Raw genomic sequence first — 144179 nt, forward strand, 5'->3', positions numbered from 1 at the left:
ACAAAAATCATAAAAGCTACCAGAGGTGTACTCACCTCCATTGTCAGATCTTAGACATTTAATTCTTTTACCAGAGGAGTTTTCAGTTAATGCCTTAAACTCTTTAAATTTACTTAAGACTTCATCAGATTCTTTAGATTTCAAGAAGTAGATCCAAGTTTTCCTAGAGAAATCGTCTATGAAGATTACGTAATAAAGAAATCCACTAGGAGATGCTATAGACATAGGACCACATAAATTAGAGTGAACAAGTCCTAGTTTGTCTTTAGCTCTATTTTCACTTTTATGAAAAGGAATTTTAACATTTTTACCTATAGCACAACCTTTACAAGTATTATCATGAATTTGACTGAGTTTAGGCATACCTTTGACTAACTTTTCAAGGGAGGGAAGAGCTTGATAATGCAAGTGTCCAAGTCTTCTATGCCATAGCTCACAGGATTCAGGAGCCTCATTAATAAGGGCTTGAATAGGGCTAGTAGAGAGCTTATAAAGACTATAATATCTATGACCAATTATATGAGCAGATTTAAAACTAGATTTACTAGGCCAAGCAAGAACTTTTCCCTCATAAAATGCAATTTGATAACCTTTATCTTCTAGAGAAGAAATGGAAATTAGGTTTCTTTTAATTCCAAGAACAAACAAGATATCACTGAGGTGCAGAGAAATACCAGAGTCTAAATTTAGAGAAGTAGAGCCAGAACCTCTTACCGAATAATGAGCGTCATCACCAATTACCATGTGAAGGCTGGTATCCTTTTCTACTAAGTTTGAAAGATGATCACAGTAGCCTGTAACGTGTCTGGAGGCACCATTGTCAATCAACCATGTATTACTATTTGAAGGGACACTACTAGACAGAGCGAAGATGAATAAGAAGTCATCATTTTGTTCTAAGACTTCATTTAGGTTGGCTTCACTTTGGGTAGGGTTATTCTGACATTCTTTAGCATAGTGACCAAATTTGCCACATCTAAAGTATTGAACACATGAGGTATCTCTTGGTTTCTTCCAAGGGAGTTGGGAACTAAATGGTCTGAATTCCCTATTTCTTTTTGGATAAGGTTTCTTCCAATTTCCCCCTTTCTTGCATTGGGCTGCAAGCATGTGATGATCATCTACATGGAGACTTTTGGTTTGCCCTCTTGTGATGAGGCGAGACTCTTCTTGGATGCAATCATTCTTAAGGCGATCAAGGGTAGGTAACTCAGTCTTGCCACTTATGGTTTGGATAAATGACTCCCATGAGTGAGGTAGACCATTTAGGACAATCATGACAAGGTCTTTGTCTTCCATGTAATGACCAATTAAACCTAGCTGATTTTTTAGTTTTGAAATTCTCATAAAGTAAGAAATAACAGAATCTTCTTTTTCCATTTTGATATTAAGTAGTTGCTGTCTTAAAGTAATTGCCCTACTAAGATTGTTAACTTCATATGTACCTTGTAGATGGCTGAACATTTCCCTTGCAGTGGTAAATGAGGCAATAGAGGTGACTAGGTGGTCTTTGACTGAATCAATGAGAATCTTCCTGGCCTTGACAACATCCTTTTTGAATTGTTTTAGCTCGACTGCATCTGTAGGTTTAGTTAGCTCTTTCGCTTCTATGAATTGGAGAAGATCTTCTTCCTCTAGGGCCAACTTGATTCGAACATTCCATGTAGTAAAATTGAGATTCCCATCAAGCCTATCTTCAACTTTCAACCCCATTGACCTGACCTGCAAATGCGACAACAATCTGAAAATAAAGGAGTACTGAGTTCTAAAATCTAAAAGTTGATCTAGCTTATAGCTCTGATACCATGTTAGTTTTAACACTTTTAGATTAACTAAACTCATAAAATCAGAATTTGTTTACTAATTAGTTTAATTAGATTAGAGATTTATAGTTTTAGATTTAAGCATTGTGAAGAAAGAGAATGAATTAAAGACAAGACACAGTTACCCTGGGAAAACCTCCTAGGAGGAAAAACCCAGCCAGAAAAGATCCTTGAATATGATTATGAATTATGGTTATGCAATCATTACAACACTTATCTCAAGAATTTGTAGAAGTAGATGTTGCTGTCACAGAAAGAATGACAGATTGGTTGGCTGTCATATGTGTGTTGGTTTCTACTGGCTTGTTGCTCCTTTAACCCAGATTTGCAGACCCTCAAGGAATTCACACTATCTTCACTAAGTTCGCTGACTTCGTATCTACAATCTGGAAATAAAGGAGTACTGAATTCTAAAATCTGAAAGTTGATCTAGCTTATAGCTCTGATACCATGTTAGTTTTAACACTTTCAGATTAACTAAACTCAAAAAATCAGAATTTGTTTACTAATTAGATTAATTATATTAGAGATTTATAGTTTCAGATTTAAGCATTGTGAAGAAAGAGAATGAATTAAAGACAAGACATAGTTACCCTGGGAAAACCTCCTAGGAGGAAAAACCCAGCCAAAAAAGATCCTCAGATCTGATTATGAATTATGGTTATGCAATCATTACAACACTTATCTCAAGAACTTGTAGAAGTAGATGTTGCTGTCACAGAAAGAATGGCAGATTGGTTGGCTATCATATGTGTGTAGAAGGAATTCACACTATCTTCACTAAGTTCGCTGACTTCTAATGATGGAATTCACACCTCAACTAGCAGATTCAAATTGCTGATATGGCAGATATAATTTCTGTAGGTGCAGATGTAGACTTTCTTCCTAATGTTCGCATTATCCAGACTTGTATATTTCACATGAAGTGAGAGCCGAAAAATGAATGATTTGTGATGAGGGTTGAATGCTCATTTATATGTGGAGTGAACCCCTTTAACATGTTGGCTTTGCAAAGTAATTAAAAACCTTTTAATTATTTAATTCATTAATTTGCTTAATGCGAAATTTAAGATAGGCCCTATCATGAGGCGTGTAGACTTTAGTGTAGTGTGGAGGTGAGGCGTGGAGATATAGGGCCCAACCCTTATGCGTTGGAGAAGGGGTTGGCCCCCTTAGGCAGATTCCAATGTTGTCCAAGGCAATTGGAATCCGCTGCCCTAATTACAAACAACACAAATGCCTAGTAGTCCTGCACAAATGAACCAATTGTGAAAAAAGAAGTTAAAAGATGAGCTTCTATTGATTAATGTAAAATTAATTAATACACTTTTAATTATCATTTTTTCAGTTTCTGTAAAATTAATAATTAAAAAGTTGGATCAACAAAAATTAAACGATAATTAGAAAAAGGGTGCTCTTCCCCTATTCTTTCTTAGTACGGTTTATATGAATAAACAAATTTAGGCAGGGTATAAGAAGTTGTCCTGTCCTGCAGGTAAAAATTCTAGCTTTTCTATTGTTCAGTCGGCTTTTTAAAAATTGCTCAAGAGCTTACCGTAAAACTAGTGGCAGCCACAAATCCCATGGTATAAACAAAACTATAATTACAAGTACTTTTTAGTTACTTTGACAGACGAAAGGCATCCGATTGGAAGTCAAAATTCGAAACCTACAGTTTAACATGCGAAGAGAAGATTGACTTGGACCAGAGGATTCGAAAGAGGAGCAAAATGGAGTGGGCTGCGAAGGACACACATCTGCGAGGCATTCCTCGCAGAATAGTGATGAGTGCAGGTGGTGCATTTACCAAGCTCGTTACATCCTTCCTCAACAACACCCAAGTGCACAATAAAGACACCCTTCTTCACCTCATCAAATCCAGGCCTTCTGGCACTCCTCTTATTACAGTTAGTAATCACATGTCCACGTATGTTTAATCCTTCTCTTATCAGCTTTCTGTTATATCCAGTAAGACACAATCATGCCCTCTTCTGTTAATAGAAATGCATTAAGAGCAAAGAAGCACAATGCAAAAACTTAATTTGGAAAACAACAATAGTCTATATCATGTTCAAGCTTAAGAAACCATGTCCCTACCTATTTTACGATTTCAGTTAATTGCAATGATAATCCCTCGTAAAACCCATGACATGTCTATTTTGAGCTCTAATACGCATATCATAATTTGAGTCATATTGATAATACTTCCAACGGCGAAAACAAATATGTATTAGATCTATATCTAGTTCAATCTCATAAAATCTATATCATGGTATTCGGTGATATTCGGAGTACCGTATAAGACCCGTGCCATGTCTGGTTCATGGTCAAAGATCCATATCATAGTTTGGGAATTAGTAATATCGATACATTGTAACAGCAAGCAAAAAAATCCATATAAAACCTGTATCATATCTGGCTAAAGATTAAAATTCATGTCGTGAATGGGACCACATTAGAAATGCATTATAAAACAAAAGCATCAATATGAAGCCTTTTTATCAGTAATATATTGTCAGATCATGGTCCCATGAGGGTTATAATTTAATTATCTCGGTAATTTCAGAGAAAATTGCAAAATATTATATGACCTTATCATACAACATGAAATTTCCAGCTCCCCCCACATCTTGTCAGGATTATGCATCTAAAATATGAAATTCTCTAAATAGAGCTGTCAAGAGGCTAAAAAGATTTCTGTAAAGTCGGAATGGGTACTGCAAACTTTCAGCTCTCAATTTCCATTGACCACTCAAAATCTGTGGTCAAGGGACTAGCCTCTTTGATTTTTAAGCTCTAACAGTCCAATATTCCTATTTTTGTATTTCAACTGTCTCACTGGAGAACTGCACTGCGAAAAATAGTTTGGTAGCCTTTTCCATGTGAACTGTGTCATGACAGAAAAAAAAACCCATATCATGGTTTGAATCATATTAGCAATGAGCTAGCCTCCTCAGCCTATGAGACCATCTTTGCAGGAGCAAGGGGACTTTTTACTCTACCTTATATATTTTTTCATTCTCCTTTTCCTCTTTCACTGATCATTTTTTGTACCCTTTGGGACTAGCCACTTTGATTTTTAAGCTCAACAGTCCAATATTCCTATTTTTGTATTTCAAAGTCTCACTGGATGACTGCTCTGCGAAAACTAGTTTGTTAGTCTTTTCCATGTCAACTGTGTCCTGACAGAAAAACAACCTGTATCATGGTTTGAATCATATTAGCAATGAGCAAGCCTCCTGAGCATATGAGACCATCTTTGCAGGAGCATGGGGAATTTTTACTCTACCATATATATATATTTCAAGTTTTGTACTCTTTGGGTTTTATTAGCCACACCAAATCATGTATACGGCGATTTAAGTTTATTGGATTAATTTCTATTCATGCCCAAGGATGGAAATAGTTTAAACCTTTCGTTGACCCAGACCACAGTCACACTTGCCTGGGAGAACACTAAAACCAAACCCCTATTAATATGCTCCTAAATTCCTAATAATGATACAGGCTTTTTAGCTTGACACATTCATCTACCATGCTTGGGTGTAATGCACGTTTCTAGGGCTTGTGCATTCTCCCTGTACTGCAAAGGTTGGATTCCAGAAAACTTGCTATGGCTCTCATGCCATTGATGAAAGGGGGGATCACACCTACTAGGCCCCTGGAATGGCCTAGAGTTGTCACCCCATTCTGTTAGAAGATTTTCTTCCCCTTTCTGCATGTACAGTCTAAACAAATGTAAATCATAAAAAATATACACAGTTTAAACCAGAAGCCTGCACACATACTTCATGGACTGTGGAAGACTCATACCAACTAATATACAACACATTTCCGACAGTGCAAAGCCTGCTGCAGAGAAGCTAGACCAAGCCTGTTTAACATTTGGAGAGAATATAAAATGTGTATAAGTGTTGCTCTCTAGTTAATGATCTTTATCACCCAAGATTTTGAGGCATTTGGAATTGGACTGTCAAAGCTTGGTTTGATAAAAATTGACGTGCCAAGGTCAACTACAAATCGGCGATAAACTCTCCACTGTCTTGGCAGAATATTTCCAAGATGGAATGTCTATATTGATGTTGCAATAAATTTGTAATGCATTTTTTAATTTTTTGTTGTTGTCCCAGTAATAATTACCTCGATATAGGACATTGTTTTGATCATACAGAGTTGTAACACTTTATGTCAAAAGAAATTGATAGGCATTAATGGCATGTTGAGGTTTATCTACCATAAACAACGGTCTAGGATATCTGCATTTTCTTGTCTCTAAAGTTGCAAGGTGCATATACTGTTGAAACCTGGCCATATTTTGCTGTTATGTGATATAGAACCATTCATGACCTTTTTAAGGTCATTTTTCTGCAATATCGTTGTAGTTTAGGGTGCCTTATGTTTTTGAGTGCGCCTTTTACTCATTGTATTTTTTCTATATATGTTCTTCCATATTCTACATCATTAAACCTCTTCATCACGTTTCATGTTTTGGTTACTTGTAAGTTCGTAACATGATCACATGGACTTCAGACTTAGAGCACACTGAGAATAAAACTTAACTTTCATTTGATTTATGATTATGTGCTGAATAGCAAAATAATATCGTCTTTGTAACCTGAATTTGGAGAGCTGTTACATGCCATTTAGAACACACTCTTTTTGGCTGGAAACGAGTTCTTAGTTTTGTTTGTTTTAGTAACACTTCAGCTAGAACAATATATGTAAAATCCTTTCAGGTAGATCAAATTAACTAAAATACTCAGTCTTAAAAAATAGGTAAAAAAACATGAGACAAAGCGAAAAGCTAGGTCAAATTTAGTTTAGCTAATCTGAACAGACGCTATGGAGTTAGTTATTTACAAAGAAGCTGGTCAGCAAGTCAATGATTGGAATTAATGCTTAAGAGATTAGAGCTTTGAATAGGGTATGCAAGTCCTATTTATGTGTGGTGCTTAGACTAATGAACGTCTCGCTGCATTGGACTATTATGCACCTACTTCAGAGGTATTTTATCTGAACTAAAATGTCAGATCCAGTCTAACATAAATAGTGTAAACTATTGTAGTACTTTCTACCTTATCAGTGTTTCTTTCTTTACCATGTTACTCGTTCTCAGATAACATTATATCAAACAAAGGAGTGAAATTCCAGTGAATAATAATGTTTTACTATGTGGAAGCTTTTTGAAAGCTTGTAATAGTATAAGAGACATGATGTTTGATACAAGGATACTTGTTCATTAAAAACCTGCAGAGCTTAATACCACCTGTGAGTAGTCAATCCTCAAACTATTCATTGAGTTATCTATATACATCATATATGTGTGTGCATATACATTTATATGTAATTATACTGGTTTTGAAGGATTCATTACGATACCCTGCTTTCTATAAGATTTTTTTATCTATTCCACTTTTCATCGTGTATCCTTGAATACAAAGAACTGGCATGTATCTGTAATGGGTAGACATCATGATACAAAAGAAAAGAACTAGATACAATCCTTGTAGACGCATGTTTAAATAATTTGACTATTATGTTTATTGGTTTTTATTTTGAATATCTTATAATGCTACTGCCTAATTATTATATCAGTTATATTGTTTTCAAGGATCTTGTATAATTTCATTCTGATTTGCAATGAACTATCTCCTAATTGATAGCTTTGTTGATATTATTTCTAGGTTGGATGATCCACTTATGTGGGGGTTTAAGGGTTCACCTGTTATGGACTGGAAGAGAGCTCGCTGGACTCTTACAGCAGAGGACATCTGTTTCACAAATCCCTTGCTTTCATACTTCTTTCGACTTGGTGAGCTGAAGACATCCATGTGTTCTATTATGTAGTTATTCAATTGATTTGAAAGTCAACAGGTTTGATATCATGTCACTATCCTTTGCAGAAAGTTACAATGTAGCTTCAATTTTTCCAATCATGGAAAATGAGCTTCTTCGTACTCACCAACTATTGTAATGGTGTAATTCAATGCATAATCTTTTTCTTAAACTTTCAGAAGTATAAGGTTTTCTGTGTAGAAGTTATCAGTGGCCATGCATAATCAATGATATAAGCGGTGTTATTCCATTGTTCTCAGAACCTTTGTTATCAGTGTATGTACAAGGAAGCTTGTAAGAGAATATAACACAAGTTCATTTCAACATTTAAGAAAATGCAATAAGCCCATGCCTATGCATAACATTTTGATTTAATAAAGTACACTAGCCATATCAATAAAGCCCACGACAATGCAGTAATTATAGTAGAAAGAAAACAAAAGATTGCACCAATAAATTTGAGATTTCTGCAACTTTATCAGTATAAGTTTCATATATCAACTAGCTAAAATATTGGTACAAGTATGAGAGTTCTCCCTTTTTGGACCTCTGGTCCGGTGTGGCTTGGGAAAATTCACATAAAAATGTAAACAAAATTAGCCATAGTGTAATATGTCATATGCATAAAAAAAACAAAAATGACAAAATAGAATTGATAAATTAATAACTCGAAATATCAGAGTCATGATGCATACATTGTATAGGTTTATATTATTGGTTCAAACTAGAAAAATAGGCAATAGTCATATTGTCATATATGGATTCAAGTATTATGTGAACAGATCTCCATATTTCTCTTCATTTAGAGCATTGAATTTCTTAGAATTAGATACAATACAAATAGTGATATTTAAGTTGAATGTTCAATTTTTTTTTGTATGTTCTTATAAATAATGAATGTAGTTGATAGTTGGGTGTTGTCTGTGGACCTTGAGTCCCACTTTGGTACATCTTGATATGACCATATTGTATCTGAGGAAGACCTAGAATAATAGAGAACTTGGTATGGATCTAGGAGGTAGATGGAACAACACCGATACTAGAATCATACTAGCATGGCTATGGGGGCCTTTGAGGCAGTACCTGATAACATAGTCAACTTGCTATAGTATAGGGAGAATATGATGATATGAGAGTGCCCTCTGCGCACCTTCCATGTCCCCTCCTCCATCCAAATAATTCAACTTTCTTTCTAATATCAAAAATAGTGTTTATCAACATTACTAAATAAAAATATAATATTTTAATTATAATGATATTATTAATAATAAATAAAAATATAAACCTCAAGCAGCTCAGCACCAAAAGAAATTCAAAAATCAAGCTGGGTCAGCTTATTAGGAATTAATCAAAATTGGTTAAAAAGGGCGTGCAAGGTTTGAATTGGGGATCATCTTTTTGACATAAAATCTATTTCAGTTTCCAGAATTTTTTGCTTGGGAGATGAAAACCTTCCTGCAACAATATTTCCACAGGGAGGACAAACCCCTCTCCCTGGTTTTTAGGGGCAAATCCACTCAGGATAGGCCATTTATGCTGATAGAGTTCTTTTCACATCTTTCAGGTTAGATCATTGAGGATTATCATAATCTGGAGAGTAGAATGAACTTTCTAATATTGCAACACCTATAGGACAAAGCCCTTGGCTGGTGTAAGGAGGCTTAGAGCAATCAGTGAGCAGCAATTTCAAAGCTAAGCACACAATTCTAGAAGTAGTATAGGTTGTGGACTTAGCTTTGAAATTGCTGCTCACTGATTGCTATTCGCTACACATAGACATACCAATGAAGGACGATTAAGAGTTGCAGGAGTTACTAGTTAGACTCTGAGCACTGGATGGGACTTAGTCCTAACAACAGAACTGAAATAACTATGTTCTCCACTCAGATTATCGCTAGATCTTGACATGCAGACAACCTTGATCAGGTAACCAGATGCTATACTTTCAAGCATCACTATTGTGAAATTGTTGCAGACCCAGGACAACGAAGGCCAGTGAACACCAAATCAATTGTGTTCGAGCGCAAGCCATGGATAAAGGGATGAGTTAGGGTTCCACACAAGGAGCAACCAATCATTGTAAGTGCCCTAGATGCCTCCATCTATTAGCTGGGCTGCCATTTATAGTTTGCCTATTCAAGGGATGACTGTAACAGCCCAATTGAAGGTTGGTGATTTGTGTTTATATAAAAAAAATTCAAATCAGACTTTTTTCTGCAACTTGTCCATTGTTGTGGATTGTTCCAGTAATTCTGTATGAATGTAATTTGGTTTAAATCTCAATCATCTATCATAAAATTACATTTACTGTATATTGTCATAATGCTGTGCATAATCTGGTGACTGTAACTTCGTTTATGCACATCTTTGATTCATTTAGGGTTGTTGCATAGTAAATCTGATTGTGATGTAAGTGTTAACCCTAACTCAGTGATTTTGAAGTGGGTTAAGTCAGTATACAAACCCTAGGGATATAACAGTGGTATCAGAGAGGTTGCCCTGCCATCCTGAAGGTTTGAGCCTGTTTATACAGCTGAATCAGAGGGATCAAAGAGCCTGGGAGAGAGAAAAGAATAGGTTAGAGGTAGCATCACAGTAGGTTAATAGTGGAATTGGAGGTAGAGGTAAGATGGCAGATCAAAGAGGCAGAATGAAAGAATGAGTGGAAGGCTTACAGGCAGTGGCAAAAAACAAATGACATAAATGCTCATCCAATTGTGCAGAATGTGATAAATACTTATAATCTCACCAGAGCTATACAAATTAATGCAGGAGAAGGGAGTAATTCAGATTAGAATGGGCCTGGAAATCACATAAATTATAGCAAGGTTCCAATTGGATTAGCACCAAGACCTTTCTTGCCTACATTTTTTACATAGAATAGAGTCGCCACAGGAAGAGGAGGAGCAAATCCTACCAGCAAATGACTTTAATGCCTGTATAGATGAGTACTCTAGGCTTGATCTGGGTTTACATACTAGATTTTTCATATTATTCATACAATTTCATAATGCTAGGAATAAATCAAGAGGAAGACAACCCATACAACAGTTCAACAGAGATCTACAACAGAGATTGAGTAAGTTGACTCTTCCAACTTTTGATGGTTTAGGGAAGGTCATTGCAAGGGCTCGGGTTCAAAAATTGGACACTTACCTCTCACTCCTATGACAGAAGATGAAACTATAAAGTTTGCTATTCTTCACGTGGAGGGTACAACACATGAATGGTGGCATCATGAATTAATCACACAAGGACATAATCATAGTGACATGCCGATTTCGCATAGAGGCTCATAGATAGATTTGTCAAGAACCTAGAGGTGTATTTTAGAGAGTTGAGGCAATTGAGGTAGCATGGTTCAGTAAAGGAGTACGTGGCAGAATTTCAGAGGGTTTCAATCATGGTGCCAAATATTTTGGAGAGGAGACTCATATTTTTGTTTAATAAGGTATTATCAGAGTCTAAGAGCTTTTGAGCCTACATCTTTACAATTGCTATTCGAAGGGCTTGAACATTGGAAGATTCAACAACCAAGAACAAACTCCACCACAAGAGTGCATCTATAGAGCTGCATAAGAAAGCCTTCCAAAAAGATACCCCTCAACCAATAGCATTATCTCCAAAACCAAACAAAGTTGAAGAAATGAAGAATGAACTTCAAAGGAAGAAAAGTAGTGCTTCCATTGTAGAGAGCCATGGGAGCCAAGCCATAGATGCTCAGGGAAGGGGAAAATACACTATATAGAGGTTTTTCTTTAGGGGTATTCAAAGATAGAAAGAACTGAGTCTAAGGCGATGATTAATGAGTGAGAGAAAAGAAGAAGAAGAGATCCCAAGAGGCATTGTTGCTTTCTAGGACACCCAAGTACCATGCTTTGAGAGTTCAAGGAATCTTGCAGGGTCCTCCTCAAGACTTCACGAACTCTCAAAGCATGGTACTTGGGTGGCCCCAATCAAAAATGTCACTTGAGTAAAATGGCACTCAAGTGACACTCATAATTTTATAGATGCAAATTTGGTTTCCAAGAAAGGTTTTGATGGAAAAGAGTTTGATGGGTTTGATGTTATACCTGTAGATGGCCATATTATTCATTGTAGGGTATGGATACAACAGCCCAACTTATTTTTGGGGAAGTATCAAGTTAAGGATGTTTTTTATGTTGTGGGATTGGCGAAATAAACATAGTCTTGGGCTTGCAATGGTCACACTCACTTGGAGAAGTTACTCAAAACTACCAAACTGTAGTGTCCTAAAATTGCGACACTTGCAATTTCGACTGCATTTGGGTCTTCACGATGGCGACGCAACACTGAACCTGAATGGAGACCCCGAAACTTGTTCATGACACCAAAAACTACATTTTTCAGCATCCTGGCTTGATCCTCCTTGCACCCTGTTTTCCCTGGAGGTGGGACCATGGCGCCCAGTGCCTTGGTCCTTCAGGACCATGGCGCCCAGCGCCTTGGTCCCCCAGGACCATGGCGCCCAGCGCCCTGGTCCCTGGCCCTATTTTGGGCCCGGTCTCTTATGGGGCTTCGGGTCTTTAAGTTTGCAAATTGGAAAATAAGGTTGCTATGTCGACCCAAGGTCGGAAAAATCAGTCTTTCAACCCTAATTGACAAGTATATAAACTACATTTCCCCTCCCATTTGGGGAGGTAAGAAAAAGAGGAAGGACATATGTGTACAAGACGCGGAAGCAATATTCAAACATTCAAGCATTCAAGCATTCCTTCAAGCAATTGATCATTCTAAGTCTCCATTCAAGGCTAAGTGTTGCATTCGAGACAAGGATTCAACCATTGAAGAGGAGATCACATACCACATACAACATACAACATACAACAACATTTACACCTTCGCATGTAAGAATACAAACATTCTTACAACAAGGTATTAGTACTTGTTTACATTACAATCATTTACATTTACAACATTCTCATTTCTTGGTTAATTCCAAAACCGGGGTTTGACCTAAAGGCAAACCCCTAATCCCTAACCCCCCAATCGTCCTCTCTTTTCTGTGTGTAGGTTGCAGGTACGCGGTTGTAATTGAAGATCTGGAATCCTTGTGCAAAGACGAACAGATCCCCCTTCGTTTCGCGGATTTTTCGGAGGACCGTGTGCATGCCGGGTGCCATCGTCCCGTCAACTTTCACTCAAATTTGCAGGACAGCGCCGTCTCGACATTTTACTGCTAATTCCAGGTCCGCAGCTTCATCCTATATTCCTATCTCTGTTTATAAGTGAATCTTTCTCACTTTACATGCATTCCTAGCTCAATCCTTCTATCTACATTCTTTACAAAAGAGGGTAGCCTTGTTGTCTTAACCCTTGAAACTCATTTAGAATCCAATCTTGCATTGTGTGGGATTGGATCTTGTGGGTTTCAACCCCTCTTTTGAATGTAAAGTCTCCCCTAAGTGAAAACCGTCAACCCTAGTGACCTCCTTTCTCTCTCCTTGGAGTGGTGGGGGGAACACTTAGGGTTCGATCGCGATTTTCCGCTTTACATTTTGGTGAACCCGACGTGAACATCCTTTCTGATTATTCATGGTTAGATCTGAAAATTGGATGCCTTGATTACATTTCCATGTTTGATCTTTTGCAAATTTTAGAGGTTAATTGCATAAAAACCCAAAATTTTCTTTTTAGTAATTGAGCTTGTGAAATGTTTAATTGTCAATGCTTGTTTCAGATCTACCCTTCTACTGCAAACTATCAATTCATATCTGTGCTTTAATTTTGAAAATTAAGTGGTTAAGTCTCAAAACCCTAATTTTTAAAACCCTCTTGATTCAGCCTTTGACCGACAATCTCACTGATCAAAACATCTCTAAATCAGCTGTAACTTTGGATTCCGCAACAAAATCATAATATCTTTCATCCCTAAAAATTTCGAAAAAAGTTGCGAGGACCGTGTGCACCCCGAGCGCCATTGTCCCCGACATTTTTTTCGAAATTTCGGGAGTTAGATCTTACTGTATTTTTCTGCTAAAATCCAAAATTTTGGCTAATTTCATCAATTCTAACACTTTCAAAATTAAAGTCAAAGTTGGTCTAGGGATTGCTTGGTTTAAGGCTTCTAATCATTCAAAAATTGTTGAAATTGAAATTCATGTCAAAATTGTGTTTTTTACTATTCTAAATCTGAAAAGTGTGTTGGCATTCATTCGAAATTTCAGTGCTTTATTCAAATTTTTGCAATTTGTGACTTTTGAAATTAAATGTTTAATTGCAACAACCTTGATTTCCACTTTCAAAATTGAATTTTGCATGAAATTGAGTCAATTTTTATATTCAAAACTTGCATTGCTTTTAGTATTCCCTCTAAAATCATAAAATTCAAAATTTCAGTTTCCCTTTCTTTTTCAAAATTCAAATTTTGCATTTTTCAACAATCTTGGTAGGGTTCAATTTTGAGATTGCAACTTTAATTTGGCCTATCTACAGATCGTAAAATCATTCAATTTTTTCAGATTAGCTTTAAAATCATCATAACTTTCATCCCTGAAAATTTCGAAAAAAGTTGCGAGGACCGTGTGCACTCCGTTCGCCACGGTCCTGGACATTTTTTTCGAAATTTCGGGAGATTGTCTTGATTGTATTTAACAGCTTAAATCTAGGAGATTGGCTGATTTTATTGAAATTTGCTACCTCTAAATTCAAAATTTTCTCTCTCTAGTGCATGAGTTTTACAACAAATAAGCCCTACTTACACTATTCCCGTTAGATGAAGTTTTAGAATTAAGTCTTTCCAAGGTTTAATTACTGAGGGGATGGAACCTAATTTGAATGGCCTTTTTAACGAGGACACGGGTAATTCCTCTAATCCTCTTAATGATGAAGAAGCTCTCCATGAGGTTTCTGGAGAACAACTTTCGAAATTAGATAACCAATTTGATGATTTGCAGCAATGGATGTCTCAAGAGTATCCCGATAGTCAAGCTCTTTCATTAATTGAGGGTCTAAAATGTACGGTTCAAAGTGATAAGAATGGAATTGATATTTTGCGTGCTATTGCACACATTGTGGATTCAAATGTGATGCCTATGAAGAGTTGTGCTGAAACTTTAGGTTATACACAACCTCCTACTCAAGTCAATCATTCTATTCCTTTGACAACTTCTATTGCTAGTATACCTACTTTTACATCAAACATAATTACTACTTCTATACAAGACATTCCGCCTATGATCACCAGTCATGGGGGCAATCCTTCTTCTTCAATCAACCCTCTTCCTTCATTTAATCCGACTTCTTCATTCATTCCTTCAATGAGTGTTTCTATTACATCTTCACAAATGAACCTGGCGCAAGGGGGCAATTCATTTAACCATTCCATTCCTCCTTGTAGTGTTCCTCCTTTCCAATCATCTCCTATGACTAACTATCATAGTGTCCCACCACCTTACTCTCAATCAATACCTTCTTTCAATAACATAATACCTCCATCTCAATCTAACACGTCTAATATGAATTCTTCAACTGAAGCGACCATTAACAATCTTGCACAAACTGTCTCTTCTTAACAGCAACAAATTGCCTCTATGAATCAATCTAAGTTTAGTGTGCCCACATTTGATGTTGCGAGCCCACTTTCTCTTGACATTGTTCGAGCTATCCCTCCTAAACATGTTGAGATCCCGCATTTGGAGCTTTACAATGGTAAAGGTGATCCTCTAACACATGTTAAGACTTTTCAAACAATATGTACCGATTTTGCTTATGACCAAAGGTTGCTTGCAAAACTGTTTACTAGGACATTAAGAGATAAAACCCTACAATGGTATTGCTCGTTGCCTTCTTATTCTATTACTTCTTTCGAACAACTTGCAAATGCTTTTATTCAACAATTTCAAAACAATATAAGTCCTCAAGTTACTTTGATTGATTTAATGCATTGTAAACAAGGTTTTAAAGAAAAAGTGACTGATTTCATTGGTAGATATAAGCATTTGTATGCTCAAATCTCTTTTCCAGTGCCTGACAATGATATTCAAAGAATCTTTATTTCTAATTTACAAAAAGATATTAGAGAAAAACTCCTGTTTTCTGAGTTTACTTCTTTCCAACAGTTGTGTGCAACTCTTCACAATTATCAACTGACTGTGAGGCAAATGGAACAAGCAAATCCTATGGCTCCGAGTGATAAGGGTGATAGTAGTCAACAACCATTCGGGAAGTTTAAACCGAATAGAGAGTCCGTTAAATTCAATGAAAACATTATCAACAACAATGTGAATTGAGCATCAGGTGTGCCTCCTATTTCTAAGTTTTTCAAGAAAGAAAGAAAGTTTACTCCTTTGAATGAATCATTGCATAGTATTATGAATAAGTTATTGGAACAAAATGTGCTTACTCTCCCTCCTATAAAGCAAATCGATCCTACAAAGATTAATTCACCCTATTTTGATAACAAATCTTTTTGTCAATTTCATCGTCAACCTGGGCATGATACTGAAAAATGTTTTGCTTTAAAGAGTAAAATTCAAGATTTGATTGATAATAATACTATCTCTGTTTCAGGAGTGAATGATAAAGGCAATACATCTGTAGCTCCTCCTAACCAAAATCTTAAGATTTTTACTGATCCATTACCTTCTCGTACCTCTAATGCAATTGAGACTAATGATTCCTCTTTCTCATCTGATGGTCTTGTGTCTATGACTCCGAATGTGATTAACTTTGTAGAGCAGTAAGAAAACCCTAAAGAACCTTCCATTACATTTGATTCTAATGAAACTATCAGGGCACCTGATGGTCCTTTATACATAGTTGCAAAAGTCAAGAATACACCTTGCCGTGGAGTGCTTATTGATCCTGCTTGCATGGTTAATATTATTACTGAGGAATTTTTTTTTACTTTGCAATTGAATCAAGTGATCTATGACAAAACAAATGTGATTGTGAAATTATTTGATGCATTTTCTTCTCCTGCAATTGGTTCTATTACATTACCTATTGAGGTCCATAACAAATCCCTTGATGTGAACTTTGCTATTATTCCTTCATCTGAACAATTTTGTGTGAAGCTAGGCTATCCTTGGCTATCTTCCATGAAAGCTATTGCTTCTCCTATTCATAAATGTTTGAAATTTCCCCATAATGGTGAAGTTGTTACTGTCAATCATAGTCTCTTTAAACCAGCTGAAAGAACTTCTAGCGTTCCTATTGATTATTTTTGGCCTAAACAATTCCAATCTCTTCCTCCGCGAAGTGATCATCTTTTCAAATCTTATCAAAAGTGGAAAACAGATATGATCCTATCTCTAAGTGAACCTAGAACACCCAAACTTGATATTCCTATCGTTCTTGAGAAGGAAGTTCTTCCTTTGAAAGATAAAACTAATGTCTTTCCTCAAGAAGATTCCCAACCCATTCCTATGGATGTGACTATGTCTACGTCTAATAAAATTTCTAAAAGTAGACCTATACCTCCTCGTCATGATGGACTTGGTCTCCTTCCTAAACCAAATATTCCTCCTTTATATGGAGCAGTTCCTCCTCCTTCCTCTTATGGAGAGAAGAGACCTTCCTTTTCTCCTATTATCCAGCCTAAGAGACCACAACCTAAACACCCAAGTGATAAGGATGAGAACATTCCTCCTCCTCAATCTTCTCAACTTCCTACTAAGACTAGACGAAATCATTCTGCGCGTGAACGCCGACGAAAGCGTCGTCTTACAGCTCAGGCAGTTGCTTCTCAAACTTTGCAATCCCCAAAAACACCTTCAGCTAGCATTATTCCATTTTCTCCTCAGCCGAAAATTGAGCCAAAATCTCCTAAACATAAGATGCATGATGGTTTTAATCCTGTGCGAGTTAAAGATCCTATTTTTATAAATCTTGATGATGATATAGATGAAAATGTTATTCATGATGAAAATGTTACTTCTCTTGCTTCTGATAGTGAATATGAATATGTTGATGTTGATAACCATTTATCTAACGAATTTTCTAAAGCACTTATCCTAGCTCCTAGACAAGAACAACGTGGCTTGGAACATTAACATAGCCCTTGTTTGGATCTTGTGATAGCTCCATCTGCTGTGTTGGATGTTCCTCCTCTAGCGTGTTCCCTACCTTCCCGAAACATTGATCAGCAAGATCGGGGGGTAGATGACGTGCTAAACTGGTTTCATTAGCATAGCAGACTCTCTCCTCCTCTCTATTGTTACTTCTTCTATGTGTTATTCTCATTCTTCTATTCGTTGTCCTTAGTGTTGTCTACTTGAGGACGATGCAAAGCATTGAGATCTCTTTTGGTCTCTCTCATGTTGACTCAAAAGACACATGTGTTGCCTTCTTCTAGGTGACCTTCCTTGATTGGGGAATGAAGAACAATTATGCATACATACATATGATATACATGAATTATCATACAGCATACTGACCCCAAGGAAAGCGAAGTCACCTCGTGATTTGTGTTTTGTGTTTATTATCTTTGGGTTTATCTCACACTTGGGAGCTAAATCTTTGTGATAGCGTGCTCCTTTCCTTCTCATTTCCTATATGTATCACTACCTTAAAGCAATCACCCTCGATGAGGCGTGTGCGATCGCTTTAACGTAGGGGGGCATACATCCCGTTCATATCTCTTCAAGATACTTGAAAATTTCTTGACAAATTTAGCTTTGCCTTGAAAATTTTTGATATCTTTCTTGCATGACTCATAGTGAGGGAACCTTACTACTGACAGTCATAGTTGAAAATCTCGGACTCGCCTCGGACTCGGCAAACCAAAATTTTGGACTCGGACTCGGACTCGCGAAAGACTCGGCAAAAAAAAAAAACCGTAGTTTTACAAAAAAAACATAAAGAAATTAATGCATTTAGAGAACATAAGTGCCATAATTGAAACATTACACATGTCATATGATCTACAAAGTACAAACACGCAATATTTGAAATTTCATCATTCATGGCAGCATATTCAAGTTTCAACTTTCAACTCTAAAATGTATAATACTATAATGGCAGCATGAGTATATAAATGTTCACAAAATTACATATAATGATATGTCCAAGTCCAACTGCAAATGTGAAAAACAGCAATGTGAATGAACAAACCAAAGAGAAGACTACATCTTCCTCTTTGTATTTTTCCTAATATAGCTCAATTTTTCAGGCCTTGAGCTAGAAGTAGTAGCAGTGGGTGTTGTGGTATCTAAATGGTGAGATGATTCTTCTTCAAAGTCATAGTCCTCATCATCATCCTCATCTTCGTCCTCATCTTCATCCAATCTTGCTCCTTCTACATCTTGTGCTGCTCCTCTCTCTATTTCTGCAATTTCTTCTTCGGTAAGGAGGACATCATCACCATCATTTTGTTCATTCATGGTCCAATCACCATATGGATCAATTTCATCCAAGTCAATGGCCTCATGTGAAACACCCTCCACCTGTCTAACTCGAAGGCGAAGGTTGTACCGAACAAATACTAGATCATTGAGCCGCTTTTGTGACAATCTATTTCTCTTCTTTGTGTGAATGCTTTCAAAGACACTCCAATTTCGTTCACACCCAGAAGCACTGCATGGCTGAGACAAAACACGGATAGCTATTTTTTGAAGATTAGGCGTGCCGGCACCATAATTCTCCCACCATAAATCTACAAAAAACATTTAGAAATATTAGAATTGAGAAAAAAATGTAACAATCAAGTTTGTAGGTTTTTTCTTGCACTATTGAACTAAGTTACTAAATGTTTTACCTGGTTGTTGTTTTCCTCTCCTATCAATTGCTAGTTGTGATGAGAAGAGTCTCCCCTCTGCACTTTTGTAGATCTTGAACAATGGAATGAACATTTCCAAATTCAGAAATAGATACTAGATAGTCAAAGTGTCAAACTCAAATTCAATAATGAACATTTCCGAATTCATAAATAAAGATAGAGCAATTGCAAATGTCAAATCTCACCTGCAACTCATCAAGAACCTTGTCTCTCAACTCAGGATCAGGTGTCATCTTATCAATGCATGTAATAACACCTGCCATGACCTCCTCATCAGCCCTAAATGAATCAGAGAAGTAGAATTTCGGGTTCAAAAAGTAGGCGAAGGCATGTATTGGTTGATGGAGTTGGTTTGTCCACCTACGATCAATGATGTGCCAAAAGATTTCACATTTTCTTGCATTTCCACGATAGTAATGTGAAATGGCCTCTTTGGCCCTATCCATGGCCTCATAAATGAAACCCATTGGCATGCCCTCTCCATCCACCATACGAAGAACCCTCACCAAAGGTTCTGTCACCTAAAAAATTAAAACAAATTTTAAATTAGTACAAAATCAACCCCTAAAAAATAAAATCAGCAAATAGACAAGATTGTATAAACTTTACTTTTGTGTTTGTTACTTACCGCAGTCAACTCCTCTCCACTTTTATTGAACCCTTCATCAAAAACAATGGTCACAATCTTCTCTGCTTCAGGTCTTTTGGAGTATGCAGACCCCAACCAAGCATCTGACACAAACATCTGCTTAAGATGAGGAATGGCACTAAGAATGCTCTGCAAAGTGATGAAGTGGCTAGCAAATCGTGTCACTCCAGGTCGCACAAGGTCCTTGCCATTTGTGTGTTTTCTCATCAAAGCAAGCACCCAAGTATGGTTGTAGATGAATTTGGTGACACTTTTTGCATCTTCAACCACCTTCTTCACCCATCCAATCTTCCCAATGTCCTCTAGCACCAAGTCCAAGCAATGTGCAGCACAAGGACTCCATGTAATCGAAGGATGCCTCTGCATAAGCATTCTACCTGCAGATACATATGCAGCTGCGTTGTCCGTGATAATTTGGACAACATTCTCAACTCCAACTTCCCGAACCACACCATCCAACAGATTACACAAAGTCTCTGCATTTTTTATTTCATTTGAGGCATCAACAGACTTTATGAATACCATTGCACCATTTGAAGCCACCAAGAAGTTGAGAAGAGTCCTATTCCGTCCATCTGTCCATCCATCAGATAAAATGCTGCATCCTTTTCTCTTCCAATACCTTTTCTGATCATCAACCACACCTTCTGTATTTTTCACAGCTTTCTCTAGCAATGGCCCACTGAAGTCATGACCTGTTGGGGCCTTAAACCCCTTACCCGCCACTGTACATGCATTAACAAAACTTTCCCAATACACATTGTTTGCTGCATTGAAAGATAGATTATTGTAAAACCAAAAGTTTGAAGCTGCTATCCATGCTTGTTCATGCTTCTCTCTATTCCATCCTGTACCTTCAAGTGAAGGTTGTGCACCTGGAACATTGCGTGGTACAAAAAAATTAGGGTCTGATCTAACAGGAGTGCCACTAGCCTCACCCTCATTGTCACCAAAAGATGAAAGTGACTGACGACCCCGATTGTGACCAATGGGACCTGAAGTGGACAATGTGGGATTCATTGCAGCTGCTATGGCTTCTCTTGTTTTTTGCCTTTCTTCCTTATGCATATCATTTTCAACAAGAATGGCCTTCATCTCTCTAATAATTTCAGGAGTTGATTTGGGGCATGCCTCCACACCATATCCAGGTATTTGTGCAAGGTGGTATTTTAATCTATTGATTCCACCAGTCATCCATCTTGTGCATTCGATGTAAGTGACCTCCCCCTTTTTGCTTCATGCAATCCCATATTTCCAAGCTTTATCTCTTTGTCTTCCTGACCTTGGGGTTGCCCTTGGAGTTGAACTTGCCATTGCTGATTTAACATGAAAAAAAAAATCAGCAGGGTTTTATGGAAAATCAACAAAAAAAATGACAATGAATCATTTGGGAAAAATAGCATTCAAAAACAAGAAAAAAAAAAGAGGAAATAACTTAGGAAAGAAAATAGAAAAAAATTTGGCAGCATATCCCCTTGTTTTTCAAGATTTTTTTCAGTTTCAAAACAATGAAATGATTCAAATGAAAAAAAAAAAGAAAGAGAAAAATCCTTACCTAGATCTCTCTTGCTGATTTTTCCTTCTTCCCTCTACTCCTCCAAACCCTTCTAACCTGCTCTAGCCAAAAAAAAACCAAAATGAAGTCAAAAAATAAAAAAAAAACGTGGTTTTAACCCTCACAGGCGCGTTTTTCTGGGCCCGCGAGTCCTTGTGAAAGACTCGCGAGTCCGAGCGAAAGACTCGCGAGTCTTTCGCAGGGACTCGCCTGGACTCGCCACGCGAGTCTTAGGCGAGTCGACTCGCGGCGCCAAAGGACTCGCGAGTCCGTGGCGAGTCCGAGGCGAGTCGGAGAGTTTTAAAACTATGGTGACAATCATGGTTCTCCCTCGTGATCTTCCCTTTTACTTTGTCAATCGAAGTCGTAAGATCCTTAGTCCACTGGGGGCTTGGTGTGTCTTGCCTTCTTGACGTGGTGAAAGTCTTTCAATGTTGTTTCCTTGTACTTTACCGGAAGTATGGGCGTACGCTTATACTCCCGCTAAAGTGGGGGCTAAATGTAGCGTCCTAAAATTGCGACACTTGCAATTTCGACTGCATTTGGGTCTTCACGATGGCGACGCAACACTGAACCTGAATGGAGACCCCGAAACTTGTTCATGACACCAAAAACTGCATTTTTCAGCACCCTGGCCTGATCCTCCTTGCACCCTGTTGTCCCTGGAGGTGGGACCATGGCGCCCAGCGCCCTGGTCCCTGGCCCTATTTTGGGCCCGGTCTCTTATGGGGCTTCGGGTCTTTAAGTTTGCAAATTGGAAAATAAGGTTGCTATGTCGGCCCAAGGTTGGAAAAATCAGTCTTTCAACCCTAATTGACAAGTATATAAACTACATTTCCCCTCCCATTTGGGGAGGTAAGAAAAAGAGGAAGGACATATCTGTACAAGACGCGGAAGCAATATTCAAACATTCAAGCATTCAAGCATTCAAACATTCCTTCAAGCAATTGATCATTCTAAGTCTCCATTCAAGGCTAAGTGTTGCATTCAAGACAAGGATTCAACCATTGAAGAGGAGATCACATACCACATACAACATACAACATACAACAACATTTACACCTTCGCATGTAAGAATACAAACATTCTTACAACAAGGTATTAGTACTTGTTTACATTACAATCATTTACATTTACAACATTCTCATTTCTTGGTTAATTCCAAAACCGGGGTTTGACCTAAGGGCAAACCCCTAATCCCTAACCCCCCAATCGTCCTCTCTTTTCTGTGTGTAGGTTGCAGGTACGCAGTTGTAATTGAAGATTTGGAATCCTTGTGCAGAGACGAACAGATCCCCCTTCGTTTCGCGGATTTTTCGGAGGACCGTGTGCATGCCGGGCGCCATCGTCCCGTCAACTTTCGCTCAAATTTGCAGGACAGCGCTGTCTCGACATTTTACTGCTAATTCCAGGTCCGCAGCTTCATCCTATATTCCTATCTCTGTTTATAAGCGAATCTTTCTCACTTTACATGCATTCCTAGCTCAATCCTTCTATCTACATTCTTTACAAAAGAGGGTAGCCTTGTTGTCTTAACCCTTGAAACTCATTTAGAATCCAATCTTGCATTGTGTGGGATTGGATCTTGTGGGTTTCAACCCCTCTTTTGAATGTAAAGTCTCCCCTAAGTGAAAACCGTCAACCCTAGTGACCTCCTTTCTCTCTCCTTGGAGTGGTGGGGGGAACACTTAGGGTTCGATCGCGATTTTCCGCTTTACACAAACAATGGAGTTCAACTTCAAAGTGGATGGGAAGGAGTTGATACTCCAAGGCATAGTTCTCAAAGTCAAACTCGGAGAGTACTCGGCAAGCCCAAAATTTTCAACTCAGCAAAAACTCGAGAACTTAGGGGAAGAGCACCAGTTATTGTTCATGTTCCAATAACCGTTCACTCCTTGCACACCCAACCCCCCAATTACTAACTTCAAAGCAACCAAAAACAAATAACTAAAAGTCCATTAATAAAGTTCACATGTACCAATAGCCACTCATTTTTTAGCTTTTTTGGACCATAATTGGCCCATTTGTGCATCTTTATTGGTATCCATAGCACACAACTACTGGGGCATTTGTGCATAAGTATTGGCGATTTTAAGTGCACTGTTATTGGGACATCTTTAATAGCAACACTTTGAAATGTGTACTTTTTGACCCTTGTGCACATAAGAAATCCCACAACGTGCATCATTACTACCCAGAAGCCAAAACAATAGCTATAGTAGTTGAGTCGCATGCAGGGATAACAAAAAAAAACATCAAAATCCGATGTACCATTTAGAATCTATGGGTGTGCAAATTTAGCTTAGCTGTAATGGCTACCGGTACGCTTCCCCTATAAAAATAGTAAAATTTCTTAAATAAAAAATACATTTTTTTGCAAATTCAATAACAAAATGTATCAAATGAGTTTAGAAAACCAAGAGGAATTTTCTTCTATTAAATTTGATTCTTCAATGCATATGGTTGACAAAATCACATTATCATGTGAAGCTGGATAGTGGATACAATATCTAGTTGCTAACTGATAACTATTATGAATTTGTCTCTGAAAATCATCATCATAAATTTCATATCTAGGTAAGTAAAAAATATAATAATTTGAAGCTGTAATGGTATGTGAAGTCAGTTTTGTTTATCTAGCATTGATTAAACAATTGATGGCAAGTAAAAAATATAACAATTTGAAGTCGTCTTGGTATGTGAAGTCAGTTTTGTTTATCCAGCATTGCTTAACAGTTGGGACTTAATACTTTTGGCAATTTTTGGTCATTTAACATGTTTGGCAATTTTTGACAAGTTGTCATGTGTATTTATTTACAAATTTAAATGCTTAGAAAAAAAGAAAAAAAATTCCTGCATTCCAATTTTTTACCAGTCTTGCCAAAAAACCTGGCAAGTTTTTGCCAGAAAACTGTTCCTACAAACTCGTGAGTTAAATCTGCAAATACTCATGCAAAAAAAAAACCATGAGTACTCAACAAGTTGGCGAGTACTTGCAAGGTTTGTGAACTACGGTTGAAAGTGATTAATTTCCAACTATCTTGAGCTGTCATTTATCATAGTAATCAGGTTTGCTATATAGGATTGAATTCATGAGGGTTTAGAATTATAACAGCCAATCGAGAAGTCAACTTTGCTGTAAAAATTGATTATTTTGCATTTGATGGTTTTTATCAAAGTTCATATCAACTTGACAAGGGTTTGCAAATTGTATTATTGCCGATTGGCTTTAATTTTAGTAGGGTTTGGCACCTATATTTGACTCTGATTCATTATGTCAACTTGCACATGTTTGAACATTCATCTATATCCTAAGGTTGTCTGATTGGGGACATTACAGTTGAGTAGTGTGAAATGGTCCTAGACAGAAACTAGATAGGTAGAAAAACTCATTCACATCAACATTTAGAAAGGGGCAAGGTGTATGTGGTAATATAGTCTGCATGTCTTGGGACACATATCTAAAGCTACTGATATGTATAAGGATTTTCATAAGATGTTCCTCCATTGTGGTGAAAATTTTCTGTTCTGTAGCTTAATAAGGAGTCTTGCTAAATTTACACACATTGGCAGCCTTTTAGATACAGATTTTTTGAGGGCAGAGTTGATGCTCTAGAAGAAACATGATCCTATGTCTAAAACCCTTTCTTCGTTCTCCTTGGCAGGAAAAATCCTTTAGGAGAGGATTGGCATTTGTATATTTCTTCTCAACGTTTACTCCATGTTTTAACAGTCTATCCTTCAAGATCAATGAGTAACAAACTTTCTTTCTTAGTCAATTGGGATATACATGGGGATGACTAATTTTGCATGCCTTTTTTTCGAAGGACACTGGTAGTCTTTTTTGTACTTATAATTGTGACATTCTTATAAGTTATTCATCTGTTTAGAAAAGGAAGTCTGTGTTGAACTATAGCTATTTAATGGTTGTTTCTCAGTTTAGTATTTCATAATAAAATACTCTATTGTTTATGAAATTTGTTCAGGAAAATGCATCCCTATTACAAGAGGTGCTGGTATCTACCAGACAAATATGAATGAGGCTCTTGATCGCATAAATGAGGGAGAATGGGTATTCCTTCAATAGTTTTCCTGGATTAAAGTATAATTGTTATGAATTATGTTCAAAGGTTTGGTAAACTCCTTTGATAATTGATTTCATGATCGGTCAGGCTTCTAGATGATGCTTTATTACGTTTTTTGGAAACAGCTGCACACATTTCCTGAAGGAAAGATCTCACAAGAAAGAGGACCCATACGGAGACTTAAGTGGGGAACTGCCAGCCTTATTGTGCGTGCTTCTGTTACACCAATTGTTCTGCCAATTGCACATAGTGGGTTTGAAAAGGTAAATGAGGTTACTACTATCATATCTCTCATTTCCTGTGAATTCCCATCATTTTTCCTAACTCTCCATATCATCAATTATGCATTAGAAGTCACTTTTCATAATTGGATAGTGGCTTCTTTTTTGGAATGTAACAACAAGAACCTCTGCAGAATTACTTCATGCTTTCAAGTCCAATAGAATGGTAACTGGTAATTGGTAAGGTATAGCTATGGAAACCCTACTATCCTAAGCACTATTGACAATAATGAAGCAAAATGAAATGATGCAGACTCACATAAGGAATTAACACAGGTCTATCTGACTTTAGTGTGCTGAAAGTAATGATAGCAATGAATGAGTTCGTAAGATTATACAAAACAAGAAATGAGGAGAGAAAAATCAAAATCCTAAAAGAGGTTGAATGGTAAACCCAACAGGGTAAACCCTAGATAATATAGTAGAGACAAACTGTAGAAACAGATAGTGAAATGTCCTTGTGGCAAGAGAAATTGAGAGTCGTGAGCAACAAGACCTGAGCCAGCATGCCATTTAACTTTTAAGCACAACAATGTCTTTTGAAGAGTGATTTGGAGTTGGACCATGAAGGCTTGGTTGTGCCATCCGAAAGGATATTGGGAATATCTCAATGGAGAGAGATAGTGATGAATCTGTCATTGAAGCCTGGGCTCAGGACAAGGTAGGGCAGTTAACCCTCTTTCACAGGGGTGGAGAGTATTTAAGCTGTTGTGGCATCATGGTGTTCCTTCCAGGTAAGCACTACCAAATAGATCCACCACTGGCTGAGTCTGTGATTATAGTATTTACCTGGCAGTTGACTCCCTCTGTGACTAAATAAGCTAGAAGGAAGCAATTAATTTCATAGACCTATATAAGACTTGTGAGGTTTGTTGTCTAAAAGTAATAGCCTCCTGAAGATGTGTGGCAAAACATCTCCGATCTGGATAGTGAAGGAAGGATTTTAGGGATGCTTTAAAATTACTGTATAGCTGGTGTATACCATATGTTTGATCTTGTAGTCAACAAAGTATCTTAAAACAAAATAACTGATTGTTTTAATTTTATCCTTAGTGGTATGATTGTTTATGGTTGGGTCTTGATAAACAGAGTCACAAATACATATTCCTATATAATTATTACCTGAAATATGTTTGTATGATCATTTTTAGCGAATTTAGCAAATTCGTTTCCTAAATATGCAGCATGTTCTGAACCCCAAAAACACAGACCTTAGTCTAATTACTAATATATGTTGTAACCAATCTGAAACTTGATAATTGTGCTACATTATACTCGTTCATCATCATATTATCAATCACTTGTTTGTCAAGTCAAAGTTCAGTATTTCAGACTAACAAGTTTTTGCAGATTGATCGTGATCCATATGTTTTGCTATTAAGATAAGCTAGTTCCAGATGATTGTGATTACAACTTGGAGCTGTCAGAGAAGGTGAATACACAAAAGAAAATAAGTCTGAGAGTGTCTTTTTAGAATGCTAACATTATCAGATAGCAAGCAGATTTGAGGAAGGCACATTTATTTAAGCAAAGAGAAAACTCATTGCATCCAATCAGGAGTTAGCAAACCACATATGTCAAGGGTTGAGAGATGAGTAGTCAATGCTCAAGATATAAGGTGGCGATCTTCACATCAGCAGGAAAGGAAACGCTTAACACTTCCAAGTTAGTGTCTAGTGATTTAAGAAAGAAAAGCGATAGATAAAGGCACACAATGAAGATATGTTTGCATTCAATAAATCATGCCAGTAAAGATAGGGAATCTCTTGGAAAAGACAAATGAAGGATATCCAATCAGCTATGGTCGAATTCAAGAAATCTTGCCTAAGACAAAGTCAGATTATTTAGTGCACTTTTTGAATGAGTCTTGTATCTGTTCAATGTGCAGCCAATTCATGAAAATTGTACCTGGTAGAAGTGAACAAATCAGCTTGTAATATCTGGAAATTGGACATTGTTGGCTTGAATTGCACCCTAGATATTAAATTGTGCCCAGCAAAATGACACTCTGTTTTTCTGCCAACCCTAAAATAACAATTTAACAAGTAAACTGCACCCAAGAAAATCGTGATTTGAGTAAAATTGTGTCAGTTTCAAGGGTAATTCCAAATGCCTCTTTTAAAGGTTATTTCACAATATAAGCATGGAAATCGAAAGAGTGCATATTTTTCTAAAATTGCATTGGCTTTGAGATTTTTTGAATGTCATATAAAGGTTGATAAATTATTCAATGATCCAAGTGAGATGATCTTCAAATTGTTGATGTATTAGAGTATTTCAGAAGGTTTGTTAGTTTTGATCAAAAGAGGGGATTTGTGCAACAAAAATAATTTTTAGAGCTTCTTTTGAGGCTTTGCCAAACTTCATCAAGATAAAGGAAAGCATTGGCAGAATAAATTAATCTAGAAAAGTCTACTTTTGGCCTGCACTAAAAAAATTATGTGTTACTTTGCATATTTTGAGTTTTCTATTTTTAGCTAGAGCTTGTGATATTTACTTTTGGCCTGCACTAAAAAAATTGTGTTACTTTGCATATTTTGAGTTTTCTATTTTTAGCTAGAGCTTGTGATATTTGTAGATTTCCACTACTTTTAGCATCCTCTATTTATAGCTTGGAGTCAATTATCGTTAGACCATCTATCTCATTATGTGAAAGATGTGAGCTTTTAAGGGATAAATTTAATAATTTTAATCATTAGTTAAGTGGACAATTGTATGTATTAGATTTGTTAGTGGATAGGATTATTTTGTAATAAATTCTGCATGTCATCCAAGCAGTTGTAGCTAGATTTGAAGTGCAGTTACTTTATTTCATTTGTTTAACTTTTCATGCAATGCCCTGTAAATAGTATAAATAAGTGCTGTTTTGCACTTAAATTACTAATGGTAATGGTCAAGCTTGCCTATTGCTGAAATTGCTGCTCACTAAGTGTTATTGTTAATCCAATTTTTGTACTTTTTATTCATTAATGGAACTTACCATGCCTATCTTGCTTTAAATTTCTATTGATATGTCTCATTATGTGTCTTGAGGGATATGAAAATGCTTTGGCAAGTTTGCAAGCTTTGTATTGTAGGTTGGCTTGAAGACAAAGAATGCGGCTTTGCATGGAGTCCATTTAATTTCCCATTGTGTTCGTGTTTATGTGTTTTGGTCTATTCAATCTGTATGTGTACTTGCATTGTTTAGTATTTGTATTTAACTACACAATGCAAGTGTGCAGTTATAGTGATTTTTCTGGTCAAAAAGCCCAAAAAAGCTCTTATCTAGTTTTGATGTGCTGAATCACCTCCTGTTCTAGATAAACAAATCAAAAAGATAGTATTATGTTTAATTTGTATTGTATACTCAAAATTACCCCAAAATATGCTATAAAGATCATGAATAGCAAGTACATATTGTTCATAGTAGGTTAGTTTCTATTTTAAAGGAAACTTCACTTTCAAATTCAAAAAGCTGTTCTACTGCACATATGTTCCATTTGTATTGCAGTGAATAATAGTCCAAAATCCCCTGTGTGGTTGGTTATAAATGCTTTTTGACAAGCATTAGCCACATTGGGTAGCGTAAACCAAAAACCTATCGTTAAATAGAAACACATTCCTACAAATTCCCCAAAATATATATTTGTAATAAATTAGGGCTAATAACTAGCCCCAGTATAGAAGCATTGAAAAAAATAAGGTAAGTAAAATACCTCACATATGTTTTATCATGAGACAGGTGCAAATTAAAATGCTAACAATAAACAATCTTGGTTGAAGCCATATCAGATGAAAAGAGGAATATAATGTAAATACTAAATTTGTTTGTTAGTTTCTCCTGAAAAAATTAGAAGAATGCAATAGAGTAATTACTACCGAGTAAACTTTTCATTTTCAACTTTACAAGTTACTGTGATTTTAATTAGTAGTCATGAGATAGGACATCAAATCTTGATTATGATATTCATATTTACTTTTTGATATCCTTTGTAGTGCATTTGCAATTCATTCTCCTTTATATTCTATAAATCAGCTTTGTTAGAACTTTATTTTTTGCATAGCCTATGCATATTGTCAGAAAAATTATCCCAGGCAAAGGGGTAAAGTTCTAAAAATGCTTTGATCTTTACTTTACACAGATCTGTATGCTATAGAGATACCTACCTTTGAGCTAAAATCTAATAATAAATTGTGCAATCCTCCAAGAACTTCATCATAAAAGTTTACCATAACTGAATGCATCTGTTTTTTTTCCATGTTTATTCACAAATAACAAACATATTCCTAAAGTGGACCTTATGGTCTTAGAGTTTATGCAAGGAGATGGAGTTTTTGGCAAGGTGTTCAATAATGGATTGAACAAGTTTTTTGTTTTCTATGAATGTTCTCATCAAGTTGAGAAGTCAGAAATGGTGGTAAATATACTTTGTTACAGACTTTGCCATGACCGCAACTGATTTTACTTATCCAATTTTCCTTCCTTAATTCCAGTAGCATTATAGTATGTCGCACAAGGGAACCAACAAAATATACAAACAAGAAACTTCCCAATGGCCAAAAGTGCAGAAACAATATCAGTGATTCCTTCCCAAAGCAAGTCCACAGCCAAGGAAGTAGACTGCATAGCCCTTCAACCTGTTGAAATTAGTAGCTAGCTCAGATTATGCTAGCCCAGACTATCAAACTTTAATGTTGCTAAAAGCAATTAAAGTTTGATTATTATCCATACACTTAAACTCATATAAGGCTGGCCTTATTTGGGTGTATAAGCAATGTGTAACGTGTTCTAGGGCAGGACCCAAATTGGGTGGTTAAGCAAACATAATATAACGTGTAATAAATTTGTATTTTTGGCAGCAAGTGTACTTAAGCCGACCTAGCCTATAAGACAATATAATCATGTATAAATACAAGATGGTGATGCCTTGTTATAACACATTCAAGCGAATTACTTCTCTAATCAGAAATTCATCTAAGTATTCAGCAAATCCTTCTTGAAGACAACAAACATCACTGAGTGGCTGCAAATTGGTTTCAAGTGGCAGCAGTCATCTTTGAAGATCAGTGAACTATCCTTGAAGGCTGTTGACACCATTCTAGGATCAGCGAACTTCATCCCTATGACAGTAGCATTTGTATTATAGATAAGTTCATCACTTCAGCATGCCCTAGGTTAGAAATACCATTGTGATTAGGTTGTTGTTAAACAGTGAAGCTCATTGTAAGTTATATTGGTGTTACATAATAAAGATCTGAGATTAGTGGCTGGGTTTTCACCTCCAAGAGGGAGGTTTTCCTAGGGTATCTGTGTGATTTGTGTTTATTCTTCATTGCATTCTAATTTATGCTGTTTATTGTTTAATCTGATTGCTAAAATTAAAATGGTGTCAGAGATTGGTCACAGGTTCAAACCCCTTGCTTGCGTTGGGGAGGGATTGTTGCAAGGTGTGCGCCCTTGGTCTTCTTGTGCTGTGCAACACAGGGCTCTGGTTTGTGACATGGCTTAACCGCCTCCTGTGGATTCTATAAGTCTAATGGTTGTATCGAACATTAACAGGTCGATCTTTGGTGCAACGGCAACCACACTTGTAACAAGTGGTATCAGAGCTAAGGAAAAATCAGCACTTGTTCATTCTGATTTATGTGGACCCATGTCTGATTCTTCACCTAGCAGATTTCTATATTATGTTACATTTATAGATGATTTTTCTAGAAAGGCTTGGATCTACTTTCTAAAATTTAAAGAATCTGATGAAGTGCTAAGTAGGTTTAAAGAATTTAAAGCCCTAACTGAAAACATGTCTGGTAAAAGGATTAAAGTGTTAAGATCTGACAATGGAGGTGAATACACCTCAAGTAGTTTCAATGACTTTTGTGTAGAGATGGGAATTAAGAGGGAGTTTTGCATTCCCTACAATCCTCATCAAAATGGTGTGGCTGAACGAAAGAATAGAGCCATTGTTGAAGCAACCAAAGCAATGATTCATGATCAGGATCTGCAAACCTTCTTATGGGCCGAAGCATCCAAGACTGCAGTGTACATTCAAAATAGATGCCCTCACCGTGTCCTGAAGAACATGACTCTCTCGAAGCCTTCACTAGAGTCAAATTGGATATCAACCACCTAAGGATTTTTGGAAGTTCTGTCTATGTTCATGTGCCAAAGGAAAAGAGAACTAAGCTAGAGCCATCTGGGAAGAAAGGTACCCTTGTTGGATATAGTGAATCCTCCAAAGCATTTCATATCTACATTCCAGGACAAAGGTATATTGAGGTAAGTAGGGATGTCACTTTTGAAGAAAATATTGCTTTCAAGAAATCTAAAGGTTCCCTTGTCAATAATGATAAAGAAGTTGATGATAATCAAGATATGGATATTGATACTAACCTTGAGATTCAGAGGGAGTCCATTGAGCCTGCTGAACCTATTGAGCATGGTGATCCTCCTGAGCCTCTGGATCCAACTGATGGACCTAGAGATATTGCAGTTAGCAAGAAAAGACCACTTTGAGTTAGGAGCACAATTCAAGAAGCAGAAAAGTTTGCAGCTCCCTAAGGAACATTTAGAGAAAGCCGAAGACCTCATAAATGATTGAGACTGAACCATCAAGCATAGAAGAAGCAATGAACCAACCATAGTTGAACTACTCGCGACTCGGCTCGACTCGCCAAGCCCTTGGGAAAAAAACTCGGCGAAAACTCGAGAAAAACTCAGAAAAACTTGGCGAAAAACTCGGCAACTTAAAAACACGCTTAAACTTAGTAAAAAACGCATTTTTTTTGCAATTTTTAATGAGAAGATGCATCCAAAGAGTCAATAAATGATAACACAAAAGAAACAAGCTGATTCTAGATATATTTAAATGCAAAGTGTCTACAAAATCGCATCCTCATGAGGAATGCTGATGGCTGGAAGCCTGAAGCAAAATAGTAAATTACTAAATAGTTTTTGTAAAACCAAAAGTAAATACATCATCACAAATTACAATTACAACTTCCTCTTCCCAGCTCTAGCAAAAACATGGGGAGAGGTAGAACTAGAGGGTCTAGACTGTCTAGTCGTATAAGTCTGCTGTGGGACTGGGCGTGACTGTGCCTCCTCGCTCGGTATGGTTGATTGAGACTCATCCTCCATCCTGGATGAAGCTATGTCTCCACCTGCCTCTGGCACTGGCAATGAATCCTCATCCTCATCCTCATCCTCATCCTCCTCAATGTCATCCAGCCTGAAACCAAATCCACCCCCCTCCTCCATAGCCTGCCTCTCCAAATCAGTGATGTCAGTGTCGGAAAACAATGGAGGCTGCTCTTGTGATGTCCAATCACTGTAAGGATCTATATCATCCAAGTCAATTGGACCACCTTCTAGTTCCTCTACCTTCTTTACACGCAATCGAAGATTATATTGCATGTAGACAAGGTCATTGAGCCGTTTCTGCGCTAACTTGCTCCTCTTCTTCGTGTGGATTGCTTCAAACAAGCTCCAATTGCGCTCACAATTGGATGAACTGCAAGGCTGACATAAGACTCTGAGGGCAAATTTTTTGAGATGTGGGGTGTTTCCACCCCAATTTTGCCACCAAGCATCTGCAAAATAAATAAAATGGAAAAGTTAGAAAGCAAAGAGAAAAGAGAAAACATAATTTATCAATCATTTTAGTCTTTAGATCCCAAAATCCAAATGGCAAATGTTATACCTGGGGTTTGAGTGGTTCTTCCTCTCCTAGCCAGCTCTGAAGACAATAGCTTACCCCTTCCTCCCTCATAATTTTGGAGCTCACTCACAATGAGGTCTCTCTCCTCAACATCAGGTACCATCCTCTCAATGCATGTACTGAGGCCCTCCATGACTTCTCCATTCGAATCTGAGTAAGAACCCCCGAACCTAAAACGAGGGTTGAGGAAGTACCCTGCTGCATGAATGGGTTGGTGGAGCTGATTGTTCCACCTCCTATCAACAATTTCCCAAATGGGATCAAATTTGAGCCTATCCCCCTTGTAGTAATTTTTGATAGACTCTTTGGCCCTATCCATGGCCTCATAAGGGTTTTATCCCCATCCACCAAGCGAAGAACTCGAACCAAGGGCTCTGACACCTACAATTGAAAAATACAAATTACAAAAAGATCAAAATTTAAATAATGAAGTTACAAATTAGTAATGAGAGACTTGAATCAAGAATAACTAAAATTTAAAAATTAAAGTTTTGAAGTAACAACCTTCACAATCTCTGCAGCCCTTTGTGCAAATTGGTTGTCGAAGACTATGCATGCGACAGCCTCTCCTTCAGGCTTCTTTGAATAAGGTGAGTTAAGCCATTCTCCACTCACAAACATTTGTTTCAAAGAAGTCAATGCAGCAAGAATGCTTTGCAACGTCAAGAAAATCGTTGCAAACCTTGTGACACCAGCTCTCACCAAATCTTTCCCTTGCGTGTGTTGTCTCATCAAATTTAGGACCCAAGGGTGATTGTAGATATATTCGGTGATCCTCCTTGCATCTTCCACAACTGGAGTCACCCACTCAAGTTTTCCTATGTCCTCCAAAAGAAGGTCAAGGACATGTGCTGCACAAGGTGTCCAAAAAAGAGTGGGGTGCCTCTCTTGGAGGATTCTTCCTGCAAAAGAAGAATTTATTCTTAAGAAATATGCAACCAAGTAAAACAAAGCCCACAACAAATGAGAATATTGCTAATGCCTAAAGGTGATAATTCAAAAGGATTCTACCTGCTGACACATATGCTGCTGCATTATCTGTGATGATTTGCACCACATTCTCTACCCCCACCTCCATGATGACACGCTCCAACATTCCAACCAATGTTTTTGCATTTTTCACCTTGTTGGAGGCATCGACAGATTTCAAGAACACTACATTGTCCTTGCAAGCGACCAAAAAATTGATGATGGTGCGGTTCTTGCCATCTGTCCACCCATCAGAAAGAATGGTGCAGCCATAATTTGCCCAATCAATTTTTTGATCCTCCATCACTTCTCTTGCCCTAGCAACTGCACTTGTGAGCAACCTGTAAGTGCAAATTGAAATTAGGTATTAGTACACAATTTTGATTTAATAAACAAGAAATCTAAAAAATAATTAAAAATGAAATCAAGTGGACTATGTAGTAATTTACTAACCTTCCACTCAAATCCCTGCGAGAAGGGGCCTTGTACCCCTTTCCTGAAACTGTCATAGCAGTCACCAAATTCAACCAATAAGCATTCTCCGCCACATTGAATGCAATGTTGTTGAAGTACCAAAAATCAACAACTGCAATGTCAGTTTTCTCATGTACCTCCTTATTCCATCCACTAGCCTCTAATGATGGTTGTCCTCCAGGTGTGTTTCTGGGCACAAAATAATCACCTATCGAACCTGATCGTTGTGATGGAAGTGGAACAGGGCCCCGGCCAGGTACTCTACTAGAGGAAGCAGAAGCAATGGGCGAGCTGATGGTCGGTTTGCGGATACGTGGGCCATGTCGAGAGCCCACTATGCCCTCAAGTGCTTCTTCTTCCTCTTCAAGGTCAATAGAAACACCTTGAGATTCAGCTATGGCTGATCTCATGGCTAGTTTTGCCCTCTCCCTTTGCAGTTTCTTCTCTTCCCCAGCTGCAAGTAAGGCATTCATTTGTCTTTTTATTTCTTCATTGGTCCCAGGGCATGCTCTAGCATCATGCCTATCTATTCCTGCAAGGTGGTATTTGAGGCGGTTGATGCCTCTATGAAGTATTCTCTCACACTTTATGCATATAATTGACCCAGGATCGGGTCCCTCATAGGCATACCTCCATGCCCCATCTCTAGCACCTCTAGGACGGGTGCCTATAAATCCAAATGGGCATGGATCTAGTGGCCATTGCTCCCTTGCCATGATTAATGCTTACTTAACCTACACATACAAAGTGCAAAAAAAAATTAACATTTTAGTTAAACAATTTAGCACTAAGCAAACTATCTACATTAGTTTAAATAAATTTAGACATCATTCGAAGTTTTTTTAAAAAAAAAGTAGGGTTTGAATTTTTTTTTGAAAACTAGATTCTTCAAAAAAATTGTGAAAATTCAACAAGAATTGTGTTAAATCTTGTGTAAATAACTTAGAAATGATTTAGACTACCTAGGAATCATTTGTAATCAATCTAAATGCAACAAAAAATAAACAAATTGTTTTAAAAAAGCATAGAAAAAAAATTAAAAAACTTACTTGGAATCTGATTTTCCCTTCAAATCCCCTTCAAATCCACTTGGAATCACTCAATAACCACCCCAAATCACCTTCCAAGCCTTCCAAATGAGTTTCCCCCTTCTCAGCCCAAAACATAATTGGAAAACAAAAAACAAATGAGTTTTTAAGCCGTTTTTGGCTGTATAGAAAACACGGGCGAGTTTTTGGCAAAAACTCGCCAAAAACTCGCCAAAAACTCGGCGAGTTTTTGCCAAAAACTCGGCGAGTTTCCTGGCGAGTAGAAGTCATTACTACTCGCCAGGGCCAAAAACTCGGCGAGTTTTTGTGACTCGCCGAGTATTCGGCGAGTTTGTCATCTATGGAACCAACAATCATGGAAACTAGCTATGGACGAATAGTATTAATCCATCGTCAAGAATGATGTCTGGGATATTGTGCCTAGACCTAAAGGTAAGTCTGTTGTTTCTTCTCAATGGTTGTTTAACATTAAACATGCTGCTGATGGTAGTATTGAGAAATATAAAGCTAGATTTGTAGCTCATGGTTTTTCTCAAAAGGAAGGCATAGATTATGTAGAGACATTTGCTCCTGTTGCTAGATATACTTCCATTAGAACTATTATAGCTATTGCTGCAACTAAGGGTTGGAAGTTACATCAGATGGATGTAAAGACTGCTTTCCTTAATGGCGTCATCGAAGAAGAAGTCTATATTGAGCAACCAGAAGGATATGAGACTCACAATAGAGAAACTCATGTATGCAGATTGAAAAAAGCTTTTTACGGCCTCAAGCAAGCTCCTCGAGCTTGGTATGAAAGAATTGATAAGTATTTGGTTAGTTTAGGGTTTTGTAAGAATGATGTTGATCCTAACCTATACTTTAAATTATTTAATGGTGAAATGCTAATTATGGTTTTATATGTGGATGATTTATTTCTAACTGGTGAAGATAGTCTCATCACTAGATGTAAGAAAGAATTAGCCACTGAATTTGAAATGAAAGATCTAGGTTTAATGCATTACTTTCTAGGGTTAGAAGCTATGTCACTAGGTTCGGCCGAATTTCATCCTTGAAGTTTGAAATTCGCCGAACTTCCAAAAAAAAAAATTGTTGAAATTCGAATTTAATTTTTTTTTTTTAAAAATTAATTTTTATGTTTTGCTGTTTCTTCTTAATTTTAATTTTTGGCCCTCTTCTTCTGTTAATATTTTTTAAACACATCTTTAGTCTATCGTGAGTCGCAGCTTGCAGGAGTAGTCGCGGACCCGTGATAGTCGCAGCCTGCAAGAGAAGTTTGCCTGCAATTTTTGCCTGCCGTTTTTGCCGCCGTTCGTGCCCTAGCACATGTTTCATTGTTTCCTATGGTTAATATTTTATAAATATGTCATCTTTTTGTAACAATTTCAAATCTACTTATCAATGTTAAACTATTTAGGCAATTTTATAGATATATTACATATATTTATTAAAACAATTTAAAAATTACATATGGCGAATTTAATTCGAATTTTATACATTTCAAATTTTTCCATCATCGAACTTCATTCAAATTTCAAAGTTGTCGAACTTCAAATTTGAATTCGAACCTCGGACTTAGGTTAGAAGTATTGCAAAGATCTAATGAAATTATACTTAGTCAAGGAAAATATACCATTGATATATTGAAAAGATTTGGTATGCTGGATTGTAAACTTATGCTTACTCCTATGGAAACTAACTTGAAGAAATTGAGTTTATCTATAGCTAACTCTGATTTTGCAGATCCATTGGAGTACAGGTAGTTGATTGGATTCTTGATGTATCTAGTTAACACTAGACCAGATATTTGTTATGCAGTGAGTGCCCTCAGCCAGTTCATGAACAAGCCAAATCATGTTCATCTTGTTGCAGTCAAGCATATCCTGAGATATTTGCGAGGCACAGTTGGCTATGGGTTGAAGTATCCAATCAACACTATCATCACCTTGGAGGGCTACTCTGATTCTGATTGGGCAAGAAGTGTAACTGATAGAAAGAGCACTTCAGGAATCTGTTTCAGTTTGGGTTCTGCCATGATTTCCTGGGCCAGCAGGAAACAATCCTCAGTTGCATTGAGTATTGTAGAAGTTGAGTACATTGCATCAAGTGTGGCGACAAGAGAAGCAGTATGGCTTCGCGAGCTTCTTGTTGGGTTGTTTGGACAACCTTGGGAACCCTCAGTCATTTATTGTGACAATCAGAGTTGTATTAAAATGTCTGTTTATCCAGTGTTTCATGATAGGTCAAAACATGTGGAAACTCATTATCACTATGTTCGTGATATGGTACAGAGAGGTGTCATTCAGCAGAAATATGTCAACACTGATGAGCAGATTGCAGATGTTATCACCAAACCTCTAGCTCGAGTGAAGTTTGAATACTTCAGAGAGAGGCTTGGAGTTGTGGAGAACACAACCTTGATTGAGAGGGAGTCTCAATCTCAGTGATGCAATCAAGTTGCATCTTTCACCTTCTACAGGCAATGCAAGGTGGAGTCACCCTCTGCGGGCAATGCAAGGTGGATCCATTCTCTGCGGGCAATGCAAGATGGATGTCATGGAAGGTCCATGACGTGTTATGGTTACTTGGTGTTATCCTCCCTAGCTAAGAGGGAGTGTTGAAATTAGTAGCTAGCTCGGATTATGCTAGCCCAGATCTCAAACTTTAATGTTGCTAAAAGCAATTAAAGTTTGATTATTATTCATACACTTAAACTCATATAAGGCTGGTCCTATTTGGGTGTATAAGCAATGTGTAACGTGTTCTAGAGCAGGACCCAAATTGGGTGGTTAAGCAAACATATTATAACCTGTAATAAATTTGTATTTTTGGCGGCAAGTGTACTTAAGCCGACCTAGCCTATAAGGCAATATAATAATGTATAAATACAAGATGGTGATGCCTTGTTATAACACATTCAAGCGAATTACTTCTCTAATCAGAAATTCATCTAAGTATTCAGCGAATCCTTCTTGAAGACAGCGAACATCTCTGAGTGGCTGCGAACTGGTTTCAAGTGGCAGCAGTCATCTTTGAAGATCAGCAAACTATCCTTGAAGGCTGTTGACACCATTCTAGGATCAGCGAACTTCATCCCTGTGACAGAAGCATTTGTATTACAGATAAGTTCATTACTTCAGCATGCCCTAGGTTAGAAATACCACTGTGATTAGGTTGCTGTTAAACAGTGAAGCTCATTGTAAGTTATATTGGTGTTGCATAATAAAGATCTGAGATTAGTGGCTGGGTTTTTCACCTCTAAGAGGGAGGTTTTCCCAGGGTATCTGTGTGATTTGTGTTTATTCTTCACTGCATTCTGATTTCTGCTGTTTATTGTTTAATCTGATTGCTAAAATTAACACAACCCACCATGACTTGTAACTCTGGAGCTGCCTACTTGGCAACTTCTTTAAAAAATAAAAGGTAAACAAGAAAATAGGCTCTTCTTCAGATCTGATCTCCAAGTTTTTTTTCTCTTTAAGGAGTCAAAATGCAGGTCTCCATACATAAAAGGTAAAAGCCAATGTTGGATGCTTTCCCCATGGATGGAGATTCAAAAGGATTTGATGAGATCTTAATGATTTCAGGGCAAAACATACATCACTCAGGGGAAGAGAACACCTTTGATACTCATGGTTAATTAATGAAAATCTGCTCTTGGAAAACAAGAGGGCTTGGCATCTCCCACAAATAGTTGTCCCTAACAAACCAATTCAAAGCCAAAGCAGTAGATCTGATCCTCATCCAAGAGTAAAGCAGATTTGGCTTCACACTGGGCACTGATAAACATATGGGAAACCAAACATTTTTTCTAGAACCAATCAAAATGCACACTTCTTAAATTGGATAAATCCAAGTACAGTCTTGTTTGTCCAAGTTCTTCCCTTGGGGATTGTAGATGCTTTTTCCCATTCTAATGAGAAAAGGCCATTTGCATTTACTTAACATATACATTACATCTCTGGAAACACAAGATACACATTTGTGAACAGCGTCAGCAATGGATCATCACTTAAAAGCCATATAATCTGATTTTGATGGACAATTTCAATACAATCAAGACTCTAGATGGAAAGAAGAAGGCAAAGGTTTCAATGACATAACAACTACATCAAACTTGCACTTAACATATTCTTGGTGAGGTAGATACACTTGAAGTAATAGCAGGAAGAGCATGCACCACACTGCCAAATAGTTGCACAAAATTATGATGGACATCAATTGAATTCCCTGCTCATGCCACATCTATTGCAAGGTTTGTGAATCCATACTCTCAGACCATTGGCCCATTATCTTCACTTTCTCTTTCAGTACATAAGCTGGCAAATTATCCATTCAATTCTGAAAATATATGAGTTATGCACCAAGCTAAGTGAAAACTGATTCCAGTAGTAAATAGAGGCTAGGTACAAACGTGACTTTGTATTGTACAAGTTCATACAAAAGTTGAAGTATCTCAAAACTCAACTCAAGAAATAGGATAGGAGAGTTTGTAGCTAGGTTGCCAAGAGACCGGTACTGGTACTGGTATGGGAGATTGGTATTGCTACCAGTACGTCTATTTTTGAAAATAGGAGACATGGGGTACTTGTAGATGCCATTTTTTTCACATAATTTAATAATTTATAGAAAATATCATGACATTGAACTTTCAACATTGCAAATCCTTTCGGAAGGGTATGCTCAAATACTAAATAGGCAATGAAAAACATTCAAGAGAAAAAGTATCAAACACCCAACAGCAATTCATATCTATAGGATAAAACGAGCAAAGAGTTCATCTCGAACCAAAACATCCATCAAAAGCAAAGGAAACATCATAGGAATCAATCAAATGCGACAAAGTGTATAAGAAAACTAAAGGCAAAGACCCAAACCAATAAGTTTAATCTTTCAAAACTGCAAATCCTTTTGCTATTCTGTGTGATTATATATATGAGAATATAAATATAGACATACTCACAAAAATGAAGTAAGAAAATGTATTCACAACTAAATTCTCAATTCCCAAGGATCTAGTAGGATTCACCTCCATTGTGTATATTGCAAATTTTGCATAAAGGAATTACAAGAACAACAACAAGAATATAGAAAATATGGATATCTTTTGAGTTTTGCATTGCACTGCAAATAGCCTAATGGCAAATACTTGTGGTCTTGTCAGCTCACGTTTGCTCTTGTCTTGAGTCAGGTTTTGTTTTCCCTTCCACGACATGTTTATTTTCTGACTTCCCAATGTGTTTAAGTTTTAGTTCTTTTGTTCTATTTGTGTGGGAGATGACACCTTTTACATGAGAGATGTTGGGAGACTTTGGGAGATTGCGACTGAAAGTCTCCTATGACTAGAGATGTCTTTGGCAAGGTCTCCGATACTGGAGACGTGTTTTGGTCTCCGAGACGTGTCCGTGGGGCTCGGAGATGCATCTCCTAGCAACACAGGTTTGTAATAATATTGTCAATAGATCAGAAACAACAAAATCTTAACTCTGTGCTACACAAACAAATCCAAGACCCTCACTTCACACTAAGCATGGTACAACACAATCTTTAATAGGTTCCTTTCATATAACCCAGCAGCAGGAAGAGATCTATTGATGGCAAAGAAGGAAAAAATAGATTGAGGAACCAATAGAGCATTCTCCCATAAATGAGTTCACAACTGATGCACAAAATGCATTACACTAGTTCGAGCTTGAAGATGTAATGTATCACCTACATCAGCTAGAAAGTCTCAAATATGTCACTGGGAATTTTCAAGTTCCAAACTTGTTGAATCATGAGAACCCTTTAGAGGAAACCATGCAAGCCTGAAAGGAATTCCTCCAACATATGCCCCATGTCATTACTGTAGAGGAAAATTAGAACCACATACCTAATCATTGAGCTAGAGATAAAGTCTACAGTTTTCTCACTTGAGCTGGACAAAGCACCAGGTCCAGATGGATTTCTGGTTTCCTTATATCAATTTTTTTGGAATGTCATTAAGTTGGACCTACTTCAAAAGGTTGAGGAATCCATAAGATAATGGGAAGCCTTAATGCAAATATCGTGGTCCTGAAACTAAAGCAATGTGTAATGAATCAACTGCCTCATAATGGATCCAACTCCCTTTGCAACATGGCCTTGAAAATTCTCTCCAAGCTTACAGCCTTGAGATTGAAACCCCTCTTGTATAAAATATTATCTCCCTCTCAAACAACATTTGCCCTTAGATGCTAAATTGAAGACAACATCACCTTTGTCTGAGACATTGTCCACTACCTCCGAGCTAAAAAGAAATAGGCATATTCACTAAATTTGACATCTCCAAAGCTTTTGATCAATGCAATAGGACCCTGCTAGAAAAAACCCTTGAGGCATTTCATTTCTAGCTTTCCATTATCAGATATGTTATCATTTGCATCTGCATCCACTTTTCTCAGTGTAAGTGAAAGGCTAGCTGGACCCATATTCATTCTATATGAGGATGATTAGGAGATCCTAAATATCCATGGCAGTTTATTATCACAGAAGAAAAGCTTACCAGAGCCATAGCTTAGGCAACTCGAACAGGCAAAATACATGGACTCCAAGCAACACTGGGGAGTAACAGGCATAATATTTCCAGTGCAGATGACACCATGATTCTCTCAATGGCCATCTTTAAGGAAACATAGGCATGGGACTGACCGCCAGAAAATTATTGATTGCTTTGGGCCAAAATAAAGACAAAGATAGATCGCATGTGATGTTTTTTAATATTTGAGTTCGTTAAAAAAGGAAAATCCTTCACATCTGGCAGTTTCAGGAAGGCACTATTGTAATGAATCACCTTTAATTTATTTAAAATCATGAAATTCTTTCTAGTTCATAATGAAAATCAGTTTGGCAATATTTTTGGATCTTACTATGTAATATTTTTTTATCAACATTTCGGATCATACTCCGTGATTCATCGTCAAGATGAGAAGAGAAATCTCATCTTGATGATGCATCATGGAGTACGATCCAAAACATTGATAATAAAAAATATTACATAATCAAATTCAGAAATATCACCTTTGATTTCCTTTTGCTTATGAAACTGAAACAGAACCTGTGGGACAAGCCCTTTTAACAAATGCAGCACAAGCTATTGCAATGGACACATAGATGGCTCTTTTTGGCTAGGAAAATGTAATAGTTAAAATCAGTTGAAGTTCCACTCTATCTCATCAAATTCGTTCCACTCCTACAGTCTAGTCGTGAAGCTTTTGAACAGACAATGTAGATTCTTGTCGAGGGACCATAAAAACATTGTAATATCCCCTTGTTTCCTAGACCTTGTTCTGCAGGCCCAAGCATCTAGGGAGCCCAACAAGCACTTCGAATGCTAGTTTCCTAGTGATTGTAGAAACATAGGCGCTATTTAGAATAGGGACTGCAACCAAAGTTTCTGATGTAATACAAAACTCTCGCCTGCTCACAACTCACAAGACTCACAGGCATGTGATTGCAACAATTATTTCATACATTTAAAACATTCAAACGCTAACAAAGACTTCCATTTCTGAAAACTACTGCAATAACCCATGAATGGATTCAAATCCACATCTCTGAACATCATGCCCACATTACTAAACAAATTCAAAATTAGTCTATTAACTATAATGCACCCCACTCTCTTCAGATCTGCCGGTGACTTCTTCCTGGGCTAAAATTTAATTGCTGCTGACTTCTTGTTTAATGGAGCCTCTCCTCAATTCCTTTGAATCTACTCCCTTCTCTCTTCCATAACTCACACAGCCTCATACTTTCTTTTCGAGCACACCTCTGTTCATTCTTCCTAACTATGCACACACCCTTTCTTTTTAAGTATGCCTCAATTTTGATTCTCAACTCAGCCTGGTCTACCTCGCTTTTCTACCCATCTTCAATACCTCTGTGTTCTTCGTTCTCTCTAACCTCTGCATAACACACTCCTTTCCTCCTTGGGTCATTACTCTCCTATACGCAGACCCACTCTACCTTCTCCCTTTGCGTTGCAGATCCCACCTCGTATTATAATGCAATGTGCCTCTTTCTTTATTAATGTAGCCATTTTTCTTCTCTTTCCAGTTTCCTCTTATTCTTCTGACTTCCACCTTTGTCTGTTATGTCTATTCATGTTCATCTGCACGACAGCCTTTCCTCTTTTAATTTTCTCTTTTCTAATTTTATAGAGCATATTATTAACTGCATTTAACTTTCATTGATTCAATTTCTTCCATTCACTGATTTATGGGAGTTTAGTTATTACACCTGTCAGCTGCATTGGTTCAAAATGTCTTAACTCCATTTTGTGTGATTCCTGCAATCATGGCAGACTGCAAGACATTCTATGCTACATTCATTTTTTCTAGTCATTCTATCAGAAGTTTACATGCCTTGTCATTTTGAATGTCCAAACTCTGTTTCAAAGCTTCCAGTTTGGCATGGCTGGGAGGATGTCCAAACTATATCTCAAAGCTCACATTTTACCTACGTATCTACCTGGGCAATTGCGACATTAACTGTGAATGCTCCTGCATCAGTTTCCTTCATTGTTGATGAAGTGGAACAGAGACTCTAGACATTGAAAGGCAATTTTCTCATCTGTAGGCTCATGGGAGCCTTTCTTGGTCCAAAATTCTTGAATCTAAGATTCAATCCAATTGGAATCATATGGGTTCGGTTGATATTCTGATGATGCTGAAAGGTTATTTCATGACAATCTTTCTTTACTTGTGTGAATCAAACATTTTTGCAGGGAGGATCCTAGTTCCAAATAAATCTGGTTTATTTGTGAAACATAAATCTCTTATTTTATATACTAAAAATCTTCTGAGTAGTTGTTGTCTGGGATAGACTGCGACTCCTTATCAATGAATTCTTGCATGAGCACCAGCTCAAAAAAAATGGATCTACTATAGGGGAATATGTGGCAGCCTTTGAAATGATACATGATCCAAATGTTTTGAATTGCACCTGCATCTGTACCAGCTTAGATCTCTTCCCGTCTTAATCATTCTTGATCTAGATGGCTATTGAATCAGAACATCCCAATGACTACAAAAATGTTCTATACAGATGCAGAAGCTATTGTGTACATTGATGCTTGGCACATGTTTGTCCAAAAGCTATTGTGAATATTGATGCTTGGGTACACCTGAGTTGGCCTAATGGTGGAGAACTTGCACTCTTGAAAGAGAGAGATCACAAGTTCAAATACTGCAGGGCTTAAGGTATGTACACCTCATTTGTAGCACTGTTAGGTGCCTCCTACATGGAGTACAGGGCAGTCCCATATATTGTATTCCTTCTGTAGACCCAAATACAAATCACCTGCTATTGTGGACTGTAAAAGGATCCATTTCCATTTCCAACATGTCAACCATTGCCAACCACTTAAATGATAGTCTAATCATAAAACTCTATTAGATTGACTATCAAAGCCTCCAGGGCTGAGTACCATTTCCTAAAATACTCATCAGAAATTCTCAAATCTGCCACAAATGGAAAGTGAATTTCAAAAAGCTTACACAAGAAAGGAAAGCTATTAATACTCAAACTACACAAATATCACTACAAGTTCCTTTTTGATCTACTCAATGACTCAAATGATGAAGATAGGGAAGTGATTCCAGTAGCAGCAAAAGCCAAAATCAAAGCGTCTTACATCTAAATTCACAAGGTAACCTGGTAAAATCTCCATCTTCATTATTGAATTTTTCTGCAATTGGAACCTAAACAACATATAACAAGTGCTGGAGAAGAAGAATGTAGGGGTGAATCTTAACAACAATAACAATTAGCCATGCTGGTGTTGCTGTATGAAATTCAATGACTGCAGTGTTGGCTGTAGGTGGTTGTGTGAAGAGCTCTTAAAAGTGCTAATTAGTAATTTGTGATAATGTTGAGATTTTAAATTACGAATAGCACGAGGCTATGAAAAGGCAGGTTCAAAAGCAATGTAAGTAGGTAATGATATCGAACCTAGCACAAAGGACTGAATGAGTGGGAAAGAGCTGTTAAAACACCTGAAATGTGGTGACACATTATCTGTTCTAAATCTCTTAGGTGTGACATAGTCATACACTATGGAAGCTTTAGAATTGTATGATGGCACCACGGATTGGCCTTGGAAAGTCTTAGGGTAGCATAAACAGCTACACAGAAAGCTGACCAGGTAAGACAACCTTTTAAGGTGCTGTAAATTGAGTTAATAAACCCAAACAGGCCTTGTAGAGTGGTCAAGTGGCATGACAGACCTAGAAAAAGGGGATGCTGCATCGAGGACCATCAGGATGGATTACATTACACAAATGTGCTTGCAACAAAGTTGCCGTATGTAGTGATCTAATCATAATTCCACTTTGTCCCGGAATATATTATCCTTACCTTTTTCACCTGCTTCTTGTTGTGAGATCCAAACTGGAGCTCATTTGATGGGTAACATCAAGTGGAATATTATGGCATATAGTTCCATCATTACCCATTATCTTGTCAGAGTGATAATTCATCCCATTTATGTCACCCTTTAGAACTTTTCAACAGTAAATGCATTTAACTCTCTTTTTAGAGTTAGAAACTTCCATACAGTGGTTTCATGTGGCATCCCTTCCTATTTCTTGCACAATTCATGTTTTGAGACTTTAATGTTTACTGGATTTGGGTTTTTGTATGTAGCGTTTGATGGAAGAATGAAACTGTCTAACAAATCTGAAATAAGCTCCAAAACATTGAAAATGTCTACAGTTCTTGGTTGCAAGTAAGGAGGATATCATTTTCTCATCCACTGCTGAAAATGTATTATTGTGTAAATACTTGCCATTCCCCTGCCCTTGAATTAGTTTTTTTGTCAATATTTGCCCTTGCCCCAGTCCCCAAGACTAGAAACTACTATTGACTGATTTTATCTTTTGTGATGATGCTCTCCTCCGTCAAACCCAGAAAAAAGGAAGCATAAAATTCAATTTTTTGGGTGACATATATAGCTGCTGCCAAGGACTGTAGTCCATGAATTTGTTGGGTCCACCTGAATCCAGCTCGGGACACCTCCATTATAAATTTGGCTGGAATTCCAAGTCTTGCAAATCTCGCAAGTTCCAAATTGAGTCTTGTAATCATGCTTAGAAATACTATTTGTTGTTGAAATGATTGTGTATACTTTCTGTTCTAACTTCTAAGTTATATGGTCTCTGCTTAATGAAGATACATAGGGATCAGTTTGTTTGATGTAGATTTGGAAACAGAAAAATGCTTCATTGCAACACTATATTTCTTGATATCCGAGTTTAAGAATTAAAAATTATGCTCATTTCTTTTGGAGAAGAATTCTGACATAATGGTCATTAATTTTCAGGAATCAGGGTGCAAGGTCCCCTTGCTTTTGTTTTCTTTGAAATCTAGTAAAATACTAAGAAACGGTCAAAAAGGCAAGGGTAGACTTTGGATGAAATATATGTGCACTGCCATTGTAGGTTGAAACTCTTTGGTTTTGGAATTATAGTTTTAATTGTGTATCATCGCATACAATTTGATACATATTTAGTGCATGTGGCTTGGCAACTGTAATATGTTTGTGCATTGAAATTTGAACAAAGGAACAGGAGAGGCCAGAGAATGATTTCTTACATGATATCCTCTATCCAACCGGTACAAAAGTGCCCATTGCAATATTGTCACTGTTGATTGCTTTACCGAAATATGGTCATTATAGAACTGCATTCAATTATGTCTTTAGCTGTGTAATTGAAACGAGTTTTTCACGTCCTAGATGTGACTGGTACAACATTTCACATCATTATGACTCGAATGCTTTCATTGGTAAAAAACTTAAGTTGAATGCTGATAAATTTTAAGGAAAACATTTTGTTTGTATAAAGTCTAATAAGACTGAAATTTTGTTCAACTGAATGCTCTGAACTAAAAACCTTATCTATGATATTTGGTGATATTGAACAAGGGAGTTTATCTGGCTATGAGCAGATCCGGCTGGTGCAAGTGGTCTGGACATTTTCCCTACCCGATCTGATTTATGGTATGAAACAAAGTTCTTCTAGTTATTGTTGGCTGATGGGTTTGACTTGTCGATCAGTGGCTAATAATTAATCCCCATTAATATGTTGCTCGGAAAAATTAACCTTAAAACTGTGGATGGATTTATAAGTGATATTAGGATGATAGGCCTCCATACCACAGGTGGGTGAAACTTCTCTGATTCTTTTTATTAATTGGTTGGGGCAAATATAACATGCCTCGTTTTCAAGAGTTGTTTTGAATTTTAGATGCTGGGGTTTTTCTTAAAATATCGTTATGCTATAGATTTATATCTTTGGCATCTGCATGTTCATGGTGTGGTTAAATAATGAGCAGTTTTCCATATGTTATCTACTAAAACTGTTAAAGGGAAACGAAAAGAATGAAGAAAATTGTGAATAGACAAGAATGGATAGATAACTCAATTTTGATGGGTGCAAAATTTTAAAGGTTGGATATATCTTTGAACAGGATAAAAATTTAAAATAAAGTTGAGAGACCTTGAATCATGGAATTCATTTGATATGTTGGATACTAAAACAGTAAATCACTATACATTGCCATCATAATTTGCTTGCCTGCATTATAGATTATCTTTAAGTGTGAATAAAATATGAGTGTTAGTGTTTAACTCAGGTAATGCCTGAGAAGCACTGGTTTGGGAGAAGACCGTTTATTCCTCTTTGTCTGAAGAACATCAGCATTGTCGTTGGACAACCAATGGAGTTTGACATTCCCACACTGCTGCAGAGAGCTGAGTCAATATCAAGAAATCTTAGGTTGTCAGGTAAAGCGGAAGGAATTGAAGCAGATAGGAACCATTCTAACAGCTCTGGATGGCCAAGTGGATTGTGTAAGGGATTAGATGAGAGCGCACAGAAATGGCTTTTTGCACATCTCTCTGAACAAATTCAAAATGTAATGCAGAAGCTTTACATGAAGGCCAGGTCTCTTAATCAAACGAGTTAGAATCTGAATCCTCTGTTGCAGATGGAGACTTTGTTTACTTAAGGCTGGCCAAGTCAATTAAGAGAAGCATACTCAAATGCCTACTAACACACTGTTATAAGACTGATACAGTGAGCTTATTGGGAATAATACTTTAGTTTGCTAATTGATGAGATCACAATCTGAACCGAAGAAAATCTTTAATTTTGTATTTTTTGGAGGAAGCAGATATTTAATATTATATCTGGAATAGCATAAATGCTAAGCCTTTTGATAGATAGCTTCCATGCAGCTTGGAATAACAAACCAAGAGGAAGATTTTTTGAATGAAATGATCAAATAAAGACTCGTAGGCATCCTTGGATATTTCTTTTCAAGGAAAGAGGTTCATTGTTCTTTTTAATCCAAAATTTGCAGTTAAATTCTTATGGTCTACATTGAAAATTAAATTTGGCTTTGATTCTAATCTTGATGAATATTCTTTCAATTGCAATTTTCATTCTGTGAATAGAATTTCCATTTCCTTGCTTCTAAGGCCTTACTGTTCTTCTCTGGGCACAAGAAAGCTCCGAGGTTCAGCTGCTTGCTTAAACTGGGCTTCGATCAATGAATCTCATGTATCATAATGAAAGAAAACAATACTGGGTGATGCTTCATTATTTACATCCCATGTCATCTTTTCTTCTCGCACTCCTACATGAAAACTATCATTGACTACATGGAGATGTCTAATTTAAATTGATAAAAGTGAAAGACTTGGTTAAGAATGTTCTTTTTAACACAAACAGGTATTTCAAAAACTTATGGCAACAATACTTACCATAGGTCAATAACAAAGCTTAATACACCCAATCAAGTGTGATTAATTATTATTAATACGCAACCTATCAGATGTGCACCTGGTCTGCACCAAAATAATCAAACATCGTTCTATTCATGTCACCTGTCAAATTATATTCCTTTTATATTTCAACATATAAATTATAAATGTATTTTATACATAGTATTTGTTTCCATTAGGTATTTACAAGTAGCATCAGAGCTATTTAAGCCTGTAATTCCATATAATTTGTGCGTGTTGATCAGAAAGATATTGTTTTCGCCCATGGCCAAATTAGACCTCCTAGAAAAAGAAATTTCGCTCAAGCCATTAGACCAAATTAAAACTAAAATTAGAAAATAAATATCTTATTTAATGATGGTGGGATTGTTCATATGTGAAGACATAATATGAACTTTCGATGCAAGAAGGGGATTTGACAAAACTGTAGGCAAATGTAAAAAATTGACATATAAATAACATTTTAATTACATCAACTGTGTATTTCTTGTGAACGTCTTTAAAACGAAAAACAGGTGTTATAAGTTAGTGACCAAATTGTATTGTACCAATCATTAAACATCTTAAAAATAATTAATTTTTTATTGAATTTAGAAAATCTAATTAAATTTTAAACATTGTTTTTATGTGACCTTTTTGCAGAGAAGATAAAGTTATGAAATAACCCTTTTAGAATTAAAAAGATATATAAAAAATAAAGGATTTAAGAATCTTTTGGTTTTGGTTTATTGAAAAAATAATAAATAAATTTATGAAATTTTTTTCTGAAAAGAGAAATAATTATATTTATTAAAGGATAATTAAAGGTGATCTTTTCGAAAGGGTGTGGTGGTTTGAAAACCACCCTTAAAGGTTATATAAGTCATTTATGTGAGACTTGGAAGGGGCATGGAAATCACTCATGGAAGAAGGTGACTTGGTGGGCTATAGGCATTTTTAGAGAAGGGGCACACGACGTGTGTTCAACTCGAGGTACACCATACACCCGAGAGTGTCCTGGATAGGGGTGTATTTATGCCTTGAGTTATGTGTAGTTTTATGTAAGAACCAATTCCTTTGAGAGTGCTAGAGCCATAAAATGACTCAAGACCATTGAAATCTTCTTAGAGTGAGAATATAATAAATGAATTTGGTGATTATATGATTGATTTATGTGGTTGTGCTCTTCAATTTATGTTTCCTTTAGATTTCTTATAAATTATCACATTAGGGTATACGTTGTTATTTATGTCTATAGATTAATTTTAGTATCAATTAGTGTATTAATTTTGCTACAAATACTTAATAAATCTAGGAGAAAAATGACCTTACACTAACTAATTTTAATTTTAACTTAATTAAGAAATTAATTTATATTTGGTTGATTATAAGTTCCACTTAAATTTAATTCAATCAATTTGTATAAGAAACGAAAATGCCTTGTAATTAAAAAAAATAATGATTTTAGTAGTGAAGCATGCAGATCTAGGGGAGAGGACCTAGTAATTGAGTACCCTAATGCACTTCTCAAGATCTTATGCAGAAATTTCAAATCACTCTCGATTTTTTACAACAACTTACTTAGCAAGTCCCTTACTTGTAACCAAGGTTCTAGACCACATCATCAAATTTGATGCCACATTTGCGTGCTTTTTGCCAAGGTTTCCAAAACGACCCCCCAAAAAAGTGAGACTGATACTTGTGCACCAAATCATGTTTTATCGATGTGTTGATGTGGCATCACATGATTTGTTTCTTTTTAGATCTAAGGAATAAATTTCATTCAACTATGGGTAGTCATCATCAACACTAACAACTTTAAAATCACAACTGTTGGTGCAATATTGTCAAAAATATTGGGCACTAAATCAGCAAGTGCTATAACAACTATTGGAACCCACTCAACTACTAGGTCCTTTCCCCTATAGAAACCACAATAGAAGTAGAAGTTTCCAAAATACCTATAGATGTGAACAAAGAAAGTGTTCCAACAATGTCCAAGGCTATGCAATCATAGGGTGCTTTCTTTGGAGAAAAAAATTATCTACAAGTTGCATCTCTGAATGGGCACAAGAATCTTGGAAAGAAAACCATACATTTAAATTCCCCCCAAAGGTTTTTTCAAAATGAATTTTGATTATGAACCAAAAGGGGATTATGTGTTACAAAATGGTCCTTGGCACACAAAAATGCATCACTTTTTTGGCAAAATGGTGCCCTAACTTTAATCTTGACACTTGCTCCCTATTTGATGATCTTTCTTGGATTGGGCTATACAATCTACTGCTGGAATATTGGCTAAAAGAGTGCTTATAGAAAATTGGCAACAGTTTGGGCTCAATGGATTTTATTGATATGGAGATATTAGAAGGCAATTCTCGAATTCATGCTAGAGTTTGAATTGCGTCTATCAATAAGATACCAATTAATATTATTTTGTCCTCTTCAAGGGGTGATTGGAACCAAACTATTTTTGAGGAAATCAAATACTTCTTTATGAAATGTAAAAGTCGAGATCCCATAGAGAGAAATTGTATAAAAACAAAAAAGCCAATAATGAAATATGGGTTCTTAAATACTTATGTGGAGAATCTAATCAATTGTTTTGAGGAGGCAAAAACCTAGAGAAAAGAGGGAGATTTATTGAAATTGGAATATGAATAGCCACAAGAGGATTCTTCATTAAAGATGATGATTGTTCCTTGTCTTACAGTTTCACTAACTTAGGAGAATGCAAAATTTAAAAATGTGAATTCAAATGACTGGCTAAGCATAGATTATGATTCAAATGAACATCTAGAGAGTAGGGGATATGACCTAATAGTTAGCACCCTCTAATAGTTGTGATAACACCTATTGATTTATTGCCCAATATTTTTGTTAGAACTTGAATAATTTTAAATGTATATATATATATATATATATATATAATCCACACTCAATTGTTGGGGTTGGAGAAGGAGAAATAAGAAGAAATAAGAAGAAATTGTTGTTAGAACTTCATTTTTCTAAGTTTTTCACACATTGCAATCTGATTTTCTCATTTGTAAGGGTTGTATGGACTTGTAACACCCTAAACATGGTTGGATCTGATAGATGAATTAATCACCTTTCATTTGATTTTTTTTTCATGAATTTTCATGGATATTTGAGAGAGATATAATAGTTTTGGCATTGTTAGGACTAGTTTTTCCTTAATTTTTCAGTGTTACAGTTTGCAAAAACCTTTGGTATGACCTTGTACGATACAATACAACACTAAAATCAATGGAAAAATATGAAGACATGAGTTTTGTTTAATTTTTTTTTTGGTTTGGTGTAATTTCATTAAAATTTAAATAAGTTATGGCCATTTTGGTGTCTATAGTTTGGAACCTTGCCTAAGGTTTCCAACAAGCTTATTTTTTCAATATCTCACCTTCCCACCATTGGAAAATCATGAAAATTGGTAGGAAGGTCTGCACACATATGTTCTTCAATTCCATTAAAAGGATTTGGCTTAACTTGTCGGTTTTCATAAGTTATTAATTGTTGTCCTCTTGCTACTACAATGTGACTACCATGAACACTAAGTGCACAAGGGTTTTTGAGCTTATGATAATTTGTTTTGGTTTTCTCAATGGAAGAATTGGTTGTTTAAACTCAAAATACATTGTGTAAGGCTTGGGAAGACCTAGTTTTGTATGGGAGTGAATCAAATTGAAGTGTTGAAGTTTGGATTGGGTTGTTTAATTGAGAGAGGTGTCTTGGTAGGTTGTCAAATGCAAGTAAAGAGGTTTGATTAGTCAAATATTGAATGGGAAGACTGGGCAATAATGATTAAAGTATATGCCTAATAGACCTAGCGACAAGGTGTCTAGGAATGAGCACCTAGGATGCATCTAGTTGCATTGAACAACCCATTTTGAGTCTTTGTACATTTATAAGGTTTGAAGTTCTTCCTCTGCATCATTTTTGGTATCAGAGCCTAAAAGGTCTAGGAAAAGAAGTTTGAGATCCCAAAAGATCTGGGCAAAGACAAATTGGTTATTGATCTTGATGCATATTGATGTCTTCTTGAAAAGATTTATGTGTAGAAGATTGACAAGTTGAGGAGAACATGGATACAAATGACTGTGCAAAGAAGAACATGAAGAAAGCCCTAGGTGAGGCATCGAGAATAAAAGAAAAGAGATAGAGATGCAGCCTCAAGATAAGAAGGGGAGTTTCAAAAAGAAAGACAAGATGAGAGAAAATATGACAAAGAAAGATTTAGAGTTGGTTAGAGATTTCCCAAAGTTATGGAGATTTTGAAAAATGTAAATTCTTGTTGAGGCAATGGCTGGAAGCAATAAGCCATGGAAGTGGTTGTCATATGAAAAAGAGAGTGAAGTGGCTTATAGAGTTATTGGCCAAGAGAAGAAGAAGGCAAAGGATGATTCCCTTGAGGAAAGAAGAAAGGAACATTGGGAAAACCCATAGGGGTATGAAAAACGAAGAGTTTCCAAGTGAGTCATAGGGAATGGAGGCGAATCAGCCAAGAGAACAACATGCACATGACAAAAATCAGAAAGAAGGGAAAAAGGAATAAGTCTAAACACCACTTGAAGAAGAGACCAATGCAGAGACAATGAAGGAAGATATCAGAATGCATATTGTTGATCCTAAAGAAAGTGTTGAAGAAATAAAGAATGATGTTGCAGTAAAAACATGTCTTCTTGGAAACATAAATTTTTGGAGAATAATGAGGAGAAAAGAATGTATTGCAAGCCACATGAGGTGGATGACAAAGTGAAGTATGAAAACAAAGAATTTGATTTCTTTAATATGTTTGTTCCTCGTGTAGGTAAAGAAGACAAAGTGGATGAAGGAGAACGTAAATCCCCAAATGTAGTCAAAACTAAAGCTCGAATGCGAAGACAAGCAAAAAACCATGGATATATAATGCCAAGTTAGCCTTGGGACAAGAAGCTTGTTGTTGGACCAGAAAGAACAAGAACACCACTTGAAACAAACGTATTTGAGTTCTAGAAAAAATAACACAATGCACGCATGCAAAGGAACTAGAAGACAAGAAAGAAGATGCATATTTGAGATGGAACTCAAATTTCTTTTTCATGGGGAGTATGATGCAAGAGAATCTTTGAATGCATATGGTCATTTTTTGTTTTTACGTTGTTTTGGATGTGTTTGGTCCAATAAGGCCATTTAATTCCATTTGGGATCATTTTGATCCATTTTGGAATAATTAATGACAAGTTGTCACAAAGATGTAAAAAATTGTCAAAAAGTTGTCAATGTTGTCATAACAAAGTTGTCCAAAGTTTCATTTTTTGTTATGGGTAGTTGTTGGCTGGTTAGAGGGTTGGGAATAATTTTAAATGTATATATATGTAATCCAAACTCAATTGATGGGGTTGGAAAAGGATAAATAAGAAGAAATTGTTGTTAGAACTTCATTTTTCTGAGTTTTTCACACGTTGCAATCTAATTTTCTCATTTTGTACGGGTTGCACGGACTTGTAACAACCTGAACATGATTGGCTGTAATAGAGGAATTAATCACCTTTCATTTGATTTTTTCATGAGTTTTCATGGATATTTGAGAGAGATAATAGTTTTGGCATTGTTAAGACTAGTTTTTCCTTCATTTTCCAGTGTTACAGTCTACAAAAAAATTTGGTACGACCTTGTACGCTAAATTATGACTCTAAATCCAATGGGAAAAGATGAAAACATGAGTCTAGTTTAATATATTTTTCGTTTTGTGCAATTTCATTAAGATTTGAATAAGTTATGACCATTTTGGTGACTGCAGTTCAGAACCTTGCCTAGGGTTTCCAACAAGCTTATTTTTTCAATATCTCACCTTACCATCATTGGAAAATCATGAAAAATAGTATGAAGATCTACACACATATGTTATTCAATGCCATGAAAGGATTTGGATTAACTTGTTAGTTTTCATAAGTTATTAATTGTTGTCCTCTTGTTGTTACAATGTGACTACCATGAATATTGAGTGCACAAGGGTTTTTGATCTTATGATACTTTGTTTTGGTTTTCTCAGTGGAATAATTATTTGTATAGGCTCAAAATACATTGTGTAAGGATTGGGAAAACCTGGTTTTGTATGGAAGTGAATGAAATTGAGTATGTATTGTTGTTACACCAATGCAAAGACAATTTTTAATCCTTGGCAAAGAGGGTTTGAAGTGTTGAAGTTTGGATTGAGTTGTTTAATTGAGAGAGGTTTCTTGGTAGGTTGTCAAATGTAAGGAAGAGCTTTGATAAGTCAACATTTAATGGGAAGATTGGGCAATGATGATAAGAGTATATGTCTAATAGACCTAGTGGCAAGGTACCTAGGAATGAGCACCTAGGATGCATCTAGTTGCATTGAAGAGTCCATTTTGAGTCTTTGTGCATTTATAAGGTTTGAAGTTCTTTCTCTGCATCACTTCTTCTGTGGAATCTTACAAAATTTAAAATTAGAATGCTGCATCTTTCTTTTTCTTTGAAAAATCAATATTTATAAGAAAAAAGAGCCAATTAAACTTGTGACAATAATATTGATGAGTGGCTAATGTTTGATGTCGGTGCACACCCATTCATGATGATGGAGAATCCATTCCTTATCCAAGTTTGTCTCATATCTTCCATCAACACACTCACCTTTGAATATTCTCTATCAAGTAGGGTGGTGCATAGATTATGTTCTCTAGGTGGAACAAATGAGAGACCAATGCCTATCACATCTTTGAATATTTGTTTAAAATGTGGTGAATGTGCCACATAAAATGGGATGAGATGAGCATAAAAAAACTTAGCAATAGAGGAATCAACCACATCTTTTGGCTATATATTAAACAAATCAACAAGAGTAGTAGTTTTCTTCTTTCCTCCAATAGAAGTAGAATCCTCTCCCCTATGAAATTCAACATCCATGGATCCTATAGGTAATGACACACCAGGCTACAAACTCTCCTATGGATTTCCTTTATTTTTTTGCTCCACCTCCATATGCAATCTACTTGCCTCAATCTTCCTACCTAAAGTTATTTTTTCACAAACTTTAACCCCTTTACCACTTATCCACAAAAGATGACAATAAAATCTCATATAGTTGCCCCTATTTTTTTTGCACTAGTGACAAAGCCATTGTTTAGTCCCCATTGTATTTTTTTAATCCTTATCAAATTGTGATGCAAATTGTAATCGAGGTTTCTTGGGGTTAAATGGGCCTTTTGCATATTTTTTGAGGAGTTCAAAAGGACATTCAAATGGGTTTAAAGTTGTTGGCATTGCTACACTCCTACTCCTTGAAGAACCTCTAGGAGCTACCATACTTCTATGGGTTATACTTCGAGGCCTACCTCTTTCTTGCATTTGACCTCAACCTCCTCACTATCACTACTCTCATTGGTGCTCATGATTTATTTTGGTTAAGAAAGAGAGAGCTACAAGTTCAAATAAAATAAAAATACATAAAACCACAATGCCCTTCCTATGTGGTAAAAACTTTGATTTTTTTAATTTTTTGAAAAAATCAATGTAAAATGAAGAAATTACCTCTAATGGATTGGATTTGATGCCCTAGTCTCCTCTTTCTCTTGCTGCTCTTCAATACAAGTTTGCCAATGTTAAAATGAGAGTTTTTTTTGTTGTTGTATTCGTGAGATAGGTTTAGGTTTTGTTTAAAGGGGTGGAGGTTTTAGGGACGTTTCAATTTTTTGGCATTGATCGAGGATGGGGGGACATTTCCTAAGTATCCCTGAGTCCCCAAAACATCCTCTTCAAGAGATGGGGGTACCAGGGTAGGAGACGCGTCTCAAGGAGCATTGAAAATATTATTTGACCAAGCACCAAATTGAGAATCTTTTGGTCGATATTATACTACTACTCTAGATTGCAACCTCTTCTTAAAACATCCCCAAGCATGGAAAGGTCTCTTTGTGGATGCAATTGGTGCAAAAGGGGATTGAAAATCTTGTTGAAACCCTTTCAAGTAACTATGGAGATAACCTTTTTTCTACAAAAAAACATATGCTTCTTGATGTAAGAATTTCACTTTTAGATTTGTCTTTTTGTTTATTTAATGTTTATGGACTATTAAGTTTGAAGAAAAAAATGGGTATGAAATGAGCTACAATATAAAATTATTTGAAAACCAAATAGAAAGTTTATTATTGAAAGAGATTTCAAAGTTTATTATTGAAAGAGATTTGAAAGAGATTTGAAAGAGATTGAAAGAGATTTTAAAATTATTTGAAAACCAAATTGAAAGAGATTTAGAAAAAAGAAAAGACATATCTCGCATCTCACAATCTCATATTGATTTTTCAAAATATTATAACGGATGCAATTTAATGGATGTGGTCCCAAAAGATAGGACCTTCACTTGGAAAAAATAGGTGCCAAGGGTTTACAATATCATTGAATGTCATGATCAATTCTTACACATGATAAATTGGTTACAGTCTCCTTGAATCTTGGAATCTTCAATTTGCTCAATTTTGGGTTGTAATTATTTTCAATTGATATTAACTATTTTTAAGACAAACCTCCTATTAGATATCAGTTTAAATTTGATAATGTGGCTCACAAGAAAACATTTGGTAGATTTAATTCAATAGTGGTGGTCTAAACTTCTGAATTTTAAAGGAAAAAAAAAGATTTTCACCTTCATAAAAATAATATTTCATTAAACAAAGCTCAAGGAATAAAATACAATTTATTTCAAAAACATTTTGAGAAGAATAGAATTGAAATGGAAATGGAAAAAATAATTTAAAAGTTCATATCATTAAGAATTTTTCAAGATTATTATCTAAAGAAAAAGACTTAATTCCTCAACATGTAGAAATTTCAGTTAGATAAGATATCTATTAGAGAAACTTGGCTGGTTGAAGGAGATTTAAACACAATTGTTCCATACTGCATCAAAAGTCAAGAAAACCCAAAATAGAATTTACAATGTTTCATCCATTGATGATCAATCTTTAACAAAGAAATAAGATATCTAGAGTGAATCAATCTCCCTTTTTCAAGATATCTTAGTAGGAAATGGTGTTGCAAACCACCATACATAAATCTTTTACTAAATACCATTCATTTATTAATAAAGGAATCAGGTGACAAAATATCGATGACTCTAATTATTGGGTTGGAAATTAAAAAAATATTATTTCAACTTCACCTAGAAAAAGCCCTTGGTTTGGATGAGCTTCCTACATGTTTCTATAAAAAAATCACTGGAATAACATAGCCCTTGGTTTGGAAGGGCTTCCTACATGTTTCTATAAAAAAACACGGGAATAACATTGGAGGATAAATTTGGGAGGGAGTGGAGGATTCACATAGGTCAAGGAATTTTTTGAAGGATATAAATAACATAAACATTGCTCTTATTGTGAAAAAATTAGATTGTCTCCTTTGCAAACTATCAACCAATCCTACTTTGCAACACTATTTACATAATCATTTCAAAGATTAGAGTGAGTAGATTGAAGATAGTTCTTCCTAATATTATCTCCTTTGAGTAGGGTGATTTTATACCATGTTGAAATAACTAACAAGATTAGAGTGGCTCATGAGGCAATTCACACTATCATCAATTCTAAAATAAAACATATGGCAATTAAATTGGATATTGGTAATGCTTATGATAAGATGAGTTGGTTGTTATTGATGTAAATTATGAAAAGTTTGGTTGAACTCAATTTACATATACATCTCTACCCCCAAATACTATTCTTTTGGGCAAATTGCTACTAAGGGCATAACTCTCATCTTATCATAATAAAAATAGAGTAAATTATTTTTCATATATATTGCCTATTATCAGGCTTGAAAATGGAATAGGATACAAAATCCTTCTATTTTTATTGTAATCACTCAATCTGTGCAAGAGTAAAAAGGTTTCAATGGCGAGCAATCGAAAAAGCGTAAGTCTCCATATTATCCCTTCTCAGACCATCTTGAATCACTAAAATTGCTTGCTTCATATCTTCATTTTTCCTCATTGTAGATATCTACTAAGAACGGATATGACATTTAAAGATTTAGCTTGGAACTTGGGGACTATAAATTGGTTTGGATCATTCCACTCCCTAGCTGAAATCCCTCGATGTTATGATAATATTATATAGGAAAAGCTCCATTAATGTAGCATCATGGATGTGGGCATGAGGCAAGCGTTTACCCCAATAAGCATGTAAATTTCTTCTACCACCACCTCAAACTATATTGTGAAGACCCTTTGTAGATGGACTCGCATACTTCTTTGTGCACAATCATAGACACAACTTGGAAAGTGTAGTCTGTCTGCCATCATTAGACTAATGTTGTGCATATTAACTTTGTGGATTGCCTTTTATAAATTCTTTGGTATCTATTGAGAAGAGGGCAAGATAATAAATTTGAGGAATTATGAAATCATATCTTTGATTTGTGGTTCACATGTTCGTTGTATCCGCAGCCAAATCAATATCATAGCGAATGATTTTGTTCATATTGTCTTAGACTTGGATATTATTGGAGACTTTTTATTCTTCATCTTGTTTGACACCTTGATTGGACAAGAAGTATACTTACCTATTGGCTTCTTGGTAGATGTGTTTCAAGGAGAATTCATCCAGTTGATTGAGGTACAAATGTATCTATTCCTACTTTGATATTTTCTATCTTATGGCATTTTGAGTACTGTTAATATGGATGACTATCATGGAGTTCCCTTCAATGTCAGCCATTCTGAGCTTCTCTTTAACACATAGTAAATAAGTCCTATTCATTGTGTCAATAATTTTACATCATTATTTGTTTCATTAGGTCACATGACTATCTCGACTTAGCATAAATCACCACACTCATTTCTGATGATGAAATTGGCATCGAGGATGCCCAAAGATTTTCCCTTGTGACCTCATCAAAGTTTATTTTAAGTCTTCCCCAAGGGGAGTTGTCCATTTGGAATTCTATTGTAGATTTAAAGTAGTTTGGTTGGTAGATGGTGAGGGGGAATTTTCAATAAAGCCCACATTATCTTATTTTGTTGTCCCATGTTTAGAACACCCATTTCTTCTTTGTTCATTTTTTAATATTTAGGAGTTCACAAATACCCACCTCTATTTTGTTAACTATTGTCTCCACTAGGGATGCCATTCCTTTGAAAATTTTGGCATTACATTTACGCCATAGTTGCCATATAGTCATGGAAGGGGACACCACCCAGAGACTAGTCTATAGTGAACCCTTATACAACCTCAACTAGCCTTGAAAAAATCTACTATTTTCACAAGACTTGAGGACCAACCAAGTCTATGGAGTAACCATTCCTAGCATTTTGTTGTTTAGGAGCATAACAACAATAGTTAATCAATTGTTTCTTCATTCACTCATAGATAGGGTAGTGAAAGGGCCCTTAAAAATCAAGTTTAATTAGTTTGTCTCCTATACTTGTTCTATTTTACTTAGTGAAAGTTCATATGATTATTTTTGAAGATTTGAGGGGCCTTAGACAAACATACCCTTTGTCTCCCTTCCTATTTATAATAATGATAGAGGCCCTTGGTAGAGAAATCAATGCTAAGGTGTATATGTGTTATTGATGTGAAGTAAAAATTATAAGAAATATGATCCAATTACTCATAAACAATTCTCAGATGATGCCATTCTATACAAGGAAGTTTGAATAGAAGAGACTATCAGAATTGAAAGAACTCTTGATAACTACATTTATCTTTTTGTTCAATTAATTAAAATAATGACAAATGACATATCTTTTTCATCAATACAAGAAATTTGATGCAAAGAAGAAATTGCAATTTTTTTGGGCTTCAAGATTGACTCTATTCCAAGTAAGTATTTAGGGGTTGCATTGTTAAAGGTGCAATTAGAACCATATTGTGGGATGACACCTTCAAAGTATTCCAATTTAAATATAAGGCATGGAAAGGTCATTAGTTAACTCTAGTAGACAAATTTATGATGATTAAAGTTTTTGTCTTGGCAATTCCAATATATATGATGTCATGTCTTCAATTTGCCAAAAATGGCATTCATAACATTGATGGAGTGCTAAAGATATTTCTATGGGAAGGATCAAATAAAATAAAAAGGATACCCCTATTAAATTGGGATACAATTTGGAAATGTAAAAATGACGGTGGCTCTTGCATTTGCAAATATTTAGCCCAAAACACTATACTTGGAGCCATATTGATTTTTAGAATGTTTGATAACTCTTTGGTCCTATGGAGAGTAAACTACTTCAAGAGAAATATTTGGATAGTGAGAATCCAAGACAAATTTTAACTATAGCCATTAAAAATTAATCTCACATATAGAAGATCATGATGAATTATAGGCACCTCACTATTAATCATTTGTTCTAGGATATAAATAGTAGAAGGTAATAGTGTTTTGGGTAGAATCTTTGAACGAGCATGTAACACTAGTGGATATAATAGAACTCAATGATAGTAAGGATATTATGGAGAATGTTTGAGATGATAGAGTTGCAAACTATGTAATCAAATCAAATGGAGTAAATGGTGATGAATGGATCTAAAACAATTTTAGTGAGGCTCCCATTTTAATAGAAGCCAAAATCATGCTGAAAAATGAATTGGGAATGAGGTAAATATTAATATATCATGAGGATTAAATTATTCGGTGCAAACCCAAATTTAGAAATTGCTAAGTCAAATTGGGATACCAAATTTAAAATGCTATTCCCTATGATATTGACAACCATCAAATCTCTAGTAGTGATGCAGAGGGGTTTGGAGGTGTATCAACTCACAAAAACTCAAACACAATCCTACACATGAGAGTACTCAACCCAATGTTCTCAACCCAAGGCTATGTCTCCCAACATGACAACTTGAGACAACAAAGAAAAAAACAATTGCAAAGGCAAAGGAAGGAATCTTAGGGTGTTCACAAACCCAAATAATTTCAAATCAACCAATTCTACCATTGACATAATCCCTTTAGTCCATTCCAAACCATTGGCTTCCTAGAGGAGACTAGGTCCTAATAGCCCTACTTAGAGAGATTTTTGTTTATTTCAAAATACTGATCATAGACAACAAAAAAAAAAAAAAAAAAAACATTTGCAGATACCCTTTTGGATGGAACACAACATATGTTAAAACCATATGATGTTGTATTGGAATGAAGTGACAAAAAATTGACTGCAACAATCCTCTAGGTGAATAATTAGGTCTCTAGTTGCACTGCAGACATATCAAGGACACCTTATTGACTTACAAAACCGACATGAAATGCAAGAACATGTCCAACATGGATGGATTCAACATGTTTTAGGTTCTCTTCACTTGTTTTGTTACCAAAACCCCGAACACTTGTTCCAACCCTGTCCAAACGACTTAACACATAGGGATGTTAAGCTCTCAAGCCTTCAAATCACCCTCCAAAATCCTCCTCTGCAAAAACTGATGAAAACCCATCTGGAGCACTATTACACCTACCATTCCACCAAGTCTTGAGTCAAGCCATTGATTAAATGGTTGGATATACATTATTCTTTCTCCAAACCCCAAATACTAGGGTTTCAGACCAAATTTCACAAAAACATTTATAAAGTGGTCAAAACTCAATGAAATCAAGAAAAATGAGTCTCAAATGAAAGGTGACTTAGAGACCTTTCCAATGAATCCACTCTCATTTTCCAAAACATCCAAACAAGAAAGATATGAAGGAAAGTGCAACACTGTAGCGGGAATTTGCAAAGAAAAAGTCTTCAAAATTCATTCATTTGATGAGATCTTCATACAATAATGAAAAACCAACCCCTCCTCAACACTTGAGGGGTCTATTTAAACTCAAATCCAATGATTATAACCATATTTTGAATTGGTTAGCCATTAAACTACCTTTTGTTGTCCAAGTTGCTTGTCAACTTTGAAAAGTTCTCAGCAACTTTTACATCTTTTTACTCCAAATGTACAAATGACTCAAAGATCCCCACAAAAGCTTAAAAACATTTCAAATAAGACATAAAATCATCAAATACATTATTTCCACTCCCTTACCACACATTGGGAGGTGTTGACCAGCTTTGACCCACCTAGGACCTCTAAGACAAATATGACTCCTATAGTCCTAAAGGCCTTACAAAGAGGTACAAATTGATTAAAAATTCTTGGAAATGACTCAAAATGGCCAATGAGCCTTATTACAACTTGAATCCACACTAAAACAAGAAAACAAAACAAAAGTCTTCATTGAAGCAACATAGAGATCCCAGGTGCTCCTGCACCATACACCCGAGGTGGCAACAATATCAAGTCCCTCTTCGGATGAGGTCTTCAACAGAGGTTCCATGCTAGTTGATTTCATCCTCAGTAATCAAAGTAGCTTCCTCTTCAAACAAACCTTTCCATTTGATCAGATACTCCTTATATGTCTTCCTCTTGGTTCTTTTCACCTCCTTGGTATCTAGGATGCATTCAAGCTTCAAGGATTGGATAGGTGGTAACTCCTTAACCCAATCTTCATCTTCAGATGTTATCATACCTGTACCTTCACCTGCAACCACAATTTTTTTGAAAGGATACAAATAAGATACATTAAAAATTGGAGATATGGCTATCCCGGGAGGTAACTCAATCTCATGGGCATTTTATCCAAATTTGTGGACCACCCTGCAATGTCCTATCCTCTTCATCGTGATTTTAGTATATTGGAATTTTGGAAGCCTTTCTTTCTTCAGATGTGCTAACACCAAGTCACCAACCTTGAATTGAACACCCCTTGTCACGGTGAGTTGAGATTTTTTTTTGAAGAGTTTCTCTTACTTGCTAATGAATATCCATGACAACCACAACTAAGTCCTCCCCTTGAGAAATTCTCCTATCAACTCCTTGTAGATCTCTCAACTCATAAACACCCCTAGGATGCATTCCAAAGACTACTTCAAAGGGAATCTTCCCAATGCTCCTATTCATGGAGTCATTGTATGCATACTCTTCCTCAGGCAAAATCAGATCCCAATTCCATCCATGCTCCTTTGTAAGACACCTTAAAAGGTTTCCCAATGACCTATTTACCACTTAAGTTTGACCATCCATTTGTGGATGGTATGCAAAGCTATAAGACAACTTTGTACCAAGCTTCTTCCACAAGGTCCTCCAAAATTGACCTATAAACTTAGAATCCCTGGGTAAAAGTACAAAGTTGTGTCACACTTTTATAAAGGAAATGGTCAATGCTGATTCAAATTTTTAAAGCAAATCAATATAACCTAAAATATATGTTTTGAATTTTGAAATGATGTAAACTAATAAAATTTATATTCTTTTGTCTATTTTATGTTTGTAATTTAGAGGCTATGTTCAAAGGTAAACCATGTATCCTTACCACTTCTCTGAAGAAAAAACCTACAAAATGAGATGCATCATTAGTACACTTGCATGGAAGAAAATATGCCATCTTCCTAAATCGGTCAACAACCACAAAGACACTATCAAAACCCCTTTGTGTTCTAGGCAACCCTAACACAAAATCCATACTTACACTCTCCCAAGGCCTATTGGGAATTGGAAGGGGTTGATAAAGCCCTGTATTTGATGAAGTTCCTTTTGCTCTTTTACATATAGTGCACACTTCAACATATCTCCTCACATCCACCTACATTTTTGGCCAATAGTATACCCTCCTAACCCGATCCAAAGTCTTGTCAAGTCCAAAATGACCCCCAAGGCTCCCACTATGCTTCTCCCTTATTATATTCTCTCTCATAGAGCATCTAGGCACACATAATTGACTTAATTTGAAGAGAAAACCATTTTCAAGCAAAAAATCAGAATAATCATTGTGAAAAGTGTTCAAAAACTGATTACAAACCTTGTAGATCTCCTTGAAATCTACATCATCATGATACATGTCCTTGAGAGAATCTATTCCCATGCTTCTCCAAGTTTATCATTAGTTTCTTCTCATGTAACCTGCTTAGGACCATGTCAAGGTGCCTCAAATGTTCTTCCTTGGACCTACTAGAAACAAGAATATCATCTTTTTAAATTGTTGGTCCTCACAATTGGAATAGTAACTGGGTTATAAAACCTCAGCTCATGGATTGGAATCCTTACTGAGTAGCTACCTTTCCCGTGGAAAAGATTCATTTACTTTATCGACTAGGGTCGCGAACTTGAAATGGGTCGACACTATATGTGCACTAAGCTCAATTTGAAGCTATTCTATCTTACTGCAGGAAAAGGAAAATTTCTGAAAGAAATATGATAAATCATAATGACTTAATAATTTATCAAAACTCACAATTGAAAGCAACTAAAGAAATTGTTACCAATAATAATGTGTTGGTTAGCGAACAGGAACTGCTCTGTCTACTTTGGCTGCAGGAATAGACACAAGAACTATTTCCAGTGGCAGCAGGAACAGTCAAACACCAAAAAAACAACTATAATGAAATGGAAACTAACTAACAAATACACAAGAATTACTCACCAAGTGGCCCCCCTTGAGTGAGTATATCCAAAACTCAAATAACAATTGATAAACTCATAATACCTACACCATCATATTCATTTCAAGTTAATTTCTGTACACATAAGTTTGAGAACCAGAATACTACTAACTCTATGGTCGTACTGTCTACCCCCACGAGGAAGTAGAGACCTTTATTTATAATAAAAACTTATAACAAAATTTCAACTGATCAGCCCATGTTCCAAAGGAATAGGTGAGCAGGATTTATTACATTAAAAGAAGAAGTCAACGCATAAATGTAGAACAAACAATTGTCCTATTGCTGAGGAAATATAGCATAACCTCCTTTCCTAGATCTATGCTTCATAAGGAACAATCATGAATGCTCCACTAATTTCTCTACTGAGGAAGCAGTCAATTGGTTATGGACTCCTTCAATGCTGCTCCACTTTGACAGGGTTTGCATCCATCGGCATGATAATGTGTCTCCTTAACTGTCAGCTTAGTCATCTTATCATCTTGGTTGTTCATGCATCATGGTGTTAATGTGCACAAAAGCATGTGTATCCACTGGTGCTAACATAACATAAATTAATCGTTTTTAAGATTAAATTAAATAATTTGCATAGTTTGATTGTATAAAGACCATCAGTTAACAACCTTACGTCTAGGATAAGTCAGATCTAATAATACCAAAAAGACATCAACCAGGGAAGTTCTATGACCCAAACATTGTCCAAACATATGACGAAAGAAAGAGTTTTTATAACAAAATATGACAAAATGGAGCCATTATTTTGGCTCATCATCGCCCCCCAACCTAGCTTCTTGTTGGTCCTCCAGCAAGAGGAAAGTTCTTAATTCTATCATTAACTATGAAATCCTCGAGGGTAACCTTTCCATTACATCCTATAGCCAAGCTCCAATAGAATCCTTTCATCTTTTCCAACCATGCCCATTCGGAGCACTCTGCTACTTCATCATTAGGCAGATCATTGTCCCTGCATCCCATCAATGGCCATAGAAGAATGGGTGGTTGAAAGCTAAGGGGCAACTAGTGTCTTCCTTTTGTTCTACCCAAATGTATATATTTGGGTGCTCGCCTTATTGTTGCATGATACTTTGGTAAGGAATGTGGCTCAAACTGTTGGTATGATACTTTGGTAAGGAATGTGGCTCGCCTTATTGTTCTAGGTTTCAACTTCTCAACTCCACCTTCTTTGTTAACAATTTGTTCTACAATAGAGGCCAAGTTGTCAAGTCTACCCAAGCTCACACCCTCCTACGGCTTCACAGGTGAGGTAGGTGGAATAACATCCCAACTAGGACTACTTGGTTCTCACTCTAGGGAGTCAACATGAATACTAGCACTTGGTTTCTCTAAATACTTTTTATTTTTAGGCTTCCTCCGGAGCCTGTGGCTTCTTCTCAAATGCATTTATTCAGTGACTCCAAGAGGGTTTTCTATTTCTAGCTCTTTAAGTGTTTCTGTAGCTCCTGTGGTGGTTGTTGGAGAACTTTATTTAGCAGTTTTTTTTTCTTGTGTCACTTTGCTTCTCCTTACCTTTCTCCCTCTATGTAGCGGCCCTAGTTCTCATTGGGGTTTGTGACAAGATCCATGTTGAGGCTTTTGCGGACTCTGCCAAGATTTCTTTCGGCAGGGATTCCTCTGCTGCAGGAGGTTCCTGAATTGGTGACATTCTAGAGGATGAGGGCTCAACAGCATGGCCAGGTCTTTCCAAAATTTCCCCTTCTTGAGACGAGGTCTGCTCTATTGGACCCACATTATTAAACCTTCTAACCCTTACAAATTCATCCCAGGTCATTTGGGAAACATCTCTAAAGGACCTCTCTACCAATAATTTAATCAAACAATGGTAAGTAATGGAGTGAGGCCTACCTTTTTGTGTCTCTGTTGCACTAATGGAAAAAAGATTATATAACACATTTGGAACATTCATTCTCCTTCCATGACACAGATGACTCAAGAGCTTAAAATGGTGGGAATGCAGGCATGATTACCTCCCTTCACAAGTCAAATATTTCATGATATACAATGCCACTTCTTTCCATTTAGGAGGAAGGGATTCTCGTCTGGTCTCCTGCTTATCTGTTACCAAAGGTGGGTCACTTGGTTGCGTGAATTTTTCCCTCCCACTTAGTGCGTCTTTTGTTTCAAGATATTTCTCTCTATCGGCTGGCAACCCAGTTAATCCACTCCTTCGTTGCAATAACTCTCAATCCTTTCACTTGAGCTTCCTTGGTTAGAAAATGTGAGTGAATTCTCTTGAAATATCCTCATTAAAATCAATTAACTTAAGACAAATAATCTATCCAACTACTGTGTGGAATTCAAATTCACAAACCTGATTTTGTAGAAGGACATCATGCACTGTAGCTTCATGGAAAAACAACAGACCACCCATTACCCTGTTGGAATTCACAACACACCACTGTAGAAATATGTTCAATTTTGCCTAAAATTCTGCAAATTCTCAAAAGGAAATATACCTTGTTTGCAAAAAATCCTTCTACAACTCCAATTTTTCAAAATAACTCAAGGTGCGTAAAAAAATGGCGGCGACAAGAGGTATAATAGAGCACAAAACGTCACATCAAGTTGTAATGGTTTTATATTTAAAATTTTATGTTTATGTGAGATGACATGTTCATTCAGAATGACATAAGAATAATTCCATAGGAATAAATTACTACTGTACTCCCCCCCCTAACCTAAGGCATGACATGTATCCGCACATGTGGAGGGTGACTAAAAGATTATGTATGCAAATATCATTATGATATGAAATATGGTTTAATAAATACATGAAATAAAAATAAATACACATGAGCGTACCTGTTATTGTGACATAATGACAACAATTGAAGAAATCCATCATGACTAAAGTCTAACCACTATGTACGACAAGTGATGTGGAGAAATGAATGACGAAAATAGAATGATATGGAAGAGTGATGGGTGAGTATGAAACTTGAATATTTATTAGTGAAGAAGGGTACCTCCATGGGACATCAAAGTATTTATTATGAGTGGACAGGAAATTAGGAAGAAGGTGGGACTATAAATTCCCCTACTATTTCTACAGGAATCTTGACAACTTCTGGAGTTATGAATTGTTGAAGGAACTCCTCTTTGGAAATAGGCTTATGATGGAGGCGCAACCGATGTCGATTTACTAACAACTTGAATTTTACAAGATCAATAGTAGCCAATTGCACTGCACCATTTGGAAATATTTCAATCACTTCATAGGGCCCTAACCACCGTGTTTACAATTTCCCCAAATTATCCTTATACCTGGAGTTATACAAAAGGACCCAATCTGCTAGTTTGAATGCTTTGTCCTTAATATATTTATCATGTTATTTCATGTGTTGATTATGAATTGTTTATGTGTGTTGCAGGGCAGACTTCCTTATTTCATCTAAGGCATTAAGTTGCAGGAGTCTATCATGTTGAGTTGCAGAGAGAGCCATATCTAATTCTATGGTTGTTCAAAGTGTCTTATGCTCAAACTCCACAGGCATCATAGCCATTTTCCATACACCATCTCAAATGGTGTACACCCTGTATTTTTTTTCCATGTAGTCCTATATGTCGAAACTGCTTCTATCAACCTACTAGACCAATCCTTCCAATGAAGGCTACTGTTTTGTTCATTATAGACTCAATCTCTATGTTGGTTATTTCAGCTTCTCCATTTTCTTCAGGATGGTAGGGGCTTGACTTCCTATGCCTTATATTATACTCGTTGACTAAAGTTGTGATCAAAGAGAAAGTAAATTGTTCCCCTTGATCAGTCACAATCTCCCGCAGAACTCCATATCTTGTAAAGATTTCCTCATACAAAAATTATGCTGCCTTGTTGTCTCTGGCATGTTTGCATGCTTTTACCTCAACCCATTTTGTGTCATAATTGGTACAAACAAGGATGTATGATCTACCATTTGAGGGTGGATCAATAGGTCCTACAAAATCTAATACCCATTTATCAAATGGTGTAACAACCACCTGTAGATGCAAAGGTATCTCATCTGATCTAGTGGGTCTGCCCATCCTCTGGCATCTGTCACATTTTCAGGTGTACTTGACTGCATCTTTATGCAAGGTTGGCCAATAACAACCGGTATTCAGGATCTTTATAGTTGTTCTCTTGGTAGCAAAGTGTCCTCCACAAGGCTCATCATGATAGGCATGAAGAATGCCATAAGTTTAATCTTCCCGAACACACCTTCTTATAACTTGATTTGGTCCTGTATAGAATAAGCAATCTTCTATCCATGAAAAATTGAAGCTCTTCTCTACAAGTAACCTTCTTTCCTTGGGTGAGAAATGAGTAGGAATTTTATTAGCTACTAGGTAGTTAGCTATGTCAGCATACCATGGAGTATGCACATTAATTGAAAATAAATGCTCATCCGAAAAGGAATCATGCATGGCTGCAGGATCATCCTTTGTCTATAGTCTGGACAAAAAATTTGCCACTACATTTGCTTTACCTGGCTTGTCTATGATTGTAATATCAAACTCTTGCATAAGCAACAACCATTGTGCTAATCTACTAGAAATGGAACTTTTATTCATAAGGTACTTGATGGCTGCATGATCAATGTGCACACATATCTGATAGCCAGTGATGTAGTGCCAAAACTTGTTGAGAGCATAGATAATAGCTATGATTTACTTCTCTGTAACGGTATAGTTTAGCTCACGTCCCTACAAATTTTTGTTGATATAATAAATTGCATTCTCTAAAGTTCCTTGGTTCTGTCCCAAGACTGTTCCAATTGCAAAATCCAATGCATCGATGTGAATATGGAAAGGGAGAGACCAATCAGGTCCTTTGACCACCAGAGCTTGCGTTAAATCTTATTTGAGTTTGGAAAATGCCTCTTCACATGTTGGTGTCCATTCAAACTCGACATCCTTTGTCAAAAGAGAATACAAAGGGTCTATCATCTTACTAAAGTCCTTTATAAATATTCTAGAGTACCCTACATGGCCTAAGAAAACCTTGACATCCTATTTTTGTGTAGGAACAAAGAAGTTGATTATTACCTCAATCTTGGCAGGGTCGACTTGAATGCCTTCTTGAGAAATACGATGCCCCAATAATATCCCTTCTTGCATCATCATGAAGCATTTTTCACTATTTAGGGATAAATTATGATCTTCACACCACTGCAACACCTTACTAAGATTGTGCAATGCTTCCTCAAAAGTAATTCCATAAGCAGTGAAGTCGTCCATATAGATTTCCATGCAATCATGGGAAATATCTGAAAAACATACTGAGGACCGCGCTCTAAAAGGTTGCAAGAGCATGACACAAACTAAATGGAAGAGCTGAATAGGTATACGTTCCCCAAGGGCAGGTGAAGGTTGTCTTTTCCTTTCTTCTAGAGCAATTCTAATATGATTATAACCACTAAACCCATCCGAAAATGAGAAGTACTATTTTTCTGCTAAAGAATATAGCACTTGATCAATGAAAGGAAGTGGGAAATGATCCTTTTTAGTAGCAGTGTTGAGCTCCCTATAGTGTACACAAACTCTCCATTTACCTCCCTTCTTAGGAACTATGACTAGAGGAGATACCCATAAACTGTCTGAAATAGGATAAATAAACCCTGCATTGAGAAACTTTTGCAATTCCTCCTTGACTATTTCCCTTAATGCAGGATTGATCCTTCACTGAGGTTGTCTAACTGGCTTAAAATCTTCTCTAATATAAATCTTATGAGTGCACAATTTAGGATCTAATCCCTTCACATCATGATAATCCCATGCAAAAACCTGTTTATGGGTCTTGTGTAGTTCTATCAAAGATAATCTTTGATGTGATGTTAGATGACTATTTATATTCAGGTATCTTCTTGGAGCAATCTCTACTTGAGCAATTGACTAAGTTTTAGACACTTCAATTAAACAAGAAGTTTGGATTCCCTACGACAACAAGGTATGCAGTATATATGTGGCTGCAGGAGAACCCAAAGAACTAGTGGATGGAAGAGTATGCAAATGACACACTGGTAGACTAGGTAGCTTCTGGGGTGAACCATAATGATTCTCCATGATGTTAGAAAGTACCTTATCATCCTCCTGGAGTTATATGAACGGTTCCTTGGTCAACACCATAAGTTGTTGAATAGAATTAAGTTCCTCTGCTTCTACTCCTACATCTGGCCACACTATTTGCTCTTGATCAAGTTGAGGTTGTGCAGGCAAATATAATGAAAGTGTTTTAGTGGTGATACATATGAAATGGTCACATCCCCTGATCTACACCCTATGTATGCATCAGTTGTAGCGAGCCAAGGTCTTCCTAGAATAATTGGATATCCCCCCAATGTTACTTTAGGAGAGAGTATCATAAAATTAGTTGGGTATTCCCAAGAATATAAAGTGACAACAATATCCTCAACTATCCCATCAGGTCAGACAGTGGAACTATCTGCAAGTTGCAGGACAGTTGGAGTAGACCTAAGACTAGTAATACTGAGTTGTTGCATGACATCCTTGGTCATAACATTTATAGTTGCTCCTAAATCTATCAAGGCATTCTTAATTTGAGTTCCATTGATGACCACTTTCACAATAGGTCTACCAGGGTTAGAGTACTTAAGGAATATCAACCAATTGCCCCATTACATGGACTGGTTGTGGATCCTTTTTCTTTCATCCAGGTTTCTTTAGACATGCCTCCTTAATGGCTTTACCATATATATATGGGAATATCCTTAATCGATTAGAATAGTGAAATATTTACACCTATATGTTTTAACTGATCAATAAGGTCAAAGGCTATGTCATCTTGCTGCCTAGTCACTTCTACCTGCAATCATTGAGGAAATGGGGGTGTTCTAACTAGTGTGCTTGAAGTTTGAGATTGAGGTACCTATTTAGGGTTTGTAGGCTAGTAAGGTATAGTATCTTGTGCAATTTCCTTTGACAGTAATTCAGTTATAATTGGAGGAGATGGGGCAGGTAAAGTTGTTCCTAACCACAAATGAATGTCACTTACACTAAAGGAGCATGCAGGCTATTGATTAGGATTAGCTAAATAAACTTGTTGCTGTTGTGGAGGTTTATTATTAGGATTTAGCACAGGATGAGTTGGAAATTGAGTGGACTTAGGTAGAGTAGTATTAGTAGCTAGTAGCATTAAGGTTGGCTGTTGGGATTGTTGTGGTGGCTGTAGGAAACTAGAGGATTGATTTGGTCATTGCTGACTTCCCCTCCATTGAGAGGACTATTGCCATTTACTCTAGGATGGCTACCATGGACCCTGAGGTTATCACTAATTCCCTTGTGGTTGCTACCACTGAAAGGAAGGATTTTTATAATTGGGCCAAGAATTTGGGGAACTCCCAAAGTTTTGGGAATATGAAGGTTGCCATTGATTTTTTTGTGCATAAGAATTCATATAAGGACCAGAAAAAGATAATGGATCTTCTGGCATACCTTGTCTTCGGGGTCATGGCCTTCATTGTGAAACATAGAAGAGCTTCTCATCATCTCCAAAAATATCTTGAAATGTGGAGGAGCTTGGTGACTATCAATTTTAGCAAGAAGCTTACATTTGCAGTCCTTTTTCTTCTACCTACAATAAGGACAAAATTTAGCAAGCATTGCTTCTGCTTCTTCATGTTTCTTCTTTGCTTGAAGTGTATCCAACTGAGTGGCCATGTTATTAATAATTTCCTCCTTGAAATCTTTCAGCAGATGAGTTATCTCCATCCTTGAAACTGTTGAAGAGGCATTTGATGCTGAAGATCCAGACCTATAGTATCTGTCTTTCTTGGGAGAAGCCCTGGAGTATTTTTGATAGATCTTCCTGATGTCATCCCATTGAGCTTGACTAATATCTCCTCCTCCCATGAGATCTAGTGATTCAATACAGTCCTCATTGATTCCCCTTAGAAAAATCAATTTCAAGGATTCTTCACTTAAGGTGCTATGCTTAGACTTCTTCACACTAAACAAAAACCTCTCAAGATAGTCTTCCAAAATTTCATCTTCTTTTTGTGTCATGCAGAAGATATCATCACCATGTTGATCAATTCCTTTGTAGTAATCTTTATAATTCTCCAAGAATTTTTCCTTCATTTCATCCCAGGTAGTTACTGTATCTCTCCCTAAACTCATAAACCACCCAAGAGAAACTTCTTATAGAGTAGCAGGGAATAGATTGAGTTTATGGGCATCAGTAGTACAATCATAATTTCTTTAGAGAATATCAAATTCAAACAGTAAGTTATCTAGATCTTCTGTGATCAAGCCATGGAACTTTGGAAGAGAGGAGGCTGGTATATTCTTCAGATTTGTATTATCATGTTGATAAGGCATAGGGAATTCAAAGGTGGGATTAGGAGGTGGTCCTCCTCCACCAGGAGCTGCCATTTGTGGTTGATAAGGAACCAGAGGTAAAATATTTTGTTCAGGAGGTTCATTTAAGAAATCAAGGTCTCCTTCTGATAAATCAAAAAACACCTTGGTTTCTAGCTTCCACAAAAGCTTCAACAAAAGGATTTATATCTAGGGCTTGATTTGAGCTTATTTCAAGGGCAGACTGTGAGGGAAGGAACCTTCCTAATGCATCTCTCCTTCTTCTATGCATGTAGATTTTATGAATGAACTCTAACAACTTATTTTAAACCTAAGACAACCTAAAAGACTCAAAACTAATAGCTACAACATGTTCTTAGTTTGGCACCATCCCTAGCAACGACACTAAAAATGTTGGTCCTCACAATTAGAATAATAACTGGGTTCTAAAACCTCATTTCAAGGATTGGACATCCTTATTGAGTAGTTACCTTTCCTATGGAAAAAATTCATTTACTTTATCGACCAGAGTCGACACTGTATGTGCACTAAGCTCGAGTTGAAGCCATTATATCTTACAACAGGAAAAAGAAAGTTTCTAAAAGAAATATGGAAAAAAATAATGACAATAATTTATCAAAACTCACAATTGAAATCAACTAAAGGAACTATTACTGATAACAATGTTCTAGTTAGCCGACATGAACTACTATGTCTTCTTTGGTTGTAGGAACAAACACATGAACTGTTTCCAGTGGCTGAAGAAACAGTCAAACACCAAAACAACTATAATGAAATAGAAACTAACTAACAAATGCATAGGAATTACTCACCAAGTGAGACTCCTTGAGTGAGTATATCCAAAATTCAGATAACAATTGATAAACTCAAAATACCAACACCATTATTGATAATTTGAGACTTTGTCATATTTTTATCCTCAGAACTCTTGAGTTTTTGTTATCTTTTGGTTTGCATAGTAGTAGTGATGTATTGGAAGTTGACTATATATATTCCATATGTTAAGATTGAACTTATTAAATCATGTTTTATCTTTGTCAGTATATTCCTGCAGCCATGCCATTTATTCCTGCAGCCATGTGATTTATTCCTGTTGCCATGCGGATTATTTAGGGCAATATCATATGTGAATTAATAGATGTGTTAATTAAATAAAATGTGTATGTATGTTCTCGTATGTTATTTCTTTTGTAGTGTAGGTAATAAATGATGTTGTGGTGGATATTGTCCTATCACGCTTGATGAAGGGAAGGATACGTAAGAGATAATTGAAGATCAAATTGTAGAAGAGTTGAGCAAGTGTAAGGGATGGCATAAGCGGAGCAGTCAAGCGACACTACCAATGTCTAACTTCAGTGGGCATTGAATTTGTAAATACTGCCACAACATGCAATGACTGTGGTTCGGTTTAGATCCACATTTCCTGTAGCATAACTCCAGTTATCTCTTCTATCGGTCAATCATCCGCCTTTTCTTCTGGGCGTGATTTATGTTGTCTATTGTAGTTAATTTCTTTTTAATAAGAAACTCTTCTTCCTCTCAGGGTTAGTTAGATAAAAGGGAGAAGAATAGAGCAGAGGATTGTTGATAATCATTCTTGAGTTTATTTTCATATTAAAACTATATAATCACTTTCAGAAAGAAATGAATAGAGTTCTTTTATTTTGATCTGTTAAGAGTTGTTTTCAGGAAGCTTGGTATCACTCATCCAAGGGGGCCCACTTGGTGAGTGATCCTGTGTGTTCGTTAAAATTAGTTTTCTTTCCTTAGCTATAGTAGAAGTTCTTGCATTGACTGTTCCTGCAGCCACTGCAAATAGATCCATTGACTGTTCCTGCAGCCAAGCCAAAATAGAGTAATTTTTGTTTATCCATATTGAATTTATCCAACATTGCTTTTATGAATTTATTCAGAAATTTTCTTGTAACATTTCCATAGTTTCCATTCTTGTTTACTTTTTTCTATATAATGTTAGTTGCTGCAATAATGCAGAATAGTTGTTGCAGGAACTTAGTGCATATATAGTGCAGACCCATTTCAAGTACTACATCCCTAGGTTGACAATTAAATGAACACTAGCTATGGAAATAGTGACTTTACCAAATGAATGTCCAAACTTTGGATTGAGACTTCAATTAGATTTATTATTCTTATTGTTGGGGTGAACTTTTTTGGCACTGTTGTCGGGGATGGTGTTAAACTAAGAACCTGTTATGGTTATTATCTTTTTAGTTTTTAGTTAATTGTTTTGTTTTTTTGGCATACTTGACTGTTCAAAAAATTTCATGAATCTGCATGCATAGGCGAAGAAGAGATGTTCTAGGTAGATTTCTGCCCAGTCATCCTAATCATGCATAAAATAATTCCTCAGATATAAATTCTTTTGCTGAACTTTATCAAACCCTAGAGAATTTGAATCACCCTAAATCTGAATTCCTAGAAGGTAGTCTTCATTTCCTCTTTGGAGCACAAGAAGAAGAATTTCATATAGTAACAACCCCCACAAGTCCAATGCAAGGAAACCCACCTCCTGGTGGAAATAATCCACCACCACAACCAAACCCAACTTTTGAGTTCCCCATATCTAATCAGCATGACAATGCCAATCTCAAGAACATTCCAGCTTCTTCCCTCCCTAAATTCTATGGATTGGTGACAGAGGACCCAGAAACATTTCTGTTTGAGTTTGATGTTCTTTGTAGGATTTTTGACTATACTATTGATGCCCATAGACTCAAAATATTTCCTGTCACCTTAAAGGAGTCATCCTTGAGATGGTTTATGAGCTTGGGTAGTAGCACAATCAATACATAGGATGAGATGAAACGGTTGTTTCTTGCAAAATACAAAGATTATTGTAGAGGCACTGATCGTCATGGGGATGATATCTTTAGAGTGACACTTAAAGAAGATGAGAGTCTTGAAGATTATCTAAAGAGGTTCTTGTTTAGTGTCAAGAAGTCCAAACATAGTAATCTCAATGAAGATTCCCTCAAGTTTATATTTTTGAGGGGAATTAGTGATGAATGCATTGATTCTTTGGATCTTATGGGAGGAGGTGATATTACAAAATCCACTTGGGCTGAAATAGGAAAAATTTGTAAGAAGTATTCCAGATCTTCTTCTAAGAAGAATAGGCATTCCAAGCCAGGAGCACCATCATCAGCATCTAGTACTGGAGTTTCTAGATTGGAACTTAGCCATTTATTGAAGGACTTTAAGGAGGACATTATAAATAATATGGCTACCCAGTTGGATACACTTGCAGCTAAGAAGAAACATGAAGAATTTGATGCATTTCTTGCAGAATTTTGCCCTCATTGTAGATAGCGAAAGAAGGATTGCCGATGCAAAATGGTTGTAAATGTGGAAGTTCCTGACTTCAAGCTAATACAAGGTGAGGATGAGCAAGTATTCTATGTTGCTCAAAGAAGGCCAAATTTCCAAAGACAAGGCATGCCTCCGAATCCACTTTCTTTTTCTGGTTATAGTGGAAATTCTTATGTGCCAAATAATCAATGGCAACCACCTTATGCTCAAAATCTTCGTAATTATCAAAATTAGTATGGTTCTGAAGCCCAAGGGTAGCATTTTGGTAATCAAATGCCATAGTGGCAGGGACCACAAGGGAATTGGTATCCACCTCAAAGCCAAGGAAGTTAGTTTCAAGGGAATTGGAAACCTACTTCTTAATGGAGGGTGAGTCAGCCATGGAATGCCCAATTTTCTGGTTATCAACAACCTATTCAACAACCACAACCTCCTGCAATAATGCCTCCTCCTGCAGCCACTGCAGTTCCACCTAAGCCAACACAGTTGCCTACTCAACCACTACCAAATCCTAATATTAAATCTCAGTAGCAACAACAAGTTTATTCAGCTGATCTTAATCAATACCCAGCCTATTCTCTATCTCTAAGTGACATTCACCTCCGATCTGGGACAAAACTGCCTAATCCATCTCCTCTAGTTATCACTAATGTACAAGAAGAACAAGAAATATCTGATCCAACAAATACAATACCTTAGAAGTAGATATTACCGCCATTTCCTTAGAGATTGCAAGAAAAAGAAGTTCTCATAGAACAAGAGCAAAGCTTTGATATTATAGATCAACTGAAGCATATTTGTGTTAAAATTTCATTGTTGCAAGCAATAAAAGATGTTCCCATATATGGTAAAGCACTTAGAGAAGCATGTCTAAAGAACCCTGGCAGGAAGAAGAAGGATCCACAAACAGTGCATGTTATGGGTCAACTGACAGATATTATGTTAGGCAAGGTTGCAATTCCAAAATATTTTGATCCAGGTAGTCCTGTGGTAAGTATAGTCATTAATGGCAACCAGATAAGAAATGTTTTAATTGATTTAGGGGCAACCATTAATGTGATGACAGGAGAAGTAATGAGACAACTTGGAATCAATATTCTAAGGCCTACAACCATAGTTCTACAACTTGCTGATAGCTCTATAGTGAGACCTGATGGTATGATTGAAAATGTAGTGGTTATTTTGGATTCCTGGGAACACCCTGCAGACTTTATGATTCTATCTCCAAAGGCAACATTGGGAGGATATCCAATGATTTTGGGAAGACCTTGGCTTGCCACAACTGATGCATATATTGGATGTAGATCAGGGGATATGACTATTTCAAATGGGAATTCTACATAAACATTAGCCTTGTATTCTCCCGCACAACCCCAGCTTGATCAACAACAAGTCATTTGGCCTATTTTAGGAGAAGAATCTGAGGGAGTTGACTCTATTAATCACCTTATGGTGATTAATCAAGGGCCATTCATGCAATTACATGATGAAGAATCAATTCTTTATAAAATTCTGATAAATGAGTTAATAGAAGAACATAAATTGCAGGAGTTGGTTCCGAATATTGTAGGTTTGGACTTTCCTGTAGCCAAAAATATATTGCATACTTTGTTGCCGCATGAAGTATCTTCTTCTCATTTTTCTGATATGAACTAGATTGATCTTACTATGAAGATAGAAGTTGATTTGAATAAATGTTTAAATATCAATAGAGATCTTTCAGATACTCAAAAAGAGGCCCTTGTGGACTTGCTGAAATATCATAAAAATGCTTTTGCATGGGATTACAAGGATATGCATGGGATAGATCCAACAATTTGCACCCATCGTATCTATATAAAAGAAGAGTGTTGCCCACTCAGACAACCTCAAAGAAGAATCAGTCTTTCCTTAAAAGAGATAGTTAAAGAAGAATTGCAGAAGTTGTTAAAGGCTGGATTTATCTATCCTATCTTTGATAGTCAATGGGTATCACCTTTGGTAATAGTCCCTAAGAAAGGAGGAAAATGGAGGGTATGTGTTGATTATAGAGCCCTGAATTTAGCAACAAGGAAAGATCATTTTCCATTACCATTTGTGGATTGGGTATTGGATTCCTTGGCTGGTAAAAGATACTTTTCATTCCTTGATGGATTCAGTGGTTACACTCAGATTCAGATAGCCCCAAAGGATCAAGAGAAGACAAAATTTACTTGTCCTTGGGGCACATATGCATATTTTGTTCTTCCTTTTAGGTTGTGTAATGGTCCAGCCACTTTTCAAAGAGCAGTGATCAGTATCTTTTTTGATATTTCTCAAGACATTATGGAAATCTATATGGATGACTTTACAACTTATGGTTCTGAATTTGAACAAGCATTAGGGAACCTGAAATTTTTTTTGCAGCAATGTGAGGACTATAGTTTGTCATTAAATAGTGAGAAATGCTCCATCATGATATAGGAAGGAATAGTCCTTGGTCATCATATCTCTGTAAAAGGAATACAGGTGGATCCAACAAAGATTGAAGTCATTCAGCATATCAATGCCCCTATGAAGCAAAAAGATGTAAGAAGTTTCCTTGGTTATGCTAGATACTACAGAAGGTTTATCAAAGATTTCACCAAAATTGCAAGTCCATTATATTCATTGCTTACCAAAGATATGGAATTTAAATGGATCTCTGCATGCAATGAAGCTTTCTTAAAGATTAAGCATGCCTTGGCTCAAGCACCAGTTCTTAAAGGTCCAAATTGGTCTTTACCATTTCAAATTCATACAGATGCATCTGATTATGCAATAAGGGTAGTGTTAGGGCAAAAGATTGACAAATTGGAAAATGTAATATATTATATTAGCAAGAACTTACAGAGGCATGAGTTAAATTACACAGTCATTGAAAAGGAAATGTTAGTTGTTATATATGCACTCAACAAATTCAGACACTATATCACAGGATATCCCATATTTATGCATATAGATCATACTGCAATCAAGTATCTCATGAATAAGCCTTCAATTACTGGTAGATTGGCTCGCTGGTTATTGTTGATGCAGGAATTTGATATCACAGTTGTTGATAAACTAGGGAAGTCTAATGTGGTTGCAGACTATCTTTCAAGACTTCAGTTACAAGAAGATTCTACAGTGATAGATGATGCTTTTCCAGATAAACATTTATTTCTTATCCAAGCTCATACTCCCTGGTATGCTGATATTGCCAACTATTTAGCTGCTACTAAAATGCCAATTCATTTCTCTTAAATAAAGAAGATTGTTAGTTGAAAAAAGTTTTAACTTCTCATGGATTGTTGATTGTTTGTTTTATACTGGGCTTGACCAAGTCATGAGAAGATGTGTAAGGGAAGATGGAACATATGATATCATGCATGCATGTCATAATGAGCCATGTAGAGGACATTTTGCTGCCAAAAGAACAACACTCAAAGTACTAAATATAGGATACTATTGGCCCACATTACACAAGGATGCAACACATTATACAAGGAAATGTGATAGATGCCAGTGTATGGGAAGACCTACAAAGTTTGGTGAGATGCGATTATATCCACAAATATCAGTAGCACCATTTGATAAATGGGGTTTAGATTTTGTTGGCCCAATTGACCCACCTTCTAATTGCAAATCCTACATTTTGGTATGTACAAACTATGTAAAAAAATGGGTGGAAGCTCATGCCATGACACATGCAAGAGATAATAAGGTGGCTGAGTTTCTTTATGAAGAGATATTTACAAGATATGGAGTCCCAAGAGAGATTGTCTCAGACTAGGGACCTCAATTTACTTCAACATTGATTGCAACTTTGGTAAATGAATATAATATAAGACACATGAAGTCTACTCCATATCATCCACAAGCTAATGGGCAGGTAGAAGTAACAAATAGGGAGCTTGAGGCTATTCTTACTAAAACAATATTTGTTCATAAAAAAGACCGGTCTCATAGGCTTTCAGAAGCAATCTGGGCATACATAACAACTTGGAAAACACCAATTGGTTTTACACCTTTTGAGATGGTTTATGGAAAAGCAACAATGATGCCTATTGAATTTGAGCATAAAACTCTGAGGATAGCTTTGCAATTAATTAGGACATTATCTGAAGCACAAAAATAATGCATTCAACAATTAAATACTCTAGACGAATGGAGGAAAATGGTTGTCCAGCAGACATAACTGATTCAAAATCAGAGAGCAAAGTGGCATGATAAGTATATCAAAGAGAAGAAGTTCAAAGCAGGTGACTAGGCACTATTGTGTGACTCTAGATACAAAGATGCTATGGGGAAGCTTCAAACCAGGTGGTTTAGGTCCATATGAGATAGAAGAAGTTTTCAATAATGGAGTTGTTCGTTTGACCACAATTGATCCTGTTCAGTTTAAGCTTTTGTAAATGGTCACCGACTGCGTCTGTATCATAAGCCGGCCACTAAAGAGGAGTTCCTGCAACATTTTGACCAAAATGATGCAACAATGGTTCGTGCAGCAACTGAAAAGGATCCTGCGGTAATTGCTCAGCTTCTTGCTGCAATTGAGCAAAGTAATAAAGGTAAGGTTCCTACAGCCACTGCAGTAAACATGCTTGCCGCTTCATAATTCTTCTCACATCATTTCACAATAAATATTTCCATATGTTATGGGAATATTCTTCTCCGTAAATAAAATTCCATCCACATGATTCCATCCCACTTTCTTATATGTCATTTCACTTCATTTCGCCATCAATTTTGTACGACTGCAGGTATGTACATATTGTATTTTATTTTAATTACGCATTTATTATTTCATTATGATTAAGCCTTTCTAAATCCGCGTACACTCCCTGAAATCTTGTTAGCTTGTGTGGACACATGCTAGGTTAAGTTGGGGGGGTGCTTTATGGTTCAGTTTCCAAAGTTAGTGATTATCCGTCCTTTTTGGTACTTAGAATTGATTGCTTGCCATCATTGTTTAACAAGTTATTATTTCACACAAGGAAATAATAAATTTTGTCACCAAAATTGAGATATGTATGGAATTTTCAACTTAGCAAGTCTGTCAGATATTTTGTTCCTCCGTTTCTCAGCTGCAGAGTGTTCTATACTAGCAGAGTAAGAGATGGGTGGTGATCCAATCCGCCATGAGCCAATAGTTCATGAAGTGTTGTTGCAGGTTGCTCTTTGTGAGCATTATTTTAGACACCATGGCTAGATTGAATACTTTTTGAAAATCAGACTTTAATGAAGAAATAGCTGTAGAATTTATGCATTCCTTTAACGAAGGAGAAGCTATAGTTAAAGGTTTAAGTGTTATTGCTATGGAGCAACAAATAGCTGAAGTAATAGGGTTGCCGCAGGAAGGAGAATTATTTCTAGAATCAAAGGATGCAAGGAGCGCCAGGACAATTCCCACAGATGGACCTCTAACGGTGGACAAGCAAGGAACTAGAAGAGTTTCCCTCCCAGCAGAATGGCCTCAGGTAGCTTTGTATGTCATGAAATACATTACTTGTGAAGGGAGATATTCAAATCTACATTCACCACATTTTAAATTACTTAGTCATTTACGGCATGGCCGGAGGGTGAATGTCCCTAATTTTCTATGCCACCTCATTTCTACAAGTGCTAAGGAGACACGAAAAAATGGAAATCATTATGTTAGCCATTATGGATTGGTTAAACTACTTGTAGAACATTCCCTTAGAGACGTTTCACAAATGGAAGAGGGGGTATTTGAGGATATATTGCAGTTTGGGGATGAGGATGCTCCTATTGAAAATGCTCCTATTGCAAAGAATCCACTAGTTGAAGAAGAAAATATGGCATAACCTTCTTCACCCGTAGTTGCTGCAGAGGATGATTTGCTCGTTGTTGAAGGAGCTGCGGTTATTGTAGAAGAAGAGATGAGTGAAGCAAATGTGGAGCAACCCTCCACTTCTCTTCAAAGAGAGTCACCAATTGCTAAGAGAAAAGGGAAGGAACCTATGGCCCATCCGCATGCAACTAAAATTTCTCCTGCAACCAAGAGACGTAGGACAAAAAGAAAAACTCTTGCAGCAACTGAAACCATTCCTGTAACCACTCCAAAGGTTTATGTGAGAAGAACATGAAGTAAGACCCGGAAGGCTCATCTAGTAGGTGATCCGACAGAGGTTATTGCAGTGGAAACATCAGAAGAAGGAAGCCCTGCAGATATTGAAATACAAGAAGAAGGAAGCCTTGTAGATACTGAAATCCAGGTAGAAGTTGATGAAGATAGATTGTCAAATCTTGCTTTTGTGGCACAACAGCTTGAGGAGGTTAATGAAGAAATTCCACAACATCTTGAGGAAATTGTTGAAGAAAATGCACAACATTTTGAAGAGATTGTTGGAGATATTTCATAGCCACTTGAAGAAATAGTTGGAGAGATTCCAACACAGATTGAGGAATTTATTGAAGAAATCCCACGGCCTAAGGTAACACCTATTAGACCTCCTTCATACCTAAGCAGTTTATCTATTTCTTTAACATTTTATAGACAATGGGAAATAGAGAGGGCTAGATTGCAAGGGATTATTGATAAACAACAAAAAGAAATAGAAAAGAGGGATAATAAAATTGAGGAATTAGAGGCTAAGGTTGAAACAATTGCTAGTACGGTCCCCAAATTGATGCAATGTAGGGCACCTCCAAGGGTTTATTCTGTACATTTGAAGGAGTGGTATTTGAATTTCAAATTTAACTGCATTGTTAGGGACCTTAGCCCCTCTTTAGAAACCCCTGAAGAATTCTTTTATGCTTACCAGACCTCTCCACCAGCTGTGAAGAATCTGCTATGTGAATTTTATTTACATAACCATGTTGTACCCTCAGACAGTGAGTAGAACCCTTTATTATATATTGGGGATATCCATATCAAAGCTTTAATGTCATGGATCCAAAATGAGATCAACATGGGGGCACAAGCCAGAGCATATAAAGATTTAGAGTTTGACTGTCCATTGCCATTAAGGAAAGAATCAAAAGAACCAAGAGTTCTTTATTATGAATGACATAAATTACTAGTAAGGGATGATGTTAGGAAACTAGTGCTTCGAATGAGAGAAGAGATATACCAGGCATATGAGCATTTAGTTCAGACTGATAATGCAACTGCAATAGATGGGTTAACTCAGCACTAGAATAACTTACCAGATAAATTGAAGCAGGGGGAACCTTATTCAGTGCAAAATTTTCAAGCAGCTATGCAAAGAGCCCCCAAATATATACAGTTAGGTAGAGAGAAGACCAATACATGGCTACCACTAATCTTTCAGCCTCCTATTCTCATGTGGCCACTGTTGGGATGTCAGCCTACGGATCAACCTTATAATGCAATTACAGAAGAATCAGCCAGATGGTCCAAGCTGAAAAAGATGAAAGGATTCTATTGGAATTTAGCTTTAGGAGGAACGGGTCAAGGAACCATTGGTGATTTGAGAGTTAGTGCAAGAGTCAGAAATTTTTCTTTTGCTGTAGGATCAACAAGCTCTTAAAGTTGGGGGGCATGATAAGTTGAGACTTTGTCATATTTTTATCCTTAGAACTCTTGAGTTTTTGTTATCTTTTGGTTTGCATAGTAGTAGTGATGTATTGGAAGTTGACTATATGTATTCCATATGTTAAGCATGAACTTATTAAATCATGTTTTATCTTTGCTAGTCTATTCCTACAACCATGCCATTTATTACTGCAGCCATGTGATTTATTCTTGTTGCCATGCGGATTATTTAGGGCAATATCATATGTGAATTAATAGATGTGTTAATTAAATAAAATGTGTATGTATGTTCTTGTATGTTATTTCTTTTGTAGTGCAGGTAATAAATGATGCTACGATGGATATTCTCCTATCATGCTTGATGAAGGGAAGGATACGTAAGAGATAACTGAAGATCAAACTGTAGAAGAGCTGAGCAAGCGTAAGGGACGACGTAAGTGGAGAAGTCAAGTGACACTACCAATGTCTAACTTCAGTGGGCATTAAATTTGCAAATACCGCCACGACATGCAATGACTGTGGTTCGGTTTAGATCCACGTTTCCTGCAACATAACTCAAGTTATCTCTTCTATTAGTCAATCATCCACCTCTTCTTCTGGGCGTGATTTATTTCTATTGTAGTTAATTTCTTTTTAATAAGAAGCTCTTCTTCTTCTCAGGGTTAGTTAGACAGAAGAGAGAAGAATAGAGCAAAGGATTTTTTATAATCATTCTTGAGTTTCTTTTCATATTAAAACTATGTAATCACTTTCAGAAAGCAATGAATAAAGTTCTATTATTCCGATCTGTTAAGAGTTGTTTTCGGGAAGCCTGGTATCACTCATCCAAGGGGGCCCACTTGGTGAGTGATCCTATGTGTTCCTTAAAATTAGTTTTCTTTCCTTAGTTGCAGTAGAAGTTCTTGCATTGACTGTTCCTCTAGCCACTAGAAACAGATCCACTGACTGTTCCTGCAACCAAGCCAGGACATAGTAATTTATGTTTATCCATATTGAATTTATCCAGCATTGCTTTTATGAATTTATTTAGAAATTTACCTGTAACCTTTCCATAGTTTTCATTCTTGTTTACCTTTTTCTACATAATGTTAGTTGCTGTAGTAATGCAGAATAGCTGTTGCAAGAACTTAGTGCATATATAGTGCAGACCCATTTCAAGTACTACGTCCTTGGGTTGACAATCAAATGAACACTAGCTATGAAAATAGTGACTTTACCAAATGAATGCCTAAACTTCGGATTGAGACATCAATTAGAGTTATTATTCTTATTGTTGGGGTGAACAATCATCTTATTCATTTCAAGTTAATTTCAGTACACATAAATTTGAGAACTAGAATACTACTAACTCTATGGTCGCACTGTCTACCCCCGTGAGGAATAAAAGACCTTTATTTATAATAAAAACTTATTATGAACTTTCAATTGATCAACCCATGTTTCAAAAGAATAGGTGAGCATGATTTATTACATTAAAACAAGAACTCAACACATAAATGTAGAACAAACAACTGTCCTACTGCTGAGAAAATATAGCGCAACCTCCTTTCCTAGATCTATGCTTCATCAGGAACAATCATGAATGCTCCACTAATTTGATCTATTGAGGAAGCGGTCTATTGGATATGGATGTAATGACCACCCCTATTTTCATTTTGAAAGAGACTTGCAAACTACTATGTGATATCAATTAAATTGCTTAGTAATCAACATGGCATTTTATCAAACACTTGACAAACATATAACAATATATGCAAAACCCGAAACTTCTTATTTGTTGTTAAATACTGATTTGCAATATAAATGTGCACATTCAACTACCTTATGGGCTACGACAATTATTCAGGTTTGTATTCAACAATTACAATGCTTAGTTATGAAAATATGATAGAAAAAACCTGGAATTGAATGTTGTAGTGGTCTGCAGATGTAATGGTAGCCTTCCAAACTTCTAATCAGCAAGAAAAACAAGTAAACTTCATACCAACATTGTTCATGCACTATAGCAACACTATTCATGGCACTGTAGCATTTTTACTATTCATGCGGCATTGTAGCAAAAACACTATTCACGCGGCATTGTAGCAAAAACACTATTCACGTGGTACTATAGCAAAAACACTATTCACGTGGTACTGTAGCAAAAACACTATTCATGCGGTACTGTAGCAAAACACTATTCACGCGGTACTGTAGCAAAACACTATTCACACGGTACTGTAGCAAAAACACTATCTTCAAATCTGCACTTTCAAACCCCTGTAAAAACTTCATGCGAGAGCACTAGATGAAGCCCAATGTGTTTCCTGAATGAAAACACCATTAATCCTCTTGACTATGTCTTTCAATAGTGAAGAGAATGCTAGCAAAGAGGGATTCCATCCTCCAAGCCCAATAATTAGATCTCTACGAAATCCAACAACACAACATTAATCTCATCCAAGCATACCCCAAAAGAGAGCTCTCAACCTCAATTTATATCTTCTTCCTGGATGCAAACACTTCATTTCCTAAATGTGGGATAATACATTTTAGAATAAAATATTATTTCCCACAATGCACACATTAAAGGGAACTTTTAATATTTTAAACATTACTTTATATTCCCAACCTTATAATATAACGATAAAGTTAAATATTTAATTTAACTTAACATTTTATCGTTAAATATTAAAACATTGTTGATAGTCCCTTTAAATCATTGTCGCCTTCAAATATTTTTTATTGATAATTATGCCAACCAGGGAAACACTAAAAATTTCAAGTCACTGCTTGGAGACTAACTTACTATAAATAGTAAGTGTCTAGAAACCCTGTCAGAGCAGCACCGATTGGCCTGAAACTGAAAACACCTAGGCCAAAACACCTCAGGATCCCACCAATGTCCTTGTTAGCCTTCGGGACCATGTCAGAATAGGCTAACGACACCCCATATCATGTTGCACTAAAAAGGGGACATTACAGTCTGCCCCCCTTGAAATTGCTTGTCCTCAAGCAAATTCGGTCCTGAATGTTGCAATACCTGCTCATTCTCCCATGTAGCATCCTCATCTGGCAGGTCTCTCCATTTCACCAAGTATTCCTTAACGATTCTGTTCCTGAGTGTCCTTTCCCTGACATCCAGAATAGCTGCAGGGATCAACACTAGTCTCCCTTCCTCGTCTAATGGAGGTAAATCTATTGAAGGCACCAACCCTAACCAATGGCTTTCTTAAGCCTCGATACATGGAACACATTGTGCACACGGCTACCCTCTGGAAGCTCTATCTCGTAGGCAACCTCACCTACCCTGCAAATGACTCTATAGGGGCCATAAAACCAGGGTCTCAACTTCTCTGCTCTGCTCTTCTTGAGTGATGACTATCTATATGGCTGTAACCTCAAATACACCATGTCACCAACCTCAAAACTGCGTTCCACCCTGTGTTAATCAGCATACAACTTTTGTTGATTCTATGCCTGCTGTATATTCTCCTTGAGCGCCCTTAGGATGTCCTGACTATCCTACAATGAGTCTCGGGCTTTGGGTACTCTGCTATCCCCCAAGACTATGTCAACAAAGCTCGGTGCCTCGTAGCCATAAAGTGCCATGAAGGGTGTCATCTTGATAGACATATGATATGTCGTGCTGTAACAATATTCCCCCATGTGTAACCATTTCACCTAGGCCCTCTGTTGTGCAGTCACATAATTTCGCAGATAACCCTCAACCCACTTATTCACAATCTCTGTCTTACCATCCGTCTGTGGATGATAACTAGTGCTGGGTGTGAGCTCTGTACCACACAACCGAAAGAGCTCCTGCCAAAAAGCACTCAAAAATCTGCTATCTCGATCACTCACTATAAACCTAGGCAACCCATGCAATCTGAATATCTCCTTGTAAAAGAGGCCTGCCACCTACGTTGCTGTGTAAGTAGATGGTATAGCGAAGAAATGGGCAAACTTTTTCAAGTGGTCTACCACAACATATATACAATCTTTCCCTTGCACTCTAGGTTGTCCGGTGATGAAGTCCATGGATATGCTTTCCCACTTCCTATCTAGAATGGGCAAAGGCTAAAGCAACCCTGCAGGGAAAGTGTGCTCTCCCTTATTCTGCTGACATACTGCACACTCCTTCACATATCTCTGCACATCATCCTTAAGTCCCCTCCAAGTAAACCTTTCACGGATCTGCTTGTAAGTTTTGAAGATCCTAGGATGTCCAGCTGTAGGTGCATCATGGAACGCCCTTAAAATTTCCCCCTTGAATAGTGATGTAGGAATCAAATAAATCCTATCCTGAAATCTGATCAACCCATCCAACACCATATACCTATCATCCTGTATGGTACTTGCAACTATCCTAGAAGCCCAAGTATCCTCTGCATACTTTGCTATAATCCGATCTCTCCAATCCCCTGAAACCTTAACTAGAGCGCAAACATGCAGTCTCCTGGATAAAGCATCGGCCACCACATTGTTCTTCCCTTTGACAAACTCTATGTCAAAATCATAAGCCTACAATTTAGTGATCCATTTTTGCTGCCTGTCATTAAGATCACGCTGGCTCATGAAATATTTTATGCTATTGTGATCAGTTTTGATCACAAACCGTCCACCTACTAAGTATGATTGGAATTTGGCCAATGCATGCATTATGGCCAACATCTCCCTGTCATAGATAGAATAGCTCCTCTCAACACCTCGGAGCTTCCTACTCTCGAATGCAATGGGATGTTTCTCCTGCATCAATACTGCCCCTATCCCATCACCCGAAGCATCACATTGAAGTTCAAATGGCTTCGTGAAATCTAGTAGAGCTAAAACCGGACAAGATGACATCACTTGTTTGAAGTGGTCAAAACATCGCTGCGCTGCTTCTGTCCATACGAAGGCTCCCTTTTTAGTGAGGTCTGTCAAAGGTGCCGCAGTCTATGAAAACCCCTTAACAAACCTCCTGTAAAAACCGCATAAACCAAAGAACCCCTTAAGCTGTGTGAGGTTCGTGGGAGTAGGCCAATCTACTATAGCTCTAATCTTTTCGGGATCAACCCGAACACCATGTTTACTAATGATATGCCCAAGGTAGAGAAGCTCGGTCATGCCAAACTCGCATTTCGATTCCTTGGCATATAATGACTCCCTCTCTAGAATGAACAACACCTCCTCAAGATGCTGCAGATACTCTTCCCAAGTCCTACTGAAGATCAAGATGTCATCAAAGAAATCAAGACGAATCTTCTCAACTATCCCCAGAATGCCTGATTCATACAACTCTGAAAAGTAGCAGGTGCATTGGTTAGCCCAAATGGCATAACCAGAAACTCAAAGTGACCATAATGACACCAGAAAGTAGTTTTCTCAATGTCCTCTGCCCTCATCCTGATCTGATGGTATCCAGACCGTAAGTCTATTTTGGTGAAAAAGCATGCTCCATGCAATTCATCAATCAACTCATCAATCCGAGGAATGGGATATCTATTTTTTATTGTTTTCTTATTCAATGCCCTATAATCGATGCACATGCGCATTGTCCCATCCTTCTTCTTTACCAGAACTACAGCTAAAGCAAAGGGGCTTTTGCTAGGCCCGATGTGCCCCATTTCCAACAACTCCTTAATTGCCTTCTCTATCTCATCTTTATGTTTCTTAGGATGACGATAGGGAGTAATCATCACTGGATTGGCTCCCTCCTCGAGCTCAATAACATGCTCTGCATCCCTGTCAGGAGGAACCCCATGAGGAATATCACTGAATACCTTGGCATGTCTGTCAAGAATCTCCTGTATATCTGGTGGATGACTCTTCACCCGAGGCTCCGGTGATGATGACATCACTAAGCACTCTGTTGCCCACTCTATGTCATTATGCTGAAAAAGTCTCTCCATTCTCCTCAAAAAGACTACCCTGCAACTCCCATATGAAAGTCCCCTGAGTACAACAATCCTACCCTCATGCTGAAACCTCATTTCCAACTTCGCTAGGTTGAAAGTGAAATCAACCAGCGATGCCATCCATGTCATACCGAGGATGACGTCATAATCTCCCATGTCCACAACATAGAAATCATCCTCCAACTCATAGCCATCTCCAAATCTAATGTGAAGATTTGAAACCTTCTGAGTACATAATAGCTTTTGGCCATTAGCCACCATGACTCTAAAACCATCATGCTCCTCTGTCTGTAAGCCTCTCCTGGCTACCAACTGCATATCTATAAAGTTATGTGTAGCCCCAGTGTCAATGAGAGATATCACTTTCTGCCCCTGGATAGTACCCCTGACCTTAAATGTGATTGCCTTTTGGGCCCCTGTCAAGCGTGCCAACGATCTATCATCCTTAGGAATGCTGCTTTCCTCTATCATGTTACCCTCATCTGAATCGGAGTGCTGATCCTCCCCCTTTGACTCTGACTCCTCTGCTGAAAAATACTCCATTTGATTTGCCTTAGCTTTGAGAGGGAATTAATGAGATAAGTCCCAAGGCTCTCTACACTGGAAGCACAATTTCTTCTTTTGAAGTTCATTCAAGGTTTCACTGTCTAGTCCTTTTGATCCTTCTTTGGGTTTGTTATACTCTTTCTGAAATGGTTTTTTGTCTTTGTCCTTGCGGTAGGAAGAATCTGTTGAATGGTATTTTCCTTTGTATATCGAAGGGGCTAAATCTCGTGCCTTTTTAGTTGCTTCTGCTAAGGTGAGTGGATCACATCCCTTCACCCAACCACGTAATGGATCAGCAAGCCCATCACAAAATAACACCACCAATCTCCTAGGAGAGATATCAATAACAAGTACAGACAAACGCTGAAACTCGGCGATGTAAGCATCCACAGAACCTAACTATTTTAACTGTGCTAGCTCCTTGAAATGTAACTCAGGATCCCTAGTGTCAAATCTCTCAATCAATCTTTCTATGAATTTCTCATAGGATGTAATCTGATTATGCCCCAGAGTCACCATGCCATGATGCCACCATTCATGCACAACGCCATCCAAATGCATAGCCGTATACTTGATAGCCTCCTCCTCAGGCATAGGATTTAGCTACAAGTATGTATCTACCTTCTGCACCCAAGCTCGTGCAGTCATCTTCCCTGAAGCATCATAATAAGGCAAGGAAAGTTTTCCAACTTTCTTTCTCAGCTCAAAATTCTGATTCCTCCCTCCTACTCTAGGCATATGTCTCATCCTCAAGTCCATATAATCCCTGAGGGAAATATCTGCCTGAAACTTGGGTCCACTGGCCTCCCAGTCCCTCCTGAACTGACCCTGTAACTTAGTAATCTGCAGTTCGTTCACTGGTTGAACCGGATCCCTAGGTGGGAAGGTGGGTAGAAGAGGTCTTGAGCTCATTGTTTGAGCTGGGCGTGCAACGTGTCTAAAGTTATCTGCCTCATTTCCATTGTCGCCATGTCCATTATTACCATTAATGTTATTCTCAGGGCCATTGTTGTTGCCTCGGCCTCCATTATTATCATTGCCCCTATTGTTATCATTTCCCCCATTGTTATTGTTTCCATTGTTGGCATCACTTGGATTAATATTGACGCCCATCTGTCTAGGCATAAGCTGCAACATCATGTCCATTTGCCTATTCTGCTCCTACTGCATATGCTGCCCTTGCTTTAACGTATCTAGTAACTGTCTGAACATTACCTCCCCCTAATCTGGACTGGTATTCCTATCATCTCGATCACCCATACTGTTGTCCTGATCAAAGAATATCTCCTCTATGTCTGTATGATTGGATTCTATGTCCACTTGCATGGATGAACTAGACTGCTCGCTCTGTGAGTTCAAATTTCTGTTTTATCTTGCTTTGGTATGGTGGAAGTTATAAGGCCCCTGTTGCATGCTTAAACATACATGCTTAGCATGTATTTTAATTCATTAATTTCTGATTTTAGTGTTTTGATATTTTGTCAAACACTTTTCCCTCTATCTAGCTGTTCCAAAGTCTCTGTAAGACCTCCACAGGATGGCAAGACTTATAGCTCTGATACCACTATAATGACCACCCCTATTTTCATTTTGAAAGAGACTTGCAAACTACTATGTGATATCAATTAAATTGCTTAGTAATCAACATGGCATTTTATCAAACACTTGACAAACATACAACAATATATGCAAAACTTGAAACTTCTTATTTGTTGTTAAATACCGATTTGCAATATAAATGTGCACATTCAACTGCCTTATGGGCTGCGACAATTATTCAAGTTTGTATTCAACAATTACAATGCTTAGTTATGAAAATATGATAGAAAAAACCTGGAATTGAATGTTGTAGTGGTTTGCAGATGTAATGGTAGCCTTCCAAACTTCTAATCAACAGGAAAGACAAGTAAACTTCATACCAACATTGTTTGTGCACTATAGCAGCACTATTCATGGCACTGTAGTATTTTTACTATTCACGTGACACTGTAGCAAAAACACTATTCACGTGGCACTATAACAAAAACACTATTCACGCGGTACTGTAGCAAAAACACTATTCACGTGGCACTGTAGAAAAACACTATTCACGCGGTACTGTAGCAAAAACACTATTCACGCGGTACTGTAGCAAAACACTATTCACGTGATACTGTAGCAAAAACACTATCTTCAAATCTGCACTTTCAAACCCTTGTAAAAACTTCATGCGAGAGCACCAGATGAAGCCCAATGTGTTTCCTGAATGAAAACACCATTAATCCTCCTAACTGTGTCTTTCAACAGCGAAGAGAATGCTAGCAAAGAGGGATTCCGTCCTCCAAGCCCAATAATCAGATCTCTACGAAATCCAACAGCACAACATTAATCTCATCCAAGCATACCCCAAAAGAGAGCTCTCAACCTCAATTTATATCTTCTTCCTGGATGCAAACACTTCATTTCCTAAATGTGGGATAATACATTTTAGAATAAAATATTATTTCCCACAATGCACACATTAAAGGGAACTTTTAATATTTTAAACATTACTTTATATTCCCAACCTTATAATATAAGGATAAAGTTAAATATTTAATTTAACTTAACACTTTATCGTTAAATATTAAAACATTGTTGATAGTCCCTTTAAATCATTGTTGCCTTCAAATATTTTTTACTGATAATTATGCCAACCAGGGAAACACTAAAAATTTCAAGTCACTACTTGGAGACTAACTTACTATAAATAGTAAGTGTCTAGAAACCCTGTCAGAGCAGCACCGATTGGCCTGAAACTGAAAACACCTAGGCCAAAACACCTCAGGATCCCACCAATGTCCTTGTTAGCCTTCGAGACCATGTTAGAATAGGCTAACGACACCCCATATCATGTTGTGCTAAAAAGGGGACATTACAATGGACTCCTTTAATGCTACTCCACTTTGATTGGGTATGTATCCATCAGGATCATGATGTGTCTCCTTAACCGCTAGCTTAGTCATCTTCTCATCTTGGTTGTTCCCGCATCATGGCGTTAATGTACACAAAAGCATATGTATCCATTGATGCTAACATAACATACATTAAACCATATTTTAAGGTTAATTCAAATAATTTGCATAGTTTGATTGTATAAAGATCATCAATTAACAAGCTTAGGTCTAGGATAAGTCAGATCTAATAATGCCAAAAAGACATCAACTAGGGAAGTTCTACAACCCAAACATTGTCCAAATATATGACCAAAGCAAGAGTTTTTATGACAAAATTTGACAAAATGGGGCCATTATTTTGGCTCATCATAAACCATGACAAACTTTCCAATGAAAGGTTTCAATACCTCATTCATTAGGCACATGAAGGTACTAGGTGCATTTGACAACCCAAAGGGCGTCACCAAACACTCATAGAGGCCCTCATTGGTCTTAAAAGTTGTCTTCCATCATCCCCTTCTATGATCCTTATCTCATGGTAACCACTTTTCAAATCAATCTTTGAAAAGTAACATGCTCCTCCTAAACACTCCATAACATCCTCCATTCTCGGCATAGGAAATCTATATTTGATTGTGATTCTATTAATGGATCTAGAATCCGTGCAAAGCCTCCATTTTCCATCCTACTTGGGTTCCAGGACAACATGTACAACACATGGGCTCAAACTCTCTCTCATAAGGTCTTTATCTAACAATTCTTACACTTGTTTTGCAATCTCCTCATTTTGGGTTGGGGTCATCTTGTAGGCAGCCTTATTGGGTAGTGTGGCCCTTGGTATTAGGTCTATATGGTGGCTTATATCTCTGATTAGAGGTAGTGAGTTGGGTAATTCCTCTACTACAATGCCCTTATATTTCTCTAGCAAGTTTTGAACTTCACTAGGTATGGCTTCTCCTTTAGTTTTGGGTAAATCTGATCAACACCATGACCTTAGAGCCCACTTTTTTATCTACACCTTCATCAGGTAAAGGGTTCAAGGTAAAAGACTCACCATTCTTGGTTATGGTATATGTATTTTTCCACCCATCATGTTGTTCCTTAAGATCATACTTCCATGGACATCCTAAAAGTAGATGGCAATCGTCCATGGGGTTCACATCACATAGGACCCTATCCCATGCCCCCCAATTTGGAATTCTACCCAAGCTTGTTCATTTACAAGCACTTGCTGGCCTTTATTCAACCAAGATACCTTATAAGGGGTCAGATGAGGAATTCTTTTCAAACTTAGCTTCTCAACCATTTCTAATGACACCAAGAACTATTTGTAGACCCTGAATCAACTATAACCTTGCATACCTTTCCACTGGATTTGCAAGAAGTTTTGAATAGTGATTTCCTTTATGGTGGTTCCTTGGTACTTGGCACCTTCAAGAGAGTTCTCCTCATCATTAGGCTCTCTCCAAATTCTAGATCTGTTGGCATAGGTGGTGTGTTGACACTTTGGCAATCCTCCTCTTGCACTAGTTTGTTTCTCCTCTCTCCTCCATGAGAACTAGAGGCTTGCTTCTATGGACATTTGAAGGTTGTACGTCCCACTTGACTGCAATTATAACATTTGCCAATGAAGGCACTTGAACCTCTTCCCGATCCATTGAACCTTCCTCTTCCATTTGGTCTCCTTCCTCTAAAACTTCCTCTACTACTTGAGTCTCCACTTTGTTCATTGTGACTAGATTCCCCTTACTGTCTTTGGGACTAATTTCTGCCCCCAAAGGATCCTCTTCCCCTAAAGTTTCTAACTCTTCCTCTACTTTGTTGATCACTCTTTCTCTTCAACTTCTCTTCTGCCCTCAATGCTATTTGGAAACATTCATCCATGGTCTTAGGGACTAGGAGGCTGATTTCATCTTGAATATTGAACCTTAATCCTTTAAGGTATCTAGCCACTTTCTCTCTTTCATTCTCCAGATGTCCAGACCTCAAGTTGAGTTTGTGAAACTCCTCAGTGTAGGAAGCCACATCCATATCTTTTATTTCAGGTTTTGCATTCTGTCGAATACTTGAACCTTATAATAAACAAGTAGGAAATGTCCTTTCAATTTTTTCACCATCCCATCCCATGAATCGATCATGAATTTGTTTTGCTTCATTCTTTCTCCTTGGGTGTAGTTCCTCCAAACCAAGGCAAAACCCTTCAACTTTGTTTTGGCAAATTTCACCTTCTTGTCTTCAGGTACCTCTTTATACTCAAAGTAGTTGTTCAAGACATCAATCCACTCTATAAATTCCTCAACATCCATCTTGCCTCCATACATAGGAAGCTCCTTTTTCACATCAATAGCATCCCCTTTTACTAATTTCAAAGCATTGATAAGCCTTCTTTCTTCAGGAGGGATCTCCTCTTCTTGAGGTCTTGCAGGAGGGGTCTCACCTTCACCTTCTCCTCCTTATTTGGGGTCACTATCACTCTCTTCACCCCTATCTCTCCTTATCTCCTTATTTTTCAATGCTTCAATTTCATCTTCTAGGGCCTTCATCCTCTTGGTCATCACTGGCCCAACTTTAGGAGGCATCTCTACCATGCTTCAACTTCTTCACAAATTTTTCCTTCACAGTTATCAGACCTTTTGGATATGATACCACTTTGATGCAGAGGGGTTTGGAGGTGTATCAACTCACCAAAACTCTGGTTTCAAAACTCAAATACAATCCTACACATTAGGGTACTCAACCCAATGTTCTCAACTCAAGGCTGTGTCTCCCAACATGACAACTTGAGACAACAAAGCAACAGACCATTGCAAAGTCAAATACATGAATCTTAGGGTGTTTACAAACCCAAATAATCTCAGATAAACCAATGCTACCATTGACATATTCCCTTTAAGCCATTCCACACCATTGGCTTCCTAGAGGAGACTAGGTCCTTGTAGCTCTACTCAAAGAGATTTTTGTTCGTAACTTTCAAAATACTAATCATAGACAAAAACAAAAACCATTTTCAGATACCTTTTTGGATGACACACAATATATGATTTTGTTTTAGACCGAAGTGACCAAAACTTGACTGCAACAGTCATCTAAGTGCACAATTAGGTCTCTGGTTGCACTGTAGGCATATCAAGGACACTTTACTGACTTACAAAACCAACATGAAATGCAAGGACATGTCCAAAATGGATTGATTCAACATATTTTAGGTTCTCTTCACTTGTTTTTGTACCAAAACCCCAAATATTTGTTCCAACCCAGTCCAAACGACTTAACACATAGGGATGTTAAGCCCTCAAGCCTTCAAATCACCCTCCAAAATCCTCTAAAAAAATTGATAAAAACCCATCTGGATAACTATTAAACCTACCATTCCACCAATTCTTGAGTCAAGTCGTTGATGGAATGGTTAGATATACATTATTCTTTCTCAAAACCCCAAATACTAGAGTTTCAGACCAGTTTTCACCAAAAAAAAAAAAAAAAAACATTTATAAAGTGGTCAAAACTCAATGAAATCAAGAAAAATAGATCTCAAATGAAAGGTGACTCAGATACCTTTCCAATGAATCCACTCTCATTTTCCAAAACGTCCAAACAAGAAAGATATGAAGGAAAGTTCAGCAGTGTAGAAAGAATTTGTAGAGAAAAAGTCTTCAAAATTCATTCATTTGATGAGATCTCCATACAATAATGAAAAACCAACCCATCCTCAATACTTGAGGGGTCTATTTAAACTCAAACCCAACGGCTCTAACCATATTTTTAATTGTTTAGCCGTTAAACTACCTTTTGTTGTCCAAGTTGCTTGTCAACTTTGAAAAGTTGTCAGCAACTTTTACATCTTTTTACTCCAAATGTACAAATGACTCAAAGATCCCCCAAAAAATTTTCTAACATGTCAAATAAGAAATAAAATCATCGAATACATCATTTTCACTCCCTTACCACACATTGGGAGGCATTGACCAACTTTGATCCACATAGGACCTCTAAGACAAATATGACTCCTATGGTCCTAAAGGCCTTACAAAGAGGTACAAATTGATTAAAAGTTCTTGGAAATGACTCAAAATGGCCAATGAGCCTTATTACAACTTGAATTCACACTAAAACAAGAAAATAAAACAAAAGTCTTCATTGAAGCAACATAGAGATCCCAGGTGCTTCTACACCAACTAGGGACCTTTTGTATTACCAAAAGTGGGTCCTTTAGGATGAGCTACTTTACACAAAAGAATTTTAATCAAGAATAAATTGAACTCGATTGGTATATTAGGATCGTCAATGTTGGAGTAATTAGGATATCACCTAATTAACTATCTAATTAGGTCCCTTATTACCTTACTGCACTTAATCTAAACTTAGGAATGTTTTTTTTTCTTTTACTAGATTAGGTTAATTATAGCTTATGATGTCTCATTTAATATAATGTTGACACTTAACACTAACTAATTTAATCTTTCTCTATGGCTTAGATCTAGGGTTAAATTATCCTTTCTATAAGGATTCATCTTTCATTTGTAATTTGTAATCTTTGTGCATCAATACAATTCTTAGGATATCACCTAATTAACTATCTAATTAGGTCCCTTATTACCTTACTACACTTAATCTAAACTTAGGAATATTTTTTTCTTTTACTAGATTAGGCTAATTATAGCTTATGATGTCTCATTTAATATAATGTTGACACTTAACACTAACTAATTTAATCTTCCTCTAGGGCTTAGATCTAGGGTTAAATTATCCTTTCTATAAGGATTTGTTTTTCATTTATAATTCATAATCTTTGTGCATCAATACAATTCTTAGGTTCTTGAGAAAATATATGTTGTTTGATCTTCATTTGTGATCTAGTTGTTTTTCTTGTAGGTGATTGTTGGGCTTGTGGGGTTGAATCAATAACCCCATCAAAGCTTCAGATTTGCATGTTCATGTTTAAATATTGAGAGTTCTAGCCTTGAGAAAAATTAAATGGTGCACTTTGGGCTCAAACAAACATTGTCATCCTATTCATTGTAGCCTAAAACCTACATGTTGGTTATTGTTTCATTAAAATTCAAGTGGTTGATTTTTTGGGCATTTTTTTGAGGGCACAAAATCAATGCAAGTACTAGGGTTGAACAAAAAATCTATGCATCTCGGGGTGAAACAAACTTGTATTCACAATGGCCAAAAACCTAAGGAACACCTTTCATTTCATCAAAATTTGTGACTTAATTTTTAATCATTTTGGGTAGGCACAACAATCAATGCAAATAAATTGTATGATTGTATGGATTCATCATATGGAGGCATGTAGACCAAAAAAAAACATAACAGTGAAAATTAAAAAAACCAATGATTTTTTAAAAGTTTTCTATAGCTAATGTTGTCAACAAAATATTCTCTTACAATATTCCTTTTTCTAATTTGCTAGCCCTCATCCCCCCCACCCAGGCCTCACCACCACCATGCCAACATTGCTTGTGCCTCTAGCTGGGGTGGCCCCTCGCTTAGTAGGTTAGGTGAAGGGTGGCCTCCTCCCACTAAAGTATGTCCTAGAAGGTAGCTGCCCTTGGTGTATAGGTCACTAACAAGAACAAGCATGAAAAAGTAATTAAGGGCGTAAGTATCCATGGGTGCAATACTAGAGTCTTGATATAATATGAACTAAAATGGTATGTAGTGTTACTTATAGTTGTGAGATTTTGCCAAGATCAAGAGCTCAATGAAATGTACAAAATAGAGACATAATATGGGATAAGAATAAACTGTATTCTCATCAATAGAAAATGATCAATAATATGATTCAATAGTTACATACAATGTAGATGAGCTTGCTTATAATAGTCCACATGAGGTGGATCGCCCACTGAATGTGGAGTGTAACAACAAGATCAACACCATAAAAGGTGGAATTTCTCCTACACACACTATCCCAACGTGGCACAAACACCCAAGTGTCTCATACCCAAACTACTATGAAATGCATTATCCTAAGTAAACTTAAGTAAGTGTAATAATATCCATGATGAATAATTATTTACACCAACAATAGTAACACTACATTAATCATAAACAACATATAATTAGAAATGTGTCTTTTGAAACTCGACGTGCCGCCAGTTCAAGGTGTGCCATCCCTTTGGTGCTTGGCCCAACTAGCTCCCTGGCCACTCAACCCTAACTCTAACCCTAACCTTAACCCTAATTAATTTAATGACTTACATGTTGTGTTTTTGATTAAAAAGTAGCGTTAACAAGGGCATTGACCCTTTAACATAGTTAGAGACTATCAACAACATTTTAACAACAACCAAAAACAAGGGTGATGACCCTTAATACAAAGTCTATAGGCAAAGAAACAACCCAAACCCACTCAATCTATAGGCAAAGAAACATCCGAGCCTTAACAAGGAGGGGTTTGGGGAAGGGAGGAGAACTTCCCCTTCCACCTACGACAAACTGCGATCCAAGTGATACTATCATTAGGACCAACAAGAGAGTGGCCCAGTGGGGAGGACCTCATAGGGTTACAAACAATAGTGCCAACAGAGTGCTGCTACAAACATGTTGTGTTGCAAATGTTACTAGCATACATATATTTACTAATAATACATAAAATATGCTAAGAAATATCCTTCTCGAGGTGCCCATTTTTATCATTTTCTCACATAAAAATATAATAGATGTCTTCAAAAGAATATCTCTGAACACACACATAACATTTGATTTTTTATATTATAAAAGAACATAGCTCTAAATATAAAACTATTATTTGATTCGTATGAATAATGATATATTCTTTGATAATTTAGAAAATAATATAATTATAAATTTAACCTTTAAATAATTTTAAGAAATTAAATTTCTCATTTATAACTACTTAATATTTAAAACTCTACAAATTTTTAATATTTGGAAATCATAATTTCAATCCTCCTAAACACCAATCCCCACACCATAGTAATGTCTAAAGAATTTGAGCTCAGATGCTTCATTATTTATTCTCTCACATGGAAAACCAAAATTTGTCAAATACTCCATTAACAAATAAAACCTCTAGAGAATCTATTCACTTTTGTCTTCACGTAGAATGAAGTCAAATAAATATAAGCATATGTTTTTTTGTCTTCGAATTCCTTCCACATTGTAATAACCCCCAAATATAAATTGCATATTGGATTTTATGATTGCGACGTTCTTTGACTCGAATATAAAAATTAATAAATTACTGGTGCTATAAGTTGTTTATATAAATTGTCCCTTCCTTATGGGAATAAGGTGACAGTTTTGACCGTTGCCCATTCAACCTTGGGGCTTTCAACATACCTAAATGTGAAAGTTAGTCTATTTTTGTCTCCCATCAATGGGTTGAATTAGGTAGCTAATGTTTTAGAATTTTTATTAAAATTTCAATTTTAGATATTCAAGTAGTTGTTCAATGTATAGCATTTCAAAAAATTGGTATTGGAGGAGATATTTTTGGTCAAATTAATGTTAACATGAATTGAAAAATATTTTTAGATTGGCTTGGTTGCTAGTAGAATTCTTTGAAAGCTACACATTTGACCATCGTTTTAGAGAAGCAAACAAGATAGCACACTTTCTTTCTTATTTTGAGATTGGTTCTTTTAAGTTGATTTGCATTAATAATGTCATTGATTGTGGGCGAGCCTTCTTGAAATCTAAGGATTAGGATCCCAACTAAGATCCCAATTCATCCATATAAGTGTTGAAGGTGTTAGCTATTCCCAAGACATGCTAAATGAATATGTTTTTTTTAAGTAATAGAGAGATAATGATCTAATAGATCATTATCTCTCTATTACAATGATAACTTATCACACTTGAAGCAAGTCACATGAGCACTTTTCATCAATAATAGATAAGTGATTAGTAAAACAAGAAAGGAGTGATGGACATATGGAGCCCAAGATTTTTTAAGAAGTGCAAGATGGCATGTAGAGAATTTTTGTAAGATGCTAAGTTGGAAACAAAATTATCATTCAAAATGGTCAATCAAGTAGGTGGTCAAGGACTTTCTTCCCCTTGATTACTTGGAAGTCAAATTGCATAGCAAAATTAACTAGAAGATGGCGTCCATATTTATATCCAACCACTCAATCTTTGAGAATGATAATCTCAATGTGAAGGTACTATCACTGAGTTATTTAAGACCAAATGTAAGAGGTGGTTTAGATGTTTCTCTATAATAAATAGTTTACCATCCTATCCATGCCCTACATATTGACAAAGCTTAATTTAGGGGATAGGTTTCAATGGCATATTTCAAGGAGATGGAGGTGACGTTTTGGTAAAGGTTGGCTAGATTGATTGGCTTTACTCCTTGGTTGTATAAGGTTTAGGGATATAATTCACTCTTGCTTTCAATTTCATTGCTCTATGGTGCCAATTAAAATGCCCTCACCCTTTCTAGGACATGAAAATGATAGAGAAGACTCGTTATTGCGCAATCAAATTTCTCCTACATACTATTGAAGTTGATGCAACAAAGACTTAGGATGGTGGGTTCGGAGAATTGACTAGTGATAAAGTTCCTTCCACCATTGATTGATTCAAGTGTTGTAGCTACATTCCTTTTTGGTTGTTGTGGTAATTACCTCATTTTATGTATAGAAAGGTCTCTTTTATAATGGGTGGCCGCATTAATAAATGTATTATGCCCCCAAAAAGTAGAATAATTACAATAGCAGTAATGTGTGGAATGAAAGAACTATAATGTAGTCTCTTGCTAAAAGTTAATACTAAGGACCAAGAACTTGTACCCCTATCTTACATTAGGTATATTTTAAGAGACGATCTCTTAAAAATTGTAAAGAAATTCTCGTGAATCCACTACAAGGTTGGGTAATAATCGAAAGCAACATTTTTCATATGGAAAATAAAATTTTAGAGTGGATGGTAATAATTGTTTTTGGTACCATTTTTCAATTTAGTGACTAAATTTATCTATTATTATGTACTTTTATGATTCTATGTCTAAATTTTCTTAACATTTAGATGTTGAAATAAAGCAAGTATAAACAAAAACAAAACCCTTGATAAGTAGGGAGACTATGACCCAAATTTTTATATACAATACGAAGATATTTTTCCATCTAACTTTTTTTTTTCAAATCATAAAATCTAATTTTTTTAATGAATCAAATAATAAGTTATAACCATTAAAAATTTCATTAACTATAAAAACATTATCAATATTTCCACTTTAAATTATATTTATATATATATATATATATATATATATATATATATATATATATATATATATATATATATATATATATATATATATATATATATATATATATATATATATATATATATATATATATATATATATATATATATATATATATATATATATATATATATATATATATATATATATATATATATATATACAAGTTACTTTAAGAGTATTAAGGCTTTATTCTTTTTAATTAAAATAATAAAGATTTACCATATATATTTTAGACAAATTAAGAATTGATCAAATGGAGAGAGATCTTGTAATTACCATAGATAATTATACATTGCTAGGTTCTACTTTAAATATTGATGTAATATCAACTCTTAAAACTAACTGAAAGCTAAAGCATTCATTATCAAAATTAAAACGCAGGCTGGGGTTGATAGATTCAACCAAAAGCAATTATAATAGTTGTTGACAACATCACAAACTAAGATCTGGAATGCAATATTTGAAGAAGAACTATACACCAATGAATTTTGACCTAGAAGAGTTGTCTTCACATATTACTAGGCCAACCTCCCTTTCAAGAAACTTAGTGGTTTTCTTTGCTTTACCCAGATTGAGCCTTTCTTCTTCCACAAAGATTTATTTGGTGTGCAAAGATCCATCACATACATGGTTGGTTGGTATGCACTCACCCCTCTAGTTAGGAAGTACTGAATCATTGAAGTTTCTTTGATGAGATCCATCAACTACTTCTCCACTACTTAAACTATTTTAATTGACACCAAAGCCAAAAATATTGATTTGCACTTGGAAGGGAATTTATATTTGGTGGTTTCACTTTATCTACTACATCCTCCATACCCTCTTAGAACCTATCCCACACATAATATTTTCCTAGAGCTTTTGCTAGCTCTCCGTTTCTTGTTGTCACAAAGATATTGCTCCCAAATGTTGAAGATATTTATGTATTTACATGATATCTTGTTGCTCCTTCGAAAAATCTTAGTTTCAAAATATCTTGAATCGTTGATAGTAAATCACCTCTTAACAAAATATCTTGTGTATGTGAGCCCCTATGATTTCTCCAAGAAATTTCATTTGCCTCATGTTCTCTTTGAACCAAAATAAAGGCTCCATGCTAGAAAGACAAAGAAATTTGAAGAAATAAACCTTGCAATCGTAATTAATGTTGATTAGAATCATGAAAAAGAAGATATAAGCCTTTCAAATGTGTTAAGAAAAAAAGAGTAATATTGCACATTTATTAAGGTGACTGCATATAAAAACCTAAAATCAATTTGGTCTACTGATGCTCATTATTGTCTTGCATGTGGGGTACTACTAATTATGTATTTCATGATTCCTGTAGCTTTGGCCATGATTCCACATCTCCAATAATGATAAGTTCATCCTCTTGATCTATCCCATAGTTTGATAAGTAGTTGAATATTTTGTTGTCTCCCCTTAGGCAATCGTTTATTAGAATTTATCTAATGTTGCCCATGCTTCATTTTGAATTTTTTTTTTCAATTTCTTGATTGATGATTTTTAAGACTCAAAATGATTACCATTTAGTCACCTTCAATCATTATGTTTTGTAAATGCATTATATCACCAATTGCAAACCTAGTAGTAATGTTTCTTTTTATGCCTCATTGTTTGTACTTGGATGCATCTTCTTTGATGTTTCTTTGATCAATTGGCTTGCATGATCTGTTATCATGCATCCAATCCTTGAGATCCCTATATTTTCCCTTGAGGATCTATCAAAAGTTAATTTGAAATTCCTTCTAGAGGATGAGTTCATTTGACCTTAGATCATTTATTAAAAGAATGGGGAGAAAGAAGAAGCATATAAAAAATATAAATCTTTATTTTTATTTTCTATTTATTACTATGATTTTTTAATAATAAGTACGAATGTAATCAAAACTTTGTTACCATGAAATGTATATTACATAATATCTAATAATATTAAAGTACATTAAATATTTCAATTTGTTTTTAATATTAAAATTAGCAAAACAAGGGTGTTGACCCTATAAACAAAACAACTTGAAGTCAACTTAAGCAAGCTATTAACAACACATTAATGACATATTAACTATAGTTTTGTCATTAATATCAAAAAATAGTTTAGTGTAATAAACCAATAGGAATACATTTGAAACTAAGAGAACAAAAAAGGTCTAAAAAGTGGCTAAGAAAATAGGCCACCTTAATCCTCAGTGAGGAATTTAAACATGTCCTTGTTCTTTTTGTCCTCATCACCAACTTTCTCAAGTCCCTTCTTTTGCAGCAAATAGAGCATGGTAGCAAACCTATACATCACCTTCAAGCGTAACCTTGAGAGATTCACCATCTTCTCGTCAAGGTTCAAGACATTCACCTTCAATTTTGAAAGTTCAACAACAAGGGCATCACCTTTAGTACAGCTATGGGGTCCCCAACATGATGGGTCTCTTTACTAGAGTGGGCATCCTTAGTCAGGTCCAACAAGTCCATCTTGGTTCTATTTGATTTCTTAGATTGGATGTTGGTCATCTTCTCTGAGCAATCCCAATTCTTAGGCTCCTCACAGTCCTCCTCCATCATAGAATCATCGTCCTTTTCATCTACATCGTCCTTCTCTTTTTGTTTGTCCATAGGCTTGTCTGCAAGCTTGTTAGATCTCCTAGGCTTGGAATACCAACATCTTTGTACTCCTCCCTGCTATTCTAGGCCACATCTTCATAATTGTCAATCTCTTCAATCCAAACATGGGATAGGGTTTTCTTAACTTTTTTGGTTGAGGGCATAATTTTCTTGAGTTTACCTCTTTTTCTAAGAATCATAGAAGGAGGGCAATGTTTATGTCCACATAGACCTTTAACAATGAGGCCATGCTTGGAGAGAGGTGTTTTAGGAGTGGATTTACACTATTGATGTTAAGCAAGATAGAGATAGTGGGGGTGGTGAGCTAGGAGGGGGCCTTAGTAGCTAAGTTTCTTTTCGAGGGGAAAGCTTTGCTAGCACAAGGGATCTGTAGGTGCTTCCTTTGACTTTGATGCCCTCTAGGGGAGTCCAAAATGGTAGTAGTGGGTGGGGAATCAAAATGTAGAGGAGCCTCTACCACAATATAGATTTATGGGGACATACGACCAAATGAAAAAGGTAAAGATGAAATATGAGCCCTTGGTGGAGTGGGATGGGCTTCTTATTAGGGTTTTTGGCCATTTCTAGGGCATCTTTTATGGAGTTCTCCAAAGAGTTAAAAAGGAAGATCGATTATTTTTTAGGGAATTATGATGAAAATGACTGAGCAACGAAAGATGGTAATAGTAATAAATTTTGAACCTTCTCTCCAACGCGAAGAATTTCTTAATCATGAGATATACCTAGTTCCATGATCTTGACAACTCCTCGCAATCAAAACCAACATGCAATTTAACAAGTTTTTCACCCTCCTTGAAGAAGAGGGACAAATTATTGTTGTCGGTGACCCTACTCTATTTTTTCCACTTCTAGCTCTTGGTGGATAGACTAGTCACTTTAGCAATGACCTCCTCATTGATTTCAAACAAAATGTTGCCAACCATAACTCTTCTATTTTCCCAAGAGGTTGCAAATTGAATCAAAATATTCTTATCAAACCCATTGATGCATTCAATAAACTGCAAAATCCCACCTACTGAATAGTTTCATCATCCTTGAACTCAGCATGGGTGTTGGGTTCAATCCTCACTTTGTCACTCCCCATGTTCATAACAATAGTAGGAAACACTAACATAGTAATTTTTCGCGACTTAACAAATGGCAATAATTAGGTAACAAAAAATGAAAGATCCAAAAAGATATTAAGTGAATGGGATGTGTGTTGTTGTAATAAGCATTATTACTAGGCACCATCACCATTAATCACCAAACATGCCACATGACACTAGGGGTACAAAATAAGGCAAGATAAGGAAAACCTCACGTTAATCACTAAAACATAATTGGAAATAAAGGTTGCTTTGTAATTGTGGTGATAAAAGAGTTTTTGAATCCCCTTGGAGATAAAAGTTGTACAATGATCATTATTACAGGAAAGACCATCATCCTAATGTGACACCAAATGAGAGCCATGCTAACAAGTTTTAAAAAGATCTCTATATTAAAATTTGAAGTTTACTAAAAAGAAATTAAATATTTTCTATATTTCATTTTAGGTAAATAAAAATAAAAGTGTTAATTATTAGTTTATCTTATTTAATTAATTGAGTTAAAAATATTATACAAATATATATTTTTGAAATTGATAATTTTTTTTACCTATGATACAACAATATTTTTTGTAAGTTTTTTGGTATGGTTTAATTTGCAATTTTGCTATTAGATATTAGACAACAATATTTCGATTCATATGCATTTATTAGCTATTTAATTTTTTTATATTAGGATATCTTATTTTGTGTCTCCTTTTGTATTTTTTTTTTGTCTTTCCTAAAAGATTTAGATTTCTTATTAATATATCTTATTTGTATGATATCTTAGAATTTAAGATTTTTTAACTATATCTTATAGTTATCTTTTTATTTTTATTCAATTTGATATCTAAATGATATCTTTAATAAATATCATTAAGATAACCTTTAAGATATTTCTATATATTTCTATTATATTTTTATTATAATTCTTTGACATATATCATTAAGATATATTAATTTATCAAAATTATAATCAAGATATATTAAGAAACATATTAAAAATCTTGATATAATACGCGTTTGTAAATTTTACTTGATGTTCTATGATTACCTTATTTGTATCTTAAATTCATTTATTTTATTTGTGTAGGATAGTCTTATTTCCTCTTAAAAAATATTTAGCAAATATAAATTATTTTACTTTTCACTAATAAGATAAGAATACTTTTTCATATTAATACTTTATTATGTGTCTATTAACAAAATATCTAACAAAATTCAATCCTTAATACAACTTTTTAAAGCATTTAACTTATGGAAACATCCCATTAAACTTCAACAAAAAATATATTAGGGAAAGCGTTGTTATAGCTAACTTCACACACTCAAGATTTTAAATGATACATCAGATTTTGATGATTTTTATGGTAATTACTTATAGCTATTGTTTTGGCTTCTAAATAATAAAGACACACACTATCAGATCCAATAAATACACATTTATGAAATTTGTGAAATTTATTAATAAACTTTTTTTTTTAATTTGAAAGAATAATTGATACTCTTACCTAACTAAAATCAAATAGAATAATTTTGCAAAATCAATCCTTAATACTGAAAGCCAAATAAAACCACATCCGAATCCTAGGAAAGATGTATTCCAACATGTTTACCATCGCCAAACAAAAACAACAAAACGCATCCTTACTTTTTTCTCGTATTTATTTATTTTAAAAAAAAATTAATTAGTCATGCAAACGTGAAAATCAAATAATTATATAATCCTCCTTATTTTCCTAATCATTCGCTGTAATGGAGAATGTAACGACAAAACCATTAGATTCGTTTCCCTGCTTTAAATAAGACAGGCATCCATCATCTGAATTTCGAACTGCGATTTTACTCATTCAGCAATTTGTTGCCTTTCAGACAAATTTCCCTTTTCAATTCCTCTAGGCTACTTCATAATGGCTAAATCCTGTGCACTGTTGAGCTCAGTTCCTAATGCCCAAATGGCTAGTACCCAAATGAAATTGACTACACCCTTCAGAGTCTCATGCTTAGTTCCCCGAAATCATGTTCAGAAGAAGAAAAATTCAGCTAAATTCGGCATTGTGAGATGTGATGGAGGATCTGCCACAGCAACTGCTGTTGAAGCGGAGTCAGATGATTTTGATACCAAGACGTTTAGGAAGAACTTAACCAGAAGCAAGAATTATAACAGAAAAGGATTTGGGCACAAGGAGGAGACACTGGCTCTAATGGATAAGGAATTTCAAAGTAAGTTTCATGTTATTTACTTGATTACTCTATTCTTAGAAAAGGATATGTGATTTAGTAACAATAGATTTATTTGTTGGACAACTGAATAATTTGTGTACTATTTGTATGGAAACATAGGGATGGCTCTAAAAAGTAAAAGAAAATATTAAAAATGAAAAATTGTTAGCTAACAAAATCTAGTTTTAAAAAAATTCTGTAAACAAAACCCGAAAAAATAGCCCATACAGATACTATTACCACCAACAGATTCTATTGACCGCATTGAGCATAAGCTTATATGCATATGACATATCCAAATTCATTTGCTTGATATCTATCATATTATATGTCTGATACTGTGTATTGAACATGCCACATGCTATGTTAATTTCTGTAACACCCATTTAGAGACTATTCTGTTGAGAAAAGCTCTTAAGATTAAGGGCAATGTGATGCTCAAAGGGTACCTAGATATGTTATAGAGAGTATACCGTTAATATATTGGTGGGCTCTGAAGATGATCTGTACTCCGCCTCATACTCTACTAATCCTACACAGATATATTCAATTATATGTTTTTCCTGTTTTTTACATGTTTTGTAGCGTGCATATGCCTGTTATATCATTTACCTTAGTTTAACAACACCTACCTAGAGACTATAATGTTCAGGTAAGGTCAGTAAGATCAGGGATGGTAGGATAATGGTACCGTGGAATTTATGAGCTAGAACTATTGGAGGGAAACCAGTTGTCTAATAGAAAGTGCATCCCTAACTTTAAGGTGGGCATGACTTGTTTTTTTGCTTTATTTGGCTTAGAAGCTCATGTGGGGTTTAGCATTGTTGTAACTTGTGGGTGGACTCCAGATTAAATGGTTCACTTTTGAGTAGTTTTCCCTGGACTATATCTCTGGAATTGAGTACTGCTCTTCTGTGGTGGAATCTGGTTTAACATGATAGATTGGTGAAAGTGGATCGGTAATTGAAGAGCCTTCTGTTGTCATTCCTTGACTTATGTATAGATTCTGTTATGATCCTGGCATTTGCTAATAAGGGAAATGTCATATGTTGGCTTAGGCCTATTTGGTGTCCAACTAGTATAAATAAGAGTTATTAAAAACATGAAAATCAGCAGTTATCGGGAGGGTACTGGTACAAGGGTAATCTCTGTAGGCTAGTTCCTGCCAATTGTTTAATTTTTGACAAAATTAGATCCTCGCATTATTTAGTTTTTTATTCACCATGTTTTGACAAAAAATAAAAAAAATGTGTGTATAGTTATTGGATTTGCAAATGTTTTGTACAATTAATAAATCCTAAGTTTTTCTCTTAGGATTAGTCTGCAATGCATCTTATTTTTTTTCTTAATTAGAAAAATTTGCTAACCATTCTATACTTCTAAAACAGTCTCCACCCATTAAAAAAAATTGTGATTACAATTTGAGGGAAGGGGGAGGCGATTTTCAGAATCAGGGTAAGGGAATAGTTGAGTACAGGTTACATCCTAAATGCACATAGACAAATAATTATTTCAGAAATTAAAACAAACAATCACAAACATTGAATCATAATTGAAAATAAATTCGTTCCTTTCAACTGTAATCAGTTATGTAATGTTTTACCTTGCAATTCTATGCTTCCTGCACCTGTTTTTCACATTTCGCTACATCTTTCTTATTTTCAAAGTCCTCTTGACATTTCTTGTACCTCCATCTTTCTTGCCATTTTATTTTTTCAAATGACTTGAGTGGGGTCTTTCAACCTTTCATACCTGGGTTTGCCATTTACTATTTGTTTTGGGGCTATACGAGTCTTGTTTGTAAAACTGTGCTGAAAATTTGAAATCCTGAAATTCCGCATCTATCTGCATTTTTTTGGTATCTCTTGCCTGCTAGAGACTTTTCCTGCATTAGAGAAAATCTCTTACCCCATCTTATACAGAAAATTCACAAACATTTACTTGATTTTTTTCGGGAGCTTTTTAAAGCTTTTTTTTATAGCAGGAGACATCAAGGAATGCCCATTCTTTTAGAGATTTATCCTACACTAGAGAGACATATCTCTCCAACTCTCCCTGTGAAGGGTTGTCTTTAGATTTGATGGAAATAAGTTTCATAAGCACATAATTTAAGAAATCTCAACAGGAATCATTATTTGTTATTTCAGAATTCTGGAGATATGTGCCATTGACTATGAGGAACTTGCATTACAGTTGCATCTCCTATATATTCTCTACTTGAGCAGAAGAAAACTCCTGCTATTATCTCGGGTCAACAAAATTCTTTCAACTATATTTTGAAACCGCACTCTGTTATCACCATTGTTAAATATCATATTGGATTGTTCTCAACATTCATGGTCATTTGATTGTCCACTCAACTGTTTATCATCATCCACTTGAATCATGACAGATCCCTTTTCTTGTTTCAGGTGGCCTGGTAAAGACATTGAAAGAAAACAACAATGAATGTACATGGGGAGATGTGACTGTAAAACTGGCTGATGCCTATGGATTTTGCTGGGGTGTAGAGCGTGCAGTGCAAATTACATATGAAGCAAAGAGGCAATTCCCTGATAAAAAGATTTGGATGACTAATGAAATAATACACAACCCAACAGTTAATCAGGTTTGTGTTTCAATCATTGTTATGGTTCCTAAACATGGGCAAATATCTCATACAACTCAACATTGAAATTACATTATTATAGTAACATTGAGAAGAATTGTTGTGGCAAATGACTCCTGAAAAAGGGAAAGAATCTATAAAATATGATGAAAATTTCCTGAAATAGTAAACAACGGTCTAGCAAGTAAAAATAAATGTCAAATATATATGCAAATAAAGTTCATTTGTTTGTGAAATATCAATTTTTTCTTTGTTCCGTACAAATGGGAAAATATGTGTTTCCTTGCTAAGAACAGTAGCATCCTTGGAACTGTGATCCTTGATTTAATTTTCTGTAGAATATTAAATTCCCAAGTAGATTGGCATGTATGTTAGCACAAGGCTATGCTTCACGGCATACAAAGGTTATATTAGAAGGGGTTCGCTGCCTCCTAGAGTTGGTAATACCAATTAGAGTACCCTGGTGAATTTGTAGAATTCAGCACAACAGGTAACTTTTTCCTCTATTGAGTGATTTTAGGTGGAGACCATTGTATATCCCGCAAGTTTGCACTAGATTAACAGTAAAGAAGAAATGTGGGCTTCAGGTTTCAGGTGTGAGTCTTTCACCTTGAAAATCAAACAGGCATTTCATTATCTATGTATTTGAACTTTTTTGTATTTCCAAATTTTTTGTTCATAAATTTATTGAAAACCTTAATTGTCAGTTTAATTTTGTAGATGCAAATTGCTGTACAAATTGCCAGAAGAATGCTTTATCATTTTTTTCCTACAAATTTATTAGCTAGAATAATGATTTAAGTTTTAACCATCATCGGGATCTAATTCTTGTTAAGGAGATGGATTCGCTATTATTTGTTTACATATTCTCACCTTTCTCTTTTGTCAAGTTGAAATTTCATGTCTTACAGTTCTCATTCCATTCAAGACATATCATCCTTTGGGATATCTGCAATGGTATTGTTCTGATGGACTATGATTTTCCCTAGGAGAAACAAGAACCCACTATCACTAGTGTCAGTTGAGGCAAATAAGTAAGTGGCTAGGTAGTAGTATACACATAGAATTTGGACTAAGAGTTCAGTTCAAAGATGAATTTTCTTTTGATGTGTAGCGTACTGTGAGTTTAGAAGTAGATATTAGTTATTACTAAAGGGATTTTGACTGACCTTCAGCATCATTTTTAACTAATTATGATAACGGTTACTTAGCCTTATTAATAAAAAACTGTTTAGTTATGAATGGGTACTTTCTGCAGATACCCATGTCACCCAGACAATTTCTGTTTACCTCCGTTCATCCATGTACTTCAAAAATCTTTTGGATCAGGAACTCACTCTCAATTGGTTCTTGTAATTCTTTCAGACAGTTTTTTTTAAACTCACTTAAGTTGGTTTCATAGATATGAATATGAAGCTAGTCGCAGTCCTTCCACACTGTTATGTGGGAGTTTTACATGAGATTCATGGCGGACTCCTTTATGCTAGATAAGAGAGTAGCCTTAAATGTTAGCAGAGATATATCTGTCTCTTCACGAATTCACCTAGATACCTCTCAAAATGAATATTCTTGTAACTTCTGGTATTTGATAAGGATTGCTTGTGAAAATTGTTCTTCAGTTGCTACTACCTCCACTGGGAGATTTGCTGCACTGTATCCTTATAAGTTCTGTTTATTTTGTCATCAATGGAAATTAATATACTTTCATCTCTAATCAATATTATGTTTCTGACATTTCTGCAGAAATTTGAGGAGTTGGAGGTTAAATATATTCCTGTAGAAAACAAGGAAAAAAATCTGGATGTTGTTGATTCAGGAGATGTAGTGGTTTTGCCAGCATTTGGGGCATCTGTAGACGAGATGAAGGTTTTGAGTGAAAAAAATATACAGATTGTTGACACAACCTGTCCATGGGTGTCTAAGGTATGTATTTGCAAACCTACAACTGTTACACTTAGCTAGACATGCATAAAATTGTTCAAGAGAGTAAAACTAAAAGTCTTATGGTTCCACTATGTTTGGTAGACCTACAAATGTCACCTTTTGAGCTAGACGTGTATAAAACTGATGAAAAATTGACCAGGGGAGTAAAAATTTTATGGCTTTTGATTACTGTTCTTTGTATCTGTAAATAATATGAAAGCCATTTTTTCACAGGTTTGGAATACTGTTGAGAAGCACAAACAAGGGAGCTATACCTCCATCATTCATGGGAAATATTCTCATGAAGAAACTGTTGCCACTGCCTCTTTTGCAGGAAAATATATCATCGTGAAGACCATGAAAGAGGTACAGAACAAAATTCAAAACTTTTTCTACAGTCAGAGCAAGCTTGCTTTTTGTTTTTTATTATACTTAGAGAATCTTCTTATTTGTTTATTTTATCAGGCAACATATGTCTGTGATTACATTCTCAATGGCAAGCTGGACGGATCCAGTGGAACTAAAGAAGAATTACTTGAGGTACACAATATTTCATTTTCTAGAAAAATCATCATCAGGTTGTCTTCTGGTATTAACTATTACATTATTATGTCATTTTAATCAGAAATTCAAGCATGCTATTTCTGAAGGATTTGACCCAGATGCAGACTTGGTAAAATTGGGCATTGCAAACCAGACAACAATGCTGAAAGGAGAAACTGAGGAGATAGGTCAGTTTTTCTGTTAAAATTTCTGCGTCTGGCAGTTTCTGCTAAGTACTACGTTTGCTGGCTGGGACCTTTAAGGACATGATATCCTCATTTAGTTTGTCAATGGTAGCCCTAAAATATTTCTTAAATATTTTGTTGAACGTTATCCATAAGGGGCTCAGTAATGGCAGTTCTAGAACTTTTCATTTTTATTTTTTTGGTTAGGAAGCTTTAATTGAAACAGGCCTCATAAGGGGCTGCAGTAATAACATTTATTTTAACTTAGATTGCAAAGCAAGCAACTGTTCTGTCAAAATCTGCCTGGAACTTGCATCAGGTGTCATCCATTTTAACATGTTAGCGCTTAGCCTTCTGCTGGAATGGAACTCTGGCGGGCTGTGGGACATGGGCTTGATTAACAGTAGATTAGCCATTTATTTTCAAATTAATTCAAATTTCATATTAAAACATTGTTGTGCAGGAAAACTAGTGGAAAAGACAATGATGCGTAAATATGGTGTCGAATATATCAATGATCATTTTATAAGCTTCAACACTATTTGTGATGCTACTCAGGTATTCTTTCTCTGTGATTTTGCTAACAACTGTGAACTGGTAGTCAGTAATTATTCAAAAATATTTCTTTTAAGTGCATGGATAAAATTACTCAGTGATTACTTTAGCATATTATAAATCTACAATATTTATGTTGCCTCACCATCCTGTCTTATTTTCTGTGGTTTCCTTATGGAAGTTGTTTTCTGGGGAAGCTAGTTAATATGAGGGAGCATGCTTTATGAGTACAATCAGAATTTTAGATGCAAAGGTGTGATACTTTGTATCAGACAGTGTTGTAGACTGCCTGAGTTGCTTATATTACCTGTTCCTGTAAGAATACCCTGAATATCAATGTTGGCCATAAAATTTCTATTACTGTGGTCCAAGACAGCATCAAAGAATTAGTTTGCTAAAATATAGATGAGATATGTATATGTTAGCTTAGCAGAGTGCGTTTGGAAGCCGTGCTCTCTATAACCCTTTTCTGATTTTTCCACAATAACTCACGAAAACAAATGCTTCTGATGCATTAGCTCATTGTTGGAAAATCATATGTTTGATATGATTCTTTCTGCAGCGTTATACTTGGGAGATGTGAGTGTTTTCAAGGCATTCAATGAACTGGTTGTAACAATGTAAAGATTAATCTGCATGAAGTGATGTAAGTTAGGTCAGTATGATATCATCATTAATGAGAAAGAACAAAATTAGGTCTTTCATGCAGAAATGGCTATCCATACTTTGGCTTGGAGATGCCATTTTCTTGAAAGTTTGTCTGTGCTGATTGTGATTAAAATTTAACAGGCATAAATGAGGAGTATCCTCCTTGCATTGCATGCCACAGCATAGAAATTTTTGAGATAATACAATTTATTATCTCAAAAGGAACAGATTATCATTAAGGAATTGTATCCAACCAATACAGTAGTACTGACCAAAATATTTCTTTTCCTTGTATTTCTGAATCAGCTTTACAGTTTAGAAACATAGGTTCCTCAGCATTGACAGATGGTCTTTTTCAGTCTGAAAGCACATTGGGTCAGATTTACATTTTATATATAAAATTGTCTATTTTATCAAGTAACATAGCTTATTCTTATCTGGTCTGGCTATTGATCTATAACTCACATGTTTTAAGTTTCCAGCTTGGAAACAACTGCATTAGTGGCCCCCATCTTTTGTGGGGTTTTGTCAGCAATCGTGGTTTCTATTGGTGTTTATGGAACATTTATTTGCAGTGGTTTTGGGCATAACTCTTAGATTAAGTCCTAGGTGTTTAGACTAACTTGGGTCAATATCTTTCAATGTATTAACTTAATTTAACTCATCTGAAATACAAACCTATACACAAGAGAAACTAACAATTTACTTTCAAATTATCAATTAAATCAGTTTGATGCTAAACTGGAAATTGACTAAAAATAAAATACAAAAAAAAGGAAGAGAATTAGGAGTCTTTGGAAATTTAGCAGATAGATGATTACCATCTGGCTGGAAGAGGACAAGTAGAGGAGCAACTCTACAGAATTTCAGCATTTTGTGATCAGCACAGGACAAATTACTAGGATCTGGGCTTGAGGTAGACAGAATCGCATTGGGGTGAGACACTAGAGTTGGAGCTTGGTGCTAGGGATCCACAGGAAGATGCTTGACAAGACTCTGGAATGCTGGGATAGGCACAGGGACTGTAGACCCTCTGAGAACTCCTGCAGGCTCCAGTGTTGAAACAGGTTAGGCCTTTTTTGCAATCTGCAAATTTTGCAGACAAAATGCAGCTGGGTGCCAAATTTTTCTGTCTTCTTTGCATTCAAAACTTCTTGTGGATTTTTCTATCTAGTCTATTGACCCCAAATATGCTTGTGGATTCTTTGCACCTACCACATATCTCTTGATATGTAGACCTCAAGCTATGGGACAAGAGGAAAGGGATTGGTTGTATGGAAGACTGCCTCACTCATTCTCCTGTTTGATATTTTTCAACCTCAAATGAACTATAAAAATGATTTATGTTCAAAGCTAAGGTCAAAAGGTGTTGTCGTGTGTGTAGATCATGTGATAAAATACAAATTGTAGGATGCTGTAGTATGTAAATTTGGCTGTGTATGGAGAAAAAAGGAAAAATGGAGAGTTTGAACTGATTGGGGATGGATTTGATGAGCAGATGTGAGGTGAGAGACACTAATGCCTAATGAGTGTATGGGAAGAGAATAGGGAAATTTGGGGTTGGATGGAAGGGGAATTAAGAAGGATGAATGACAATAGGGAAGGAAAATGGGATGAGCAATGGGAGATCGACAATCAGGAATGGAAGAATGCTAACAAGGATGAAAACTTTCACATGCTTAATATTTGGACCCCAAAACTTTCTAGCTTGCTGTTGCAGAAAAGAACTTAGCAAGCAGAGGAGAAAACTTAGTATCAAGATGCCTCGGTAGAATCATTATGTGTAGAGTAAATAATCCTTGTTTTTTATTTTGGGTTCAATTGGAAATGATTGTTTGAGTCTAGATTGGGGCAACACTAGGTTAGGATTTTTGGCACCTGAAACTTGGAATCAAATAGAAATTAATTTAAACTTTTGTTTCTGGGTAATCTGTGCTTTGGAGCTCGAATGTAATTTGTCCTGAAACTTTCAGGATCGCTTTTAGGTGTGGAAAGGGGTCCTGGGGATGCTATGAATCAGTCCAAAACTCGGAGTAAGGCTAAAAATCAAGGCAAACAGTCCTGAACACACCCTGGGGAGTGGCCACTAGAATGAGTGCAAAACCATAAGTCGCAGATTGCAAAGTAGGCGATTTCTGGCCATACAGTTGTCTTCTCAAGATGGATTTGAACATTCTAAAAACTATTCAACATTGAAAAAGTGTATAAATATTTTACCTTGTATATCTGGAAGGTGGGTTTTGGCAGTTAATAATAATTTGGAATGATAACTTACAACCATTCATCACCATTTGTAGATTTGCATCATACTGGCCTTTTATGACTTTGACTTTTATTTCATATGCGATCTGTCATCTTCTGCTTTGCCTACATATTTCTTAAATGTTGTATGGCATGTTCTTGTTTTTGTTCTTTTGCTCCAACTGAATTTTCATCCAGGCATACAATCTGAGGAACAACTTGAAATGAATAATCAATCCATTGGCTGCATGTGAACAAACTCTGCATATTAGATTGTGTTTTAAAAGGTTATTGTATTAATGTTGTAGTCATCCAAACACATGAATCTTTGTTATGCAAGTTTCCAGTTTGGCATAAACACTCTTGTGGCTTTCTTCTTTTGCAGATTTTTGTCAGTAATCATTTTCTCTCTGAATTTATGTAACTGTTTTTGGCAGTGTTTTTTTGTCTTACTTGTAGGATGCCCTCTTCAAGATGAATTTAAAGATTCTAAATTAATTTCAACATAACCCAGTTACATACAATGATACACAGCTTGTTTTGTATATCAGAAGACAAGTTTTGGTAGTTTAAATTTGAATGGAAAGCTTCCATGCACTCGATCATCACCTTATCTGTATTTGTGTCATACAGTCATACTGAGCTTGTTATGACTCTGATTTTCAAGTTTATGCATGTTATGTGAGTTGTCTGCTTTGCCTACACATTCATTAACTCTTGTATTATATGCTCTTTTGTATATCTTCATTTGTGCCAACTGAAATTTTCATCCAAGCATATGGCCCTTTATTCAATGTTATGCATGTGTGTAAACCCTGTATTTTATAGGTTTCAAAAGTTTATCATATCAGTTTTCTTGTCATTGAAACATGAGAATCTCTTTTCTGTGTTCCAGGAAAGACAAGATGCGATGGATAAATTAGTAAAGGAGAAGGTTGATCTTATTTTGGTAGTTGGTGGATGGAATTCCAGCAACACATCACACCTGCAAGAAATAGGAGAGTTAAATGGCATCCCTTCATATTGGATTGATAGTGAGAAGCGGATTGGACCTGGAAATAAGATTGCTTTCTTATTGAATGTGAGCTCCTACACTAATCTTCTTCAGCTTTTTCATTTCAACTTTTTGTTTTATGTGCTTGAGACATGGCTTTTCAAATCATTAACATATTCATGGAAGCAGCATGGAGAATTGGTGGAGAAAGACAACTGGCTGCCGAAAGGCCCTATCACTATTGGAATCACATCAGGTGCTTCAACCCCAGATAAGGTACATTGTCACTTTGATCTAACAGAATCTCTTTTGAGATTTCTTAATCTCTCTTAATTTGGCATATGTCTATGCATATCCATTGAATTTTTTGAATTACCAAATCATGTATTTTTTGTCACCCTACTTGATACTGTAAGAGCCTCTGTTGCTGACTAACATTATTTCCTCAGGTTATTGACAATGTCCTAAAAAAGATTTTTGAGATGAAACAAGAAGAAGTTCTGCAAGTATCATAGATTTATCTACTTGGAGAGAGTTTCTAACTGTAGGCATGCATATTTGGCATTACATAGAAAATGTGAGCAGACTGGTGCTCCATAAAATCAATGAATGTTTTTATAAGTAAATGTTTTATCTTTGTAACTTAGAAACCATATCTCCAATTTGGAGGGTATTATTTCTACTCAGATATATTTTCGAGTGGTTTTACATAGCAAACACATTGCTAGGAACCTGGTGTTATTCATGGGGTCCAAGAGAAGGTTTGATTTGATAAGATGTGAAAAAATATCACAAACTCTTTCTGTGGATTGGATCAATCTTTAAACAAAATATGTAAATTATTTGCAGTTAGTACTGGATCAACCAAGTACGACTCATTGTCAAACTACAGGAATAGTACTATTCGAAGTAAGAGTTAATATGTTCAGATAATAATACTAGAGCTTTATCTAGTTCTACCGTTTTAAACAGCAAATTATGGAATTATTCATAAATTAAATTCTTGTACCCTGCAGTTTTATTTGTATTTTTCAGGGACCTTCTCAATGGTGGAATTTATCTTGCCAGTTTATAAGGACATTAAGAAAAATAAGCTCATCAATTTCTCTGCATTCTATACTTTCCATTCAAGCCTTTAAGCTTCTAAATTTTTCATGTCTGCTAATCGGTTAAATTTTTAAAAAAAGCTTGGCAAACAGTGTTTTTGTCAAGTTGTTGATACTTGGAACTTACATTCTCAAGTTCTCAAAACAGAGTTTATTGAGTTCTTCATTTTACAAATGACTGATCCTCATTTTCCTTAATTTCGCATTTACAAATGACTATCATAATGTGCAGTCATATGTTTATGATTTGCAAATTTGAATGAGAATTTGTAGACTTGTAGTTATATGTTTCATGTATGCATGTGACTATCAGAATTTGTAGTCATATGTTTCTAAAGAACATTATTTGACAGTTTGCAAGTGTCTATCAGAATTCGGAAATCATGGTTAAAAGTTTGTGATCCAAGTAGTTGGATTTCTGAGAATTACAAGGTTTTCAAATATGGTACAGTAACTAAAACAATACTACAGGCCATTTAAATGGGCTGGGTCACCATTTTGATGATCTTAGAATCCTCCAAAATTCTGAACAATTTGCAATGGTGATCAAAGTGAGAATCTGCTACATCAATTGGATCAATGTCAGTACCTGTTTGAGTCTGTGAGTCAAGCTCACACACACTCTTGCTGCAAGTATACAAATAACACAGAATGCAATGATTGGATACTGGATGATTAATGAACTCACAATAGAGAGATACAAATAGAGAACTAGCCAGCTATAAATTCAGCTGACCCTAAAAATAGGTGAGTCCAAGAATAGGCATATGTAACCACTAAACTAAGTCTAGGCTAAAACTTGCAAATGGCTAAATATAGTGCACTTCGTAGAAAGCTTAATTCTACACTGACATCTTAAGCAAGCTTAATTCTACACCAAAATCTTCCTTAGGCACAACTTAGGTGGCTAAAGAAACTGGACTTTGGCAACTAGGCCTAATGAGGTACCCAAGTTGATGCAGATTAGACCTTTGTCCTCTGCATGCAAGTCTCCAGAAATAAAACACTGCTCAGCTCTTGAATAAAATCCCCATAGCACACTGCTGCTAAAGAGAGAACAAACAACTAACTGACTAATCAATAGAATATATTTCATAACCATGATCATCTGAACACAAGTGAAATCCATGGATGAACACATATATAACAAAATAATGGAGAAAATTGTTTATATTTCAAAATCCAAAAATTCTGTAGCTTCCAATGTCTGCAGCTTCTACACATTCACAGGAAATACCAGTCCTCCACCTTATGTATCTGCCGGTGCCCCCAAAAACCAAAAAGACCCAAACCTTCCTTGAAAATGAGAAAGAAAGCCACAAATAGCAATTGTTGAAACTGACAGCTGCACCTCAAAAAGGAGCACATGAAGAGATAAGAAAAGCAACCGATGGGTAGAGGGAGCCCATCAATAATAAAAACGATACATTTTCTCTACCTTGGAAAGATTCGGCAGTTACATTATCTTCTTAATCTTCTGAAAAATTCTGAATCTCCAAATGGACTATGTTGCCATCCATATGAGAGTGCAAATCTTTCAATAGGCCTATCTTCAAGAGTTTTTTTTGGGATTCTTTGACACAAATTTGGATCATTACCAAAATTTCCAACTCTAGTCTTCTTGTGGAGAGGAGTCCAATGTTGATTCCACCATTCAGTCGGACCTAAAGATGACAAAAGACGTGTGAGGTGGATTAGTTAATAAGCATGCAAATCAGACATATAATCATACGAAATTGAAAGACATAATTTGAAATGCTTAAAATGAGAACAAGAATGCATATACCTCACAAACCTTATACCTTCTCCTTTGGATGGAGCTTGATGAAGTGAAGGCGCCCTTGGATGATGCTCCACTTGATGTGCTCCTCTTGCTTGCTTGACGTGGATGGCTCTCCAATGTTGTGCACAAATAAAATGGATTTGGAGGATGATAAGGATGAAATGATCAAATGTGGATGAGATATGATTTGAACATAATAAGGATGCTTAAAATGATTTTCTTAGGCTCAAAAGGGCAACATAAGATTACTAAACTTGGAGATAAAAAATGAAGGGATGGCATCTTCAATTTATAGGGAGAGGAGAGGAAAAATAGATGGCTAGGATGGATTCAAGATGAAGGGCTAAGATTGCTTGTGAGCTCACACAAGGCCCAAGAGAGGGTGTGGAGACCAAGAGATATGCCTTAAAGACATTTCTTGTCTCCACACTCCTCAAGGTACATTGGGGAGAGTTCCCAAGGTGCCTTGAGAAGAGCAAAGTGCATTGGGAAGACTTCCCAATGTGCCTTGAAAGGAGCAAGGGATGTGACATTCTTTGAAGAATGGGTAGGAGGAATTTAAAATTCTCCAAAAAGGGATGATCATGGGGATTGGAGGAATAAGAAGGAATTAAAAATTTCTTGTGAGAGGAGATGCCTAGAGGATTGTGAGATTTTGAAGATCTCACGTTCACTTTGGAAAAGAGCATTAAAAGCTAGTGGTTGGATGGAAGGGACAAGGAGTTGACTTCGTGGCTAATCATGATGATTAGCCATTAGCAACTCATTAGGAGGGGGATTAGAGGAAATGTTAGGTGGGATTAGGATTTGTAGGAGGATTTGACTAGGAGAGAGAATAAGTGGAGGGAATTAAAAATTAGAAGAATAAGGTTAAGTGAGTTTAGGGAGTTTCTAAAAGACTTTATTAGGTTAATGATGAATTAAGAAGATGGTTTGCAAGAAACATGTGAGTTAACTAATTAATTGAAATTAATTAGCTAAGAGGGAGATTTGTGAGAATTCAATTTTTAGAAGAATAAAGAAAGGGATTGATTTATTAAATAAATCAGTCACATACTATAGTGACAATATCAATTATATTTAATTAATATTGAGGAGAATTTGAATTAATATAATTAATTAATTAATTAAAAATAATTATTTTTAAGTGTGTACATTTTGCCCCTCTTTGAAGCGAGGTGTGATGATGCATTGATTCAAATAATAATCTTGTTTGATTCAATTGATAAGATCTAGACTCAGTTTGGTTTCAGGAAGGATTCATCCTGTATAAGACAAAGGTGATCAAAGCATCTGGTTTCAGGAAGGATTCATCCTGTATAAGACATGATTGATCCCAACGTCTGGTTTTAGGAAGGATTCATCCTGTATAAGACATGATTAGAGCGTCTGGTTTCAAGAAGGATTCATCTTGTATAAGACATGATTGATCACAACGTCTGGTTTCAGGAAGGATTCATCCTGTATAAGACATGATCAGAGCGCAACGTCCGGTTTCAGGAAGGATTCATCCTATATAAGACATGACTGATCACAACGTCTGGTTTCAGGAAGGATTCATCATGTATAAGACATGATCAGAGCGCAATGTCTGGTTTTAGGAAAGATTCATCCTGTATAAGACATGACTGTTCACAACGTTTGGTTTCAGGAAAGATTCATCTTGTATAAGACATGATCAGAGCGCAACGTCTGGTTTCAGGAAGGATTTAACTTGTATAAGACATGATCAAAATCAAAATTAATTATGTGAGGAATTAAAAATAACTAAGATAATTATTTTTAAGTGTCTACATTTTGGCAATGTGTAGAAGATAGAAGAAGAAAAGGATGCCCCAGTGTAAAGCATGGGAGGTGTATGCCCCTTGAGATTTTTTTCGAAAAAAAGGACAAAAAATTCTCGAAAAAAAAGAGAGGAAGAAGAATCAGGGTCGAAGAGATAAATGAGCAAGAAATATGAAGCAGTCGTGAAGAATTTGGAAAGAAGAATAGTAGAGGCGAGACCGCGGGGGAAGATGGGCCCTCACGGGGGGCCCATATATGCCACAACGGACCCAATGAGGGGTCATTGTATCATGACAGACATATTTTCCTCTTTATATATATATATTCGATTGGTGTCAGATGATGTGTAGCATTTATTGTGATGGATTATTTTTGTTTCTCTTATGATGTCATATATGGATGCAATCATGGATGTGCTATACTGGTCTATTTTGTGATGCAGACTGGATGCTTATGTATGTATGTTTATGATGTGTTGCTGACATAGTTTTTGGATGCAGGATGAGTGTTTTTTTATGCTTTATGTATAAATACACATGTGTGAATGATTTATGATGCACTCTAGATGTAATGCTATATGGATGAGCGTATATTTTATTTATGTGATGCAATCTTATATGGTAAATGTTTTGTGGAAAAAATGACTGTCTAAGAAATGCACTCTACATGATGTGAATGAATTAATAAAAAGAGGGAATATGCCAATAATAACACAATGATCTTAGATAGAAGAATATGGAATAGATGGGAAGTGGGGGAAATTGAGAACTCCATGGGATTATTGAGTTTAGGATTTGATGGGATGATGGTGAGATTTTGTGCACAACAAATGTGGAGAGCCAACCTGGTTTGATGTTGCCCTGAGTGGCTTGCACCACTGATTATAGAAATCAAGATGCCATGAGAAACCCAGGGCGTGGACTGACTTTGTAGACAAACGGGAATTTCTTGCACACAACAATGCAAGTGTTAAGAAACACTAATACAAAGTTGTGGTTCATGCAAGGAAACCCTCAAACACACCGATACCTCTTGTACACGAGAAGGTAAGTGTTGATAAACACTAGTACCAGGTCGTTGGTTTATACAAGAGGGATCCCAAACATGCCATACTATGAAATATGCCCCAGTATGCGCCTATCATAACGTACCTGGATATGGAAGAACCTAGGCAGTCGTAAATAGTGGCAGTCGTAGGGCAAAAGATGTAAGTCTATATGAAAAGATCTAACAAAATCTAACAAGTCACTTCCTTGCGACCAAATGATACCTTTTGCCAAGAGTAGAACTAGGATGAAGGATTAAGTTGCCAAGCGAAGGAAGGGGTCATCCCTAGGACAAAGTGGGCTTTTGGATTAGACAAGTGATTCTATGGTTTTGGAGAGTGACTAGTGGATTTGAGATTGTTTCTCAAGACTTCTTAAAGCTTACACAGAGGCATAAAAGCTCAGTTTTAATGGGACATTCCTTGTTCATGATTCAAGTGAAGATTCATCATTATATGCGTGTTTTATTGGGAGGCGGAAAAGAAGGAATGTTGCGCATGGGTGGGCTAGATGGCGGATGATTTGTAGTATCGACATGATAGACAGTGGATCCGGTTATTTACCTTGGCGCTTGTGCAAAGGTTTTCACCAAGGTACTTGTCCATAGCGCCACAAAGTGGTTTTCACTAATGGACGAATTGTTTTTCTTTCTTTTTCTGATTTTTTAATTTTTTTGTGTCATAAGGCGCCCGTTTGCCAGGTTTTCACCAAAGTGACGATTTTTCAGGATCTTTTTCTCATTTTTAAAAAAAAAATTTTAAATTTTTTTCTTGATTTTTTTTGACAATTTAAGTCTTTCTAAGGACTAAGCATAAAATCTTTTGAGGTGCATGATATTCATTGGATCATCCAAAGGATCGCCTTCACGAGTAGCCAACTGATAAGCTCCTGATCCATATTTTGCTGTGATTACATATGGTCCAAGCCAATTAGGCTTGAACTTGCCTTTCTTTTCTCTTTCTTGTAGATTTTTTTGATTCTCCAAGAGGACAAGATCACCAACTTGGAATTCCCGGGTTCTGACTCTTTTATGATAACTCGTTCGCAAGTGGTTCTGATATATTCGAAGATGGTTCAAGGCCTTGAGGTGCCTTTCATCTAACAATTCTAGCTCTTGCAAGCGGGCAATTCTGTATTCTTCTTCTGGTAGGATGTCTTGCAGCGATACCCTTAGAGAGGGGATCTCGATCTCAAGGGGAAGGATGACTTCGAAGCCAAAGACTAGGGAATAAGGGGTGACGACTGTGGGGGTGTGGATGGAGGTGCGGTAGACCCACAAAGCGGGATGGAGTTGGAGGTGCCAATCACGACCAACTTCATTGACTGTCTTTTTGAGGATTTTGATTAAGGTTTTATTAGAAGCCTCAGTTTGGCCGTTGCCTTGGGGATAATATGGGGTGGAGAAGCGATGTTGGATGTTGAATTTTTGGCAAAGTTTTTTGACATCTTGGTTTTTAAATTGTTTGCCATTATCTATGATAATAACTTTTGGTATGCCATACCGGCAGATTAGATAGTTCAGGATGAATTTCGATATTTGTTTGTCGGTGGTGAAAGTAAGAGGGATAGCCTCTACCCACTTGGTGAAGTATTCGGTGGCGGTGATAATAAATTTATGTCCATTGGAAGATGAAGGGTGGATTTTCCCAATGAGATCAAGCCCACACTGTGAGAAGGACCATGGTGTTATAAATGGCTGCAATTCTTGTGACGGTGCATGAATTTTGTCACCATGTTGCTGGCAAGGGATGCATTTCTTCACATTATTATATGCATCTACCTCCATTTTAGGCCAATAGTATCATGTTCTCAAAAGTTTTTTAGCCAATGTGATCCCACTTGAGTGTGCCCCACAGATACCCTCGTGTACTTCGCGTAATGCCCATTCCACCTCTTGTTTATCTAAACACCTTAGGAGGGAACCATCAAAATGCCTTCTGAATAGGGTGTTGCTGAGGATGGTGTAACGAGCACATCGGCGGATGAAGGTTTGTTGCTGGGTTTTTGTGAGATGTGGGGGAATGGTGTTGTCTTTGAGGAAAGCGAAGGTTTCTTGGTACCAAGGGGACTCAGGACCAACGAGAACACACACCATTTCAGACTCTGGTAGGTCATATGCTGGTACAAATAATTGCTCGACCAAGAATTCACATTTCTGACTGTGTGCTAGCATTTGAAGGAGGGAGCCAATGGTGGCCATTGCATCTGCAACCCTATTGTTTGTTCGTGGGATTTGATTAAATGTGATTGTTGTGAAATGTTTCTCAAGATCTTCAACCATGGTACGATAAAGAAGGAGTTTATCATCTTTTGTCTAGTATTCATCATTGACTTGTTTTATAACAAGCTGAGAATCACCATAAACTTGTAATTCCTTTATTTTCTAGTGGATAGCTGGACGCAAACTTGTGATGAGTGCCTCGTATTCTGCTATGTTATTGGTACATGCAAAGGCTATCTTGTATGATTTGGGGATGCCATCTCCTTGAGGTGTGACTAATAATATTCCTGCCCCCGATCCATTTTGGGTGCAGGAGCCATCAAAGTATAATTGCCATGTGGAGGATGTGGTAATAGTCATAATGAACTCATCTGGTAATTCTATGAGAATAGGATGGTCACCTGGAAGTGGAGCTTTAGCCAACTGATTTGCAATGACTTGTCCCTTGATCGCCTTTCTGTCCACATATTCGATGTCAAACTCAGTTAGGAGCATGACCCATTTGGCGGTTCTACCAGTGAGAGCAGCTTTTGACAGGAGATATTTAAGTGGATCAATTTTAGCAATTAATTTTGTTTTGTTGTTTAGCATATAGTGTCGTAGTTTCTGTGTGCTAAACACTAGTGCCAAACATGCTCTTTCAATGGGAGTGTAATTGAGTTCATATCCTACCAATATCCGTCTAATGTAGTAAATGGCGTGTTCCTTCTCTTGATCATTTGTTTGCGCCAGTAATGCCCCCAATGTCATTGTAGTAGCACATATGTACAAAATGAGGGGTTTTCCAGGGGTAGGTGGCATCAAAATTGGAGGTGATGCTAGATATTCTTTTAATTTCTCAAAGGCCTTTTGACATAAGCAATCCATTTTGAATTTTGTGTCTTTACGCAATAGGTGTGCAAATGGATGACACTTGTCTGCTAGCTATGAAATGAAACGCCTGACAGATTGGAGTTTTCCCTGGAGACTGGGCAATTGTCTGAGAGTTTTTGACAGAGGTATTTCCATGATAGCTTTTACTTTTGCAGGATCGACCTTGATGCCTCTGCGGGAAACAATGAACCCTAATAATTTTCCCGATGTGACTCCAAATGCACACTTTTTGGGATTTGGGTGTAGTTTGTATTTTTCTAATCTTTCAAAGATTTGCTTTAGAATGGGAATGTGTTCTTGTCTTGTCTTAGATTTGCCTAGCAGATCATCCACATAGTACTCTATAATTTTGTGTAAGAGGTCATGAAAAATTGTTGTCATGGCATGTTGGTATGTTGCTCCAGCATTTTTGAGACCAAAAGACATGACTCGATAACAGAAAGTACCCCATGGTGTTGTGAATGCGGTTTTATGCTGATCCTCATCTGCTATCCTGATTTGGTTGTATCCGAAAAACCCATCCATTAGCGATAGCATTTCATGTCCTGCTGTAAGGTCCACAATCATGTCTATATTGAGGAGCGGGAAATCATCCTTAGGACAAGCTCTATTTAGATCTCATAAATTTGTGCAGATGTGGATGCCCCCGATAGGTTTGCTGATAGGTACAATGTTAGAGACCCATTCAACATAGTCTACTGGTTTGATAAATTCTGCTTCTAACATCTTTTGGAGTTCCTCCTTGACCAGGAGTGCAATATGTGGGTGCATTTTGCGCAATTTTTGTTTTACAGGTTTTGCTTCTGGGTGGACGGTGAGATTGTGAACCACCAAGGCAGGATCCAACCCTGACATATCGGAATAGGACCATGCAAAATTGATTTTTACCTCTGCAAGGAAGTTGATGAAGTCTTATTTCTCTACTTCTGTGAGGGATTTGGCAATGAGCACATTTTTCGGAATGACTTCGGTGCCCATGTTGATGCTGTCTGTTTCTTTTATCAGCAAATTTGATTTGTCTTGTGGAAGGTAACCAATGATAGGGAGGTCAAGTCCCTCCTCGTCAAGTGCCTTTTCCAAGTTTTTACTTTCAAATATGCCCTTTGTTTTTTATTTTTTGTTCATCCAAAGGTGCCTCAGGGAGGTTTTCACCTAGGGAATCATGTCTTTTCCTTTTATTATCTTTTTTGTGGCTAAGGGCATTGACCTGACTACCAAAGTATCCCTTTTCGTGTAGTTGAATACCCTCGATTCTGTTACAATCTTCCAGGTTTCGCGTCGTCAGGAGAGCAATGAGAGCATTATCGTCGGCGCAGATATCTAAAGTGGGCTTGTTTCATTGGCCCCAGTCAATGAGTTCAGGATGGACAAGATGTAGCTCATGTGAAGTGGGAGGGGTTACGGGGGTGATGGTATTGATGTAAGTGTCAAGGAAGATATCTTTCTCGTATTCATAAGACATTTCATGGAATTCCTCTTCATCAACTATTTCGATATCCGAAGAAGGACTAGAAGGGGCACCAATGATAGTAATCTTAGGCACCGGGGTGTACCCCAAGCCTCTGTTGTATCTGTAGGTGATAGGATTTATGGGTGATTTTCTTCCTTTCTCCTTTGGTCCCAGGCCGTGTCCTTTGTAACCCATTCTTTCAACTATGGCAGATGCTTTTGGGTACATTTTTTTGGATATTTTTGCTGGATCATCATCCTCTTCCCGGTACAACCAGGAAGAGACATCTGCTTCAAGGCTCTCCTCATTAAGTGGGCCCCATTGCTGGAAGGTGGTATTTTGGCATTGCATGACTGGTTTTGGGTCCTTTTTGAGCTCTTTTGGTTTGCCAAATGACTTAGGAGAGAGAGGGAGGTTGCCTATTAATAAGACGTCCTCCAATTTGTATTCTCCACAACCATTGTCCAAGATCTTGATTTGATTATCTGGTTGGGATGATGTGGAGGCAACATTTGACGTGTCAGATGGAGGCGTTGGCGAGGGTCTATTTAATGGGCAATGATATGGATGGTTTTCCTCTAGGAGTTTGCAATACTGGAAGGGTTGTGGATCACTTTTGATGGTTATCTCTCTTCCATTGAAGGGGAATTTGATGCATTGATGATAGGTGGAGGGTACAGCCTTCAAGGAGTGAATCCATGGCCGACCAAGGAGAATGTTGTAGGGGAGATCAAGATCTAGTACTTGGCAAGGGGTTTCAATTGTAATGGGGCCCACTTGAAGAGGTAAGGTGATCATGCCCTTTGAAACTCTTTCCGCATCATCATACGCCTTTATTGTGATCCTTCCTGATGTGTCTACAAGGTCCTCAGAAAGTCCCAATTGTTTTATTAATTTGTATGTACAGAGATTAAGCCCGGATCCACTGTCTATCAGGATACGTTTGACCTTGTGCTTGTGGATAAGAGCTTCGATGTGCAAAGGTTTGTTATGGTCTTCATCTGTGGGAGCATCTTTGGAGGTAAATACAAGGTGCTGCTAGGCAGCAAGGTTTCCAATGAGGGCTTGGAATTGGGTGGCATTGATGTTATCAGGAACACGTGATTCAAGAAGGGCTTGTTCCAAGATTTCTTTATGGATCGGGGAAGTCTTGAGAAGTTCCAAAATAGAGATCTACGCGGGTGTCTTCCCAAGTTGGTCAAGGATTTCATATCGGCAGTTGGAAGACATGGGTGGGGGGTTTGGTGGGGAAGGGACTCCTTGGATGGTGACTTTACCTCAGTGTGTAGTTACATTGCAGTCATTCTGGAAATGGGAGGTGGAAGGCGTGGCACCTTGAATGACTATCCTAGCAAGATTTGGTCTGTTTTGGAAAGAAAGAGGATGAACTCCTTGGATGGTTATGACATTGACATGAGTGTCTGCAGGTTCAATGCGACCTACTAAAAAATCAAAGCCGATTATGTGATTAGCGTAGTCATAACACATTGCGTTAGATGATGAGCCTTTTTCTTTATCATGCTTTGGGAAGGGTTCCTGATACATTTTGAGTTTGTCATTGTTATTGCCAGGTTTTGCATTTGCTACTTCAATCTCACCTCTATCAATGAGATCTTGTATGTAGAACTACAGTTTCATACACTTTCGTGTATCATGTCCCTTGATACGATGGTATTCACAATACTCATTGTCATTATATGATCTTGGTTTAGGTTTATTGGGGTCAAACGGGCGAGTGATTGGAAAAACCACTACACCTGCTTGGACAAGTTTTTGAAACACCATTTCAATAGGCTCAGCAAGAGGAGTGAAGTTTCTTGGGGTCCTATTATTCGATCGGGGTGGTTGTCCCTAGATTGAGACATTGTTGTGAGGTTTTTGGGATTGATTTTGATTGTTTTGATTATTGAATTGATGATTATTGGTGGTGGATTTTGGGGGAGCGATCATAGTTTGAACCCACTTTGCATCAATTATGCCATCATTGACCACATTTTTGTTCTTAGACCAGAATTTTGGCTTGTCGTTATGATAAGAGGAAGAACTTTGTGTCGATTTCTGGTAATGTTTCAAGGTTCCTTCCTCTATCAAGACACGTTCGAGGGCGAGGCCCTTATCAGTTAATTTTTGGAAGGATTTGATACATTGAGATATTAAGGGTCTCAAAAGTTCAGGCACCAAGTTCTTTTGAAATGGTTCAATTTGATATTGTTTTGGCATGTCCCACTAAATTTTTTGATAAGATGTTGCCATCTTTATAGGAAATTGGCAAAGGTTTCTCCTGGCCTTTGTTTTGTATTGCATAGGTCCATCATAGAAACATCATTAACCATGTTGTAAGCATAGTGGACCACAAATTTTTCTGCCAAGTTTGGAAATGAGACAATGGAACCTCATGGTAGAGATGAGACCCATGCCAGGGCGTCTCTCGTGAGACTTTTGGGAAAGAGTCTGCGAAGATAAAGGTCACTATAAGAGACTTCTTGGCATAAGATGTGGAATTCTCATACATGATCATGGGGGTCTCCTTTGCCTTCATACTTGGTGAATTTGGGGATCTTAAATCCTGGGGGATAGGGTGCAACTGATATAGATGGGTCGTAAGGACAAGGGCAAAACTTTTCAAATGAGTAAATTTTCCTTTTATTAGTCCTTTGTTTCATGTCCTTGATGATATTTTTCATGTCTTGAATTTCCTTGATGAGGTCTTGTTGTGGACTTTGATAATGATGAATTGTATATGCCCCAAGAATTGGGTGAGCCAAAGAAGGTGCACCACCACCAATGTATTGATATGATGAGGAGGCGGGAACGTGGGATGTGAGGACCGATGTCACAGGGATTTGTGTGATAGTTGGTTGCGGTCCACAAACTATTGTAACAGGATTGAGTACGGCTCGGATGAAATTTGCGACATTGTTGGCAGGAAGGGAAGTTTGAGGAATATAAATATGTGGTTGAATGGAAGGAGGTGGTATAGAAGTGTGTTGGAGAATAGATGAGATCAGATTTGATAGTGGTACAGATGGTAAGGAGAAAGAAGATGGGATGGAGACCACGGTGGGAGGTGCCGCAGGTGGCATTGATTGAGCTTGGATGATTGATGGGGCTGTGATTGATTGAGTTTGAATAATAGGTGCAACACTTTGTGTGGGAGTGAGGTCTCCTTGTGGTTGTTGGGCGAGGGAAGATCTATTAAATTCAGGCAGAAGTTGAGCTCCATTTTCAAGGAGAGTTTTTAGAAGTGTAGTAGGATTGTGTTGAATAAAATTTTCCATCATCTCTTGGTTATAAGAATCCACTAGGAAAGTTTGCACTTCCGGAGAAAGTTCATCTTGGCTAACCATGTTAGGATTTTGGCTTTGATCTTGATTGCTAGGTTGCTCACTTTGTGTAGGATCTTGCATGGGATATTCATATAGAGCACTAATGTCCGGCATGCCATATTGTTGTTCAACCATCTTTCTCTTTTGGGATTGAGTTGTAACCATACACGAATAACCTTGGAAAAATTTGGAGGGGGAAATTTGTGATGAAAGTACTTAGCAAGATATTTGTGGAATTTTGGATTTTGTCTTTTATGACAAGGGATTTTGTTGATTGGTATGGTTCTTGGATTAGAGTCCGGATTTGATTAGGATTTGACACCTTAGTCCTTGGATGAGGATTTTAGGTGGTGGATTTAACTACAAGTAAGGTGATGGCCAAGTTGTATAGAATTTAGACCTTGGATTGATAATTAAAGAACTTCTCTTATACCAAGGGTTGACTAATGACCTCAAGCAAAGTAAAGATGTGAGTTAAGAGTCTTGATCGACTCAAAAGGATTAGGCAAAAGGTGCTTGGAGAGGATTCCCCTTCAAGCATGAGAGCCAATTGATTAATGATGAGGTCTAAATGGAATTTCACAAGGCATGTAACCTTAACGCGAGGTTAAATTGGATTAGAGGATGATTGGATTTGAATTTTGATAATTGATTTGATAGTGGAGGGAGATTGATTTGATGTGCTAAGTCCTTGGGAAATTTGAGGATGATTGATGGAGGAGGTATGGTAGTGATGACTTAGAAGAAACTTGATGACTAGGTTGTTCTTGGCATAAACATGACTCAATGGAGGATAAATTCGAATGACAAGTTATATGAAGGGACACAACCACCCTGATTTGGACGATAGTTGGTGTTTCAAAGGACAATCTTGAATGTTGATGGAGAGGATGGAATCTTAGCTTCTCTCTTGGGCTTATGAAACATGGGACAGACAGAGTTTTGACGCAATTTTGGACTTTGTGTGGGTAATGACTTGGACAATTGTTTATGTCTTGACAAGTGTTTTTGCAAAGTGTTTGAGGATAGTGATGCATTTTTAGTCTTCTCTTGGCAAGTATGTATCAAACAAAGCAAACACAATGATCAAATGCATATTATCTCAAAGACACTCATGCTCATATACAACATTCTTAAGGCTGGCAAGGACAATAGTCATTGGATCCCAATCGGTTTCCCAGCTACGCTTACCCAGAGAAGACACTTAGATGCTTGGCCCCATTGGCTCCCCTCCATGAAACTCACTTCTCGGGGCAGCCAAACATCAATTTCCATGAAAACTCCTCATGGCGAACTTTGTGTCTCTACTAAGTGCCATAAAAATATGGGTGGCTTCGGAGGTCCGACCTCTTGCATCAATGACTAGAAGGTTTTTGACCACTATGAACAAGGTGTTTAGTAAGTCTTCCCGTTAGGAGCTACCCTTCGAAGTTGTGCAAGCACAATTGAGGCCTATAGCCCAACGAAGCACCAAGAACTTAGTAGTCACGCAAGCATGATTGAGATCTCTAGGATCCTACTAAACACCCAATGTGGGAGTGAACTCTCATATAGCCCCAACCATTGACCCTTTCATAGTCAATGGCCTATTTATTATAATGAGTTGGGAACCCTAGGTCCGGGTGTACTCACTTGGGTCGTTCCCCTCTTACCTTCTCAAAGAGAAAGTTGGAAGGGCAGGCCCGCTAGAGGTAAACATGCATTCAAACAAGAAAAGGTTGGAGGGTTTGGTTTTATGATTATCTAGCGAGATGAGAGCATACTCTCCTACCTTTACGCTTTTCTTAAAGACACATAAGACAACGGTTCATTCCATTTTAATTAATATCTAGATGCCTAATTTAAATAAATGCACAATGTTTGGTCGGATTTCTTAGGCAACCTGCAAAACAACTTGATTAGTAGTTTGAAAAATGGAGTCTTCAACAAGCGTCCTGCAAAAGACAACAAAATGACAAAAATATTAATTTTTTTGAATTTTTGGGAATAAGTAGAAAAACATGAATAAAAACTTTTTTACTAATGACAAATGTGGATTTGGAGGAAAATTTGATGGGTAAATGGTGTTTGACTAGGTTTTTGCCACTTTCCAAGGGATAAGCAAGCAAAAAAATGGGGATTTTGGAGGAAAGATGAAGGAATGGAAAAATTTGTCCAAGAGGGAAAAAGAAGCAAAAGTTGGAGATGGACAATACGGGAAAATTTGGAGGTGATTGGATAAAAGGGGAAGGAGTTATGACAAACCCTAAAAATAGAGGAATGTGAGATTTTGGGTTTTAAAAAGTGGATTTTTGGGATAAGGCCCCCAAGGAAGGAAATGTGAAAAATGGCAATGGGGTGGATCTAGTGAAGTTTGGAGGAAAATGGAGTGAAGATAAAGTAGATATGGCGAAAAAACAGAATAAATTTTTAAAACTAAATTTAACAGAGCAGACAGTCGCGCTAAACAGAATAGAAAAGTGTCAAAGGTCTGGATTTTTGATTGTCTAGATAGACAAGAGCATACTCTCCTACTTTCCCACTTTCTTGCAGTCAGACAGATTATAATTAAACAGAGCAAATTTCAAATTAATTCCTGCAGAAAAGAAACATAAATGAAGATCACGCAGAAACATAAAAGAAACATTTTTTAATTAATTCCCTGCAGTCAGACAGATTATTAAAATTAAACAGAAACAAAAAAGAAAAAGAGTTTTTTAATTAATTCCCGTGGTCAGACAGATTATTAAAATTAAATAGAAACAAAAAAGAAAGAGTTTTTTTTTAAAATTAATTCCTGCGGTCAGACAGATTATTAAAATTAAACAAAAACAGAAGATAGATAGAAGAAGAATGAGGAGGAGATGGGAGAATGCGCAGAGCACTCGCCTTGAAATATAGAGCCGCCAAAGATTTTTTTTTTGCAGTCGTGCTATTCTAGAACCTACGTCTCACAACTAACAAAAACTTTAAAAAAAAAGAAAAAAATATTATTCTTATGGACGTGGGTCCCACCGGGCGTGCCAGAATGAAGATGATAAAAGACTTGTGAGGTGGATTAGTTAATAAGCATGCAAATCAGATATATAATCATACGAAATTGAAAGACATAATTTGAAATGCTTAAAACGAGAATAAGAATGCATATACCTCACAAACCTTATACCTTCTCCTTTGGATGGAGTTTGATGAAGTGAAGGCGCCCTTGGATGATGCTCTACTTGATGTGCTCCTCTTGCTTGCTTGATGTGGATGACTCTTCAATGTTGTGCACAAATAAAATGGATTTGGGGGATGATAAGGATGAAATGATCAAGTGTGGATGAGATATGATTTGAACATGATAAGGATGCTTAAAATGATTTTCCTAGGCTCAAAAGGGCAGTATAAGATTACTGAACTTAGAGATGAAAAATGAAGGGATGTCATCCTCAATTTATAGGAAGAGGAGAGGAAAAATGGATGGCTAGGATGGATTCAAGATGAAGGGCTAGGATTGCTTGTGAGCTCACACAAGACCCAAGAGAGGGTGTGGAGACTAAGAGATATGCCTTAAAAACATTTATTATCTCTACACTCCTCAAGGTACATTGGGGAGACTTCCCAAGGTGCCTTGAGAAGAGCAAAGTGCATTGGGAAGACTTCCCAATGTGCCTTGAGAGGAGCAAGAGATGTGACACTCTTTGAAGAATGGGGAGGAGGAATTTAAAATTCTCCAAAAAGGGATAATCATGGGGATTGGAGGAATAAGAAGGAATTAAAAATTTTTTGGGAGAGGAGATGCCTAGAGGATTGTGAGATTTTGAAGATCTCACATTCACCTAGGAAAAGAGCATTAAAAGCTAGCGGTTGGATGGAAGGGACAAAGAGTTGACTTCGTGGGTAATTATGATGATTAGCCATTAGCAACTCATTAGGAGGGGGATTAGAGGAAATGTTAGGTAGGATTAGGATTTGTAGGAGGATTTGATTAGGAGAAAAAATGAGTGGAGGGAATTAAAAATTAGAAGAGTAAGGTTAAGTGAGTTTAGGGAATTTCTAGAAGACTTTATTAGGTTAATGATGAATTAAGAAGATGGTTTGCAGGAAGCATGTGGGTTAACTAATTAATTGAAATTAATTAGCTAAGAGGGAAATTTGTGAGAATTCAATTTTAGAAGAATAAAGAAAGGGATTGATTTATTAAATAAATCAATCACATACTATAGTGACAATATCAATTATATTTAATTAATATTGAGGAGAATTTGAATTAACATAATTAATTAATTAATTATGTGAGGAATTAAAAATAATTAAAAATAATTATTTTAAGTGTCTACAGGACCAATAAAATTATGCAAAATTCCTAAAGTAGAATGCTAGGAAGGATCACTAATAAACCTGAAATCTTTCCCTTCATTCAATCATACTTCACATCCCTCCTGCCATAATGAGCTAAATAGTCACTTTTCACCAATTTTTTGATCACATCCAAGGAAGATTTTTCATGATGATGTTCATATATGCACAATTGTAATGAACCTTTGTTGTACCTGCCTCGCCTTCCTGATAATTAGGGTCTGATCTATCTACTGAAGGTTAGATTTAGGGCCAAAAAAAGAAATTATGGTTTCCTGCAACATTTAGATATTTTATTTTATATGTCAGCAGTAATATTGGATCAATGGCATAATTATTGCAGCACAAACTACATACACGACCCATTTTAGATTTTGAGGATTTTCCAGGTTGGTTGGGCTACCCATCCAGACCCATCCCGTCTCTTAGGGCTAATAGGGCCATCTAAGGATGGGCCCAACATACCCCTGGCTTGCACTCATTATCTTGAATGTACTAACAAACAGAGGATATCAGGAAGATAACAAATGCATACAGAAAACATAGATTCATGACTATCATTAATTAGTATTCATTTTCTTTACTTATTAGTTGTGTCTGAGAATGAATGAATTATTTTTATTCTTCTATTTGTCACTAAAGTGTATTTTAATGCAACATACTAAACTTGATATTGCAGGTTACCTATCTAGCGTGAAGATTAAGTTCATGTTACCCTTTTGTGCATTACAGATGTGCTTAGTTCATTTGGTAAGACATTTTTAGTCATGGAACCGATTTAGCAATTAATCTGGGTCACTAATTAAATTATATTAATTACTATTATATGAGGGATGAAAGCAGATTTAATACAACTTGCACAAAGACATACTTCATCATTTCAACATTTAAGCGGATTGGCCTGGGGTCGTACCAGCCTACTGGTGATGGGAAGGAATGCTTACTAGGTGCCGGTTATTCATCGCTGGGAAGAACTAGTGACTAGCCCTTTTACATCGTCTGTTGACTAATGCGTTCCCAGGGTAGTCCTCATGGTTGTCTAGGCATCTTTAATTATGAAAACTGAAATAAATATTATTACTGAGTAACAAAGTTACATGTTGGATGCTTCTTCTTGCCCTTCTCTCCTTGTCACCTCCTCTCCCATGTTTCCTTGGGGTGCAGGTTTATACCTCTTTGAAACCATGCAATTCCCCTTGAAACATGGCGTCTATTTCGGAGGTGGCTTGGGAATGGACACATCCTTTCATTAGTCCCACTAGTTAAGATAAAACATATTTTAAGTGGTAAAAATAATTTATGTATTGAAAATATATATATTTATGTACATGTGTTGTTTAATGTTTCTAATCATTGCCTATTGTTTACATGGGAATATTACAATCCTCCCCCTTACATTGCTTGTCCTCAAGCGATGTAGAGATTTGGGTGGTTGAAGATCTCTTCACCCTCCTAGGTTGCATCCTCCTCTGGCAACCCTTTCCATAAGATCAAGTATTCTACAATGTTTTTACTCTTTATTCTCCTTTCTCTTACGTCTAAAAGGGCTTCTGGCTCCAGTGTTAATTTTCCCTTGTCATCTAATGGAGGTAACTCCTTGCATGGGGATATCTACTGCCATAATGCTAGACACATGGAATACATTGTGGATGTAGTTGCCTGGAGGAAGCTCAAGTTCATATGCTATCTCCTACCTTCCTTGATATTGGGTAGGGTTCGTAAAACCGTGGCTTCAGTTTCTTTGCCCTACTAGATTTTAGCGAAGACTGCTTGTAAGGCTGCAACTGTAGGAAGACCAAGTCTCCTATCTCAAATGATTTTTCAATACGATTACTATTAGCGTATATCTTTTGCTGATTTTGGGCTTGATGTATGTGATCTTTTAGAGCCCTTAGGATGTCCATGCTTTCTTGAATAAAATCTCTGGCTCATGGTACTTGACTTTTTGTAGTAATTAGTGATCCAAAAGAGGTGGGTTCATAACCATAAAGTGCTTTGAATGGGCTCATTTGGATTGACATATGATGTGTAGTGTTATAACAGTATTCTCCTAAATGTAACCATTTGATCCAAGCTTTTTGCTGCCCAGTGACATAATTTCTTAGATATCCTTCAATCCATTTGTTGACGATTTTAGTTTGTCCATCGGTTTGTGGATGATAGCTAGTACTCGAAGTGAGACTAGTCCCTGTCATCCTGAAGATTTCTTGCAAAAATTTCCCCATAAACTGGCTGTCTCAGTCACTTATGATATTTTGGGAAAGCCCATGAAGTCTGAAGACTCCCTTAAAAAACACTTCAACTACTTGAGATGCTTGGAATTTGTTTGTTATAGCAAAAAAGTGTGCATATTTGGTGAGACGGTCCACAACCACATATATACAATCTTTTCCTTCGGCCTTGGGTAGGCCAGTGATAAAATCCATTGAAATGCTTTCCCACTTCTGTCCAGGAATGGGCAATGGCTGTAGCAAACCGACTGGGTGGTTGAGTTTTGCTTTGTTCTTCTGGCACTGTGTAGATTCTTGTACGTATTTTTGGACTTCCTTCTTAAGTCCTTTCCAAGAATACTGTTCTCTGATTTGTTTATATGTCTTAGAGAACCCTGGGTGTCCTGCCAATGGATTATCATGATACTCTTTAACTATTACTTCTTTGAGTTTAGAGTTGGGCACCAAGTACAACCTGTCCTTATATAGGATAAGCTCCTCCACAACTTTGTATTCTGCATGACTTGATGGGTCCCTCAAGATATCGCTAGCAAAAGGGTCTTTGGCGTATTCTACCAAAAGATTATATTTCCAATCAGCACTTATAGAAGTTATGGTATTTATTTGTGGCTTCCTTGATAAGGCATCTGCTACCACATTGATTGTTCCTTTAATGTATTTAATATCAAAGTCATAAGCTTGTATCCTGCTAACCCATTTTTGTTGCCTAGCATTTAGATCCCTTTGGTTTAAAAAGAATCTTAGGTTGTTATGATCTGTCTTTACATGGAATTTGGTACAAACCAGGTATTGGCAGAATTTGGCTAGGGCATGCATGATGGCTAACATCTCTTTATCATAGATGGGGTAATGCTTTTCTGTTTCCGTCAGCTTACGACTTTCAAAGGCTATGGGGTGTTTAATTTTCATTAGGACAACTCCAATCCCTTCTCTAGAGGCATCACATTGTAGTTCAAAAGGAAGGGAAAAATCAGGGATAGCTAGGACAGGGCATGAGCTCATAGCTTCCTTCAGAATTTCAAAAGCTCTTTGGGCTGCTTCGCTCCAAGTGAAAGCCCCTTTCTTAGTTAGATCGGCGAGAGGGGCTGCCACTTTGGAGAAACCCCGTACAAACCTTCTATAGTAATTGCATAACCCCAAGAACCCCCTTAATTGTGTGAGGGACTTAGGTCTAGGCGATTCTCTGATAGTGGCTATCTTCTCCTCATCCATGCTAACCCCCTCTACATTAATCTTATGCCCTACATATAGGATTTCCTCCATTCCAAACTCACATTTGGACGCCTTAGCATAAAGTGACTCTTGCTCTAGGATCCTCAATGTGTCCTTAATGTGTTTGAGGTGCTCCTCCCAAGTTTTGTTGTAGATCAAAATGTCATAAAAAAAAACTAGTAGAAATTGCCTTAGTTGCTTGCGAAAAGTATGATTCATACATGACTGAAATGTTGCTGGTGCATTGGTGAGACTGAAAGGTAGAACCAAGAATTCAAAATGTCCATAGTGATCGAAAAGTTGTTTTGTGGATGTCCTCTTCCCTCATCCTGATTTGATGATATCCTAATCGAAGGTCGATCTTGGAGAAATATTTGGCTCCGTGTAGTTCATCAATCAACTCATCTATCCTTGGGATTGGGTACCTATTTTTGATGGTTTTCATATTCAGTGCTTTGTAGTCAATACACATTCTTAGAGTGCCATCTTTCTTTTTAACAAGTACCACTGATGATGTGAAAGGGCTGGAACTAGTTTGGATGTGTCCCATAGAAAGTAGTTCCTTAATGGTTTTCTCAATTTCTTCTTTATATTTGTGAGGGTGGCGATAAGGGGTAGTGATGAGTGGTTTTGCCCCCTCTTCCAATTCTATAGTGTGTTCAAACCCCCATTTGGGAGGCAAACCCTGGGGAATTTCCCCAAACACCCCTTTCTATTTCTCCATGATGGGTTTGATATCCATATGCGTGGATTTCTCACGAGTATTGCTCTTATCTAGTATCATGCATTGGGCCACCCATTCTCCTCATCCTTTTCTAAAAAAAAGCTCCAATTTCTTATGAGAAACCACTTTAGGGCTACCATTAGGTAAGCCCTTGAGAGTAACTTCCTTCCCTTCACGCCGAAATCTGATTCTTTGGTTTGGGAGATCAAACATGAAACATCCTAGTGAATAAATCCATGGATTCCCCAATATGATATCTGTGTCCAATGGTACCACATAGAGATATTCCCTTACCAGATGGCTACCTATTATGAACTCCAACTTAGGTACCAACTTAGTGCATTGGACCCTTGCCCTTGTGGCTGTTGCTACTTCGAACCCCTTAAAAGTTTGTGTGGGTAATTTATGCTACTTGACAACCCTTTCATCAATGAAGTTATGGGAGGCTTCGCTATCCACAAGTGTGACTACTTTCTTCCCTTTAAGTGTACTCTTGATTCTAAACAGGTCATGTTTAGTAGCATGGGTGATAGTGGCAACTATGGCTTGATTTTCCTCCCCCAGTCTCATCCTTTTGCTAGGTGGCTCTTCCTATTCCTCATATGGTGAGGCTTCTATTCTGTGAGCCTGACCTTGACATTCATGGCTCCTTCCTTCATAGGGTTTTAGGCATGTGAAACAAAGTCTCTTCTTTTTAAGGTCCTCCGAGGCTGAACACATATGTCCCTTTTCTCTCTTTCCCTTGAAATAGGTGCAAGACCTTACAATCCCTTCTTGATTGTGTTTACTGTCCTTGGGTGGAGGTTTGGAGGAGTTGCCAAAGGGCTTGGTCTTGTCCTTGGGTGAGCTTTCTTCAAATTTCATAGCTTTTTGTATAGCCTCATCTAATGTTTGGGGTTCATGGGCACTTAGTGTGCTTTTTATTGATCCCCTTAGGCCTTCTATGAATAGGTAAGTAAGCCTTTCTTGTGTTAGACCCGGTACCATCACTGCTAATTTCTGGAATTCTGTGGCATAGTTTTCAATAGTCCCCTGTTGCCTTAGTTGTGTGAGCTCTCGAAAGTACCACTTAGGATGCTTTTGGTCAAATCTTTTTATGAGATTTTGGGTGAACTCCTCATATGTGTTTTTAAGTTGATGTCCTTGAGTGATGAGGCCATGGTGCCACCACTCATGGGCAACTTTGAATAGATGAAGTATAGAAAATTTAATGGCATTGGATTGAGTCATGGGGCTAAGGGATAAATAGGTATCCAATTTTTTGACCCATGACCTAGCCGATACCTTTCCTTCCCCATCATAGTTGGGGATAGTCACCTTATTGAGCTTGTTTTGAAGCTCTTTGTGGGTTGGAGGATGTCTTTCGTTACGACCAAGTGTCTTTAGTTTGGCATCACAATAGTCTTTGAAGGTTACAAGATCTCGTAGTTTGAGATCCAACCTGTGGTAGTTTGCGAGGATTTGGTCTACATTTCCCATGGGTTTGTCATGGCTATCATCACTTATTGGTGCTTCCTCGGGTAGGAATGAAGGTCGAGTGGGCCTTGAGCTGATGTCCTTTGATAGGGTGGGGTGGTGGTTTTCAGAATGATTGGATTGGGCTTCTTTAGTGTTATGGTTGCTTATGTTTTGGAGGCCCTGAAGAACTAGTTGGTTATTCCTCTCATTCTATTCAATGAAGGCCTGCATGGTTCTTTCAGTTTGTTCCCTCAGTACTTGAGCGATTTGCTCCATGAAGGCTCTTAGTTCATTACTAGCTTGTTCACTCATGTTGTTGGCTCCTTTTTTTCTCTCTTTCTAAGGCCCTACGGGATCTTTGGCTTTGTTGCATCAACTGTTTCCATAGGGTGGTAGGAAGGAGGCTCTGATACCATTGTAATGAACCTTTGTTGTACCTGCCTCGCCTTCCTACTAATTAGGGCTTGATCTATCCACTGAAGGTTGGATTTAGGGCCACAAAAGGAAATTATAGTTTCCTGCAACATTTAGATATTTTATTTTATATGTCAGCAGCAATATTAGATCAGTGGCATAATTATTGCAGCACAAAATACATACACAACCCATTCTAGATTTTGAGGATTTTCCAGGTTGGCTGGGCTACCCATCCAGACCCATCTCGTCTCTTAGGGATAATAGCTGAGGATGGGCCCAACATACCCCTGGCTTGCACTCATTATCTTGAATGTACTAAAAAATAGAGGATATCAGGAAGATAACAAATGCATACAGAAAACATAGATTCATGACTATATTACTTGGTTAACATTTATCCATTATATATAAATTTGTAGGGATTAATTCAT

The 144179-nt window shown here is 36.6% G+C and overlaps 2 protein-coding genes across 6 annotated transcripts; both read left to right on the forward strand.

Moving 5' to 3' along the window:
* Window positions 1-3380: 3380 nt before the first annotated feature.
* Window positions 3381-49400, forward strand: LOC131046867 (N-acylphosphatidylethanolamine synthase). 5 transcript variants are annotated; one of them, XM_057980676.2, is made up of 5 exons: window positions 3381-3750; window positions 7508-7635; window positions 25589-25674; window positions 25813-25950; window positions 48128-48766. In XM_057980676.2, exons 1-5 carry the CDS (start codon window positions 3554-3556, stop codon window positions 48248-48250), a joined length of 672 nt encoding a protein of 223 aa, XP_057836659.2. In that variant the 5' UTR covers window positions 3381-3553; the 3' UTR covers window positions 48251-48766. The 5 variants fall into 5 exon arrangements, with proteins under 5 accessions (XP_057836659.2, XP_057836657.2, XP_059076037.1 ...); XM_057980674.2 differs by lacking the exon at window positions 48128-48766 and adding an exon at window positions 47502-48009; XM_059220054.1 differs by lacking the exon at window positions 48128-48766 and adding an exon at window positions 48803-49400 and having other exon boundaries at window positions 3382-3750.
* Window positions 49401-109655: 60255 nt separating this feature from the next.
* LOC131046846 (4-hydroxy-3-methylbut-2-enyl diphosphate reductase, chloroplastic) lies at window positions 109656-120753 on the forward strand. Its single transcript, XM_057980634.2, has 10 exons — window positions 109656-110099; window positions 112511-112707; window positions 114451-114630; window positions 114865-114996; window positions 115096-115170; window positions 115256-115361; window positions 115822-115916; window positions 119698-119883; window positions 119986-120072; window positions 120246-120753. Exons 1-10 carry the CDS (start codon window positions 109787-109789, stop codon window positions 120309-120311), a joined length of 1437 nt encoding a protein of 478 aa, XP_057836617.1. The 5' UTR covers window positions 109656-109786; the 3' UTR covers window positions 120312-120753.
* The last annotated feature ends 23426 nt before the right edge of the window (window positions 120754-144179 follow it).

Source organism: Cryptomeria japonica, chromosome 4 (genome assembly GCF_030272615.1).
Source record: "Cryptomeria japonica chromosome 4, Sugi_1.0, whole genome shotgun sequence".
In the NCBI taxonomy this organism is placed as follows: Eukaryota; Viridiplantae; Streptophyta; class Pinopsida; order Cupressales; family Cupressaceae; genus Cryptomeria; species Cryptomeria japonica.

What these genes read in the sequence shown, in the direction of transcription:
- LOC131046846 (XM_057980634.2), top strand. Translation starts at nt 109,787, where the DNA reads ATGGCTAAATCCTGTGCACTGTTGAGCTCAGTTCCTAATGCCCAAATG. An exon ending in AATGGATAAGGAATTTCAAA is followed by an intron (nt 110,100 to 112,510) that starts GTAAGTTTCATG and finishes TTCTTGTTTCAG; the next exon opens with GTGGCCTGGTAAAGACATTG. An exon ending in ACAACCCAACAGTTAATCAG is followed by an intron (nt 112,708 to 114,450) that starts GTTTGTGTTTCA and finishes ACATTTCTGCAG; the next exon opens with AAATTTGAGGAGTTGGAGGT.
- LOC131046867 (XM_059220054.1), top strand. Translation starts at nt 3,554, where the DNA reads ATGGAGTGGGCTGCGAAGGACACACATCTGCGAGGCATTCCTCGCAGA. An exon ending in TTCATACTTCTTTCGACTTG is followed by an intron (nt 7,636 to 25,588) that starts GTGAGCTGAAGA and finishes AAATTTGTTCAG; the next exon opens with GAAAATGCATCCCTATTACA. An exon ending in CACATAGTGGGTTTGAAAAG is followed by an intron (nt 25,951 to 48,802) that starts GTAAATGAGGTT and finishes TATGAGTGTTAG; the next exon opens with TGTTTAACTCAGGTAATGCC.